The 144,179-nt window shown below is 32.1% G+C and overlaps 1 protein-coding gene across 1 annotated transcript; it reads left to right on the plus strand.

The window, feature by feature from the left end:
* The first annotated feature begins 5,661 nt into the window (after window positions 1-5,661).
* Window positions 5,662-117,647, plus strand: LOC129231671 (phosphatidylinositol 4-phosphate 5-kinase type-1 alpha-like). Its single transcript, XM_054866034.1, has 18 exons — window positions 5,662-5,758; window positions 14,213-14,253; window positions 16,199-16,357; window positions 19,650-19,779; window positions 19,818-19,987; window positions 25,007-25,459; window positions 25,541-25,621; window positions 31,029-31,092; window positions 38,454-38,601; window positions 45,600-45,732; window positions 53,919-54,006; window positions 64,823-64,867; window positions 71,760-71,915; window positions 76,696-76,909; window positions 83,803-83,876; window positions 86,325-86,438; window positions 91,191-91,282; window positions 117,529-117,647. Exons 1-18 carry the CDS (start codon window positions 5,662-5,664, stop codon window positions 117,538-117,540), a joined length of 2,271 nt encoding a protein of 756 aa, XP_054722009.1. The 3' UTR covers window positions 117,541-117,647.
* The last annotated feature ends 26,532 nt before the right edge of the window (window positions 117,648-144,179 follow it).

Genomic DNA, 144,179 nt, shown 5'->3' on the forward strand with positions numbered 1-144,179 from the left:
TGCCAAAAGTGTAATAGCTACTGACTTAAAATCTGAATTAAGTGCTCTTTCTTGCCACAAAACTTCCTCAAAGTTAGCTTACGTAGCTGGTGCGTGGTAGTGTATGAACAATTTTAGCAAAATATATAGGGATACATCATTAAATTTTTATAAATTAGAACAAATACTTTTGAACTCCAAGTATGCATTACTAATTTAAACAACAAAAACTAACCAGTAAACATCAAATCATAATTCTTTTGCATGTATTGTCATATTGGAGACTTGATCGCTTAAAATTATTAATGCATAAAACCTTGATTTTCTCCAATGCAATTTTTTGAGCTGTGTCACTTTCCTTTCCATGCTGCAACATGGTAGACAGCAGATGGTTTCTTAACAGACTATTGAGTTATCCATCATATTATATAGTGAAAATTGGCAAAAATTTTGCTTTTTGTTTTATGTGTATACAGAGTAGTGATGATGAAAAGTTACTTCATTTAAGACAGAAAAGTAGCTAGTTAGTATTTGAAAGAACAAAAATGTTTTTTTTTTTTTCAAACTTATGTTTTGAGCCATTTCAAAAAGGTAATTACCGGCTGTAATGTTTTCATTATTTTATAAATAACTAATATATGCCTAACTTTCATTCTTGTTATTGAAATAAGATTGGTATAAAACCATGTTGGGAACACCATTTATGTGTAACTGGAGAGAGCTCTGCTTGTCCAGAAAATCCCGCTCATATATCATACAACTGAGATAAACTGGCCTCAAAAAGTTAAGGTACATCATGTTTTTCGAAGCTCACCATAAAAAAACGGCAGTAACAATAAAATGTATATTTGGCATGAATGATAAGAACGAACTTTAAACCCATTTTTGAAAAAATGATCGGTACCACTTTTATTTTATAGAAAAGAACATATCTTTATGAGTGAGAAAAAAATATACAAATATCAAGCTTTCGTACTTTTGTGTGTAAGTTGTGTTGACTTTCAACTGTTGTTGGCAGTTTTCGGTGACAATAGTTAATAGAGTTAGAAATTGTCTCAGAGACGCCATTTACACAATTCGTTAAGGTGGCGGGCAGATGGATGGATGGAAATGGGATTGTCCCGGGCTGATGCTGCTAGACATCTCAATGTGTCTTGATGTCTTGTTCAGCGACTTTGGGATCAATACCAATCCCAAGATCTATGTTCAAAAGACCTCTTCCTTGCTGACCACGAGCTACAACACCTGCAGAAGACCCTTTTCTATTTCTTTTGGTCTGGAGGAAAAGAACCACTACTGTGCCACAACTCATAGCAGACCACTTAGTAACATCAGGAAGAAGAATATCTGCTACTCGAGATAGTGCGAATCGTCTTCACAATGCAGGTCTCTATGCAAGATAACCAGTTGTGTGCATTTCCTTCAATGGACCTCAGCGAAAGATCCGCTTATGCTGGGCAAGAAAACATGTTTCCTGGACCCAGCAGCAATGGGCTTCTGTACTGTTCACAGACAAGTACATATTTACATTGGAGAGTGATTCAGGACATCTACTAATCTGGAGGGAGCAGTGCACTAGATTTCATCAATTCAACACTATTGAAAAACACAGTTATAGAGGTGGTAGAGTCATGGTTTCGGCAGGGATCTCGCTCGGTGGTCACACTGACCTGCATGTGTCCCATGGAGGAACTCTGACTGGTCTGAGATATCAGGATGATATCCTTGATCCATATGTCCGCCCATATGCTGGGACTATTGGTAATGACTTCATTCTGATTCACCGAGCTCGATTGTTGAGGAGTATCTTGAGGATCATGGTTTTGAACGAATGGAATGGCCAGCTTGATCTCTGGACCTGAATCCGATAGAACATTTTTGGGACTATCTGGGCAGACAGATTGCTGCTTATTTAAATACTCCGCAAAGGTCGTTACATGAGCTGAAACAAGACTTACTATGTATCTGGTCTTCGATTCCAATTCCTGTGTCCAAAAACTTAATAAACAGCATGGAAAATCAATGCCACCAATGCATTTAAGTTAGGGGGGGACACATTCCTTATTAGAACCCCTTTTTGTATTATTTCTGGATCATTCTCCAGAAAACATAACTTTTAAACGCAAATATTTTTTCAATTTCGAAACTTTTTTTTTTTCATTCTTAAATGCAAGTGTTACCTACTAGAAGTAACCATAAACAATGGCCCAGCTAAGTTCCAATTATTTTTCTTATAAATAAAAAAAAATAATTTGAATTTTGACATCTTGAATTCAAATTATGTTTTTCGTAATCAGGAGTGTGTGTATGTAAGCGTGTGTGTTTGTGTGTGGGGGGTATGTGTGTTTGTGTGTAGGGGTATGTGTATGTGTGTGTAGGCATGTGTGTTTGTGTCTGTGTGCTAGCATAAGTGTGTAGATAGTTGTGTATAGAAATATGTGTGTTGGGGGGGGGTATGTGTATGTGTGTGTAGGCATATGTGTTTGTGTGCAGGCATGAATATGTGGGTAGTTGTGTGTATGTGTTTGTGTGTGTGTGTACGTGCGTGTGTGTGTAGTTGTGTATGTATGTGCGTGTGTGTAGGACATGGATGCAACCTGGAGACTGCTTTCGCTATAGGAGCAGCATCGTGAGGACTCAGTCGATGGTGATGCTGCAGAGGGTGGCGGTGGAAAAATAAAATCAAAGGACATCAGAACAGTTAAATGCAGGGATGAGATTTTTCCGGCTTTTGCCGGAATTCCGGCTTTTTCTGTTGACTTTTCAAACTTTTAATCCTTTTTTGCCTCTTTCAGGCCTTAATTTTCTCAAAAATTAGGGAAAGAAACGATTTTTTTAAATTTCCAGTCCCCAATTTCTTATTCTTTCTGTTTTTCTCCTTCGAATCTTCATTCTCCGCGATATCTGCCAAAAACGTATGTTTTGGAATCGTGCCAACGATGTCAAACACGTGCTGCGCCGAAATTTGCATGCCTCGTTTGAGATTTCAATCTTTTTGCATCCTGCAAGTATTTCAATTATTTTTAACTTTGGGTGTTTTTTTACTATATGCTACCCTATATCTGCTTATTTTAGTCATCATTTCAATAATATTTTTATTTCTTTAATTTATTTTTGAAAAAATGCAAAGTCAAATAAGAAAAGATGGCATAGCACCCACAGTCTCGAGTTTTATTGAAACTCGGCATGGTTACTTTTTTTGTGTATTTAAGAAGGTGTAAAAAATATTTATGGTGAATCTCAAACCGTTTAGGCTTTATGACCTGTTAAAAGTTTTGAGATTTCATGATTAAATGAGGAGGCTGCAAGTTGTTCTTTTGATTCCAAAATTATATTAAGAAGTTTTCAAAGACAAATTTTGGGTTCCAATTCAAGGAAAAAGATAATCAATCGTTTATATACATATATATTTATTTATTTTCAATTCTTACTATAAAAAGTATATTCTACCACATAAAGAAGTTTTCGATTTTTCTCTCTGTTGTAAATTTTTATTTCATAAATAGATCATTTTAAAATTTGTTCTCATTGGTTTAACACTATAAACTCAAATGTTTTTAATGAAAAAAATGTATGTCTAAAAAATATGAAAAGTTGCCACTATTGTGTGATGGGGCAAAAGATTGACCTCTGACTCCCCCAACCCTTTGTTTAAGAACTCAGGGGTTAGAAATTGTTGACTCTTTTTCAAAATTTAGATTTATTTAGGAATGAACACTCTTGCAAGAAATGTTACAATGCAGCAAATTGTACAAAATTATCACTTATAATTAATTAAATATGTATTACCTTTAAAACTGGTAAAAAGTAGCCCTTTTTTATTGAATTTTTGAATATCATGGCTTCCAGGTTCTATTTTGATGCGATTTTGGATATCATCCCTTTTATGAAATTTTTTTTTGGATTTCCTCCTTTTTGCTCTCTGACCACTCTCATCCCTGTAAATGAGAACAATAAGCAATCGTGATTGATCAAAAAAAATAAAATACATAATGCCTTGTTCACGGAAATGAAGAAAAAGAAAAAAACTTTTAAAGTTTAAAAATCAAGGCCAATTAAATATCAAAATACTAATTTTGTTAATTGTGCACGCAATGAGCTATTTTAATGATTAGTGGGAATCTAATATTAAGCTCTCCTAATTAAAGTACAGCTTAATTAGCAGTTATCCTTTTAGTTCAAACGTGCACTAAAAAATAGTATTTAATAAATTTTTAAATATACTGACAATTTATAATTTTAGAAGAATGCCTAAGATTGATGTATTTCCCCTCCATCAGTTATTTTCACCTCAAAAATAATGGTATTTAAAAGGTCTGTCACGGAGGTGAGGAATTTTCCATTAATATAGGCCTAATGGATACATTCATCAAGGAAATATTTTCTTTCTTTGCTGCTATAGTCTGCACTTGTTAAGCATATGAAAACATGTTCACTTCTTTTTTTACATTAATTTACATCCCTGAAATTCAAGTCCATAGAGGTGAAAAGTCACAATAACCCCACTTAGTTTTTAAAGCAAAATCCATCTTCTTGTTTTTCGACAAAAATCTCACAACTTATTTTATGGCTGAAAATAAACAAGGGTATCTTGTACCCTTGTATCATGGAAAATAAAATTTGATGTCATCACTGACACGTGTTAATTAGGGATGGCATTTTGTGTTTAGGTAATGGAGGTGAGAATTTATTGTGTGACATGACTCCTTATCCTACTACAACAAACAAAAACACAATATTAAAAAATTAAATATACTTAAACAATTAGTATTTGATAAATTTATGCATTTTTCTTTTTAATATTTATGTTTTTACGTAGTCGGGTTTTTTATTTAACTTAACATTGCTTTTTTGGAGGGGAGGAGTTTCAATTAGAGAATCGGCAATATTTTTAGGATCCCTAATCAAAAATGTTTGCATTATCAAACCAAACAAATATTGGTCTGGTCACATTAGGGAAATGGAGAGTGATTTCATGTGCTATATCCCAGAAATATGAGGTCTTCGTTTTGTTTTGGCTATGTATGGTAACCTAAATAATTTTTCTACTATCCCTAGAAAGTCTGAAATGAACGCGAGGGTGTTATTGATCTTTCTAAAGCTATTGCATGCACTAGTATAATTTTTTATTTGCTTTGATGATTTTCCCCGAATTTGCTTATCCTCGGTTACTGTGCCACCCTATTCCATGCATAATAGGGAGCTTACTGTATAACATTTCCTTTTTTTTTTCAAAAGCAATGAAAAGTATAACTATATGCTCTTTTTTCTGCTTCAATAAATATTGTAATAGGTGTTCATCTGATAACACAATATGTTCCCATCTCATTTTCAGTACGGTCCTTTATAATTTTAAACTTAAATATCCTGTACAATATTAGTCGTACTAAGATGAAATATTTTGCATTAGAATTTTTTTTTATGCCCATGCATTCTCTAAATCAGAATGAGGGGACATAGGGACCATATAAAAAGTTGGATTTCGTATTTTTATGCTAAATTCTTTCTTCGCTGCAAACTTTCAATATCTTAAGTCTGCGTCTCATTTTTGAGTACTTTTGCAATAGGAAGTATGTATCCAGGACTAACAGTTGCAAAAATAGAGGTCTTGCAGGTCAAACAGGAGCACATTGTATATTTATATATTTTTCTTTCCTCAAAGGATCTAAAGGCTGGATGAGTATGGCAAGTGAAGACAGATTTATTCAGTCAGCTTCTTCGGATACAATAATTGAAGTTAAACCTTCGTCTGTTAAAGAGAAAAACAATGCAATTTCAGGTAAAGTAGTGCACTAAAATCTGATGAATGTTTCATGTAATCTTTATGTATTAAAAGTTATTATATTTTAGACTAAATAAGTTTAACTCATCCATTGCTATCCCAAAATATTTGTAATTTTCCCATTTGTAAATTTCCCATCCCAAAAATATTTGTAAATATTTTTTGGAAAAGATTAAATCAGGATGCTGAATGTCATCTTTGCATTTTCAACTTGTTAAAATTCTTTACTAGGAACTTTTCTTTGCAATTACTAGTCTCTGTGAGAGAAATATTTTCAGGGATAATTGAAAATTTTGCTAATCAGACTACAAAAACATTGTTTAAAACTTGAAAAAAACAAACTTCTTCTAGAAAAGAGGCTGAAAAATGAAATATTTAACACAAGATGTAAGAGTTAGCAGGAAAATAAAAAGTAATAGCAGTCCATGACTGTTCCATATGATTTAGCAATATATTTTTGAATTATTTATTCATGTGTGATACAAAATCTACTAGTCAATGTGAAAGACATTTTAAAAGCGGCATAGCATTTTGATGGGGAAAATACTGTTCTAAATATGTAATGATGATCAATAGCTTAATTGAATCAAACAAAAGTTATATGCTCCTACAAAAAAGGAAATCAACTATCCCCAGTCTCACTTAAATGTTATTAATGCCACATAACAAATAAATACCTGTGTGCTGGAAATGAAAATAATCAGTTATCCAACATTTTGAAGCACAAAAAAAAAAAAAAAAAAAAAAATTGCAGATGCATGTTTTGGTGACACAAGGAACACCCTTTTCATTGCAAAGAAGTATGAGCTTCTAGATGAAAAGTTATTTGGGAAGAGGTGTTCCTTGTAACATTGAAACACCTGTCTGCAATAATTTGCATTTTTTATACTTCAAAATGTTGGATAACTGATTAGTTTAATGCCATATGTAAAACTAAATAAATATCAGTTATCATATATGTGTCATAGAGCATTTAACTATCACTTTATACTGCAAACTTTATGATTAGTATAACAGTACATTGGACAAGTAGTATCAAAAAACAAAAAGCCCAGACTAAAAGAATAGGCTGTATTTAAACAAAATTTTAAAGCATTTCGCCTCAATGGATTTTACTGTTATGCTAAGACACATATTAGAGTGTATAATAATGACAAAAAAAATTATTTCAATACGAAATACGTTGCTCGCGCAAGAAGTTATGACTGTTTGAATATCGGTAAAATAAAAACATTTTCTGTATTTTGGTCTAATGTAACTGAAAGCAAATTGAACATGCCACAAAAATGTATAAATTTTTTAAGATTGTTTATACTTGCCTTTCAAATGATACTACTTTTGCCATGGCAACTGAAAGGTTCAAGCTGTGTTTATACCTCAAAAATGCTAAAAAAAAAGTTGAAAATGTCACTTTTTTGTGACCTTCATTGACCTTGGGGCAACTAGTTGCCGCAAATTTATCATTTATCATATTAAGTTAGACCCTTCGTTATTTCATACATAAAAAGAAATTGTAAGTAACTGTTTTTGGAAAGAGTTGTGGCACATGGCAGTTTCTGTGTCTCAAAAATCTGCTTAATTTTTACTATCGCACAGGCATTTAGGGGCCCGTAGAAACTAAACAACTCAACCTTATGACAAAAAATTCTGGATTTGGTGTTTTAATAGGATAAGTAACATTTGGTAATTTTTGAAAAAAATCTGAGATGGCAGGAATCACCTCATAATGCTAGGCGTCTCAGTTCTCAGATTCTTGCTCTTAATAGCATTATTAAATTAATTATTATCAAATACAATTTTTAAAATGTTAAGTGTCATTGAAGAATGATCATAAAAATAATTAGCTTGCTTTAAAGTTAAATTTAATCAGAAAAAATTAGGCAATTATTAGCAGATCTGTGTGAAGCACTTGTGCTTGACAGAATTAAGGTCAGGCGCCATTCATTAATTACGTACGGATGATTTTTGCAACTTTTGAACCCCCTCCCCCATGTAAGGGTATGTAAGATTTTTCAAACCCCTCCCCCCTCATCTTGCGTAAGATTCCATTTCGTTTTTCAAAATAATAAAATGTTATTATATAAGGATCAGTTACACTAAAACTCCCAGTTTGACATAAATCAAAGATTTTTATTTTTCAAAAATATTATATGATGCGATGCTAATTAAAAATAAAACATGCCATGAATAGTGCGATTCTTTAATGATATTTTACACTATTTTTTCTATGTAAAACAAGTAAAAAACAGCTCATCCTAATACGTTTTCTACCTTCCAGACGCAAATGAAATATGATCTCTACCGAATTACTTGACTGTGTGATTTCTAATGTGAAATATCGACGTGGAAAATATTATTTAAGAATGAGCTGGATCCCTCCCTTCCCCAAAAGGATATGTAGAGATTTTTGTAACCCCCTCCCCCTCGGGACCCTTACATAAGTAATGAATGCCCCCTCACCAGTAACAGACAAGGCTCCAGTAACAGACAGTAATAAGTAGGCATGTGAAACTGATGTTGCTGTGACCCATGAATACAGTGCAACCATCTAGTGTCCTCCAGAGTGAATTTTATGAGCCAGTTGGTATTTACAAGGCAGTGGTGGAAAATATTTTATATAAATGTGGTCAGCTGGTGTTTCATGTTTATTTGAATGTATTAAAGTTCTAGTTCTAAAAATAAAGTACTTATGCACATTTTGAAAAGAAAAAAGGAGTTTTTTCTATTACTCATCCTTTCCTCATCCTGCCTGTTATGGGGTATCATTAGATTTTTCAGTTACTGGGGACGGAGCTTTTTTCGAAATTGAGCAAATAAGAATAGAATTAAAACTAATTCAGAGGATCCAAAAGCAGCCAAACGCTTGATGAGATGTAGTTGCATGAGGGAAAAATAGTACAGTAAAATCCCGAAAGCCCCCTATTTTCAAAACAAAACTTGTTGATTTCAGACAAAGGGGTTTTAAGATAAATAAATACCTTTGTGCTGAACAGTAAAGTCAGACAAACAACGTAAGTAGAAGCACAAATTTGTGCTTCTACTTACGTTGTTTGTCTGAAAGGGGTTATAATCGAGATTTATCTGAAAAATTAGCCAAAATAATTGTATTAATTTAGTAGTATTAATTTTCGAGTATAGAAAAGAAATAAGTAAATAAGAGTTAATATTAATGAAGAGAGAGAAATTAATTGATAAAAACCTGTCATAATTTTCTTAATAAATTGCATGAGGGCGCCATTTTTTTTGGAAACAAAAAAATTTTGCACCTTAAGTTGGCAAAACCCCTTTAATTTATCGCTTGAAAATTCATTATGTACTGAATTTAATAAGGTTACAGTAAAAGAAGCAAAATCTTAATGTTATTTTTTCAGAATAGAAGCAAAAATCGCAATCAAGGCCGCAAATTCATTTTGAAGATCGTAATTTCGAAAACTGAGCTTTACAAAGTTCGCAAACGCAAACACAGACAAATAGTTGGCATAATCAAAGTTAAGTTTAAAATCCAAAGGTTAAGATATTTAAACTAAGCCAACATTAACTGGCCGTGTAATGTCAAGTTGGAGACAAGCAAAAAAAACATGTTTCAGAAAAATACATTTATTAAATATGACTAGAATTTTATAACATCCCCATAAAATAACACCCCCAAAATATCATAACAAAAGTGGTTCCAGTACACCAAAATGTCGATGTAGTCGCTGGCCGGTCTGAAGGATCAACTTGAAGACTCACAAATGGTCGCCCGGATCACACTTCAGGAATGTCCGTAATGGAAAGGCAACATTAGACAGTTCGTAGATCGGTGAACATCTCAGGTAGACACATAGGAACTCACTTCCCCGACAATATTAATTAGCCGGACACAACACAAATGTTTCTTCACCTGGACTCATACTAATTCCAGGACTTGGAAGATTTAATTTCACATACCACAAAAAACCCCCGCAAGCATCGCGGGGAAAAAACCCCCCACACGTGAGCCGGACTAGGCTTCACGATCAAAACAACAACTGGGGATCGTTGAGAGAAGAGAGAGACTGCTGCTCCGAGTGCTGCCACTCGCCACAATATATATGTTTTATCAACCAATGAGATTCCATGCCTCGATGACGTCACCACACTAACTTCTACTTCGACCATCACTCATTTGTTTATTCCACTGCCGCGAATATTCGTACTCCTCTCCATAGCACGTGCGGTCAACAAGTGGAATTAATTCGAATCAATCAGGTGACAACTCAACTCTTTCTGAATCGACACATCGGGACATGCAATCTTCGATGGTTTTAGTAAACAGTCGCCATTAATCATGGCGTGGGGGAATCGTCGATTGAAGTGTTAGCACCAACTAGTTGACAAGTTCTACTTTTACCAGACTGGGCTTAAAGTAGGTACACTTAACTTTAAATTATTTTCTTTAAATTATCGGCTGTGGACCGAGAATAAAAATAAAATAATATTTATGCCAACACAAATCTCTTACTCGATTTAGTAAAATTTACATTGCTGATAATCCTAAACTCGTTAAATTACATTATTTCTCCTTTTAAAAAGGTTATTTTTAAGTTTCTCGCTACTTTTTAAGCAACACGTTTCCAAAATGGCGTCACGTTTTCAAAATGGCGCCGTGTTGAAGATCATTCAGTTTCACAAGTCGGAACAAAAATGCTCCTTCCAAAATTAATAAAACGCAGTACAATCGTATAAATTTCTTTTGATACATATGAACAAAAAAAAAAGGCGCTCTTGCGTCAAAAGGAGTCTAGACATTTTGGAAGGAATAAACCGTGGAGATTTTTTTTTTCTTTTTTTGTTTAAATCATTGTGTTTTCTTTCTTTTCTTTTTTTTTTAGAAAAGCAAAACTGCACATGGAGGGAGAAACTAAACCTTTGTAAATGCTTTCCAAGTAAAGCAGAAAATGTTATCCTTTTTTTTTTTTTTTTGAGGTAGTGGCAAATGAAGATGATCGGAAAATTTTCAGGTGAAGGGAGGGGGGGGGGGGTATATTCAGGATTTTCCACAAAAAGGGGGGGGGGGCTATAATCGATAGGGGGTTACTTTCGGGATTTGACGGTATAAAAAGTCTTAAGTACATTAAAAGGCTCAAAAAATTGAGTTAACCTGAGAGCAATGTCTAAGCATGTCTGACTAGTGCCATTACTCTAATTCAAAAACTATATTTTTTTAACGGTAATATTTCAAAAAAACAGCAGCAATGTGAATTGTTTATTTCTCGCTGATGGGTGTGAAAAATAAAAATGATAACCTTTACTTTTGTAGTTTTATGAAGTATTAAAAAATCATGCACACACAAAAAAAAACACCCTTGAGAAATATTATTCATGATAACGCAATTCACTATTCTAAAATTAAAATTTTCTTCTCTGAGTTGAATGCAAAAGCTCAACTGTGGTTCAGAATTCTGCAATGAGTTAAGATTATATGTTCTGTTACATTTAGATCAAAATTAACACAAAAAAAAGTCATTAAAAATGATAAAAACCATGATGAGATCAAGCCTAAGTTATTTTCCTGATTTTTAGCATTAAGCTCCAAGGAATGAAACCATGCCGTTATTTTCGCTGTTCAGTTAGTATCAGAATAGCGTTCTTAAAAACAAACTCTTTTCATACAGCATGCTAGTATAAGTAAAAAAGAAATTCCTCTCATAAACATATTTCTTACGTTTCACCTTTTTCCTTTTTAAAACATCTGTTACCAAAGCTGCGGTAAACACTTTTATTTATTTATTTATTTTATTTTGTCTTATGATTGTATTTTTTTTTTCTTTTTTGCTTTTAAGTGGTTTTCCTTTTTTTAGTATTTCTAAATTTATGAACATTTCTTTGCTGTTTTTTCTCATTTTGAAGTTCATTAGTATTTTCTATTGAAATTTATGGTTTATGAACAATCATCAAAACAACATTTTTTGGTAATCCAGAAAACTGAAAAAATTTAGGTATCCACAATGACGATGGCCTGAAGTTTTCTGGATAATTGTTAATTCCTTTTACAAAAAAGGAAGTATTGTATTCGCGAAAAAATTTTCGCTCAAAAATCGGCCTTTATTTCCATTTTACTCACCCCCGAATGAATGTTGGGTTTTTTTCGACCCGACCACATGTGGATATATGCCTAGGAACATACAGACGCCCGAAATATCCCTTTTGACGATCCCCAAGTTAATTACAACGAGTTTTCTCGTGATGTACGTATGTATGCGTGTATGTATGTATCTCGCATAACTGAAAAATCGGTATGTCCTTGAAATTTAGTATGTAGACTCCTAGTGGGGTCTAGTTGTGCACCTTCCCTTTTGGTTGCATTCGGATGTTCCTAAGGGGGTCTTTTACACCTTTTTAGGGGGAAATCATTGTTAATTTCAATGCTAACTCAAGTGGTGTTATAATTTGTCAAACACTTGCGATATATCGCCCAGCTTTTGACCGAGAAGCTTTGTCGCCAACTTGGCGATACATTTGGCGATTTTTTTTCTTTTCTTTTTCTTTAAATCTGATTTTAATTCAAACAATGCTGGTGATATTTCAAGAGTTAACCACTGAATCACATTAAAATTTGCAGTAATGGGAAAATAAATCTGTGTAAAATGTTTTTTTGCTTCTGTTCGCAAGAAACTAGGGGTGAAAATATTTAGTGTTTCCATGCTTACTCCAAGGTGCTATTATCATTAAATTGGTGTAAAAGGAAGTCATGTGATGCACACATCAACTCGTTTCTCTTGTGCATAAACAGAACTGGTAAGAATTTCTTGTTTTAAAATTTAATCGCACAAAAAGTTGACTTTTATAACTTTTTAAAATTACACGTCTGCTGTGTATTCTTACATTTCAAGATACTCTTTATTTTAAGTAATAATTAGATCCCTAATTTTCATTAAACTGACTTTGTGTTATATTTGTTGATGTGTTGAAATCAAATTTTCTACATAAATGTTAGCCACCTCAAGTTTTTAATCCTCACTTATTCCTGAATTAATTAGTGTTATCTAATTTCTTATAAAAATGATCTGGTTAAGAAAGATGTCATTTCATTTTTTCTCCTAATAGTGGGAAACCATTTCATTCAAGCTACTTTTGTTATTTTTTTGAATATTGAAGACTAGTATTTTTATCTCTTTTAGGTATAATGTAGAAAAAATTAAAATAAGCTTCACGTTTATTGAGTTAGTTACATTTTAAATAAAAGTATTTACTTGCGTTGAAGAAAACAGTGTGGTAACACAACCTTGAAATCTGGGAATTCTCAGTAACATTTTAATTTCTGGAAAAAATCAGGGTATTTTAAAATAAAAATTTTCAATCGCCAAACCTTTGCCGTTTTCCTCCCAGAAATTTCTTTTCATTTGGACACGTTTCTTTTTGCCTAACAAAACTTTTTGAACATTCTAACAATTTTTTTGAGAACTCTTACAAACCAACAAAACCTTGCGATCAAACCTGACAGAAAATGATAAAAATTTGGAAAACTTACCCCAAACCTGATATGTTTCTCTTCATTAAAAAAATTAAAAAACAAAATCTGATAATCATGTCAGTTATTATTAATAAAAATTTTATTTTTTTTGTTTCATGCAGCTGATGATCTCAATATTTTTGCATTTGTGTTAGGATTTTTTTTTTTTTTTTTTACACTTTTGATTATTGCTAATTTTTATTAAAACCTGAATTCAAGAATGTTGAATTGAAATTCTGTGATCATTTTGAGTCCAAAGTTTCAAATGTAACAAGTTAGATATTGAACCGAACAACATTTAATTGAAAAAAGCTTAGTTTTAAAATATTTTTATTGTTAATCTTACTGCTTTCTCTTTTGTTTTTTGACATAAAAATCCACTCTTTTTCCTCTAATTTTTCTAACTAAAATCTGCTTGTGTTTCTTGCAAAAATTGCAGGATGCAACATTAATGTGGTTTTATCCCTAACTTATATGTGATACCCACGTTTTTAAAATCAGGGAAATTTTCAGAGCCAAATCAGGGAATTATCAGGGAACTTTTTTTCCAGGTTTTTGTTACCACCATGGCAAGGGTGCCCCTATTGGGGGGAAAAGTGGGGGCTCAAGTCCCCCCCCCCCCCCCCTTAGAAATGAAAACTTCCTTGCTTTTAGTGCTTTTTTTCTTTGAAAAAATATATAAGAATTTCTTTTCCAACCATCAATGAATAAGTTATTAAAAATGTCAAACTTTAATATCTCTAATCTGTACTGAAATCTGTTTCCATGGGGAAAATATTCTGCTAAACCGTGGGGAAAATTTTTGAGCCCCACCCCCTTAACATTTTGCATATGGGTGCTCTTGCACCATGGTAAAACATGTTATGTGCAAAATATGTACTTTTGAGTTCAGTGGTAGAAATAATTTACTGATGAATTTAAGTATGTATGAATTAATTTGTTACTGCATATTATAAAAACTTCCCTTATATTTATAGATTTAGATCCAGAGAAAAAAGTCAAGCCTCCACCATTAGATGTAAGATAGTGAATTTTATTGTTATCTTAACTTTTCTTAGTAAATTTTTGAATAAAAAACATATGCTGTGTTACTCCATAGAGAACTTTTTAATCATGAGTTGTTCCTTCAATATCAGAGGAAAATAAACAAACCAGTCCTGAACAAACCGAACCCAAATGCTTGGGCCAGCTGGCACAGGTCAGCTAGTTAAAGTTTCTTTTCTTTTTTTTTTTTTGTCCTCTAAAATTCTGTAAAATTATTTTTTGCATGATAAATGCTTTATTTACCTCAAGAAGATATTTTCAAAGTCTATTGAAAGACACACGCAGTATATAGACACAGTAAATTCACACAGTATATAAATAAAAGTAAAATAACAGTTTCCATTAAAAATCAGTATGAAAATGATGAAAAGGAAGTCCTATTAGTTGTTAGTCAAAACTAATTTCTGTAAAAATAAATCATTTAATAGCTGAATATTCTTTCTTTGTTGAAAAGTGTTTTCTCATTTCTATTTCAACAATGAAATATTTTCTGAATGGTATACAAAATTGTCTTTTGAACACTAGCCCAAATGAGGAAAAAAGGGAGGAAGGGGAGCCTCAAACCATTGAATATCTACTCCCCACCTCCACACATATCCACAAAAAAAAAAAAAAAAAAAAAAACTTGAAATGATTGCAACTCTGAAACCTCATGCATGTTTATATTAACTTATGCAGTTAAAGAGCATGCTTGTTTGTTCACATTTCTCATCACCATATCCCTGGTACTCATTCTGAAACTATTGTTTGATTATTCACTCCGAAAATCAAGCTTTTAAATTATCAAAACTCTTGATTTGTTGTCTTAAAGTTATCCTAAAATTATACCATAGTTATGTCCCCCCCCCCCCTTTTTTTTTCAAATCCCCAGTCTTATCACTGCTAGTGTATCTAAAGTACAGTTGAACTCGCTTATAATGATAGTGAAGGGACTGCGATATTTTTTCCAGTGATCATAAAAAACAGATTCGTAAAAAAAATCATAAAAATTTAAACATACTTGCTTTGTTTTTTTTTTTTTTTTTTTCCTGTACAATGCCTAAAAAGTTGGTTGTTTGCTTTCGACTGTCTCATTGTCAAGGAACGTGTGGTCCAAAAAACATCGTTATTTGCATTCATGACTTCAAAATAGTTTGAAGTTTTTCTGCTCTTTAGAAGCCAAGTATGTCGCAGGCTATTAAACTTCAAAGACTTCACATATGTCATTATCGTAGTCTTTTTTTTTTTTTAATCTGCATTAGCTTGACTTTGAGTTACAATATTCTTGGAAGTATATCTCAAAAATAATAACATTTGCTTCAACAAATATACAATTTTTAAATGCTCTTCTACTCAAGGAACTTAAAAAAAAAAATGGCCATGTCATCGCTTGTTTTCTCAGGATTTCATCTTTATCAGGATGTCTCATCTTTAATTTTTTTGGTTGAATTCAAGATGTTAATGGAATTTTTCCAAAATTAGAATTACCTTTTCTAAAGTAAAAATCAACAAACAATTTTTAAATTACAAAAATATAGCTCACGTTAACCGGGGTTTGCTCGTTAAAAGCAAGTTATGTTCCCATAGACTTTACATTGTACCAACCAAATATTTTTTATTTCCTAGCTAAATCTGAGTTCTTGTTAAAACGACTTGTTATAAGCGAGTTCGACTGTATTATTTTGTTCTGAATCATAAGTTTTACTTATAAAACTATCATATATTGTACTACATTGCAACAAGTTTCTGAATCTTGTATATTTGTATTGTATTCTTTGCAAAATGTAAAATTATTTTCCTTGATAAAATCATTGTTTCTGAACCCCCAAAACCATTTAAAGTTTACAAAATATTTTATTGAATAACTGTAACTTTAGTTGTAAAAGTTATGCATAGATGTATTTATTTTATTATTTTAATTGGAGTTGTTTTGTTCGTAGGTTTCTGCTGCTCAAGATTTTCAATCAATAATTGCACCTAAAACACCTTTAAGTGCTCCTCCTGTTACACCTGGCACAACTGCACTAGATCGCCGAAAGAAAGAGAAGAAAATAGGACATCGTAGGGTTGATGAAGAAGGTTTAATAACTTTTAAAAAGGTATTATTGTTTTGAGTGACTTTAAACAATTTGCAATTAAGTGTTTTCCTATTTGATATTAATATCAGGGGTGTCAATCCCTCCTAAGACAAGGGTACACTTCCTAAATATTGTAAAGCCCTCCCCCCCCCCAAAGCAAGAGCCCCTCAAAAAGTCAAAAATACCCCTAAAAACAACCCTCCCTAAAAATTTCAGTGATACATTCTGACGCAGTCTGCTCTAGGTGAGCCCCCCTGAAAAATATATTATTTGAAGTTATGCTAAAGATGTTTACTTTTTAAAAACAAAATAATTAACTCATACCGTAGAAGCCAGTGACTATGGTACAGTTTTAATACATTTCTGACTAATTACTCAATATTCATTCGAAAAAAAATGAAGTTCCATTATTATTATACTTTAGGACCTTGGCTTACGATTCCCACCCAGAATTAATTTGAAACTTTACCCACACCCCCTCCAGAGCAGTTTTCCTTTGTACTATTCTCACTCTTTCATTACGTTGAGAATATTGCAGCACATGTTTCAGCGTTTTCATATAGGTATTGGTGGTTTGTACCATACTCTACCTGTGTTATATTTTAACGGGAAAGTCATAGATGTAAGTTATGCTGAAAATTGAACTTTGGAGAATCTAGTACGTCATAAAATCGACATAAAACAAAGGCTTTATTTTCTACATGATTTTGGATGATGGATACCAAATCTTATTATATTTTTCAGGTTACTGCCAAAACTTACCTCGCTTCAACATTATTGAAACTTCAAACTCACTTGCATCTACTCCCGTGATTTTTTCTGGGTACTTTTTCCCCTGATAACCCAACTCACCCTCCAAAATTCTGACTAATTGCTATACTACACTCACCCTCCAAATTGAAAACTTTACACATTTGGCTCTATAACAACATCAAAATATTTTATTTTTGAATGAAAATTGGAGGTAATTTTCGCTATGCAATATGAAAGCAAAAGTTACATATGAAGTTGATTCCTTCTGCACTAAGAGTCCACCAACATAAATTTCCAAACTACCTACAACACCAGTTTCTCACCACAAATAAATACATAATCACCAGGTTATTCGTCTGGGGAGCCGTTTTGACAGTGATAACAACTCTCTCATTACCAGAGAAGGTTGCACAATAGTTCCTATTGCAACTGGGCTATTCCAGAGTGCACTATGAACTCTTATTACATCAAAATTGGGGGTTGTATTGTTCTCACCCTCCAAACCATTCTCATCAGCTTTTACGGTACTTAAATAATCAACTTACAATTTTACTTTAATTTCAAAAGTTTCAGATACAGTCTTAAAAGATGCAAATTAACATCTTAACTACTAGAAGCAGAAATTAATGAAGGAAACATGAAAAGTTATTACTTCATCCAAAGATTTTTGATTGAAATTTTTCTATTAAACCCCCCTTCACACCGCATGACCCCCACATCAATACCAGATAACAGCAGGATATCCTGCAAAAATCAGTCTGATATCTTGTTTGGAGTGGGCTGGCCGGATTGGATACCAAAGAGTAATCAGCCAGATACCGAATTGCCGGTGTATCCTTAAATTTTTCTTACTCATTCACTATTTTATTCACTCTTTTTTTTCTCATGTATTTATGGACTCATTCATTTGATCAAAAATTTTATTTATTGAATAGAAAGCATTTCACTAGAAAATTATTTTATTTTCCCTTAGCCCCATGAAAAGAAAAAGTGAAATTTTTTTACTGTTTTTTTTTAAAGGGACAGGTATACCTAATAACAAATATAAAATAATGTTTCAATGCAAGTTTTATTATAAAGTATATTGTTATGTCTTTATGTACTAAAATTTTCAAAACAAATTTCCAGTTTTTTCATTTTTAAAAAGATACATTCTCTTAACTATTACTTTACCCTGCATTCCCCTACTTTTCATAGTTACACATTGTGATATATATGGTAATGGTAGCTAATCTATTTGCTTTTTGAAAGGGGGTTGAATTCTTCGGAATATGATGGTGGTGCTTAAATTATGGAACAGGCACTGAGAACAAATATGAGTCACAAATATGGAGAAAAAAAAGAAGAAAAAAAAACATACAATCTCCTTCAATTGTTGTATTACTACATTATTAGTAATTTATTTATTTATTTGATTATCTATGCAGACATGGCTACTCTCCTGCTTCATTGTTCAGAATCTGGCCTCTTGCCACCAAATAAATCTTTCCTTTAAGTTTGGGACATGAAAGTCCCAAACTTTGAATGCCTATAGTACAGACAAGAGTCTTTTTAGTTTTTGCTCATCTTTTTAGTAAAAATTCAGAAAACCTAATAATTGTTGAAACAAAGGAATTAGATGTTTGTTACACCAATAATTTGAAAAAAGTCTAAGTCAGCCTCTCTAACAATTTTAAACAAGTTTTAATGGTATGTACCCACATGTATCGATATCTATCTACTACCATAGTAACAATATTTAGATTCCAATCTGTCCGATATATCATTTTAAATGGAAATGCCAGGCTGCAACTCCCTAGAAGCAATGCCCTCCCTTCTCATTTTGCCAAAAACCCCTCCCCCCCCCCCAAAAAAAAAAAGAAAATAACTTGACCTTCCAAAAAGACTAAAATCCTTTTAAAATATTTCTCTAAAATTTCCAATATTACAGTCTGTACCATGCACCCCCATCCTTCACACATACACATCTCTGATGACTGTTCTCTTTTGCAGATTTTAGAATGTAGAAACTTTAGCTATGGTTTACCATTCTCCCCCCAAGAGTGTTGTGCCCCCCCCCCCCAATAAATATGCTACCTCTAAATGTTGTAAAGATTCTAACTCTCCTCTTTATAAAACAACTTTTAAAATTTTAAATGGTACAGTTTGTGTTTTGTCACCCCCCCCCCCGACACACACATTGGCAAGAGGGCTTCTGCTATTATTAGAATAAGTGGCTTGAAAATGGCTATTAGACTAAATTTATTCACTGAGATGACCGATGGCTGTTCTCTAGTGCAGGTACTTTGCTTATGTAATGTGCATTGCAATTCAAACCTTTGACCTCCCGCCCTCCCACCCCTAAAATGTTGTATTGATGGGCCTAAATTTTTTGATTTATCGGAAATAATGATATCTGGATAGAGATATACCACAGTATCAATTCTGATATAGCCCAGCCCAAGTTTATACTATTTTTTTCATGCAAGATTAGAATGTACCTTTTGGACGTAATGGATATTTTGCTTTAAGAGGTATTTGGCTTTTTGTCTGAAGTAAACTTTTCTTCTTCCCCATATAGATTTACTCATCACAAATTATAGGCAGTATATCCTTAGGTATTTCACATGCTGTTGGTGGATTAGCTTCGAAGCCAGAACGTGATCTCTTAATGTTAGATTTTACAATCGTTGAATCAACTGCATTTCCAAGTTAAGTGCTTACTCTATTTTAGAAAACAAACATTTAGCTGATGATTTATTGATACTCGCTAAAAATCTAACTTATGTTTTATTCTTTAGGGATGGCAGCAATATCACTCCAGCTCATCATTATAGTGACTTCAGGTTTAAGTCCTACGCACCAGTAGCGTTTCGTTATTTCAGAGATTTATTTGGGATACAACCAGATGACTTTCTTGTAAGTAATTTAAATTTTCATTAATTTTTGATATTAGTGTATTATTTTAATGAGATTTTTCTGCTCGAGCATTTATTTCATGTCTGTGAAAGGAAACACTAAAAAATTCAAAATAAATTTAATTTTAAAATGAAATTCTCTTTTAGTCTTTATAATTGGCTTGTCTTTTCTTTTAATTTTATCTTATTCTGTAAGAAACCTTTTTGTAAGAAACAATTTTTAAATTTTGGGTTTTAGAAAAAAAGTTTCATTAACAATGTATTGGAAAATAATAAAAAGAGTCCTTTCTTTTTCATTTATGTAACTAAACTAACCAAACTTGTATTTTAGGTTTTAAACTATTGAAATTCATATTCATTTTTTTTTTAATCATTCACATGTTTTATTTGCAGTTTTTGCACTTAACTAACAAAGTTGAACCTTTGAAAGTTCTGCCTTACTTTTCATTTTTGCTCTTTCTGTGGCGTCAGTTAATAAGTTAATATAATTCCACTATGCCTAACATCATCTGAATGTAATCTGCATGTTTTGTCCTTTTCCTTGCTAATTTCTTCTGAAATTTAAAATTGTTCTTTGTCTTTTCTCACCAAAACAAAACAAATTATGCATCCATGTTTATGCCATTTTATTGTGTCATTAATCACGTTAAAAAAAAATTCTTTTGGAAAATAAAAATTTGAGTGATAAAAGTTTGGGGATTTAATGCATGTCTTAATTTGAAGGATTGATACTTTGATTTCTGGTAAAGTTTTTATGAATAACAGATTTTCAGTGGTAATCCATCAGGGGTCTGGCCAGAGCAAATTTGGGTCCATTAACGGACCCTTCACAAAAATCCGATCAACCAAAACGGACCTTTCACAAAAATCCGACCAACCAAAAGGGACCCTTCACAAAATTCTTGTAAACAAAAACGGATCTTTCACAAATTGTTTATTGAAAGAGCAAATCTCAAATTAAAATAATACAGCATATTTAAAGTTAAATTAGAGGAATCAACTTATACAAAATCAGCTAATTTTGCAAAAGGAAAAAAAAAATCGGCACTCTTGTGATGCTCCTGCAAGCCATAAATAATTACTACCGCCAAATAAATATAATGCCTGTTGTTGTTTTCTTTGAAAGAAATTAACAGCTGAAAGTCAGTTTGGTTTTTAATTTTGCTTGTTTGTTTTATGCAGCGGTGTTGTAAACTTCTTTGGAAAAGCGTCAACATTCTCTGAATAGGCGTAGTAAGCACTTTTCTCCCCACTCATGATTTAATCATCAATAGTGGCGATGTTAAACTGTTATTTTGGGAGAAAGTTATATGGGTTTGGTTTTTCGATACTAAAAAGGATAATTAACTTTAAATAAACTTTTATTCACCGTTATTTTTTTCTATAGATGTCTACATTTTGAAAAACGCAATCTTTTTACATCCAATATGAGAATCATATTTTATTCTTTTTTTCAAGCTAACTTCGCTTTATTAGGATGCAAATAAATGAAAAGTCTCTTTATTTTTGTAACAAAGCTTATTTCAAGTTTTTAAAGGGGAATTCCATTTTCTTTTATGAGTACATAATTAAAATGCTGAATCGATGGTTTATTTTTTATTTTATTTATTTATTTATTTTTGCTTCAACTGTGCCTAGATATTAATGATATGTTTATCATAGGACTCTAAAATGCAATTCAAAAGTAATTTTATCAAAAATATTTTTTTTACAAGCCGTTTTTATACTTTTGATTCCTTCACTTTGAGAATTGCAATCTCTTTGCATCCGCTGTGGAAATCTGATTTTTCGAATTTTCGATGTTTAGTACGCTTAGTTAAGAGGTAAACAAATAAAAAAATTTTTTATTTTTGTGAAAATCACGGAGTGTATAAGGTTTGAACGAAACTCTGTGCTCTTAAGCAGTGTCTTGGGTTAAAAAGTTAAAGCTGAACCACTGCCTAATTTTTTTTTCTTACAGTTACTTTAAATACTATACAAAAAACATTTCTAGTATAATTTAGCATGATGTAGAATGGTAGATAAATATTGATACTTAAGGGGTGCCCATCTCCCAGGGAGCGATGCCTCCCCCCTCTCTTCAAATACTAGAAAAATACTCAAGAATGATATTCTCAACAGAAAAGAGAGAAAACACTCAACTTTAAGTGTCAATGATGCAGTTTCCACCAGCTCAGGAATCTAAACTTTCGTTTTTACAATAAATTTTTTTTTTTTTAAATTATTTGATTTTTCACAAAAATAATTGTTTTTTCACAAAATTATTTTATTTTTCACAAAAAACGGACCCTGTGAAAAATCCTGGACAGACCCCTGTCCATTATGTTGGCTGATTTTGTTGACCAGCTCTATTTAAAAAGATGGTCAGCATATACTATGTAATCCTACCTATAGTTGCATTATTAACATATACAGTTTTAACATATATAGTGTTCCGTTTAAACCTGAAAGACCTCTATTTTTGCAACCGTTGGTCCTAGATGCATTCTTTCAATTGCAAAAATAATAAAAATCAGATGCAGAGTTAGATGATGAAATTTTGAAGCAAAAATAAAAATGAGTCAAAAAAATACAAAATTTAACTTTTTATACTGGCCCTAGGTCCCCTAACTTATATTAGGGAAATAATCTCCATTGAAGGATATTGCTAGCACAAAAAAATTGACACTTGTTCGACCAAAACTCAAGGAGATATTCGAGCTAAAAGTTTTAAGGGACCATATAAAACATGAGATTGGAACTTATCACCCTGTTAGAAGAATGACAGGAAGTCAAAGTAAAAAAAAAAGCAAAATATTTATATTTTTCATTGCTATTCAAAAATAAATGTAAATGTTACTCTGTGATGTGCAAAAACATACTGCAAAACTTCAAACAATTTGAAAAACCACACTCTATGCACACATATAAAAAATTTTAAGCACATGTTAACCACTGTATTTCCCCCCAAAAGGTGTTACTGACGGTGAGTGTAAAGTGGTGTAAGTAACAAAACGCTGTGTTTCATATCTCAGTGAATATTGGTCATACTAATGTCAAAACTTTTTGTGTTGGAATTATTTTTCAATGGAGATTATTTCCCTGAATGTAAGTTAGGGGACCTAGGGCCCATATTAAAAGTTCCATTATATATTTTTTGACTCATTTTTATTTTTCTTAAAATTTTGGATATCTTAAGATTTGGACTCTTCATCTGATTTTGGAATTGGAAATATGTATCTAGGACTAAAGGTTGCGAAAATCGAGATTTTGTAGGTCAAAAGAGATGGTCGAACTCTGATACAATGCCACTATCAGATCCCATTCTATGGTAGTGTTATATCTAAAGCCCAGATTTTGATGACATTTGTGTTTTTAGACTATTTTTTAAGACATTTTAGGGATTTTTTTTTTCCATGAAAATGCATATTTCAAAGCATTTTAACCATTTTATGAGATATTTCTTGACTCATGTTTTTACTTTTTTTTTTGTATGGGATTATTTTAAAAAGTATGAAAATTATAATTCTAGAAAATAATGGTACCACTGTTTCCTAAATTATATAGTTGAAGGATTGATGGATGTAACTGGGGAGGGGGTAAATAGTATTTTTTTTTTAAATTTGAATCATGCATTTGTATTAAAAGTGATCTACTTATACCTATTATTAAAAAATAGCCACTACTATGAAATAAAAATAGCTAAAATGTTGCTCTTTCATCTATTGTATAAAATATATTATGTTTATAAATGTAAATGACTTAATATCTACAAATTTTTGAAGATTTAAAAAAAAATCTAATTAAAATATTTTCTGAACTTTTTACTTTTTTTAAAAAAAATTCAAAAAATCACAAACCCTGAAGGAAAAAAAAACAAATTAGTTATATTTGTAATATGAATGGAAATGAATTGATGAAAATATTTCTAACAGTAAAAATTAAGAATAGCTTTTTGGGTCAAGCAATTCTTTTGATATTCTTCAAGAAATGATATAGAGTGAAACTTTGGTAAGTTGAACTTCGATGAGCCAAAAACTGTGACAAACCAAAGTGAATTTTTATTCCCGTCTAACTGAATGGGAAATTAATTATTTTTGCTAAGCTGAATTTCGTTGAGTGAAATGTTCGATAAGCCAAATTTTATTTCATGACCGTCATTAGATGTTCCTTGCTATTGTAACTCCACAAGTCAAAGTTGTTTTTCTCCCCGAATATAGTATGAACAGAAAGGGGTCTGCATGAGGCGAATTTAATAAATCTCTAGAATAAATTTACAAATTGAGTCTGGCTTTTTTACAAAAGTAAATGAACATTCTATCAAACACAGATTTTATGGATTTTGTTGCAGTTGATGACATAATTTAAGTCACTGATTACCAACTGATGAAGATATTTTATGATGCATAAGTGAAAATAGCGAAAACGTTTTTAGTCTTAAAGAGAAGTAAGAACTTGATCCAGAGGTAAAATTACCTCCTATTCAAGGTATTGGCAGAGCAGGAGATGTATTGCATGTTTTCGTAGAACATCCTAATGTTCTCAACTTCTCATTTACAGATATTTTTTTACTTAATGTCTTCGCTTTTTTTTTTTTTGTTAGTAAAAACTAATATTTCAGCATAAATATTTAATTAGCTTTCCAACCTATACAAATTCTTGAATTTAAATTGTAATTATATTAGTTACATGTTAATTATGTCAAGTAGATACATAATCTCCTTGATTCATTATTTTATCAATTTTTGCTCCTATTATAAATTTAATGAGAGTTTCTGATTCAAATTAATTCTATTTTTTGTTTTCGTTTTCAATGCACCAAATTTTCAATAACTCGAATTGTCTTCGCTTTCCCTGCAACTTCGACTTACCAAAGTTTAACTATAGTTTGGTTTTTGGGGAATCACCTATATATATATATATATATTTATGTATGTATATGTACTGACCTTTTTTTCCACAAAGTACCATGTGTAACTTTTTAATTATATTTTCTTTTGTCATTTAAACTTCTAAATTTTCATTGAACTTATGTTTCTAGTATTCACTGTGCAATGCTCCGCTGCGAGAACTTTCAAATCCAGGGGCCAGTGGGAGCATATTCTATGTAACTGATGATGATGAGTTCATCCTAAAAACTGTACATCATAAGGAAGCAGAATTTCTACAAAAACTTTTGCCAGGTTACTATATGAATTTGAATCAAAACCCAAGAACGTTACTCCCAAAATTCTTCGGACTGTATTGTTATCAATGTGGAGGCAAAAATGTTCGTCTTGTTGTAATGAATAATTTATTACCATCTGGTATACGTTTGCATGAAAAATATGATCTTAAAGGTTCAACATATAAAAGAAAAGCCAGCAAACATGAAAGGAAAAAATCCTCTCCTACATACAAGGATCTTGATTTTTTAGAACGTCATATAGATGGAATTTATTTGGAGCCTGATACTTACAAAGCTTTAACAAACACAATTCACAGAGATTGCAGAGTGAGTTTTACTTTTTTTAATATCTATAATGTGTGTCTAGTGTTATTAAATTGAAAATATACCTATGTTTCTTTTATATAGGTTCTTGAGAGTTTCAAAATAATGGATTATAGTTTACTTGTTGGTATACATAATGTCGATTTGGCTAAAAAGGAAAAAATGGTAAGATCCGTCTTTTTCAAGGATAGTAAAAAAGAGTATTATAAATTTGAAAACTGTTCATACTACACAAACTAGCTCTATTAAATTTATCATTAATGACATAAGTTTGAATCATTTGCTTGATACGCATATAAAATGGTCATTCTTTGTAGGTAACATGTACCATCATTGTGTACTCCAATATATATACTTTTTTCTCTTATAGTTATACTTTTTTCTTGAAACAATTTTATTCCTGATGCTTAAATTTTTTTTATATCACAGATGAGTAAAATTGGTCATTTTTTATCCTTTTTCGAGCAGCTCAAGATTTTTTATTTTTATTTATTTATTTATTTTTTTTTTTTTTCAGTTAGAAGGAAGATCAAACACAGCTTTTTGTGAAGGGGAATGAACTTTTATTTGGACATAGAAAAAAAGATTAAAGTTAAGCCTAACATGAAAATTTGTGTAGTCAAATCGTACCTCAAACAGTGCTCCCCTATCAGTGTCCCCAAAGCAGTGATAAAATTTGAAAGTGCTTGGGTAATAAGCTGTTATGTTGCCCTATTAAAAGAAGCTAACTCTTGTTATTCCAAGGCAAAGCTATGGTATAAGCCTTTGAAAATTGAAAATACAGCCAAGATGTTTTCACACATTTAAAAGCAGTTGTGAGCAAGATCTTCTTATGCAGGAGCTCTAAAAAATATGATATTAATTTTAAAGCTCAAAATATGCTATAAAATGTCTATAATTTACTTAGGATGTTGAAACGTTTGAAAGCATTTTATTTAATGTCTTTAATTTTAAACTTTTTACTTTTACCTTTATGGAGTTTTCTTTTTATTCCTAATGGATTGTACAACTTGACATCAAAGTAAATTTAAATAAATAGTTGACAAAAAAAAATTTCCAAGTGAAGTTGAATAAATACTTTGCTTCAAAAATAAAAACAAAATGTCAGTCTTGGTGAATTTAATTCCCTCTTAGACTTGCTTTTGGATAAATTCATAGTGTCAATAAGGAAAATGTTGTTCAACTCCAGAATATGCTACACCCAAAAGGGAAAGAATATATTTGTTGTACATATGGTAAAGTGTGGTGACTGGGGGTGGTTCTGAAAACTTTCGATAAAAATGAAGAATTTAGAAGCCAATATTTCCATCCTCGAGGCCCTTGAAACAGCTACTGTTTGACATGAATCTAAAGAAAAATCATTTGTTTCCGGTGAAACGTGTTCTGTTAATATATTTCTAACATTTGGTGAAGTAGTATTTATTAGGTAATTATCAAATCTAATTAGCCTCTTTCAAATAGTCTGGTAAAGTTATTATTGTATTTCTTCAAAGACACTTGTGTTTCCTCAGTGCCTTAGAATAAGAAGACATTTTTTTTTGTTTTCAAAGGTAACGTAACAGCTTCCTACTCTAGCATTTTTACCGCCTATCCCACAGGCCTTTTTAGGGGGCAGAAAAAGCCCTTTTTTAATTTCTTCTTAAACTTTCCCTCGTGTTTAGCATTCCCCCCCCCCTTGTATATGTCCAATTATGCAGTTAAGGACTTTGAGAAGGAGTAGACTTCTAATTTTGCCACTCTAATTCAACTCAAAAATTTTAAGTCCTTTGCATCTGCGTTGCCCAGATACTCATAAAAAATGTATTATTAATTTTCAGCAGTGTCTTAAGTTAACAAAGATTTTAGAAAATAAAATTGGTCTAAAGAATTAATTAAGGACGTTTAGGACGTCGATAAAATACAGAAGGCAGGGAATTTTCAAGGGTAAAATAAAAGTCTGAAAATGTTGCAAACTACTCAAATTCAGGATTTTTTTTCAATATTTGTAGCCTATCCTAAAACTTTGGTGGTAATATATCTATTAATGTCTTCTACTGAAGTGATGGTGAACCAGTGGTTAAACATTTATATTTTAAAATGTTACCAGATGTTCAGCATCCATTGAGTATGGTGCATAGCTCTAGGTACAATGAATCTTATTATACGAGAAGGGGGTTTTATGCCGAACTATTGAAATCATTTCAAGAAATTCTCTATGATCATCTCCAGTGGGAGTCATACAGCAATTTCTCAAGAAATTATATTCTATAATCCTTTACATCAGCCACTTTTTGTTATTGAGTCTTGTAATGCATTTATCCTTATCAATGAGCTCCCAGCAAGCCTGGAATCGGTTACAGAGAAGTACTTTTGATGCAGAAGAGAACCCAATGCATTCGTTACAAATGGCACCAATAATCAATTCCATGTTGACATGTAGTGTTGACATTCTAGAATTAATTATTTCTTATTTTTGTATACCAGTAAAACAGGTGCTATTGCTTTTGCCAGTATTGATGCTTCTTTGGTCAAAGCACAACACTTTGTCATATTGTACAACAAAGAACAACTGTACAGAACTGCATAAACTGCAAGATCCCACAAAAAATATTTGTGTATTTACAGAATGCATATATTATATATTTACAGAATGGCAATGTTGAAACAATATGCATAAAATACAATGTAATTACTTTCTGTTAATAGAAATAACAATCATATTTGTGATTAGTTTGTCCTTTGTCAATATACTTATATCAGGGCTACAAAAGTCTTAATTTTCAATTTTTAAAAAAATGGTACCCGGTGGAATTTTTAAACTATTTTTCCTGAAATCAGATTCCAAAAATCTATCAGAATCAGCTATTGGTGGTTTTTAGTTACTCTTTTAAAGGGTTCGTACGGGTCATGGAAATCCTGGAAAGTCATGTTGAAAAAATAAAGAAATTTCAGACCTGGAAAAGTCATGGAAAATTAATATTTTCATCATAAGTCATGGAAACTTATTTTAAGTCATGGAAAAATGTCTTGGGCAGTAAAAAAGTAAAAATAGCTAAAAGAGCGCTAAAAATATTGAGTGATTTAGTAATATTGCATAATCTCAAAAACAAATCCGAGTTATGGAATCCAATTTCATCTGCTTCTGTAACAGCCGCTCACCTTTTTTTGTAATGTGATTTTACTACTGGGGCGTTACTAATTTTGAATTCACCATTATTTTCAGCACTTCTTATATTTTGTATTCTGTAGTAGTGGACTTGCACATTCTCGATTTTGCCATGCCCCCTCAAAAAGTGTAATTCAATTGCATCCGAGTTCGTTTCAACTACTTGTAAAAAATTCATTATTAAATTTACCAGAGTTTATCTTAATATGTTGAAGGATTTAGAAAATGAAGACTTTAGTCAGGCAATAGAACATAGAAATAGGGGAATTCTAATACTGTAAAAACAGTAGTGCCCTACATACAGCTCGCAAAACTAATCCTCGTGGCCAACTGAAATATCTGGTTTAGAAAAAGGAAATAAGTGAAAAGCGTGGCTTTATTTTAATGAACGTATATACTGTCAAGTTACTTGGATGATTAGATGCACTATTGACACCAAAGGACAATGTTTTTATAAAGTAAATTTGTTATTGGAAACTTAGTAATGACTTATCAATTTTTGTCCCATGCATTACAATTCGGCCCTATGTATTAAATATTTGTTAGACATTTAAACATCAGTGTATTACATTCACTATATTTTTATTTTGCTTGAATTTGTATGATAAAGACAAAAAAGAATAATTTATTAGTTTCTGCAGTGTGCACTGATATTTTTTCAGTCACAAGTAAGTGCTCCAATGAGGTAGTGGCACTCACGTAACAATTTTTCTAATGCCCATTTCCGGAAATTGTCAAGTTTTACATTAAATATTACTATTCTCTTCGTATAACAGAGTCATGAAAAATTTTATGAAGTCCTGAAAAAGTCTTGGAAAAGTCATGGAAATTTTTTATCCAAATTGAGTATGAACCCTGCTTTTAGTTACAGGCTTGCGTGTAATTTACCCAATAAACTTACTGGTTTATGTCCCCTTTTATATTTTAGAGACACCTAATAATCTCACCTACAGAAATAGTAAGTAATAACTGATAATCTTGATTATATGCACTACGGATGCACCCATAAGCAAATTGGCCGATTACCGATTAATTGGCTGTTGATAATCGGCCAATTAATGATTGTATTAGTTTTTTTTTTAATGCTACCAATATTTATCATTTTTTTCTCTTATAATTTCTACCTAAGAAATAGTTTTATTTCTAAGAGATGATTTTTTTGTTCTCCTCTTTCTAAATTTTCTCAAAATGATTCCAAAATTTCTTCTAATTTCTCTTTACTAATTTTCAAATTATTGTTAATAAAATCACTTAACTAGGCATGAAAAATCAAAAAATATATTAGGGGGGTTGCCTGTGGTAAGCAGGCTAATTTAGGAGCACTTTTAGTTCAGATTTATTTTTAAATTAATAGTAACCATTTAATCCAACACGTTTTTCCTTTGTAAAAATTATAAGGGTATCTAAAAGCAGTGTGATAAAGGAGAAAAGTAACGACACATGAAAAATGTTGCAACATTGTATGCATGTGTATAGTTATTCAAAATAGGAAAAATAAATAAAACAATAATATTACTTCAACCATCCATTTATAAAAAATAATAAAGTATGTTAATATTTTTTTAATTAAATGATATTTAATCATAGTTAATTTTTTGTTGCATCAAAAATTAATAATTTAAAGAGTAAGTTGCAAAATGTATGATGTAATCATATGCATAGTTACAAGGACCAAAATAAAAGAAAAAATGTCATCTATTGCTGGGGTAAGTTTATCGTAACAGATACTTAGGAAATGATTCTGATTTTCTTTAAGAAATAAAACAAAAGCATTAGGAAACTTTTTTTTTTCATTGGTGGGAGTATAAATGAGGTTGCAGTGGGATCATGTACACATCTGTTTATATCTGTTACATTTCTGTCTATCAAAAGGTAAATATATAGAAATAACATAAAAACAAAAAGTAGCGGCAAGGCAGGTAATGTGAAAAGAGTAACTTGATATGGATGTGGATTTAAAAATTAATTTTATTTATTGCAAATCTATGGATAGAGGGAGAGGGTAGAATTTCTTATTCATGCTTTTCAGATTGCAATTTAAAATCCTGGAATTTAGTTATTCATAACAGTGTTATGTGAATATCAACCGTGAGGATTATTCTTTAATATATCATTCAGTTTTGCTCACTTTCTGTATTTGTTTTGTTATTTTCTACACTTTCATACTACATGTTACAGTAATGTTCACAGAAAATTACATTTATTTTTTTTTCACTGATTAATCGGCAAAATTTGCCCGATTATAAAAACTTGGCAAAGTGGTCGATTATGACCAACTAATCGGCAGTGCCATTTAATCGGTGCATTCCTATGCACCGCTTTCTTTATTTTATTATGATATATAAATTACTATGGAAAATTCTAACTCTAAACATGAATCCTCAACCTATTCTTACATCATCTTCAAAATGTTCATGTTTTTGATAGGAGACAAAAAGGAAAGAAGAGGAAGAAGGACTTGCAAAGATCTCTGATGAATCTGGGGAGTCTGGTAAGTGGCCTGGAATATTCAAGCACAAAAATAGTTGATATTTATCTACAATTCCAACTATGGCGCTTTCTTTTATTTATTTGTTTCTCTTTTGCTGTTTTTATATTCTACTTATTGTATTTCTGTTCAGAAAATATATTTTCTTTCAAATTTTTTTCCTTTCATTATGTTTTTTCTTCTTTTCTCTGGTTCACAGATATTGAAAGTAGCTGTTTCACCTTTTTCAGGTTTGTCTTTCCACCATTCAGGTTCTTTTCTCACATCTTTTTGATCCAATAAGTCCAGAGTTTACCTTTCTTCTAGTTATCTATGTATTCTATCTTTTTTAGTTAGTTTTATACCTTTCTTCTTATTAACTCAAAAAAAAGGAAGACTGCTCCAAAATGAAGTAAGGAATCAGCATCTGATAATTTATCCTCTAAGAAAATTAAAAATTGCCAAAAATTTATTGACATGTATTAAAAAGAATTTTTTTGGCTTTTAAATTCAAAATAATCTGTAAATATGGCGTATTGTACGTATTGTTCAAAGGACTTGAACGTCATGCATGGTGGCGGTGATGATTCCTGCATCACGTTCTTTCTATTATGTATGAGAAATATGCATCATCTGAAAATAAAACCTAGAATAAAACCAAATATTTTAAAGACAAGAATGATTTAAGCTTTATTAGAGAAGAGTGTTTGTTCTCAAGATATTAAGTGGGACAAAATCTACCATTGTCTGTCTTAACAACATGATATTTATAGTATGATATTTTTCAAACTGTCTTGGTAGTATTATTGATTTAACAGCTTTCAGGTTTTTCTTTTTTTTCCTACTTTCAATTGAGAGATATCAAAAAACATTTTTCTATTTATACATTTCAATGCATTTGGGCCAATCCATGGTTATGGGTGTGATGCTCACACAACTTTATTTGCTCATATTTTATTCCAAAATGCTGTTTAGACTTTGATGAGAACAAGAAATGATGAACTTCATGTCTAACATAATGATCACATAACATTAATTTGAGATTATAAGTGAAAATTGTGGGAAAACCTAGATTCAGTTAACTCCCGATTATCTGCCAACTACGGTGGCATGGTAACCTCGAATAATAGGAGTAATAGGTAAAAAACGATACTTAGTGCGCACGATAGCAAAAAATATTAATAACACTCATACATGCATATAAATTATAACTAAAAACATTGCTAAATTGTATCTACTAACATTGAACATTAAAAATAAATGCAAACTCTAAAAGCGAACAAGAACACAATCATAAGTTTTTTCAAACTGTGAAAAGACCCACAGATAATCAGGAGTTTACTGTAATGTGTGGTTAACGGGTGTGACAAAAAAAAGGAAAAAGGCCTGGTTTTTTTAATGTATAAAATTATACATCTCTTCTGTGAAACTGGTGCACTTATGATCTTCTGGAATTTCAAAACAATTTCTTAATGATTAAGGTATTATTTTATACTTTTACTAGCAGCTCGTCCCGACCTTGTTCAGGATAAAAAAAGCTATCTATCTTAAAAAATATTATGCTCTAAATTTTCAATTTAAAGTTTAATAGTAAGCAACATTTTTGTTCGGTTTTTATGAGATTTGAAACAATTTGATTTACCTCATTTCCTGATCAAGAGAGTCCAACATAAAATTACCACTGAACAATAAAATCTTCCCCTATGCACCATAGTACTACGTAGTATAGTAAAGTGTATGTATAGTGTATGTTTGAACTTTAGATTTGATGATGATGATAGCATAAAAAAATTTCATTTGAAATTGCAATCACTTCAATTTGAAAAGCAAATATGCAGGGACCATAGGGATGCAAGGAATGTGAGCCAACTGATTTACTTCTGATGCTGTAAGAACAATACTCTTAATCATAATTTTCCTTAGTGATTTTAATTGGGGTTCAATTCTCTATTGCTTAGGTTAGGCAAATTAAAGTTGCACAATAAAATTATAGGGATATCCCCATTAATTTTAAATGCATGAAGAGAAATTCTGAGGTAGTGAAGGAGGTTATCATGTGGATGATGCACAGCGTTGTTGGCAAAAATCTGTTGCCCTCTCGCACATCCACATGTACTTTTTTTGACAAAGAGTCTGGGTTTCAGGATAAACATTGAGGATTAAATCATTTGGAGAGAATTTCCTAACTCATATATTTTGATAAGATATCTTTTTCAGGTATTTTCCCGTAATTCACTTGTAATAAAAGACTCTAGAATTGCTTACTACCATCTCCACAACAAACTATTATAGTTGTTCTTATGATACAGAGATTGTAAAACGCTCCTAAATGGAGACGACTTTACTATATGGGTCATTCTTCGAAAAGTAACTTTTTTGTCACGCCTTTTACAGTAAAATCTTTTAGGAACAATTCATTTAGCAATGATTTTAAATTTCATCATAAATATATCTATTTAAACCTGCCAACAATTTTTTAATAATAATTTGTATTTTTGGTTCACAACATGTGAATTCTCACCTCCGTGGTATGTCACACACCATGTGTGACTGTTTATGTTGCTTAATAACTTGTTTAATTAAAAGTATATATTTATTAATTTATTCCTTTCAAAAGTGTCTCAAATACTAATTGTTTAAGTATATTTGATTTTTTAATATTGTGTTTTAATTAGTTTTAGAGGGACAAGGAGTCATGTCACACAATAAATTCTCACCTCCGTTACCTAAGCACAAAATGCCATTCCTCATTAACATGTGGCAGTAATGACATATTTTCCATGATACAAGGGAGCCCCCTTGTTTATTTTCAGCCATAGTTTGAAGTTGTGAAATTTTTGTCAAAAAACAAGAAGATAGATTTTTCTTTAAAAACTTAATGTGGTTATTCTAACTTCTCACCTCTGTGAACTTGAATTTCCGGCATGTGAATTAATGTAAAAAGAGAAGTGAACATGTTTTCATATGCTTAACATGTGCAGATTGTAGCAACGAAGAAAAAAAAATTCCATGAAAAATGTATCTATTAGGCCTATATTAATGGAAAGATCCTCACCTCCGTGACAGACCTTATCAATGTTATTATTTCTGAGGTGAAATTAACTTATGGAGGGGAAACACATCAATAATAAGCATTCTACCTAGGTTATAAATTGCCAGTATATCCTCAAATTTACTAAATACTATTTTTTCACATTCATTTGAAACTACTAATTAAGCAATTCTTTAAGAGAGCTTAATATTATACTCCCACTAATCATTGAAATAGCTGATTGTTTGCACAATTAACAAAATTACTGCTTTGATCTTAAATTAGCTTCAATTTTTAAATATTAAAAGTTTTTTTTATTTTTTTTCTATTTCTGTGAACAAGGCATTTTTTTATTTATTTTTTTTTATTTATGAGTAAATTCATTGGAACTTAGCTCGGCCATTGTCTATGGTTACTTCAATTTGGTAACACTTTCATGTAAGAATGAAAGAGAAAAAAAAACAAAAGGTTTCGAAATTGAAAAATATTTGCATTCAAAAGTTAAGTTTTCTGGAGAATGACCCATATCTGCACACGCTCCTCTAGGACACCAAAGGAAGAGTTCGGTGAAAGTCACCATCAAATTCAAAGGTGACACTTTTCATAATTTTCTATGAACTTTCTTATCCCCTTTTTGACTCGAATATATGCCTTCTATAAGCAAACGGTGACCCATCGAATATTCGTCCTACATTATGAGATACTCTATTGAAGAAGTTCTCCCAGTTGCAAGTTTTTCCTTGTGGAACATAAGGAGTCTTTCTGGAGGAAATATTCAAAGTAGTTTAAATGTGGGATAGTCAGTTTTTGAACTACTAAGTAAAGTCCCGGCAATTCCATAAAAAACCGTCGCAAAAGCTAGTCTGCCTGTTGATCGATTTTCGTGATTACATTCACGATATTATCTGTAACGAACATCTTAAGCTCATTTTTGCAATCAACATGAAGCTTGTTGCGTTTTTTTTTGCTGTTACCTATGCTTTGAAGCAAAAGGTTTTTTCTTTTACTTATTTCTTTTTCTGTATCACATACTCTTTCCTTCTTAAAGTGTTGCCTGTATTTTATCAATCTGCTTTTAATTTGGCATGGAATTTCGCCCAAATTTTCTTTGGATGTCAACAACAGTTTAACCTGCAATCATATTCATTTAATTCTAACTGCATTGCACAGTATACTTCAAAAATAAAAGTTGTGTTTGGTAATGTACGTTCAAGAACCTAGCTTGGAAAAAAAGGTAAAATTTGCGGCCAATGTTTTGAAAAGAACAGTTTTATGACTCAAAATTTGAATTTAGATCTCTTTGGATTATTTTAAAATTCCAAAAATTTAGTCATTGTTATGAAAAGGCATCGACATCCATTTCACCGATTCTCTGGTGAAAGCCCCCATGTGAATTACTGAGCATCAAAGAACCTCAGTGCCAAATTTTCGAAAAGATCAGAAGAAAACTAGATTTGGACCTAAAACATTTGTACACCCTTAACCAATATAGCTCATAAACAAAAAGGTTTCTTAGTTGAATTAGTGTACAAAGAGTTCGTTGTAAAACCAAAATGTCAAACTTCTATAACAAATGTAAAGTCAAACCTCATTTAGCCACCAACCTTAATGGGAGGCCAAAATTTGGTAGAAGTCGAGGGTGGCGGCTTAACAAGTTTTCCTCAATCCGGCAGAAATGCATGTTTTCATAAGAATATATTCTGAAAGCATGTACGTATTTTCCTTTCCAAATGAACGTTGAAAAATAACAGCAATTGGTTTTCCTGCAGTATATCACCGACGGTTCTTTGGCAACCCCCCCCCCTCCCGAAATTTGAAAAATTATTAACAATAAATTGATGTCTTGCTTAGTGATTTTTATTCTGAAACACTCAAATTAGAATTAATTTTGTGCATGATTAAGATTTCTTTCGACATCTTTGCAGAACAAAGCAAGAGAACACAATGGTACAAAATTATGATATAAACTGTCACTCACTCACTGAAGTCTGCATACAATGTCAATTACAAGTTAAGCTACAACTGGAACAGAAAAGAGGGTAAAGAATGAAGGCATTCATATCTGAGTAGTGAAATGTCAAAATGAAAAGGTTGTATGGCGTGAGAGAACCCGTAAGACCAAGTTAAAAATTCGTGGAGAAGTTCGAAACAATGCTCCTTGGAAACTGAGTACAGCAGGGGGCGAATGAAACAAAACCGGAGATAAGAAGATTAGACACTTTTACCTGGTGGACCTAGTGGCTAATTTAGGTGCATTTGTATAGGGTTTACTGTCAGGTATGTGTGACAGTTCATGATCTCCCTCTGTGCCTCATCATGGACATTAACTCTCTTAAGTGGCTTATCTCAAAGTTTGAATTGTTTGACATGGTTTTTCAAGATGGTGGTTTAAACAGCAATAATTTCATACCAAGTATGCAGTTTCTGTCGAAAATCAATGGTGGTTGGTGGACATAATGCTGGCGGTTTAAATAGGGAATGTGTATTTCATTCCTATACAAAATGTTTTTTCTCGCTATCTTTCTTGGCAAACTAAGACGGTTTGTCGGGGGTTTACAAGGTTTGTCTGTATATTATCATATAACAAGTAGCTGTTATATGTTTTGGGTGTGATAAAGAATTTAGGTCATTTTGCTTACCTGTAAGAAAAAAATACAATCTACAAAGAAGTTGATTACTGGAAAATGACGGAGAGGGTGCGACTATATCACTATAAAATTGTGTTTTCTTAATTGGAACTGGTGTTGCCAGATTCTAGGCTAGAAACTTCATAGTTTTCAACAAAAAAAAGAGTTAGAGAGGGATAATCTTTCTCGTTAAAAATGTATTTACAATAATGATATTTCACACATTGAATTAGGAAACTATACTTTATTGTGAATAAAATTACAAGTCCTATTATGTCCTATTTTCGATGGATTGGCCTATTTAAGAAAACTAATTTGGTGCTAAATTTCATTAAATTTATTGAGATACATAATTACAAAAAATAATAGATAAAACTACTGAAAATTTTTCAAAGCTACTGAAAAATGTCATGTTTACTACTGAAATAAATCATGAAAGGTTGGAGTGTCTGCCATATCTGTCAGAAATCTTCTGTCTGTGGTTTGCTTGATTCATATTGATTTGTTCTTTGGCACTTATTTTCTCATAGCGGGTTTTGAGTAATCCACTATTTTTACTATTTAAACTATTTCCTGTTCTGCCTTGTGGCTTTTGTTGCATGTGTGCATACATAAGCTCATATTTTTTGCATTGTTCCTTGTAACTCCAAAAATTGTTTCTGTAAGTGTTTGGAGTTTGTGTTAAATAGCATTCTTTTGTATTTTTTTGTATCACAGAACTAGTCATACCCTGTAAAAAATATTCACAGCACCATGAAATGAAATGAGTTCTCTCAAGCTGTAATGTGTTCAGAAATTAATTCAATTGAATAGTTTTACAATAATACTAGTTTTAGAAGTTCAAAAATCTTTGCATTTATCTTTTTTTTTTTTTGCTGCACAGTCAGCATAGGGTACGGGCACCAGTAACAGACAAGGTTCCAGTAGCAGACAGTTATAAATATGGATTTAAATAATAAACCTTTTAGGGGGATAAGACTGATGTTGCTGTGACCCATGAATATGTTGCAACCATCTAGTGTTATCAGAGTAAATTTTATGAGCCAGTTGGTATTTACAAGGCAATGGTGGAAAATTTATTTTATGTAAATGTGGTCAGCTGGTGTTTCATGTTCATTTGAATATATTAAAGTTTTAGTTCTAAAAATAAAGAGCCTTTGCACATTTTGAAGATATAATGGGAAATTTGTATATTATTCATCCTTTCCTCATCCTGTTTGTTACTGTTCATCATCAGATTGGTATCTAATCTCCATCTGATTTTTGGTGTTTGTTACTGGGAGTCGGATCTTTTTTCGAAATTGAGCATATAAAAATAGGATTAACTAATTCAGAAGATCCAGAAGCAGCCAAATGTTTGATTAGATGTAGTTGCATGTGAGAAAAATAGTTTAAAAAATCTAAATACATTAAAAGGTTAAGAAATTTGAGTTAACCTGACAGCGACACCTTAAGCATGTCTGTGCTTGGTGCCGTTATCCTACTTGTGTTTTTTTGTAAATAATTTTTATTATGAACAATGGGATAAAGGCATAAATTACAAAGGCTTTTAAAGAAAAATTTTGAGTTGCTGAAAAGCAACTGTTGTGAGAAAATATGGCTTTATTTGTTTAGTTAAGAATATTTTTGCAATTGATTTCTTGACAAAAAAATTTCAGTTTTTGCTTTAAAATTTGCTTGATATGAATTTTTGACAAAAATCCATTAATGCTAATCATTTACTGTAGCCTCACCTATACAGACAGCATGTGCTCGAGGTGAAACTGGCTTAGCTCGGAGCAAATCAATCAACAGACAGAGACTAGCAGCATTTTCTACTGCTATGGAATCGATTCAAGCAGAGCCATTAGATGAAGGAGATGATGATGATGTCCCGTAAGATTAGTTTATTGTTACAAATAAAATCAGCTTGTATTTTATGCTGATCTAAGCTTACCACAATTTCTGGTATGTTGACACAATTTTTCGAGATGTGGCAAATATGTCACCACATCGACATATTTGCTGCACCTCCAAAAATTGTGTCTGTAATTAAATTGTTTAAATGCTGTATTAAATCTAATGTGTTACTCTGAACTATCGTATATCAAGGTAAAAAATATGCACTAAAATACATATTGAAAGGAAAAAATGATAAGAACAGTATATACTCACATACAGTGATGTTCCCATCAATTTTTCTGAGAGCATACTCCCAGTAATCCATTGTGTGCAATATGTGTATGAGATCATCTACAGTGGACTCCTGCTGCAACGCGATTCGACTTACGCAAAATTGCTACAACGCGAATTTTTTGCTCAAAACACGAAAATATTTGTACAGGAATCAAACTTTACTAAGTGTCGGCTACGTTATTAATTACTAAATATTGACTTCGAAAATGTACTTTCATCCTTTTAGCATCAATGACAGCACAAGTTCAAACACATTGCACTAGTCTAAACATTGCTTTGTTAGTGTGTGTATATAACCATTCCTCGTTTTTCATCCGATTTTTCTAAATATTAAAGGTGATTAAATATTGTAACAGCTAGGCACACTGAATTATCTAAAGTTTGTGACAATTTAAGAAATGGTAAAAATTCTTGATACTCTTGAACAACTAAAAAATGGGTTGAGGTAGCACGAAATTCGGTATAAAGTATTATTTGAATATAAAATTTGAAAATACAGACCAAAAATACATTTGTCCTCATCACTAAATCCACTATAAAGTCCATTTCATGTTTGCCATTAGAAGCAGAAATTAACTCTCAATTTCTCCTGCATGATTTCTTGATCAGTAACTTGATCATTAAGTCTTCAAATAATTTTCCATGCAATTAACTGTCTTCGGGACCATCCAGCATTTTGGAAATTCTGCAACACATGATGGATTTTTTCACAAGATTCTCTACAATTTAACACTAGACCCCATGTTATCACGCTCCGGCTGGAAGGGCGGCTTGGGATTTCTGTTGGACATACGGGCATCCATTTTTTTAAGAAGAAATCTGCTCACTGCTTCCAAATGGCTTGCTTAAAAGGCAAATACCAAGAGGAAATATCTTCATGTTGCAGTTGGCTGTATAACCTCCAGGAAGCAGCAACAGTTTAGTGTCCATTGCTTTTAATGATGCAGGTGTACTTCAAGCCTCATGTATGAAGCTTTATCTAAACCTAGTAAAGTTTGAATATCATATAGATTCAGCCCCCCATACTTAGAACATCCATTTTTCACTCATTTTCATATTAATCCATACGTTTGAAGTTGCTATAACTCAAACATTGGATGGGACACATTCCATCCTCATTACAATAGTGTACCATATAGTTCCTTGAAAACAACAAGTGTATTATCCTTATGGCCTAAAGCTTAATCGCTTAAAGCATTGGTGAAACCACATCAAGCGCATCCCATTGTAGCAATGTGAAAAATTTTTCACCTGTTCAATGGGGTCTATTCATGTGACGTCATACTCACGGATCACGTGATCTCAAGTTGCCCCAAAACTGCTGTTTACAATTTGCATGGCTGCTGCGCAGATTTAGAGCATTACAGCAAAATGGGAAAACCACGTTTTCAGTCTAAAATTCTAAATCATTTCAATTTTTTCAACAACTGACAACGTGATCCACTGAATATTTGAAGCAATCAACTTTTTTTTGTGTGTTCTTTTAGAGGAACATATTTGAATACATGTTGAAACTAACAAGATAAAGAGATAAGTTCATTCGTACAGTGATCCTAACTCTAAATGTAGGCACAGAAAATAAAATTTATTTTAATTTTTACACTCAAAGGACTCAGATCTAAGGTAGAATTCAAAGGTGATATACTAGTAAATGTTTTATTTAGCTTGTAACAATGACTGAAAGCTTCGTTATCATCATATTTTATGCATGACTGTTTACCCACATATGTTAAACCTATGCAATACAGTTGATATTTTTGTCAACCTAACAGATCTGCAGTTAAGATTCAGTTAAAATAGTATTTTATATATGTTGGTATTAATGAAAAAAATTCAGTTTTTTTTGCTTCAAGCTAATGGAAATTTCATAAAGTAAAGCAGCTGCATTTATCCCATGTTGACAAGATATAATAGTTCTAGCTGTGCTACAGAATACTCTTTAATTTTCATATTTTAATTTAAAATGATGATCTCTTCTTTTCTAAAGTTGCCATACAAAGATAAAAAAAGGATATCTTTTAACGACTCTACAAAGGTACCGATAGAAAGGAGGACTGCCTAGATAAATATTACTTTGCACTCTTTTTCCGTGTGAAGCTTTTCTTAACTTATATATACAAGATAGCAATATACAATGAGTTCTCAATTTGTATCAGGATAAGTGTGAACATATATTGCACAAGTAGAATGAAAGGGTTATTTTTTGAATTTGAATACTATTATAGTAGTGCCACTTTCCTTCTATTTGTGCGATATAAGTATGAATGCTCAACTACTTTTCTAGTACACAACAGCTACATTGAAAAAAATGATTTCTTGTGAATGGGGACACTACCACTTACCACAGCCCGGGGCCCTGCCTGTTCAACTTTTTTAGGGAAGGGGGTATCTGAGAGATTGAAAGTACAGTTGAACTTGGTTAATACCAAGTGTCAGAAATTCGCAATTTCGTTTGTAACAGCTGTGAATGAGTGATGCTGTGAGAAAACAAAGAAATGCTTGCATATATTTAAAAAAACATTACTACTGACACGCACACTATTTTAACACTATTCTAACTATTGGTACAATCTGAAAAAAAATCACTTATTTCTTATAAATGAATGTTTTGAAAAAGGAAAATAATCGACAATCGCAGAATAGGTTTTTAATTCACAATGGAAGATGAACACTTTTATGTCCCAGTAAATTGAAATGTGCACAGGTAAACATGTGCAGGCTTTATTTTCTATGTAAAATGTTAAGTATTTTCTTCTCTTTACACAATGTGACTTCTACTACCTAACAAAATGGTGAATAATTTCCAAAAAAGAAAATTACAGTATTGAACAATGAACATTTTAAGTAAAGAGGTCAGAAAATTTCGCTTGCCTTAGTCGAGACCCTCAATTTAATGTACCTATTGTACATGAACTTTTGAATGTAACTAGATAGCAAATTAAACTTAACGAACAAAGTGTTGGTTTTAGCCGTGATTTCTTTATAAACACAGGTCGTATTAAGAGAGTTTAACTGTACCCATTTGAGTGCCAAACAGAAGCGTGGCACAATGAAATCTTTCTCCCAAACCAAAAATATAGCATAAAAACAAAGAAAACATATTTTCAATCCTGAATTTTAACAGTGAACTTTTCCAGTACTTAGCATTGATTTTCAAAATGTAAATTCACGGATCACGTGGTTTCCCCTAACCTCGAACCCAAATCGTGAATGAACCACATTGTTCATTCGACTTACTGACGAATCAAAACTAACATTTTGTCCATATTGGGAATAATGAATTTTACCAAATCCATTTCAATATGTAATTTCTTCATGGTTCATTGTGTGCTCATATTTTGTCGCCTCATAGCAACTGCAAGACATCTATCCCAATAATAAGAGTAAAATATCCTACTGTTGCTCTGAGGTGACGATTTGGCGCGCAGCTTTTTCTCCGTGTTACCTTTCCAGGGTTTGTACCGTCCTTACAAGTATTTTTTTTATATTTTGTCTTATAAGTGCTTACAAGTCCTTAAAAGTCCTTATTTTTTCTCTCTGCCATTATTTGCAAAACCAGATTTTCATTTTTCTAATAGAGCACTTGTATCATCATCCCTTCTGTTGAGGGCTGTGATATTTTCACAAAATATCTCCCCTTAGCAATATTCTATGTTGAATGGCAAGCTTACAGTTGCCAGGGGAAAGTCAAGCGGTTGCAAATGTTCTATTTCCACTTATCGACAGCTTTAATCCCACACTTTGTTTAGGAACTCTTGCGGTAGGGGGGGGATGAATGCTACACAAACTAGGCTTGCCTTCTAGGAATCCATATCCAACTGCCCAGGTGCCTATCTCCAACAATTGGGCAATCTAAAAATTGATAAGAAAACTGAACTGCAATGGCCAATTGTATCTGACACTTGATCATAAGTTCTTAAGGTCCGAACCTGCACTTACATTGCTTGTCCCACATGATCATAGTGATCACCCAGAAATATGGTCGTTAAGTGCCTGAAAAGGTTTCAAAAGCCAATACATTGCTTGAATTCTTTAGACATTCATTGAATCATGCTTTGTTAAAACAAAACGCAGTTCATCAATGCAGTGTTCTTCACATTGGTACGATATGCTTTCACGTGCACGTATGATCATATTCTTTGCTGGAAATAGCTTTTCTTTAAAATTTCAATTAATTTACATCTTTGTGATATATTAATATTTTTAACAGTTGGAAATTATTTTGAGATATGCTATAATAAATTATCTTATTTTATGCTTTATTTTAATACAGAATGAATAAATTAAATATTTTTTGGAAATCATCGAACATTGAACATGTGTTCAGGAAATATTGCTTCTTGGATTTGAGATATCAATCCTTTTGCATCTTGTAAATATTTTACTGCTTTAGGCAGTTGGAAGTTACTTTAACATATGCTGTCAATGGTTATCCTATATTTTGTTTTCTGTTTCGATATAATTTAGGAAATAATTTTTTTAGCAGATATGCCAACATTAGACATGTATGTCGCTGGAAATAGTTTCCTGTGTTTGAGATTTTAATCCTTGTGCATTTTGTAAATATTTTAATATTTTTTGCAATCGGAAGTTATTTTAACGCTTATTACCAAAGATTATTTTATTTTGTATTTTAATATAATTAATGAAAAATCTATTTTTTGGAAGCATGCCAAACACATTTGGAAACATTGAACACTTGGCAGCTTCTACATTCGTTAGAGAAAATACACCAAGTAATTGGAAAATGAAATGTCTACAAACCCTGTTTTCTTGACCATGGAAAAATTGAAGCTTTCTTCCAGTGAGCAATATAACTGTTCGACACTTTTAAATCCTGAGGTGACATTCGGTCTGTAATTTTTTTAATTTCTTGGGATAGAAATTTGTTGAAAACTGTATGCCCTTTCTAGTGTTCTTTCCCGAGTAGTTCATCATCCAACTCTTTAGGTAGTGCTTTTCTACCTTAATCCAACTTCCTGTGATTTTTCTTATTCCTTTGGTTGTCCTACCAAAGTTTGTCTTTTGCCATTCATTTGGTACTTTTCCTGTTAACTCTAAATCAGCGAGATGTCAAACTAGCTTTGCTTCTCTAAGTTTTGTATCAATCTATAACTTTCATTTGTTTTCCTGCAATATAACTGGATAAGCAAGGCATTTTAAAGTTTGATGATTAAATTAGCAAGCTAAGTTAAAATTGCTCATTCACATCACATTGCATATAGCAATGCAAATCTAAAGGAAAAGTGGCCACTGTTCCCTTATTGGTTGAGACTTCTCTAATCTTACTCCAATAGCGCATAACACACATAAAACTGGGTCGGGAAGTTGGTTTCCATTGCTTTCAACTTCCTTTCTTGATATCATGATTGCCAGTGACTATTTTTTTAATGGCCTTCAATTGAAAATTTCATTAAACTGCTGAATCTTTGGCTATTTGCCTGGGTGTTTTTGCCTACTTGTGCCACAGAGAATGTAGAAGTTCTGGTTGGTCTTTGCATGGAATAGATACTCAGGAAGAAGGCCTTTTGACAGGGTTGCCACGCCACAGGGAAAATACAAGGAATTCAAAAATAAAATAAAAAACAGTGAAAATGCATGGAATTTTAAAATTGAATTTTCAAAAGCAATGCTGAAATTTATAAACCACCAAAATAAATAAGAAAATAATTTTTTGTGTTAATATGAATAAAGTTCAAGAAAAAAATTAAAATAACAAGAAGGTACTTTCACTTATAGTTTTTTTCATGTTTTTATTTTAGTAAATATTAAAATGTTGATCATAAAAGCAAAAATTATTAATGGTTTAATTTGACATGCAGCCTGAATTTTATGCTAACTTAATTTAGAGAGTGTGTAGTTAGCCTTCAAATATGCATTGTTCTGCTTAACTTTTCCACTTTTATCTTTTTAGATCCAAATGACGAATGGTTACGAAAAGGCTTATTTTTTCTTGTATTAAAAGTTAAATATATTCACAATCACCTTGTGATTATTTCAGTTAAGAAATTTTTCTTTAATTCCCCTTATTTTATATTTTATTTAATATTTTTTCCCCTGTGATGAAACTATCATGTTCTTTTTTAAACATCAGTTTACACGTGTTTGTAATGTTGCATACAGGGAAACACAGGGAATTTTTTTTCCCAAAATTGAGTGGCAACCCTGAATCAGATTTCTTGTTCAAGGTTTTTTTTTTTTTTTTCTTTCCTGTTCTGATGGAATGTAGGGGAAAAAGAATTTTGCTCTTCTTTAAAAGTTTATTTTTTTAACACTGAGATTACTATCAGAGGTTTGAGTTTTTTGGAATAATACAGTGTTTAGAAACTGGGGCCTAAATTCAAATTTAGATTTTTAACAATTGTACTTATTACTTTAAAGGGGTAGTAGGAAGGTTATATAGGGACTGTTATCAGCATAGCAGCTTATATGTCATGTAATTATTTCAATTGTTTCTTTGTTCATGTCTTTGAGTTCTTTAAATATATTATTAAATTCAACTTCATGTTTTACAGAAATGGAATCAGTAAAAATGGAGCATATACTTTGTTAACATTCTAAATTCTTCCAAGTTACATAGTACCTTTATACATGGATTTTCTGTGCTCTAATACATTAAAATTTCTCTTGTGCATTATGTCTTTTCTTCATTGTCTCAAAAAGAAGCTAATTTGTTTAATGCCCCCCCCCCCCTTTAGACCTGGTGGTATTCCTGCTAAGAATGCCAAGGGTGAACATCTGCTGTTATTCTTGGGTATCATAGATATTCTTCAGAGCTTTCGTCTTGCAAAGAGGCTGGAACACACATGGAAGTCAATGCTACATGATGGTGTGAGTATTGAATTTTTTAGTAATTATAATTTCCCTTTTTAAAGTTTACTTTGTTGAAAATCTCATTTTATAGATATGATATTTCTACAAATGTTTATTCATTGTCTTTTATATACCATGTTCTAAAACTAAACTTTGAGCACATGTACAATTTTTGAAAGAAGTCTAACCACATTAAACAATTAATCACATAAATATTTTTATGGTTCATTACTAAAAATTAATTTTAGTGTCTTTTACAATTGTTATTTATTGATTAAAATTGATGAAAGTGAATTATTTTGGTGCAGATTGTTGATAAGGCATTAAAATTTCATATGTTGTTTTCTCACATTTGAATGTCAGCTAGGTCCTCCAAACTTACTTCTGGTAAATTAGCTAATGATTTTTAACATTTGTCTTTTATTTCATCACATTTAAGTTTGTTGAAAGAACCTGGCATATAATTTGCTGTAAAACATAAGTTTTAAAGTGAAAAAAACATATTCAAATTCTAATAACGAAAGGGACAGACATTTATGACTGGAATATAGTTGACATATGTGGTAAAGCTCTGAATATGCCAGTCTGGTAATGTTTTAGTGTTGGTATTCAGTTTTAAATGTGAACATAAATTTATTTTATATTTAAAAACTAAAAATAAGGTATTTGTTAAAGCATCAATATGTAGTTGTAGATTCATTGACACTCGAGAATATTTATAAAAAAAAAAGAATTTTATGTTGCTAGATTATTTCAAGTCTTAAAGCTATTGTCTAGTCTAGGGATTCCATAAACATAGTCTGTAATATTCATGTGTTACATAATAATGCGTAATGTGCGGTTCTACAACACGCAAAAATCACTACACAAAATGAGGACTAAAGTTGTTTATCACCACATCATAGAATAAAAGTCCCCGCTCATACACAGGGCCGATCCTAGCAGGTGTGCAGAGTGTGCACCGCACAAGGGCGGCCAAAGCAAGGGGCGGCCGCAGGCCGCATTATACAGTTCTTTTAATCAAGCAAAATTCCCCAAGAATTCCTCAAAAGATAACTTATAATAAGTCAAATAAATGTGCTGAATTTAAAATTTTCAATTATCAAAGTAAGTGCCGATTTCCCGACAGCATAGCATAGTTTAAGAAAAATAGATTGTTAGGGAACATTGTATTGGTTCATTTTCCATTAATATCTACTCTTTACACACATGCTTCATTTGGTTGCAAAATTTATGACAGAACCAGTAATCAGGCATGGATACAGGGGAAGGGAGATGAGGGAAATGGCCCCCTCCTGAAGCATGAAAGGGTGCCTTCTAAAAGGAGCAATCAGGGCCCAGGGCGGCCACTAATGTTTACCCCCCAAGCTTTTATAGACCTAAACAATGAAGACATATTTTATGTTATATTTTTAAAAAGCTTTACTGATTTGATACTCTTGCAAGCATTTCAAACAACAAATTCTGTTTTCGACAGTCGCGGATGCGTGGAGAGACAGTGGAAAATTGCGACTCCCCTGAGAGTCAAACATATATGAATGAGAAACTAAAATTTTGTAATTTTCCTCCTTTACAACATTTTTTTCGAATTAAAATCACGAATGAACTGCCCCGGGTAGTAAATTTAAACGTAGCTCCAAAACGAAGATCCAAAAGGATGCCATGACCTCTTTGACGAGACTAAAGAAGGCTTAAAATGGCGTTTTTAGGACTTTAATTTCGGAAAATTTTACTGTTTGAACCACTGAGCTTAAGGACCCAATTAAATCTCTGATTCACCCCTTCCACCTTAACTTAATCAAACATAGCCTGAAAATGTTGACTTTATAATCCAAAATGAGTTTTCAGAGGACAGCCTTTCTTAATGTCATCAAAAATTGCTTAAGGACATTTTTCTTATTTCTTTTTCGAAATTTTTGCGATGGAGGGCCCCGAAATCAATTCCCAAAGGTTACTACCAAAGATAGTCTCAATTAGCGTCTTTAGAGAGGCCCCTAATCCCACCCACTCAGTTTGAAATTGACTTCAGTTTCAAAAAACAGTTCGTGAGGGCACATTGAACCCCCGCCCGCTCTTTGTCCCATCGTTATCAAATAATGCCTTAAATACGATTTTGGGACTCCAATTTCTAAAAAACTCTGGAGGAGAACTGCCTGGCTTATGTAACTTTTTACGGCGCAAGGGCATATACCCATCAATCGTTGAAGTGAGGTGGACAAAAGTCTATAGTTGTGTTTTTCAGATATTAATATCGAAAAATATCCGAAAGATCCGCCGAAGCTTCCCAGTTTTGTTGATGTCACCAAAGATAGCATAAAATTGCCCTTTTAGAAATATCCGCTTGGAAGCCCCAAAACCCTTCCTTCTCAAAAATAGCCTACAACGGATTTTTGTTCCGAAAAATACTTGGGTTCGGAATATTTTTATGTTTCCCCTATCGTTTTCAAATATAGCCAAAAATAGGTTTTTGAAAAAATAGTGCCGAGAAATTACCGGAGGAAAGCCGCCAGATCCGCTACCGTCACCAAAGACAGCCTAAATTTGCGTTTTAAACTTCAATTTCGAAAACTTTCAATGGGAGATGATTGAATCTCCCTCCCTCTAGCATCGTCAACAAAGATAACACAAAACTGTTTGTTTAAAACTCTTCAGTTTCGAAAAATTTTCGGGAAGAAAGCCTATCTTTCCTAAGCTACGGCTACAAATAAAGCTTCGAATTGATTTCAATTTTGAAAGAATTTTCGATGAGAACTGCAACATTACTTTTCCCGTGAAGTCTCGAAAAAGTTCCTAAAATAGCGATATTTGACGTCAATTTCGAAAATTTCTCCATGCACCTTGAATATATCCGACTCTTTTTTCCTCGCAACCAAACACAACCAAAGATTACTAAAACTATTTTTCGTACGCCAGTTTCGATAATTTTCTGGGAGCAATCCCCCCTCCCCTGATTCCCTCTCCTCCGTCCTTTCTCTGATATCACCGAATACAGTCTATAAAATGCGTTTTTACGACTAGTAAATTGGGTATCTATTACTTTCTTCAAAGATATAAATTGTACCTAAGGAGTTTCTTACTACAGTAGACCGTCGTTTTACGCGGGTTTATTTTACGCAGTTTCGATTATACACGGTTTAAGATTTGACACCTTTATTTTATTTTACGCGGATGAGTTTCAGTTTTATTCGGATGTGGCAATGCAAACAGTTAAAATTTTCCCCTCTTACAAAATCCAAACTCCTAAAGATTTCAGATTAAACGTAATAAACTGCATTTTGGCGTGCTAATAATCGAGCTTGGGCCATTGGAGACAATTAATGAGATAGGTTTCAGAGCTCCTTCCAGAAGTAAAGTTATTAAACTCACACAGTTCCGAACTCACTGGAAGAAGAGCTTTTAGGAGTTACAGAGGCGGTCAAAACCAACGAGGATACCGACATCGATGACACAACCAAAAACGTTTACATTGAAAATTTTGAGCCATTCCTAGACAATAGAAATGATCTGTCTGATTTGTTAGTGAAGGAAAAATTCTATCATGGAAATGACGCAAGTGGTCATGGATGCGTTAATGTTCTGCATAGAATTACAGAGAAAAGTTCTTAATGACTGCCAAAAGACTATCATAGCCAGCTCCTCTTTACAAACAGAAAACGAAATTAATATATGTTTTCTTTATGCACGTTGTGCAAAGAAGTCGATATAAGTACACATTAAACTTATTACACAATTAATCATCACTAGAATGAAGTATTTTGTCATCTACGGTACCAAACCCCTATTTTAACACTAGTATTAGGTTTCAATTTACGCGGTTTCGATTTACGCGGCATTTTCGTGGAACGTAACCCCCGCGTAAAACGAGGGTCTACTGTATAAAACTTTTCTTCCTTTTTATAAGTTCATCATTCTTTTTTTTTCCTTTTTAAATTAGAACTTGATATAGAAATTTGAAGAAATATTTATATGGACGTCAAAGATTAGTCGAAATATGCAAATTACTCTTGACGGGCGGCACATTAGGTCTTTGCACACGGGCGGCAGACACGCTAGGATCGGCCCTGCTCATACATTTGCTACTTTGTACATACAACTGCAACTGCACATGCGCTACAAGTAGACCTCTCATTGGTAGATCTGCTTTGTTACTTTCCTTTTTTTAAACTTATTTGTGCATGTTAAAATAGTTATGATGACATTATGATCTGCCGTCTGTTTACAGGGCTGCCACACTACAGGGAAACCTAAAAAAATAGGGAATTCAAAAATCAACAAAAGAAACAGGGACAATCGAAGGAATTTTAGAAATTTCCTTAAAATGGGGTTTGTACGCCTACTGAAATTCCTCAAAAACTCCTGCAATTTGATTTTTTTACCAACGTCCCTTATTACACCTATTTTTACTTGCAAAAAGGGCTTCATTAATCTAAAAATTAAAATCTAGTAATGTCTCATTTTACTTTCATGTTGCCTCCATTTAGACAACTATATTGAATCGCTGGAAGCTAATCAAAATTCTCATAGGATACAGAGCAGCTGTCAGCAGATGAAAGTTGCTCACACATTTGGTCACTCAGCTATGAAATGCAGGGATGAGATTTTTCTGGCATTTATGGGATTTCTGACTTTTTTTGGGGGGGGGGAGTTCAAACCTTTCTCCCTTTTTTTACCTCTTTCAGGACTCACAGTACTCCTATTTTTCTTTAAAATTCAAGAAGATTCCAATTTCTTATTTTTGGTTCTTGTTTTCTTATACTTTCTATCCCTCCTCCCCCTCAAACCTTCACCCCCCCCCCCCCCCCAGTTTCTGCTAAAAAAATCTAAACGTTTCACGGACAGCAAACACCTGCTTCGCCAAAAATTGCATGTTTTGTTTGAGATTATCTTTTTACGTTCTGAAAGTACTTTATTATCATTTTTAGTTTTGGAAGGCACTCCAATAAAGCATGCTAAATTTATAACAGAATGCTTTAATATACAAATAATTTTCTAACCACAGCTATCCATATTTTGCTAATCTTTTTTCATAAATGTTTTTTTTTTAATTTTTTTAAAAAAGGAAATATTAAAAGATCAAATCAATGATCTCAGAAAAAAACGAAAATGTCTGGGAATGGACATTGATGAATTAAATAAGACCTCAGACAAATACTCAAAAAAAGACTGACATTTAATGTATCAGTTAAAGCAATGCTTTAAGGGATAAAGCCCAGAAAAATCTTGCTGTACTGAAAAAGTTGAAATAAACCTCAATAAATAATTTGCTGCACTAAAACTCTGTAAGGAGAGTTGATACTGAATCAATTACATGTAAAACAATTTTAATTATCATTTATATAATTTGTTCAATACAAGTATGAATAAACTTCAGTAGTACTTGTTAACAATTAATATCTTATTTCAAGGAATTAAAATATTTTATAATGCACCTACATAGGATAATTGTTCTCTACTATTTTCTACTTAGTTAACTGCATGAACATTTGAAAATGTAGAAGTCTGTAATTCAAATTTTTGAGTGAGGAGAGACTCATTTCCATTATTTATGTTTGAAGGGGATAACAGTTTTTTTGGGAGAAAGAGAAAGAAATATCATTTAACTTTGTTAACATTTTGTGTATTCCTGTTGTTTCCAAACATTTTGAATCTAATTGATGTGCTGCTTTTTTTTTTTTTGGCCACGTGTTTGTTAATTTAATTAAAAACATAATTTATTCTACTTTGTTTTTACTTATAGGCAAGGAAAAATAAACATTACTGAAGCTAGTTAAAATACTGCTTTTTCTTATTACTCCTGAAAATTTTGTTTGAAAAACTCCTGAAACTCATTTTGTCTGGAAGAGTATGAACCTTCTTAAAAGTCTTTTTTTTTTTTAAATTAAAGTTCCAAAAATCAATGCCCAAACATAGGAACTACAAATAATAATAATGATAAATAAATAAATAACTGATAATGTTTTGGAATCATGCCAACGACGTCAAACACATGCTGTGCCGAAAGTTGCATGCCACCTTTGAGATTTCAATCTTTTTGCATCCTGCAAGTATTTCAATTATTTTTAATGCTGGGTAATTTTTTACTGTATGCTACCTTATATCTGCTTATTTTATTCATCATTTCAATAATATTTTTATTACTTTAATTTGTTTCAGAATAAATGCAAAAGTTAATCAAAAAAATTGGCTTAGCACCCACAGTCTTGAATTATGTTGAAACTTAGCATGGTTACTTTTTTTTTTTTTTTTTTTGTGTATTTAAGAAAGTAAAAAATATTTATGGTGAATCTCAAATGGTTTATGCTTTACAGCCTGTTAAAAGTTTTGAGATTTCATGACTAAATGAGGCAGTCAATTCTTACTATGAAAAGCATGTTCTACCACATAAAGAAATTTTAGATTTTTCTCTCTGTTGTAAATTTTTACTTTATAAACAGACCTAATTGTAAAATTTATGTTTTCACTCGTTTAACACTATCAACTCAAATGTTTTTAGTGAAAAAAATGTATTTTTCTCTTTAAAAAAATATGAAAAGTTGACACGGTTGTGTGATGCATCCAAGATTGACCTCTGACTCCTCCAACTTTTGTTCAAAGACTCAGGGGTTAGAAATTGTTGCCTCTTTTTCAAAATTTAGATTTATTTAGGAATAAATATTCTTGCAAAAAATGGTACCATGCAGCAAATTGTACAAAATTACTACATATACTTAATTAAATACATATTACCTTTAAAACTGGTAAATTAGCTATATTTTTGTTGAATTTTTGAATATCATGGCTTCCAGGTTCTATTTTGATGCAGTTTTGGATATCATCCCTTTTACCAAATTTTTTTGGATCTTCCTTTTTGCTCTCTGATCACTCTCATCCCTGTGAACTTGATTATGATTATTGATAATATATTGGCAACATTTTTCAATAAATTAGATGTGTCATCCGGTTTCATGTTTTTATTCTTTTTTTAAAGTATTACTCATTATGTTCAAAAGTACCACTTATCGGTAACTATTGCAACAAATTTTTTTAATTCTTCAATTCTTCTTCCCCTTTCTTGATTAGTAAGTGTACTAATTTTTGTTGCATTTGAATTATTGCTTCAAGCTACAGACAGCCCCAAATGGAGACACTGATTTTATAACCACCCAGTACACTGGTTGGGGGATTCACTGTTGGATACTACAAGTGAAAGTAATCTATCAATAGAAAAAACTCCTGGGTTCTTTCACCTTGCAGTTACTCGTTCCCCAGTTTGTGCTTTTTAATAGCAGCTTTATAGTTTTGAAAAAAGAAATGATATAATATGTGTCTCAGCTTAGTTTTTGGGACTTATTCTTAAAGCTAATATATTTTTACGCAGGTGGTCAGTGAAACTAAAATCCAAAAATGCATTACCTATAAGGCAAAGTTATTAAATTTTTTGGATGGCAGAGAAGTACAGACAGAGATTAATTAACATTGAAACAGTGAAACTACTGTGGTGCCAAGACTTCAAACTACAATCTGATTGCTTCCTCTTTTGAAGAAATTCACTGAATTTTCTTCCGTAATTGCATTATGCTCAAAGTATAGAATATGCACTCATCATTTTGCTGGTCAGTGGTGACATTGCATGTCCTGTGTTAGAGCAAAGGTTTTCTAAATCAATGAAAGCTATCCACTATTTTCTTAGAGCTTCCTTATTCTAAATAACATTAATTGATTTTTTGCGTTTTGAAATCTTATTTTGTATATATATTAATGTCATAAGAAATTCAAAATTTTTCTGTGTAATTCATTAAGAATTCCAATACAGTATAAAATAATAATTCATTCAAAAAAGTTTCTAAATTTATTGTTTAAATATGGTTTGAATGTGTCCAAAAGCTTCTTGAGATTACGTTAAAAGTCCTTCAAAGCTCCTTGATTTTGATAGGAGTTACTTAAAGATAACGGCATATCTGGTAAATTTTATTTAAATACTAACATTTGACCTTAATTTCTTAGGATGTATTATAAAATCATGTAACACATTTACTTCCATGCTATGTACTCAATAATTGCAGCAATAAATTTTCCTTAGGAAGGAAAATGTTTCTCATTCAAGGGGTGGGTTAATCTAAGTGCTTTATTTTAGTGCATTTTATATGTATAATTTCTGATACTGTTTTAAAAGCCATGGTCATCTTCCTTGCCATTCATGTCTTATTTGTATTGGTTTTTTTCAGGATACAGTTTCTGTTCATCGCCCAGCTTTTTATGCAGAAAGATTTGAGAAATTTATGACAAAAAGTGTTTTTAGAAAGTCACCTGCATGTAAGTTTTTTTTTTTTTTTTTTTTTTTTTTTTTAAGTTTACTTATTGACTTCCATGCTGTGACACAATGATTTCCATGTTTTTTTGTGCTGTTGTTGTCAAAAATTGACTGTTTTTGTTTCAGTGTTTGCATTTCCTCTGTCTAGTATTTGCTTTTGTTGCTAACAACCAAGTCAAGTGTTGTAATATACTTTAATAAGTTTTAAATATGACACAAAATACAATTTTTAAGTCCATATTAGGTTTCACTTATAAAATTGCATATAACTTCCAAAGTCTAGTGCTAGCATTTTAATTGAATATTTTGGCCTCAGAAAAGGAAAACTGAAATTGCATTGCTGACTATTAAAAATAGCGGTTTGTGAGAAATAATTACTAGTATGAATTCAGAAGAAATCCTTTAATACTGAGCAAAAGGTGAAGTTTTCTCATCAAATTTCCATGGCCAGAATGCTTTGTGCAAATTGTGTGTAGCTAAGTACTCTAGCATGTAATGAGTATTAATACCACTCATAATATTGATATTATTATTATTATTATTATTATTTTAATATTTTCATTTTATAAAAAAAAAGATTTTGAAAAAAAAAAAAATTTTAAGAAAAGAGGAATAGTAGTTTTATAAAAAATGTTAATGCAAGCAATTAGTTATAAAGTTATGTATCTCCAATTAGCCATAACAAAATTGCTTTTATCTCCGATGATTTTAAAAGAGAGTTCTGTAGGGCATCAATTTTCTTAGGAGAGAAGAAGTTTAAACATATGCATTAATTTAAATTTAAGTATGTAAAATCAAAAATATTTTCTGAATAAATTGATCATTAGGAATAGCAACAAGAAGATTCAGGGTTAAACAAAGGGGGTGAAGTCAAAGTTCACCCCTTATAGACATTCCATCAGTTGCCTTTTCTCCAATAACTCCTTAACTTTTAGCCTGAAGCATTAAGATTGCTACTGAAGTTATGCAGGGTGTTCCGTTTTAACCAGCAAGTCCTTTATTTTCAAAACTGTTAGTCTTAGATATATACTTTAAACTGCAAAAATGTTCAAAATCAGATATAGAGTTCATATATTGAAAGTTTGAAGCAAAAATAAAAATGAGTCATAAAATACAAAATTTTAACTCATTATACGAGGCCTTGTTGCCATAATTTATATTTAGGGAAATAATCTCCATTGAAAAATAATTCCAACACAAAAGTTGACATTAGTACGACTAATATTCATCGAGATATGAAACGCAGTGTTTTGTGACTTACACCACTTTACACTTGCCATCAATAACACTTTTTGGGGGAAAATATACCGGTTGACAGTGGTGCCCATCACCCCAAAACTCAATGGCGCAAATCCCCCCCCCCTTTTCTCATCCCTCTTTAATTTATCTTATTTTTTAACTCTCTTATTTTAATTCTTTTTTTTTTTTTTTTGAAATATTTTTTTTTATTTATTTATTTTTAGTTGTTATTATTATTTTATCAAAAAAGTTCTGTGCTATGCCAGTGACACACACACACACAAATGAAACATAAACAGAATTAAAAAAATAAAATAAAATAAATAATTTAAAATAAAAATAAATCAATAAATTAATTTAAATAAGTAAATAAAACTAAAAAATCCCCCTCAAAAATTTTGAAGGCTCAACTTGTGCCATAATCCCCCCCCCCCCCCTTGTGGGCACCCCTGCCGGTTAACCAGGGTTTAAAATTAGATGTATGCATAGAGTATAGTTTTTCAAATAGTTCAAGCTTTTGTAGTGTGTTTTTGCGTATCATGGCATAACATTTGCATTTATTTTTGAATAGTAATGAAAAGCATGAGGTAGAATCCGTGTCAGTTCAACAAGGGTGGAACATGATGATCTCGGATTCTTTTGAATTAAACATTTGTTAAAATTCATTAAAAACAATTTTTTGTAGCATATTTAATTCATTCTCTTGCTATGTGGAAAAAAGTAGAAGGGTGTTTTTTTTTTTTTTTTAAATAAAAAAATAAATTTTCTTTTGCAGAAAATACAATTTTCTATTACTTTAAATCCCTTTTAAACTTAAAAAAGGCCAAAAACTTTTCAGAACAATTAATACTGGACTCTCAAAGGATTTGTATCAATAATTAATCGCTAAAAAGTTGTTTACTTTTGAAAATAATTGTGCAAAAACCTCTGTTTCAGACTTCGCAAAAATAAATAAATAAATAACACTTTTGATTGAAAGTGTACCAAATAAATATTAAGAATAATAATTTGAAGAATAGTAAAAAAAAATATTTCTAATGGCATTATTTAGCGTTTTTTATTTTATTTATTTATTTATTTTTTTTTGACAATAAAAGATGGGGGAAAAAAAGAATAGTTACTATTGAAAAGTTTTCATAGCCTAAATTTGTTTGGATTATGTAGCATTTGACAATGATCTTCCGCTCTTACAATACTCATGTAATACAAATCATTCTTCTTTCGCTTTGAAAGTTAATGGACACATAGGTTTCGTCGATTATAAAAAGTGAAATGAAAGCCATGCTTGTGCAGACGTCTTTTTTTTTTTAAATTTACTATTTCCTTTGTATCAGAAGATGAAAAAGTCAGAATTTCTATCAATAAGTTTCAAAGAGGTTTTAAAATATACTTCAGTCAGCAAAAATAATCTTCTTCAGAGAAATCTAGAGTTGTGGAGTATTTACTGTAAGTGTAGAAGTTCATTGTCAGGTGTAACGTAATCCAAACAAGAAAATGCTAGGAAAAATTTTTAACAGTAATTTTTTTTTCCATCCTTTAATGTCAAAAAAAAAAAAAAAAAGCAAAATAATTCCATTAGAAATACTTTTATACTATTCTTCAAATTATTATTCTTAATATTTAGTGCACTTTCAATCAAAAGTGTTTTTATTTATTTATTTATTTTTGCAAAGTCTGAGACGGAGGTTTTTGCATGATTCTTTTCAAAAATAAACAACTTTTTAGCAATTAACTATTGATACAAATCCTTTGAGAGTCCAGTATTAATTGTTCTGAAAAGTTTTTGGCCTTTTTTAAGCTTAAAAAGGGTTTAAAGTAATAGAAAACTTGTATTTTCTGCAAAACAAACTTTATTTTTTTATTTCAAAACAACAAAAAACACCCTTCTACTTTTTTTCTACATAGCAAGAGAATGATTTAAATATGCTACAAAAAAAAAAAAATTTGATGCAGATCGTAGTAGGTACTCCGGTCATATAGCTTATTTAATCTCCCAATTGAAAAAACATAAAAACTGACTTTAGATAAAGAGTGGCAACACCCAACTGTTCATAGATTACTTTCTGTCATTCACACTGAAAGAGAAAAATATTAGCTTGAAATTAATACCAAATTCAGCTTAATTGCTTGAAAACTAAAGAAATTAGAGATTTTCTGAATTTATGCCAAAAGGGCAACTCCGAAAAATGATCGAAAATCGGATTTTTGAAAAAAATTCTCCAAAATGTAATTTTCATTCAAAAAAATCTAAAAAAGTTACTTTGATCTTTTCTTATAGATATCTATTCGTAAAAAATAATGAAACAAATCAGAGACATGACGGCACGGTCGACTATTTAATTTAGGCAATTTGGCGTGGAATGATCCATGTCAGAAATTGGTATTGGGATCTGTTTAAAAAGGCTGTTTAGAGCTTTACTGGTCTTTTATTTTGACTAAGGTTGATTATAATGTTTCAAAGAAAAGGCTTAGTTTCTACCGAACTTGAAACCCAATTGGATTTACTGTGGTATCATTCAAAAGCTAACGGGATGGACTAGTTTGTGGTAGATTTGCTAAAAAGGTTGTTTTTGAAAATGCTCATAGTAGATTTTGGCTCCTACTTAAATGTGAGTGCTTCCAATATTTCAAAGTTGGTAACTCACTGAAAAACTTGACTATGTGGTTGGAAGCAAATGTTCTTTTATTGGATTTTATCTACTCTTTCCAAATACAGTAAACTCCCAATTACCTGCAAAATTGGTTGGCACAAGTGCCGTGGATAATAAAAATTACAGATAAACTGCAAAAGGGCTAAAATGAGAGATAAATAGGGTAAAATTTGTCCTTCCTCAAAAACTTAGCTGTATTGTTCTATAATACTTTCTTTAAACAGTGAAAATATATACAGTACAGTAAAAATGTGTTGTATTTTTGCACAACAGAACTTAAATCAATAAAGAACAAGTGCATCTACGATAAGAAAAATAAATAAACCAAAATAATAAATAAAACAAAAGCAACCCAGTTTATTTGCCATAACTCGCTTATAGTTACGAATTGCACATGATAATGGGTGGTTCTGTGCTCTATTTCGGCTCTTCTATCATCCCCTTTCATTTGGCAGATTAGATCAATTTCACTCTATACATAAATTTCCACTATATTAGTTAAAACTTCTTTGTTTGACCTTTTTGCATCAATTACTGCCTTGCTACGTCTCCATGAAAAGAGCCAAATTTTAGGTCTACAACTTTTTCAATGAGGTATGAAGATCAGATTATTGCTCTAATAATTAGGTTTAGTTGCTGGGTTGCTTGTGCCTAGCTGGTTTCTTATGTGAGCTCCATAAAATTTTTAATTGGGTTTAAAGTCCGATTTCAGTAGTAAAATTTAATTACCTGGAAACCACTTCTAGCCCACAGCAGTGACATGTCATGCCGTGGAATCCTGTTGATGTTTTCTGTTCGGGCTCAATTATTGCATACATGTATTTTTGAGCATTTACGGTTGACATTAATGACACTTTTGACCCACTTCTTATGTCCTTGAACTCCAGAATCTGAGATTAACGGAATGTTGGAAAGATGGAGTTTTATGATCTGGATTGAACTTGCTTTCACATTGTATTGTGCCATTTAAACCGCATGATTTTATTCTACTTTGACACAAACTCCTAATCAATCAATCATCATTTGGTCTTGATGTTATTTCTGTTCCTTTACTAGTCTGGTTTTGTAGTCGTTGACTCTCTCTAAACTTCTTTGAAATTTTTGAAATATTACCTTTATTTGAGGTTCTGCTAAATTTTAAATAATTATAACTTTCTTCATGTTAGAGTACTGCTTTACATCATTTTCTGTGTACCCAGTTAACTCTTTTAGTCATTTCTTTAGTTCTGTTACTTTAGTTCTCTTTATTTCATTAAGTGAGTTAGATACAAAAAAAGCAAATTAACTTTAGAGCTATTGCATAATTCATTGAGAAACATACTTCACTGATTAACTCACTTCCAAAACATACTGACAAATGCTATTTATTGATTGGCTGTCTAAACACTTATGCTCATGGGCTAAATTCCAATCGTAGAAAGCTACTTCATGTTGACCTGCACTAGTTGTGCCTCTTTTTTATTATTTGGATATAATTTTGATAGGAGCTCGATAATTGAAATATAAACTTTTTTAAATTCTTGATAAAAGGTCTTTGCATTGCTATGTAATGTTATGATATTACACTAACCATGAAAAATTATGTATAAGGTATTAAACCTCAAAAATGCAGTTTTTTCCCGAAAGTTTTCGCATTGTTACCCTCTACTTGGTACAGGTGCAATTAGTTTTTGTCATTTATTTTATTATTAGATAATGAAAGTGAATATATAAGAATTATGTTTGCTCTAAGTTTTTTGGTTTCACTTTTGCTGTTATTATTATTGTCAATTAGAAAATATTAGTTAGTAAACTTTAAATGTTTTCTTTCAATGTTCATGTTATATTTAAAAAAAAAGATTTTTACTCTTTAAGTCAATGAGGTATTTGCACATGTGAGGGAAAACTCGTGATTTTATGTGATTTTTATATTATGATTCGCTGTCTATGAAAGTATGGTTTTGCGAGGAAAAAAAGCTTTTTCTCAATTAATATTTTTAGTGAGGCAAAATTGACGAAATATCACATGATGCAAAACGCAATGTGATTGGCCTGACATTACTATGCACCTTTGCACTCTTTTCATTTTCACGACTGGCAACTTGTATTGGCATAGCCTAGGCTATGGTGTTGGTGTCCGAATTAATAATGTTTTTAAATCTTCTTATGTAGATTTTATTATGTTTAATGTGTGCAGTGTTCTTTCTGGCTTGTCATGAACTGTTATGTGTGCTAAATATTGTTTCTCCTAAAAACAAAGCTCCCTAAAACAGATTTAATGGAACTCATTTTAATAACAAAGCTGAACCAATGGCTTCCCGAAGTAAACTACACTTTTGCTTTTTATGTTAGCCAACTTTTCCATAAAAGTAACTCAAAAGAGAAAGATTTTAAAGAAGCAAAAACATTTAAAACACTATACTAAAAAACTGATTTTATGTTGCACAAATTCAACAAAATTTTTCTGAACATGCTCTTAATTTTAAGCTTCAGAAATAACACAAATAATGATAACAATCACTTTCTACATACATTTAACATCAACGATGGTGTGGATTGAATGATTTACCAAATGTAAACAATGTATTTACTGCATATGGAAATTTAATAGCTGTGCAGCGTATGACTAAAAGGGTATGAATTTTACTTATGCTGGTCAGAAGTAGTCCACGTAGCACAGTAGCGAAAGCACACATTTTTTAACATTGTGGTCTTTGGTTCAAACTCTAATGATTTCACCTTTTTCAGAACCTCAATTAATTATTTTTCTTTTAAAATTCTTAGTTTTAATATTATTACAATTTTTTTCTTCTCAACAATCAAAGTGTAATATATTTTCTTCTGAAGTAATTGTTTTTTAATTTAAATGCAGTTTGTTTAAAAATAGGAAGTAGTTTGTTTAAAAATAGGAAGTATTTGAAAATAATTGTACTGAATTAATTTTTTAACCTATTAAGTTTCAATTGGTAGAAGATGGATTTTTGTCTAATTATGTAATTAATGTAAGTAAATTATGAGCATTGAATCTGATAAATGTTTTGTTATTTAGCTAAATACATATTCTTATGTGTAGGCTGTAATCACTAATATTTATTTATTTATTTTTGGCAGTAGGTGTTACAAAAAGTCTTTGTTGGCATTTACACACAAACCAATTTTTGTGCTGGTTATAGGGACCACATAGGTTTTATTTTTATCATTATTAGAAATAGGAATAGTTGGGGGAAAAAACAGAGGTTTTGAGAGAATAATGTTTTTTCCCCAATTTTTTCCTTACTTGATAAAATTAGAAAATTTTGAAATTTCTAGCACAAAAAAAGTTTTCAGAAATTTATAACATTTATATTTTAATGTTGTGTTATTTTATTTTATTTTTTTTTTTGTTTAAATAGCTTTTTACATTCAGTATCTCATATGAAAGTACTGGTGTTCCCACAGTTTTGTCAACACAAAATCACTCCCCCCCCCCCTCTGTTTTTCAGCTTCAATCATACCTTTTAATATATTAAAGGGAGGAGGAAATTTGATATGTCTGCAAAACTGAGGATAAACCAAAGTACTAACTTCGATAATGCAAGCTGTAAAATAAGTTAATTTTCCTGTACACCAAAGTTTTATTTGTTACTTTTCTCATTCACATTGTAAATGTGTGCACAGAATAGAATTAGTGTATCAATTAAGCTAAACTTTTTCTATATTTTCATTTAATATGTGTGTGTGTACTCCCACATATACAAAGGCAACTTTCAAAAAAACAAATAACTGTCAAAAAATTGATTTAATTTATAAAAATCAAACCTTACTCAAAATTATTGGTTGATTGGATGATTTGTCTTATTCAGATAATCTTGACACTTGAATGAATAATAATGAAATAAGAAAGCCATTGGTGAACGTTTTGAATAGTGTAAGTTTTATGTATATTTCTGTTTAAAAGAAAAAAAATTCCGGAGACTGTATTCAATACGTTTTCTAAGAAAATATATCTATTAAATACATTATAATTTGTAAAAAATCAATTTATCCATTTTACCCGAAAGAAAACACTCCCCGAAAAGTATATTTACAACTACTTTTTTTAGTCCCTGCTGTGATAATTATTCTAAATTTAATAAATATGTAGTATTCATGAAGTGAGTTCATTCAGCCTTGAAGATAAAATACGGGCTGAACCCTGGTCTTCTGCTGCAAGTGAACCATGTCGAAGTACAGGGCTGTCCGAAGAACTGACAGCACCCAGGGCGAAAGTTTGCTGGCGCCCCCCCCCCCCCCCCTCCCTTATACACACAGAAAAATCAAGTTTGATATAACATCCATGCATAATACATACTTGAAATTTTTCACATTAATGAACAGAACAATCAGATGGCTATGCATAATATAAATTAAAACACAAGCAATGAATCTGTTTCTGGGCGATTCTCGAAAAAATGTCCCGTGCGCAACGCAAAGTTTTTATTTTTTCCAGTTAACCAAAGCCTTTAAAAAGTAATACTCTTGGGGAAGAATACATGCTTTAATATACTATCAAAGCGTAACATTTAATCCCATATTTAATTAATAGTTGCTTGAATAAAATTAAATTCTTAGCATTTTCACGGGACATTTTTCGAGAATTGTCCTTGTAATATTTATGAAACATTAATGCCCAAAAACTTTTCAAAAATGGAAATGTTAAAAATCCAAATATTTATCTAGTAAAATGTTATCTCACTAGATAAAAAAAAACAAAGAATTAAAACTAAATTGACTATTCATATTGATCAAACTAAGAACGTGAATAAATGATTTGCTGATTATAAATAGAAAATGTATTTTTCGAAGTAAATAACATCAAAATTAAATTTTAATCTGGACTCATCCAATGATTCTTTTCAAGAGTTTTTTTGGATTTACTTGTACCAACTTAATACCAGCTTTCATATAAACAAAGATGTTATTCCTTTGCATCAAATATTTGTAAGTTTTAGGCAGAAGACCGCAAATACTCAAAAACATCGAAAATTGCTCAGAGTTGCGTTTTTGGAGCTCTGAGAAAAATTCCTGGAAATAATATCACAAAATATGGCCTTATAAATTGTGTATATGGCCTTACAAATTGTGTTTTAAGACTTGAGTTTAAGAAATATTTGTGCAAAGGTCCAAACGCCCCCTTTCTTTAATATCATGAGCAATAGGTTTTTTAAACGACACTTACAAAAAATTTAAGTAGTATGACCCCTGAATGTAAAACATTGCTTAAATTTTTTGAACCATAATCTTGAACAATTTTCCTGGGAAATGCTACAGATCTTCCTATCCATAAAATCTTCAAAAATTGTCTGTAGTTGCGTTTTTGAAACTTTAATTTCGAAAAGTTGTAGGGGGAAAAGGAATTGATTTCAATCTGTTTAAAAAAATAATCTATGGGATACTCTCATCGGAAACTCTCTGAAACTCCCTTACCCTAACGTCAATAAACCTGGCCTATAATCGTGTTTTTAAGGCTAAAATTGCGTTTTTAATACTAAAAGTTTCAAAATTTTTACCAAACACCTTTTCACCTTTTTCCTATCCCACCCTCACCTTCCCCAAAACAACTTTTTTGTTTTTTTCAATATGCCTCCTTAAAACTTCTTTTCTGTTTTTTCTGGTTATGTCACTGTACGTGGGGGCAGAACTCAAGCAAATTTGGTAAGAACTAGACAAAGGAGAAGTGCCTTTTGTTTGATTCTAAACAGTTATATTCTCAGAAATTGTATCAGCTTCAATGATACAAAGGAAACTAATGTTTTGGAGACTTAGAGAGTGAAATATTTTCATGCCCTAGGAAAAAATAGAGAATCATTGCTATAATTCTCGCTATGATTCTCTTTTGTGTATCTATGATACACAAAGTGGGGGGGGGGGGCGCTGCAAGGTGCCCCTTATTTATACAATCAGGGCATTTTATATGATGAGGGGCGCCGAAAGGCTCCCCTCATTTTGTGTGAATGTCGTCATGTTCCATCAAAACGAGGGGCCTTTTGCACGTCCCCTCATTTCATGGTGTCCAGGGCAATAGGCCCCCCCACACACACACACCTTGGGACGGCCCTGCCGGAGTACATACTGACGTCACATCAGTGACCATGTTGATTTGTTGTGTTTTTGTGCTAAATGTTTAGTGTTAACTTTAAACATCAATAACTTTTCTCTAGGAGCTCGCATAATTGAAAAATAGGTATCATTTTCATGTATTTTTCTGCTCTATATTGTGAAACTAAAAATGTGCAAATAGCTCATTGTTGATGTATCAATGTTTTCTTTTATGTAAAATGTCTAAAATTAATCAAGACTATTTTAACACATCTGCTTGAGATGATGTACAGTGTTTTAGGCATTTTAAATTGTATGATATCTAATTACTAATATAGTTACAATTTAATTAACAAGTAATATATATAATGAGATTCCATTAGCATTTCTTTTTAAAAGCAATAGACTAAAAATTACTAATGATTAATTGAAAAGAAAAAAAGTATCAATGGTGCTTCTTTCATATCCGCTATTGTTTTAAAAGCTTGAATTATATTTGGTGTTTTTAAAAATTAACAAATGCTTCTAATTAGTCTAAATCTTATTCCAAATTTTCATTCCTCAATTTATTCTATTCATGAGAAAAAAAATTTTAAAATGCTGCATTTACTGCTTTTACTAATTTTGGTAAATGTTTTTTAGAGTACTAATTAGCTTTAGAACTTTTTGTGCTATGTGTTTCCCTATGTGTGTATTTTTTCACCATGCTATCTTCTCTTTGAAAAGAGCTTTTGCTATTTAGAGATTTGCATGTTGCTTTTGCCATAAATTCGCTTAGTCATATAATAATTCAGCATTTCTTAGTGGCAATAATCATGCCTTCTCTCACATTATTACATTTTACCATCCTTACCTGCCCTCTTCATGAATTGCTGGATATGCCTTCCAACAGCTGGCCAACACCGCAAATTTAAGACCATGGTTACTAGCGTCTTAGGTATGCATTTAATTTTTGGTGTGTTGCTTCTGTTAAAAATTTATGTGTACAGTCATTACATTCCTATGATTATGTGTTACTTCAGATTTTTAAAAAGAGTGATATGTATAGATATTGTTCTGCATTGTAAATGTATGAAAGTATTTTTTTTCTTTATATTTCTTGTATTTTTTGCAATATGTTAAAAAGGAAGTATCATAAAAATGATGCTTTTGAATTCATTACAGGCTTTGCCAAAGTGAGTTCACTCTCCCTCCCCTCCCCCCATTTCCGGTGGTCGTACTCATTGGGGGGCACTAAGTGGGTTTTTTCAGAATTTACTGCACATTGAAAACATTTCTTCAGAAACAAAGTATTTCAACTCGGAAATAACCATCTTCCCTTCAGGACAATTTATTAAGAACTGAAGAATAAAACTGCATATATGGATTTCACAATTATTATTATTACTTTTATTTATTTATTTTTATTTTATTTATTTATTTTTCATTGTTGGAAAAAATGCATTGATAAACTGTAAAAGGGAATATCTTGTTTAACAGCAGCTTAATGCAAGGTTGCGAAGTGAAAAAGTGAGACTATAATAATCGCATGAAGTTAGCCAATAATAGTCAACCTGTGTGACAACTGCACCCCATTCCTTACACTGAAACCATACCTGAATATTTATAAATTGTTTCTGTTTTTTATATATGCAAGTTTTATTTTAACTATTAATAATTACTAATTTTAAAACTGCTCAACTTTCCGATCAATGAATTTTAAAATGCTTGATATTATTCATGTTAATTTTTTATGCTGCCCAATTTATCTTAGATCTTAGTTATAGGTTGTGAATACAAACTACAAAAAATATATTACTGCATAATGTATTTTGAGATTACAAGGACGGTGGCCACCCCTGGCTCTCATTATCTCAGAAGGTGGCTTCCTCAGGCTCTCACCCTCTTGAAAGGTGATCACCCTGCAGGAACTAAATCCTGAACCCTAGAGATTTCATGTTTGGTTGACTCTAATTAACTCTTTTTGCACTCTGAAAGAATGTCAATAAAATTGTGCTTTTTAATTGCTTATTATTACATTCAATTTTTTGAAACTAGTGCTAATTTTCGTGCAGTTTGAAATATTATCTCTTTTTATGTAGTCAGTCAGAAATTATTACCAAAAAGTCAGTACCTGTTTATTTAATGTTCCTTTAATAAGGTTAGACTAAGGTTTGAAAAAATGTTTTTCAGATTTTTTTTTCTTTTCTAAGAAAACTTGGGAAGATTTGTCCTGTATATAGTAGGGTAGGCCAAAAAACACTTTTTTCTTAATTTCGATAATGGGTAGTGCGGAAAAAGTGCTACTGCTGGAGCAAAGTGCACATAAAAAAATTTGAAATTTTTTGGACAATTTCTAGATTTGTTGAATTGCGTAGAAGTTTCGAGCAAATGCTGCTTTTTTCGGTTTTTAGCAAAACTGGTAAAAAAAAGTTTTTAATTTTTTATGATAGATAGTGTGCAAAGAGTTGTTGATGGCACTAAATTCCTATTTAAAAAAAATTGAGGTTTGTGGTATAGTTCTTTCCTTTGCTGCAGTTGCATAGAAGTTTTGGCAATTTTCTGGGGGTTTTGATGTTTTGAATAAATTTTGTCTAATAGTCAAAAATGTTATGCCATTTTTCTCTAAAGTAATTAAATTGTTTATGCCCATGCTAAGAATTTGATGGAAGTCCATTGAATAAAAAAAATCCCCCACCCCTTCTGATGTGAAATGATTGTTTTTCTTCAACTAAAATTTGTGTACACACCTTTTCAAAAAAAAACTATTAAAGTCTCTTTGGAATTTAAATCTAATTGCCAAAACACATAAAAAGATTGCCGCCTGTGGCAACCATCTGGTTCGCCTTTCTATGCAAGCAGCCCCGAAGGAGGGAGGGGAGAAGGTGTACTCTCAATGCCCATTTTGTCGGGAAATAGAAAAAAGCATGTTCACTTTTATGTGCATGCTTTATTTTTCAAATTGGGGGGAGGGGCAGCATTGATCACCCGTTGAAGTTCCTTAAATACAGACCTATCTATCTCTCACTGATCATCTACCTGTATAGACCTCTATATTTATCTATCGATCTATCTACATGATCAATGCACATCTACCTCTGATGGTAATTAACAATCTTTTTTCTACATATGTAAAACAAAGATCATGCAAAACACTGGTGCGCTTTATTTATTTAATTAAAATAGCTCCGAAAAATTTGCTCTTTGTTCCCTGTAGTGTTCAGAAGATAAAAAAAAAACCTCACTGCTTTTATTGAACCAAATGCACACAAATATGTAACATTAAATAACAACAACAAACTGTCGAGGGGGGAGAGAAATGAAGAAAATTCCTGATTTGGAAAAAAAGAAGCAAAAGCAAGCACTTCATTTGGATCACGTGGCCATGACGTAATGACCATCCTAAACCAAAAATTGCTAAAACTTTGGCTATGCTTGGAAGTCGTGCCGTGCGCCACATTAAAAAAATCTTTTAAAAAAACTGTAGCATGTTTTTGAAAAAAAAAATTTCTGAAGAGGGTGAAATACTTTTATTATTACATGGTTAGATTTTAGAAAAGAGGCCTTTAAACTTTTTTATGGAATGAGTTGAAAAAAAATTAAACCATGGAAAAAATGTTTTTTTGAGATTTTTTTCTTCCTTTTTTTTTTCAGAAATTCATAAAAATTACAAAAATTGCTCTATCTGCAATATTTTTTTTTATCATACTTAAAATTAAATTTCCTACCTTTTAGTACAAAAATATTTTTTCTGGTGCAATTGGTTCGGGGTTTTTGAGGTAAAAAGTACTAAAAACTTTTAAAAATATAATAAAACATTGAATAAGCTTTTTTTCTAATTAAAATATCAATGTAAATTATTATAGCCTATAGCCTTCCTCAATAAATGGACTATTCAACAAGAAAAGATTTTCTCAATTCAAACCAGTAGTTACTGAGATTAGTGCATTCAAACAAACAAACTCTTCAGCTCCATATTATTAGTATAGATAAATTTTTAAGTTAAAAAAATGCTACTAAAAGGTTTTTGTGCTGCTCTCTGTTTGCTTTGCCTTCCAAACCAACAGAAGTAACTCAGAACTCACTCTTAACTGCTGGTAAATCTTTTTACATAGGAGCAATGTAACAATCTCTCAACTAATAGCAGTCAGGTGAAACGACACTCCCTTAAAAACCTAAAACTGAAAACGATCGCAGTCATTGTCAGGATTGGAGAAAAGGAAAATAAGAAATAAATAACTACAACATTTGGTGTCCATAGTTTGAACGAACTCCCAGTCTGACACCTGATAAGTAAGATAGAGATACTACTGGGCCTAAGGTCTTTCTGGCACAATGAAAGCCAAGCTGATGGGATGCGAAAGACTACTTATGCTACTATTCAAGGTTATCTCTGTCATTTTGCAAGGGCAAGGAGAATAGGAAAATGCTGAAAATTTGAAGCATAGACCAAAAACACTTACTTGATAGTAATATGAATTGATTTGTCTGTGTGATTCGCCTGAAGAAACGACCTGGTTATGCAAAGGGATCTTGACAAGTAAATAATATGGCCATCCTGAGAATTAACAACGCTGCTCCCTTAGCAATGGAAAGTCGCGAAAACCAAGATATCAAAACATTGTTATAACATTAATTGAAAAATATGCCGCACTTCAAATTAGAATCAAGGATCAATAATTTCGAGAGTTTAAGGTTTCAAAATTGAAATTCATTTTTACAGAACACTCTGATCTGTTTTATTTTGTTCTCAACCAATATCATTGAACCTCGAATCAAGTAGTGTCTTTTGTCAAAAGAAACTGAAATAAACATAGCATCCGAAACAATTTTAGAATCTACAGTCTGCTTTACAAGTCCTGCGCCAGCCATGAATAGAAACACTTATAAAATAGCATGGAAGCTGAAAAATGGCGATGAAGGGAGAGGTGCTTGAATTGTAGCAAAACTAAAAAGATTAAAATCGCTGAAACTCAGACATTCCTCCCGAAATAAGCTTTTTTTCCTAAAACAGTGTTGATAAAACACTCTGTTGGTAGTGTGAACATAAATTTCCTGTACATCCACAACTTCTTTAGTTTGTTGAGTTCTGTGTTGTTTAACCTTAATTTTGAAAGCAGCTGCACAAGTTTTATATTAGCATATTTAAAATTTTACAGTTTATAAGGAATAAGTAGCTAGTTTATAACACATCAAGTATCTAAAAATGCATCATATGGGACAAACTGTACAACTATATCTGATAAATACGACGAAAACAGTATTTTATTGTTTTGATAGAATGTATTAAAAATGTTAAAAAAAAACAGGGAATTGCCAAAACTTCTTTGCATCTGTGACAAAGAAAAGAATTATATCATACACCTCAGATTTTTTATGGGAGTTAGGGCCACTAATGTCACCTCTTCCGTGCTACTCATTATCAGAAATAAATAAAAACTTTTTTTTTTACTAATTTTGCTAAAAACACCCAAAAACAGCATTTTGTTGAAACTTCAACCCAATTATAGCAGATTTTGAAATTGTCCAAAAAGATTCAAATTTTATATTAGTGCGTTGCTCTACCGATGGCACCTTTAACAACAAACCCTTAAAACAGTTTTAGCCAATCTGTGGTGTTGTCAGAAAAAGAGGGTCTGAAGAGGGGGATTCCAGTGCCACAAAATTTTAAAACTGACATCAAAAACTACAACTTTAGGCAGTTTTTGTTAACGTTAGAGGTCATTTTTTTTTCAAAACGGAAATCCATTCAGGCTATCTTTGTTGACGCTAGAAGGTCAGAAGCTCCTACTAGAAATTTTCCAAAATTTATGTCTTATAAATGCAAATTTAAGCTATCCTTGGCAATATTAAGGGAATGGGGGAGGATCAGGAGTTCTCTACAAAACAAATTTCGATATTGAGCTCTAAAAGATGAATTGGATGCTATGTTCATTCACATCAAAAGAGGAAATGGGACTTGATGATCTCTTTTGGAAGCTTCTCAAAATTGAAGCCTATGAGACAGTTTTTAGTTACTTTAGTGACATTAGGGGATCTGTCGTCCCGTCCCCAAATTTTTTTCTGAAACTGAAACCAATTTGAAGTTACTACAAAATTTTGGATTCATCTTTAGCAGTGGCTCTCGCACCCAGGAATTTGCAAGGAAAGGGTTCATGGTCAAATGCTTCATTCTCATATCATACCCCAATAAGCCGTCAAACAAATTGACTTGATTTGATCGATCCCCAAGAATGAAAAGCAATAAAAAGATAAACTATTGAATAAATTATTAGCATTAATTAATGAAATGTACTTGAATAAATAACCAGAAAGCAAAATAATTTATATTTTTACTTTTCTCATAATTAAAGAATAAATTCAATTTCATAGAATTTCCTTTTTAATCTGTAATTACAAAACTAAAAACATGGTTATTACAGTGTATTCATTTATAATCACCATTCTGTTTCTTATAGGCTATTATCTTTATTTTTTCACTTATTAGAATTGAAATTATTGTTACCTTTGTTTGAAATTATTCTATGAACAAAATACATTGAATCGTAATCATTCGGGGGAAAAAACAAGACCTATGGGAGAGGTCCAGACCCCCTTAGCCCTTCCCTTGTGTGCACCACTGATCTTTAGTGACTTGAAGAGAATAGGGGAGATTTCAAAAGCCCTCTGAAAAAAATTTAATTTTGAATTTTTTACAACTCAATTGTGTAGGCTATCTTTGGTCACATTTGAAGGAAGCCTTGACGTCACCAAAACAGATGTTTTAAAAACTTGACTAAAGCCTCATTTGGTAACAGTAGCAGAAATAGGGGATGATGGGCTTTCTGCCCGAAATCTTTTCCAAATTTAAATCTATTTCAAGCTTGGAAAGAAGGGTTTGAGGATTTACCGCAGATATATCTGAAAATGAAATTTTAAACTGCCTGTAATGGCATTAGGGAACAGGGAGCATTTATGGACCCTCTCGTGAAAATATTTAAAATTTAAGTTTTTAAAATGCAATTTTGGGCAATCTTATGTTCTTTAAAAACATTAGATGAGGATTTTGAAACATCCCTTGAAAAGATACCGAAATTGAAATCTGAAAGGTGCAATTTCAGGCTATCTTTTGTCGTAACAGTAGGAAAATATGGTCAAAGAACCAATTTAGAAATATTTCAAAATTGAAGGCCAGGAAACTCTTCTTAGGCTATCTTTTATTGCGTTGAAAGAAGTGTCAGAATTCAGAAGCTATTCCTGAAATAATTCCGACATTGATATTTTAAAACGTAATTTTGGCTGTATGGTGCAACTTTTAGAGTGTGTGTACATTAAGGTACACATAGCCTTTAGTTAAGTATGTGTGCTCTCTCTAGGAAAGTTTTCAAAATTGAAAAAAGTACGAACATTTAGTTTGCCAAATATATCCTGAAGCTGCATTTTGGAGACATTTTGAAAAAATAACTCCAAACATATGCTCAAAAATTATACTTGTGACCTCCCTTTCCGAAAATGACACCTTCCAAAACCAGAAACTGGATCCACCCTTGCTCAATATTGATGACTTCTGCCCTTTTTACTTCATCTGCAATTTCAACTTAGATTTGAAGAGCACGAACTTATTTTTTTTTCTTCAAGAAAGTTGGACTAAAAGAGTGACAATTGCCCCAGATTGAAAGAGTGAAAGTTTGCCTACTTAGCGATTGGCCCCCATCAGTGATAGCTGACCACGCCATTCTTCCTCTGGATATTGTTATTAGTTCACTATTTTTTTTGAACCCAATGGTGCAATTTACTTGAAAACTTATTTTCTTTTTGCTTTAAACGCATGAAGTAGTAGTTTATACTTTTATTTCTTGTTAAATTCACAGCTTTGAAACATTCTCCATCAAAAAGGAAAGGTAATTCTAGCAAACAGAGATCTTCAGCTCCAAATGAATCTGATATTCCAAAGGCTCATCTTCCCAAAATCCCCTCAGAATATGAATGTGGCCAAGAGAGTGATATTTGTGCCCAAGGTGATGATGGTATGTATATTCACTTTAACTAATTTTTAATCATGCAGTTACTAAAAGAATGTTATAACATATTAAAATCTGGATATCCTGTTCTTGCTGTGTTTTCATTGAAAAATTTATGAAGAGATGATGGAAAGTTTTGAAGTATAAAGCACATTTGCTGGTAAGATTTTTGCATAAGATCATCTTTTTAAGCAATTGAAAAATTCTCAAAATCATTTTTTAATGAATTTTTCTGTATAATTTTGTATTTTACATGTTAAAGTTTGATCATATGTACAAGGTGCATTCCGTAAGTAATACGACTAATTTTTTCCTGACACAACGTTACGGCGCAGTGTGTTCTAATATGCTGGGCTAGGTGAAAGGGGGTGTTAGCTTTAAAACATGCTCTGTCTCATTCAGCTTCAAGCTGCCGAAGAGCCAGGATGTGCTTTCCTGTGCGCACTGTTTAATTTATGTAGCATGGCTAGAGATGAAAACAGTCGGAAAAAAAACGGAAAATTTCCGAAAAAAACGGAAAAAAACTTTTTTTCCAAAGGAATTAATTTCCACTTCGGAAAAACTGAAAAAAAAAAGAGTTTTTTTCTACTTTTCAGGGTTTAAATTGAATTTTTAAGCAAAAAGTGATTAGAAATTTCTCACGCTTAAATTCTGATGCAATTTCCTCCCCCCCCCTCCGTTTTTAATTAAAATACTGTCTAACATTAATGCAAGTTGTTGTATGACAATATAATCTGCATATAGATCAAAAAAATTTTTGTAATACTTCTTGCAAAAAAACTTAAACCATTAACCTTAGTGAAGAATTTATTTTCCTTCTTCATAAAACAAACAAGCATAACTTTAATCACAAAACTATGTTTCTGCTGACTGTGCGAACCAAATGTACAGGGTGCTGCAAAAAAAAGGGGGGGGGGGAGGCAAGCAATTTCCCAAGAAACTCTATTAAAAACAAAAAATTAAAAAAACACAAAAAATAATAATATGAGAAGACCTTTAGCAATCAATAAATTTAATTGGTTTCAAACTAGCATCCTTTTGCAGTAATACAGAGATGCAAATGCTTATTGAAATTTTCATTCAAGGGCAGCATGTCCTTTAATCAATCCTGTTCCCTATAAAGCAATTGGTTTAGAAAGTCCAAACTTATGTGTAGTTTAGGGTAGACCTTTGACTCTAAAACAGGCCATACAGTGTAATAATTGGATTGAGGTCGAGTGAGTAGAGCGTCCACTCTAAAGATGATATCCTGTCAAACACAATGCGCCTTGCACCACTCTTTTCTTTTTGACCATATAAATCGATGTGGAGTTAAAGGAAAATGTCCAGTCTACAATGATGAAGTGCTTTTAGGCCCACAGAAGTACAATAACTTCTAAAATGTCCTTCTGGTTCACTTTTTAATTCATTTTACGGCCCTTATCCACAAAACACTAGAGATTTTTTGTCGCTTGTGCTGATACCATCTTAGACCAAGCCTGACTTCAAGTTTTGGCGATATCTAACCCTTTTTAAGATGCTTGGAGTGTCTACAGACCAAATCCTATGGTTCTGGGGGATGTGAGCCGGTTGAACGGTAAATCAGTGAAAGGTATCTCTTCCAGCGTGGACTTGCATCCCGTCTCAAGCGTTTCTGGCATCTTTGGAGTCATACGAATGCCTGAACTTTTTGGAATTCGTAAAACTTCTGTTTGAGCTGTTTTTTCCCTTAGTCCCACTTATCGGTCACAAATTCCTACAAACGACTGCTCTCGTGGAAACCCAAGGATTTCATTGAACTCACTTTTGGATGACCTGACGATTAACTGAAATGTTCACTGTTCATTTTTGTACACATTCCTGACTATCATTTCCAAGCCACTTGAAACGGCATGCCGTTTCAAATACTGTTTGTCAAGGGACAACAAGCAAACGAACTGTCGTTTTACTTGGTCAAACAACTTAAAATAGCAGGTATTTTGCTTAAAATTGTAAGAAAACCGAAAAACAATACATAAACTAGGTAATATATTGTAAATTATTTTCTAATAAAGTGAGAAACAAAAATAAATTAAGCCCTCATTAAGATGAAATTACCTTTCTTCCATTCAATGATACAATTTTTCTCAGATATATATACATTTTTTTTTTTTTTTTTTGCCATATACTGCTGTGCTAAGCAAAAAAGGTTAATTGGCAGTTGGGCTCAAACTGTATTTTTAAGTGTGACTCCTCCATATATTTAATTCAGATGGCTTTTTTTTTAAGAATTTTTCAAAACAATAGTTCTTGATCAAATGACCCTAAAACATTTTATTTATTAAGTAAAATACGAAACAGAGAACAACTTGGTTATAATAACTCAAATTTGTTAAAAAGTGCTGGTATAACTACTTTTACTAATGTGCTTAGCACGGCCGTATGAATAAACTGAAACTGTAGTTTAAGTTTTGGTTCAGCTTAAGAAACACCAATTTAGTTTTGATTTGGTCTGAGACTGGAAACTGTATTGAAAAAAATAAAACTCAATAGCTTTAATTTTCAGACAGTAAAGTTATTGTATTATTTTTCTTTCAAAAAAAAAAAAAAAAAAAATCAATCATGTTTGAAAGTCGAAAATTTCAATTAATACTTCAAGTTTCAAAGGCAATCTAAAAAAGAAAATGTAATTGTTACGGTTAGACACACGTTACCCAATATTATTGGTTGAATGATGACTTGACTTATTTCTGGTGTTTGATCATGAAAGCTCTCAGTTATGAAACAAAAAGTTTTTTTTCTAATTAATCTTACCTTTATGTATTTCTGTCAAGAAAATGTGTTGATAGCATATATTTCTTAATGCTTAACCCTTTATATGCTCCAAGAAACACAGAGCTTTTAAGAAACCCTCATTTTATTCATAAAAAATTCAAATTTTCCATCTTTTCCCGAAAAAAACGGTTTTTTTTCCACCATTTTAAAATTTCCGGAAATTTTACATCTCTAAACATGGCACATTGGATCTTTCTGAGGAGTAACGGTAAAACATCAAATTTTTTGTTAACAACTTGGGAAGTCTGCCACAACAAGATGCTGAAGTGACATCAAGGTCGCATGGAACCTTCATCATGACAATGCACCGAGTCACAGCGCCTTCATTGCCAATGACTTCTTGGCCAGAAGCTGCACACCCATTGGTTTCCAGTCTTGCTGCAGTGCTAACCTAGTTTCCGCTGACTTTTTTTTTTTTTTGTTTCCTCAGTTAAAAGGAACCATGAAAAGGAAACATTGGGACATGATTAAAAGCATCCAAGTTTATATTACATTGGCTCTCAAGGACATTCCAAAAAAGGCCTTCTAGGATACCTTCCAGGCGAAAAAACACCACCTCCAGAAGTGCACCTATGCAGGAGATTTTGAAGATTTTTTATTCTTCATACGAATATATTCAATAAATGATTTTTTTTCGCATTATCGTACATACTCGTATATAAGTCGATCTCACATAAAGGTTGACCCCCCCCCAACTTTTTGAAGGAAAATTGGGGGGGGGATGATTTAAAACCTGCGTATAAGTTGCATTATTAATTTCTGAAAGAAATTAGGAGTGTTTTGCTGCTGGCTTTGAATTTAAACATTATGAAAAGGAGGAAAATGAAATGCAATGATCATTTTTATGTTAAAAACGTTTATGTTTTTATTCTTTTGCACAAAAATCGTTCACTTCAGTGATCGCGATTTTTGGTATAGGGTTCGATTTTTCTGTTACGACTTTTATTGCTTTGATTTTGATTTAATGTGAATAAAATTCTACCCTGTAGCCATACTACATTTTTTTTAAATGAGCATTAATTAGTCATATCAGGAAAATTCGTGAATGTGGTGATTCCCATTTTTCGGGTAGTCGACCATTTACTGTAATTACACTAGTCTACCATTTCTTGTCTAAAAAGAGCTTTTTTTTGTTACAAGTAGAAAATATCTAATATTAGTGCAAAGAATGCTCTGAATTTTTCACCATCGCCCTTTTTTTTAACACTAAACTGAAGTTTGAAAGAAATGTGTATATTTACACATGCATGATTAATACTAAAATGATGATCAAAAACTTGGCTATTGTTCATTTCTTTCTGTATTTGGCATCAAGAACATTCCTCTTAAGTGTCTAGCATTAATCTTAAGATTTCATTCGTATATTCAAGCAATGGCATAACCGAGGAGGAGTATTTCAGAATATAACCCCCTCGGAAACTCCCCTTTAGAGATTTTTCCTTTTAGGACTATAAGAAGGGAATATGAAAAAAATTTCTTGTTCTAATTTTTTTCCCACATTTCATACCATTCACATTGCAGATCATTGATTAACAAACTTCCTGTATTATTTATATTTATTCAAGTTACATTCACAAGTATAATAAATATTAAACCTAAACAATGTATCTTTATAATTTGGCATCAATATATATTTATATTTCTGAGGATACTCCACCCCCTATGTTTAATATATTTTACCATCTAAAAGTGAAATAAAACATATTTCCTGTATTAAATTTTAAGATTTCTGTGCATAGCTTTGTTTAACTCTCATCTCTGATATATATATATTTTCCCACCATTAAATACATTCCGTGACTCTTTTTCCCTTCTCATCATGTTGAATCGAAGCCTTCAAGCTTTTGACTTTCCAGCTGGAGATAAAACTAGTTATTGTGTAACTTGAATCATGTCAAGCACAAAACTGCAAATTGGTCTGACCAAAATTGCATCCTAATATATCTTCGTTATAATATCAAATGCATGAAAGATACTTGCTTAATTCTTTCAGGGACTTCGAATCCAGCCTCAGTGCCTTGCTCATCTAAATGTTCTGAGGGGTTCAGCACAAATATTTCCTGTGATTTAAAGAGTAAAAACAAGCTGTCTCCTTCAACAAAGGAAAGTGAAAAAGCACGTGCCAATACAGATCCTGTACCATCTAAAATGATGCTAAAAACGAAAAACTGTGGAAAGTCTCCTTCCTCATCATTAGAAATGAGAAGGTGTGTAAAATCAAAATGTTTGTATGTTTTCTTTAAAATGCTTCTAGTTTTCTCAACAATGTATTTTTTTTTTTTTTTTTTTTTTTTGCAATTAGCTGAAGCAGAGGTTAATGCCATGTTGAATAAGACATTAAGGCAAATTGGTGATATTCCTTACAGCAAATTTTATATTGATTTAGAAGAATTGTCAAATCAATAAATACACACAGCATGTCCTAATCCAAATATTTTTTGTTTAAACCAAACTTTTTAAAATTAAAATTCAGAAGAACAGCCCTATTTTTAAAAAATGCTTATCTCAATTTTGTGAGTTATAGACCTTATGTGGGGCTTCACTTAAGAAAAGAGTCAAATAATTATATCCTCAAAATTCCTCTATCCCTTAGACCTTTCAGCTATTTACTACAGAATAAAACACTAACAAAACAAAAATCAATAACACTACAAAATCACAAGCTTAAATTCAAGTTTTTAGTTTTAATCTTTCAAATTATTTCTCAAAATTCAGCTGATCATCTTAGGCATAAAAACAGGTCATTAGAAAAACAGTTGCTTTTACTACATTATGGCCTATCAATTGTTTTTTCTACATGCATAATTGGACCATGAGTAACATAGTGGAGATGGTATTTGACTCAGGAGGGTTGGCCTGTTAAACCTCTGGATCTGAAATACCTGTTGATTGCTAGCAGTTAAAAAAGTGCAGAATTTTCGGAGATTTTCCCTTCCTTTTCTCCAAAACTATACCAAAATTATGGAGGTAGTGCTGCCATCTATGGAGAGCAATTGGGACTCTTCCCCAAATGAAGGCCTGTGATTAATAATTGTGTTTCTGAGAACATAAAAAGTAAAGATATTATCATTAATGGTACAGCTGCGCCTCTCATGCCTAAATGAAAGTGCTGTGCCGTTTTGCATCAAAACAGCAAATTTGCAAGAAAATTGCCTGACTGCTAAAAATCAAGAAAATCCTAGCCGATTTCTTTTGAGAGATCTATCAGTTTTATCAGTAGGGGAAAAGGGCACATGTGTGATCATGGTGTGTTTTACTAGGATAACGTCAAGCTAGAAAAATCTTGAAAAATACTCAAGTAATGGCAGTACCAGTCCTAAATTTTAGCCAAGTTTTTAAAGCAAAGAGTCTGTTTATGTTCAGCATCTTTGTGTTAGCACATGGCTGTCCAACTGCAAAGAACCCACGGGCCAGAATTCCGGTCCCTGATCAACTGGCGGGCAGCATTTTGATAAAGTTGAACAATAACCTGTAATACAATAACAATTAATAATTGAATTATTAATTATAAAATAATGAAACAGGAGGATTATAAAACACTTTGCTTACATTTTAATGGGAAAAATGAGGCCGATCCGCCTTCTTTACAAAGAGAAGAAGTTGAAGTCTTTTTAAGAAGTTGGTGGGCTGCAAGCGGTCCACAGGCCGCCAGTTAGACAGCCCTGTTTTAGCAGATGCTGATTTGTAATTTTATCACTATCTTTTTCACTCAAAAACATATTTTATACTAGCTAATGAGCTAAACTTAATCATTGCACACCATGATATGAACATTCTAGTAAATTTATGCCATTGCTTATTATTTACTAGTATTTTAAATGTTTATTGTATATACTAGTTTAAATGTTTATCAAAGTGCAAACTCAAACCTTAGAAAAGTTTTATTCTTTAAATGATTTTATACATAATCTCAGCAAAATGCTCCCCAAAAATCATTGTAGATGGTTCTCAGACCGTTTGTTTAAGGTTGGTAATCCTGCATTAGGCTCAAATTTAGTTTCTTTGCTCTGATGTTTTTTTTTTTTTTTTTTGGTACTAGCTCATTTGTTACTAGGATCTCTAGGAACCAGGTATAAATCTTGGTAATACATAAGGTAGGAAAGTCTTACGATATACCAAGAACCCAAAAAAATACCAATGTTGGAGGAAAAATTATGCGCTTTTAAGGGCTGTATTTTGATTTTCATTTTGGAGTGGGAACCCTGTCTCCCACCAGCTTCTAAAAGTATAGACCTGAGGATAGCAAAAAATAATTCCTTGATTACAATCGGTACCATAATTTACAAACTTGGTTTTATTTGGGGGGGGGGGGGGGCTGGTGGTAATTGGAAGTACAAGGGATATGTTCTATAATTTTCCTTTGTATAATGAAAAATAAATTTGTCACTATTTGTAATACTAATTTCATAACTTTAATATGCCCTGTGCTAAATGTAGTATATGTAATAGTAGGGGAGCCCGAAGTGTTTTTGGAAATTTACTCGATCACATCAGATAAACCATAGGCCGGCCAAGTAACTACACCAAATGTTCACCTTTTTTTATGTTGACAGATGCGTCTAAGAGAGTCCGGCACTTTAAAAAAAATTGATCATCAGATTTATTGAAGTGCAGCAGAATAAGATAACGTGAGTTAATTATTAGCTATAAAGTGAATATTTAGAAAATCTGACGATTTAAGCGTGACGTAAAGATATGGGAGGGTTATAAAGTTGCAAAAAGGAAAAAAACCGTCTTGACATTCTCTAGTGCGGTTGATTTTTTTTATTTTAAAGAAAAGATACAAGAATCACGAAAAATAATCTGTCGATTTCAACAAGCCAAAGTAAGCAAAATCTTCTATCAAGTTCATCATGTGCACATTTGCAGTAAGCGATTATGGCAGATAACAAAGCTACGGTCCTGTTAAATCTTGACCATTGAAAGGTGGCGAGTGACTAGACAGCTGAAACAGAATACTTCATTGGTTAGTAGGTATGACATGCAACATTCTTTTCTAGCGGTCAGGTTAATAGTACCCCTCTAAATAATTGTCAGGTTTTAGGCTACCATGACTGGGACATCAAGCTGAACCTTCTGTATAAAAATCTGACACACTAAGTTATTCCAATATGATGATTTTTTTTTTTTTTTTTGCATTTTCAAAAATTTGCTATGAGTTAGCATACCTTCCAAAACATCAGTCTTTTGAATGGTGGCATTTTTGCGGTTTACTTAACATCTCTGAATATTTGAGGTGCTCAGAGCGAAAAAAATTCTATTTTCTATCCCTCCAGATAGCCCCACCGCACAAAGCGGCAGATTACCATACCTTTGGTTCACAGACAAGTTGGAGCATCAAAACTATCAATATCTGATGAGCTCAAAAAATATCCATGTAACTGCTTTCTTTAAACATTTGTGAATATCAGTAGACACTTTCCCCACCACTGAAGGGGACCATTCTATAACATTTTCTTCTTCTTATAACCTAAACTACAAAATCTAGTAAGTCCCCCAAATTGCTGGTGTAAATCCACATTTAGCATCATTTGGTCCTCTACTATAACTAAATTGACTATTGCAGAAAGGGCATAAGTCGCATTTTTTTTTTTTTTCAAAATAGCTGTGGTGTTCTCATATTTGTATGTAGAGACATTGACTAGTGTGGCAGGGAAGTCAATAACTTTATTTAGGGGTCACATTTTTCATTTAGTGCAGAAAGGGCATCTGCACTAAACGCGAAGGAAGAAATAGTAAGATGCAGTTGCAAGATCATAGAACTAAATTTTTTGGAATAATGAAGTAAAAACAAATTCGGTAATCGTAGTTTCGTCAGTTCGGGGGGATACGAAATCACGGAATCAGAATGAAATTCGCTAATTTCTCAGGGGTTTTATTAACATCACTCTAGGAGCTCCAAAAAAACTGTATGCTTTCAGTGAGATATAGGCTGGTCAAAATAAAAACAACACTGCCGGAGACTTTTTCTAGAAATAACACTGAAGAAATTTAACAAGATGGCTGATAACTTTCCTCTGAGAGGACATTTGTTTGTCCTATGCGTTCGGGATTTTGGGACACTAAAGCAAATGTTAAACAGTTATGAGATTACAACCATGTGAAACATAATCTCTTATAAGTGAAATCCTGAAATGACATCAAGATTCACCGTCAAATCTGTTGAAAACAATAAAATCTAACTGCTAAATCAGGTGCCCTTCATTTTTTAAAAGGACTTATCTCGCAAATTGAAATTTCGGAAAAAGATTCTACTGGGCAAAAAAATTTTCAATTATCGACATTCATGATGTTTAAATATTCAATAGAACATGAAAGAAACTGTTTCAGGCTAGCTATTATATAGACGGTTTTCAAGAGAATATTGCAAAGTAATGTTTGTCGGCTGAGCTACCTTTGCTAATATTGAGTATAACAGGGAAATTTTCATATCGTTGGAAACAATAAGGAATATCAAGACGATTATTCCGTGGGATTTTGAATATGGTCATACTAATATGTACATTGAACTTGGGCCCAGTAGCAGAAACTGCGAGACGCGAGACGGGCGTCGCAGATTTTTCAGCAGTCTGCAGATAATTTTACCAAAGAATAAAGAAATAAATAAAAGAAAAACAACTTGGTGAAGAACTCTTGGAGATCGTCTTTTGACCGGAATGGCGATGGATGCTTCAGCATTTCAGATAGAAACATAGTCGCCATATTTGGTCATTCACAAGATGGAAGTAGATCAGATGCTTAAGTGCCTAAGTTTTGAAAAACGAAGCAGAATTGGATGCTTTATTTACTAAAAACTAATGAAAAGAACTAAAAATGTGCAGCAAATGTGCAGCATGAAAAATTTTATGTTTAAAATTTCACCTTATCCTCATTGCTTCGGGCGCAAAAGCACTGAAAACTTTTCAACTAAAGTGTAATCTCATGAGGATTTTTATTTTCATTTATTTTTTTGCAACAAATTCAGAAATTTATATCTTTATTTTTGGCGCAGTCACAGTATTTGGTCATTCCGAAGGTGTTGGTACGAAAGACTATTTAATTGCCTATGTTTTCAGAAATGGAATTGGATGTTTATTGCAATGCAAACTATTGAAAATTATGCAAAATGTGCCATTTTTTTTTTTGGATAATTCTTAATTATTGTCCTGAAAATGCAAAATTTTATCTTTAGAATATTATCTTCATTGCTTTAAAAGCTAATGTGCTAAAAACTGACTGCTTCATCTAAATTGTAGTTTTTTAAGGAATTTGATGTAACAAATTCAAAAATCTATAAGCATGAATTTTTCACGTAGACGCCATGTTTGGTCGTACACAAAATGGCCATAGACGAGCAAGCCTATTACTTGCTTACGTTTCCAAAAACAGAATTGGATCTTCACCTCAATACAAACTATTGAAGATAACACAAAATGTACAATAAATCATGTTTTTTTTTTTTAATTATTTTCATGAATCATGTGAATCGTTATATGCACAATTGTATTTGATCCTCATTGCTTTGGAGGCTTTGCTATAAACTAAAACGTTCCTCTAAAATGCAGTTTCCTGCCAACTTCTCATTTACTAATTTATTTATTTATTCATTTTTAAAAAAATTTCAAAAACCTATTTTAATTTAAATTTTCCATATTTAAATAAATATGTATTGAATAATTGTTTTTCATAGTGCGCAAAGTTCTATTTATTTTTGTAAAAGTAGTGAAAATTGCTCTCCCCTCCCCCTTTTTTTATACTTTGAAACTCAGCGACAGTGGTGGCTACTTAGTTTTTCAAGTCTAGTGGCCACTGGCCAGTTGGAAAACTTTTGAAACTTGACCTTTACCAGGGACTTGCGTTTTTTATGAAAACTGAAAATAAAACTAATAATAATGCTGCAGATTATTTTCAACTGCCCGAAATAGTGTAGCAGACTGGCTAGAAAGTTTCCGCTACTGGGAACTTGGGACATAAAACTAGACAAGAGAAGGATAGATAAAAAGATTTTCATGGAGGATTTATTTGATGAATATGAATGTAGTTTTATACACATGTAAAAAATTACTATTTATCTCAGTTTGTTAGGGTTTTTTTTTTTTTACACCAGACTTTATTATTTCACTAAAACAAGCCTAGAGACAGAGGAAAACACACAATGTATTTTCGTAAGACAATAAATTTATGAGTATGGACTTCACTAATTGTTTTTGTCACTTTGTTATATTATTTTTAATTATCATAAATCAGTTTGAAACAACTCTTTCACTTGATTTGCATTTTTATCACTCTAAACTAGTCTTTCAGGATATTGATTGCAGAAAAAGCATAGGCTCAAATTAAAAAAAAAACATTTTAAATTAATTTCAGTCACAAAATGAAGCATAAATTAAGGTAAGGTAATGAACCTACTTGTGGCTAGATTATTCATAAAAATTTTGTAGAATTAAGTTCATTTCTGAATGAAATAATCACTTTTTATTGATTCCTGAAAAGTTGCATCAGTTCGATTTATGCCCTTTCTGAAATAATCAACTCAACTGTGAATAATGTATTGGTTTTCTCACTTAATCAGAGTGGAATTTATAGTATATTTTACATTTTAATGAACCAAAATGAATTGAAACTTTTTAATTGCTTATGAAAGATTTCAGTTTTTTTTTCAAAACAAGTTAAAAAATAACAAATTACTAAATGTACTAAAAACTAAGATTGAAATGTCTCTTCATTCTCTCTTTTTTAAATTAGGCTCAAATTTGAAGATTTAATAAAACAATAGATTTGAATTCAGAAAAGTACTGTTCTGAAATACAGTGAAAAACTTAATCATAAAACTTAGAGAACCAAGATATTTTTGTATGTTAAAAGATTTGTAATAAATTGCTTTTACTGTAATTAGAAATTCATTGAAATATATTATATTGAAAAGTTCAATTTCATTTTGTGCTTAGGTGAATTTACTTTTTTTTTTTTTTTAACCACTTCTGACTCAAAATTGACATTTTTTTCTGTATTTTTTAAGAAATTGGTTGATTGTTAGAAGCCTGATTGTGTCTTCGTGAGTTGAAATAATGCTATATTGTTCTGGGGGGATTAAAAAATTGTACACTTTTGTTCCCTCTAGTTTATCTCATGGTAACATTCAGACAGAATCAAGTCATGATTGTGCATCAGAAACAAGCTGCACAAGTATTACAGGTAAGCCAAAATGTAGTTGGGGGTTTTAGGAATGGAACTTTTCATTTTAATGCATTTGACAAAATAAGGCCTCTTTTTGTATTTCCTCCACTAAAATCCAAAGGTTGACTGTCTTTTAATAATACTAATGATTCAGTTTTATAAGTTATGTTTATTTTTTACTTGGACAATAATATTAGTAATTCATATGATTCATTTAAACATTATTTATTTAAACTATTATTTAAAGGTTTTGTTATCTAAAAACTTTTTCGATAATGTTTAATAACTTCCAGCAAAGAAGGAAAATTGAAGTTGTGAAATTAATGTCAAGCACTCAAACCAGAAATTAATCAAATTAATGAACCTTTCTACTTCATTTTATTGTTGTCTGTTAAACTTTAAATGAGATTAAAAGTGACAAAAGTTTAAAATAATTTGCTAACGAAGTGCAATCAAAAAGAACTTCAGAGTTAAAATAAACATGCCAAAAAAAAGCTGCAAAGATAGACATTTATTTCACCCTAGTATTATCAAACCAGCGGGATAAATCAAGGTCAGGGATTTCATCGTGCTGGCCTTGATTAGGATGTTATTCATTTGTGGAAAAAATTTGATACCACTAAGTAAAAGGAGAAATTAGGCATGCACCAATGATTTGACAGTAATTAGTGGCAATCTACCATTTTGCCTAATATTTACAGTCGGTTAATTTTTACCTAATGATCTGCAAAAAAATCAGTTTCTTGTTTAAAATTACTTTGAGTATGCCAAAAACAAAAAACTATACTGAATGTGTTTATTAACAATAAATAGATGTAATTTTTTCAACGTAAAATAGCATGTGATGATAAGTAATTGATTTTTAAAGAAATAGAGTTATTGAATTTTAATACTGTTGATTTATTTATTTTTCAATATTTATTAAATTAATGTAGATTTATAAAAAATAGGGGTTATTAAATAGTCAGTTACAAACGTGTCTGTTGAACTCCCCTTAAAGGTTTGAAGGCATACTATGATTCAAACTTTTTTTTTTCACTGATGATACATACAACTACAACATATATTTCACAATTTTCTTTTTCCTTCTACAAAATTTTTAATACTAATTATGCAGGACAACTAAAAAAAAAACCTTTTTTTCTTTGGTGCCCAAAGTTTTAGAATAGATTTTAGATATATTTGGTGCTGAATTGAAATATGAAAATTTTTTCTCTATCAGCTCTACTTTTTTAGATCAGTGCTGCTGTTATGCTCAAAATGTGCAGTTTTAACTCTACTTTGTGCACTTCTAAAGCAAGTACAGGCTTTTGAAATCGAGATTGCTTCCGACATATTTGCCCTGTTGTCAGTCTGCAATCCTGTTATCTGCAGGAAAATTCACTAGATGAACTAAACATCTGGCAAGTGTAGTAACAATGCTTTAATGAGTTAAGGTCAATTTTCAAGTTTTTGCAATGCATGTGGTCATTTTTCCCAACATGTGATGAGATGAATTTTCGTCTGTAATAGTTACAGGGACCAATTACGATATTGCTTATGCACGCAGACCAAACACTTTTTTCAAGATCCTCTGTACCTTATAACTCAAAGATTTGCTGAGAACCAGGTGTACCAACTTCAGGAGCTTTGAGATACTTAACCACTCGTTCAAAATATCTTTTTTGGTGCAGAGCATCCAACACCTTAAGTATGCAAAAGAAAAGGGAAAAAATCAAAAAAAAAAAAAATTAATTAATTTGAACTTTGACATCTTGCATTCAAATTATGTTTTTTGCAATCACATATTTTTTTGCATGTGTGCAGGCATGTGTGTGTGAGTGGGTATGCATGTATGTAGGCGTGTGTGTTTGTGTCTGTGTGCAGGCATGTGTGTGTATATATATATATGTGTGGGTGGGTGTGAGGGTGTAGGTGTGTGTGTTTGTGTCTGTGTGCAGGCGTGTATGTATGTGTATGTAGGCGTGCATTTGTGTCTGTGCGTATGCATGAGTGTGTGGGTATGTGTGTGTGTAGGATATGGACGCAACCTGAAGACTGTTTTCACTAGAGGAGCAGCATCTTGGGGAGCCGGTCGACGGCAGTGCTGGCAGAGGGAGGCGATGGAAAAATAAAATCAGCATCACGCCAAAAACAGTCAAGCGAGAACAATAAGCAATCGTGATTGCTCAATAAATAAAGACATAAACCTTACTTTTCTTTCCTTGTTTTAAATAGTAGCCTTGTAAAAATTTTGGTCTTTTGGGGCCTAAGACCACGACTTAGTTGGCCTATTCAGTAATCAGGTTCTGAATATTTGTATAGTGTAATAGTATTGAAAATTTCATGTTTTGTGTGTGTGTGTGTGTTTTGATGTAACTTAAATCAATGTCATTTTGTTAGTTAAATATATAAATTTAATTGGTGATGGTAGCTTTAAATTGATGTTTTGCTTTTCATCAATATAATGCCCTGTCCAAATTACAGGCCTTAGCTCAACTCTACATACTTGGACTCCTCCTCATAGTGTAGAGGGTTCAACTCCAACACATACGGAAGGAACACCATCTTTCACTGAATCTAGTTCAAGTGGGGATGCAGGTACAATTATTTTAAATACTTGCTCGTAAATGTTTTTTATTAACATTAAATAAATACCAAATTATTATTTTTTAACTACCACATTTAGTAGTTAAATGACTTTTCCTAAAATAAATAATAAAAATTTTAGTTCACATAATTCTACAGGGTTCATGTTTCTTTTAAAAGTCCTTTAAAAACCCTTTGTTTTAATCTCACCTCGTTTTCTCTTTGAAAGCCTTTACCTTTCTTTTTTAAGAACTTGTGAATGATGCCGAATGTGCATTTATTTTGAATTTTTTTTCATTCTTAACTTTTTTTAAACTTTTGTACATGTTTCTAAAATTTTCATTGTTCTTTAAACTTCACAATTTTTTTAAATTCCTATTTTGTGTGAATAAACTTTTAAAGAGACTGTTCTTTCATTACACTCAGTGTTCCATTTATGATTTTTCTATGGAACATTGTAGAATAATTATAAGTGGAAAAGTCTATGTTGAATGAAAGAAAATTAGATAAAAGTATTGATAAGAAATATTATAGTTTACAGCATCTTACTTTATCTACCATATGGGTAGCCAATTTTTTCAGCAGCCAGACCAAATTTTAGAAGTTATGCTTCATGGGATGTTTTGTTGGTTAACTAAAGTGAACAAGCAAGAATGCTGCAGCTTTAACCTTGGTTCCTCCCAGGATTTGCTGATATATATAGATCATGATATATACAGGTAGTTATCAAAATAATGGAAACACCTGTGGATAAAAGTGACATTTTTTGATGTGCTTCGTAAGTAATAAAGAATAAAACTAGATATCTGGGGTTTTTTTATAAATAGCTATGTACACATTCTGGTAGCATATGGTGGCTTGGATTTTTTTCAAGCGTAAGAAATTTCGGACATCTCAAATTTTAAAAGAGGCCAAATTGTTGGAGTGCATCTAGCTGGAGCAAGTGTAACTGAAACATCTCAACCTTTTGACATTTCTAGAATTACAGTATCTAAAGCCATGACAGTATACACACAGCGCGGTAAGACAAGCTCCAGCAAAGCAAAATATTGAGCAAAAAGAGAAGCTCAGTGAAAGAAACCGACAGGTATTGAAGCAGATTTTAATGCCTAAAAAGTGAACAATAGCAGCAAAAGTGACCACAGCACTCAATCACTATCTGAATTCACCAGTGTGCGTGATTACAGTGAGAAGGCACCTTTATTAACGGAAAATTTATGACATAGTAGCGATTTCCAATACACTTGTCAGAGTGTTTCCATTATTTTGATAAATACCTGTATATCCTATATTTATTCTGAAAATATCATAGCATTTTGATATTTTCGATATTTATTTTTCTAACTATGGTATTTTCAATGTATAAATTATATTAATCATACTATTATTGCTCATTTATTATTTAAAGTAACCGAAAAGTTATGTACTATAGTTTTATCATGTATTAATACATCATTAATATAACAAAATAATATAATCTTTTTTTATTTTATATTCATAAAATTATTAGTAATGAAACAATTTTAATTCATATTAAAAGTACTTAATTAACTATTAAACATTGGTTGGAAAAAGGAAAATTTCGTATGACTGTGCTCCTGACCATTGCATACTGTTTATTTCTGAATCATATAACTGTAAAAGTAGCTAACAGAAGACAAATGAGTAGAACAGGTAATGCTAAATTAACTCTATTAAAATTGACAAAAATGTAAAATGAAATATTAGATATGAATAATGAAAGAAACCTTAATTTTAAGTCTACATATTATAATAATAATTAAAGAGTGATTTGAGGATGCATTTACTATTTTGAAGACATTAGTTTGTGTTGATTGAAAATATCGGATCTATATCAAAATATCATATATATATATATATATATATATATATATATATATATATATATATATATATATATATATATATATATCAAAATATCGGATATTTTCAAACCCTGGATCCTCCCATCAAGTGAGATTGTAGTTAAGCACGTACAATTGATAGTTAAGACATACAGGGTAAAAGAAAGCAAGAAATATAAATATATTTATTTTTTTATTTGAAGTAAACACATTGTAACTAAGAATCAAACATATTTATTAAAATATTTTAGCTTTGTGAGATGTAAAACTTTGTTTTGCAGAGCAATGTGAATCAGTGTTGATCTCTGCTGAGTTTGTCACTATGAGCAAGCAGTTTTCAAAATGCACTGTAGTAGTATAATATAAATTGTCATTTGATGTGCTTCTTGAGACTAAAACCTGTTCACATGCCGGTGTTTTCCAATTAATCAAATAATCCGTAGAGCATGTTTGTAAAATACCAAATGTTTACTCTTGTGCAACTATATTGTGTAGAACTCTCCCTTACCAACTTGCTAAAAACTCTTTAACTGTAAGTCAAGACTCATTTCACATGGTTTTATTTCTTAACTTCCTGTTTATAAATTCAGATGTACCTTGCAAATGCACAAAAACGTCCATAATATTTTGTTAATGTTAAAAGAGCTTTTCAAATCTGAGGCCTAAGTCAGGTATAAAAGGTCAGGTGTGGTATAAGTCAGGTGTTTTTCTGCCACCTCCTGTGTTTCCTTGCAATGACAATGTAAGAAAGTGAGTAGTGAAGTCTTTTGTCCTCGACTATTGTACCCCAAAGCAGGGGTAAGAGTTGTCCTAAAATTCCTAAAATTTCAAATGTTCTCCTAAAATTTCAAGTTTTGTCCTAAAATTTTCATTATTTTCTTCCCTATTTGAGTAGAAAAATGAAATTCAACCTAAAAATGAAACTTTTCATGATGATATGCCTATATTTTTGGATAAAATAAGCTTTGTAGACCCTAAGAAATTTTCTCCAAAAAGGAAAGAAAAAACCTATGCTGCAACTGCTTTTTTTTTCTGGAGAAGGAGGGGGAAATGCAGTTAACCAAAACACTCCCTGTAAAAAAATTACAGTATCGAACTCAAGCCCCTCTAGGCACAAGTCCAATACCTTACCAATCAGGCCACTGTAGCCCTAAGCCATTGTACTGAAATAAGTATGAAGATGTCCTCCCATAATAATTCTATGTAATTTGAACAACTCACGATACGGTACTCATTTAATAGTTTCAAATTAGCGTCTATATTAAACTGAATGCCAGAAAAAAAGAGACTTAAAGCTTGAATTTTAAAAATTAAGATTTGGTCAATTGCAATTTATCATTTTCTTTAGAAATACAGTCAAACCTCCTTATCGCAACACCCGGATTTCACGACACTCCGGATGTTACTTCACTTTTTCAAAGTTCCGAACTTATGCCGTATAATTTTAATGTTAAGTGGCTCCAGATTTTACGACATTTTTTTTTCTGTGCAACTCCGGTTATGACGACGCTTTGAGCTGCACTGACTGGATCAAATATTTTTTTGCAATTGAAAAATATTCAGTAAAATAATGAAGACATCTGGAAATGTTTGATGTAAGAACTTCAGACTCTGGCAAGAGATTTGACCAGGCATGACACCTGGAGAGTGGTGGGGGGCGAGGAGATAAGTTCTGAAAGGTACAGGATTCAAACGTTGACAAGTGGGACAATAGAAAGGAATTCAAAGCAGGTGAATTGTAATGTTGGACGAGGGAAATAGCAAGAGAAGAGAAAGACCGTAGCTACGTTAAGCTGTAGGTGGTCACAACAAGCTTCTCCCATGAGAGAAAAAAAGAGATAAGGGGCTCCTCATTAGATTCAAAAGGGACACACAACTCTTAAAGTGGATAAAAAGATTAGAAAGGGTTTTTTCACCTTTGAAACATGGGGCTTATGTGTCAATATCTAATCAAATTTCGTGCAAAAGCGAAGAGTTTTGAATTGGTTTCTTTCTTGCTGGTAATTTCATGGAAGAAGGAGTGTGACAAATGTTATTCAAAATTTTATCAAGTATTTTATTGGAAAGTATTGTAGAATTGAAAAAAAAAGTGAACTGGTTTTTTTGAATAATTTTTGTTATATTCACCAATAATTCAAATTTACATTAGTTAAATCTAATTTTATGGTTAACTAATGTTTAATAATGAAATTTTTTTTTAACTATTCCGGTTATGACATCGCTCCGACTATGACGACAATTTGTTGACAGTCCCAAAGGTGTCATGATAACGAGGTTTGACTGTATATGATCTTTTTAAAACCTAACATATTTTTCTCAATAAGCTCAATGACTTTCCAAAAATCAAGAGCAAAATCTATTTTGCTCTCAGTGTTTTTACAGAGACTGTTACTGTTAATTCAATCAACTTGTTCATCGGAATATAATAGGTTGGTTAACTTTTATCTTTTAAATGTCTAATTAAACTTTCTGTTGAGTTATTTAAAATGTTTTTTTTTTCAACCATGAAATAGGTTTAATACTCACATGACGCGCTGAATGTAATTCCGTTATCAAAATACTACATCTTAATTACCTCACCAAGCACCTATTGGGTTTAGAAATAGTTTTTTTTTTTTTTACCAATCAAAATTATGTCACTTGCTAAGGAGATACAATTACAATTTTATTTGTTATTTTATTTGTATGGTTTTTAATGGTAACGGAAGGACATTTATCTATAACCTGATATAGGTTGAAGTTTTAGAATCCTAGAAGAAAACAAACTAGTATTGAGTTAAAAGACAAATTCAAAAGATATATGACTAATATATATTCAAAAGTTATACAATATTTATTTCTTTATTTTTTTTTACTTTTGGAAAACAATTGAAATTTGCTATTTTCCTATATTTTTAAGCCTGTCCTACAACTCCAGTTAAAAGCATCAATAAATCAGCAGACTCCCTTCCACCTCTGGGTGAAACACAAATATTACAAGATAGTGAAATGGTAAGAACGTTTGTTTATGTACAATTAAAATGGATTTTAAATAGTATTTAGTGGTTTCATATTTTTTCTAAAGGTTATAGATTTTACATTTTTTCTTTTAAAAAGCTTCAATCAGCTCTCGTTTTATTTTTACAAATGCAACCAGGTACTTATTTAAAAATATACCTTGTCAAATAACAAAATTTGGGGGATGACTTAAAGGGATGACTTTCTAAAAGGCTCTTTTCTACTTCAGCTCTCCTACTGTATAACTTATGTATATTGAGATTCAAAGATAATCAAAATCTGTTATTAAAAAACAGTAAGTTGATTTAAAAACTTATTTTGTTTTTAAAAGTTTGAATGCTCCTAGTTTTGTACTGTGAAGGATCACATGAAATACCGTTGAATACCGACTTACGTGAGGGATGCGTTCCAGGATCAAACGCGTAAGTCTAAATTTCGTGTTGTGGAAAAAGGTATATGTAATTTTTTTATAAACATACCCAATTATTTAAGACACTTTTTAACACCACCTCAAACTGTTTTAAACCATTCTTTTTCTGTACATTACCACTTCTTATTTAACGAACTGAATTTTAATTTGTATTTTTAAAAAAGCTGTTTAATCAACAAAAAATACTGTTACAATGCACAAAATCGGTGATCAACAGGAAAGAGAGTCATAAAATAACTCATTTTTGAATACAGTTGGAAGAGCATATTGGTACTTATGGAAGATTCACTCACACCTAATTGTCGTGCTACGTTCAACGCATTTTTTAGTTGTTCAAGTACGCGGAGAATTTTTAGCTTTTCTTTAATTGTCTAACACCTTCTCTTTTTCTTTCTGTCTTCACAAACTTTAGGAACAGTGCTCTTAGGTGTCCTTATATTTCATCAACTTTTGCATTTAGAACAAAAAAACTATGGTAAATACGGAGTAGTTATTTGTATACACAAGACAGTGTTCAGACTAGTACAGTGAGGGAACTTCCGCTGCCAGTGATACTAAAGGGATGAAGCTCCAGTCATGAAAAGAATATTTTCAGTAGCCATTAACAAAGCCAATACTTTCAAATCGCGATTCCCTTCTGAAAGTTTTCATGTTGCAGGCGAAGATTTCGCGTAAGTCGAATTGTGTTGTAGCGGGAGTCTATTGTACCTTCTAGTGAATTTTATCACTTTTGTGTTTCAAACATCCCTGTCACCCACACAAAGATAAATCAATTACGCTTTTGTTGAAGTTCCCAGTATTGATATATTAGTTATCTGTAAAAATGTTTATACTATTAATATACAGGGTGATTGAAAAGTCCGTAGACTTTTCAAAACCTTATAATTATTGAACTTTTTACAATAAAACGATGTACGATGTAGTTTGCATGTAAATGATCAGAATCATGTGGGATTATTTTTTATAATGAAAAACAAATTAAATGAGTTACATTTTTGACCAAAACATGGCACTGAACTTGAATTAATGGCCCTTTTTTCTTCGGGGAGTTACATGGTGACACATTTGAAATCCTTTCTGTCACAGTTGAAGAATATGAAGCGCTATAAAAAAATAAAGAAAGTCATCCCTATTTTCAAGAAAGGCAACTACTACGTCATTCCAAAACTTTTATGCACAGTAGAGCACCTTTGCACATAAGTACTTCTGAGATCAACATTTGGAGACTGCCATGTCCTTAGTCGATGTTCTAACAGACATGCCCGTAATGTGTCTCACGTTGATTCCAGTGGTTATTTTACGCAGTTTGACTTGTTTATTAACCCTAACCTCTCTATGCACACATTGCTGATCTGGGTGATTGAGCGCAGGTAGTTAGCCACTTCATTCGTTGTCCAAGGTGGGGAAGTCAATTAATTGAAATTATGTATTTTCCATACTATTTTGACACTGAGAATCTCAGAATGTTGAATTCCTCAAAGGATTTAAAAACGGAATTCACCATGCTTCTTAATCCAGCTACTAGTCTAGGTTCAAAATCTTAATTCCTGTTGAAAAGTGATAAACAGGTTTGAAACCTTTTCATATGATACTTTTGAGTACATATGAAAACCCTACCAGTGAACTGCTCATATATACATTTTAAATGTGATGCTGTTACCATCTTTATGTTTTCATATTGATATCCCATGACTTTTATCATCTCGTTGTATATGTAAACTATTAAAAGATATTTGAACTTTTTTGATTTTTGTCATACTGTGTCTTTTTTTTTTCAAAAACCACTACTTAGCCTATTGTTGCTTTCACACTTTCTTTTAGAGTCATTATAATAGCGATAAGGCTATATAACTAAATTAAAAGTGTTCTCTGGCTACTTGTTGCTTTTTTTTTTTTTTTTAATTTTCAGGTCTGCCATTACATAAAGAGTCCCTTAAAAACCCTCATTTTTTTAAATGCCTCTAAAATCTGTTAAACTAAAAAGTGGAAACTCTCCTTTTCATGGAACGTAATGTTCAGTGGTACTAATTAACTAAAAGAAAATGAAAATTTTTAAAATTGGTATTTTTGAGAAAAATCAAAAAACTTATTTTAAACTTTTTTTAAAAAGACTGTGGAAAAAAAATAAAGCACATATTTCAAAATGCTGCATGTGTGTTTAAACAAGGAAAAATATCCTTTTAAATAAAACAAACCGCAACAACAAAATATGTTCTACCACCGTTCCTGAGATAATGGACTTTAAAGATTTTGACGAAAATCTCAAGTGAGAAATCATGACAGGACCACCATCTTTGGCGGCCTGTATCTTGGTCCAAGAATTTTTTTTCTGCAAAACAAAAAAAAAATGTATTTCTTAATTTTTTGTGAATCTTTACATAAGTTAAATTCAAAAAAGTCTGAGACCATCATGTTACATCCCTTGTTGAATTGACATAGATTCTACCATAAATGAACTTGTACAAGCTTTGAAAAGTTTTTAAGTTCTTCAGAAACGAGTGTTTTTTATAAAACTTCATAACAAAGCATGTGCTTTAGCTATCAAGGTCATTTGCTCTCACTCTCTGCACTTTTGCCTCTTCCTGTTAATTCATTCGGTACCATTTTTGTGACTGTGCACAACCCCCTTACCTCATTTTCAGCGGGTGGCCCATATTTAGACCACTTCCTTTATCTTTTTTATGCTAATACATTTATTTTCTTTAAAAGAAGAAAACTAAACTTCATTAAAACATGTGATGCTGTACATAGCCAAAAGTTCTTATGTCTTTGGAAAAAATATTTATTTATTCAAAGAAATTGCATATAAGAAAATGCAAAGACTATATGTGTCTGGTATTCATTATAGTTTTTCTGATTGTTTCTATCAGTCAATAACTATTAGAACTTTTAATCAAAGCTCTGGAAACTTTCCTACTCTTGATTTAGTTTGCAATGGTTGCATGCCTCACAACACTTTTTTTTTTTTTTTTTTTAACTTAGGAAACCATGATTTGCAATAAAATTGGAGCTTGAATATTAGCTGGCAATAGAATATTAGTTTGTTTTTCTTGACTCCTTTCTTTACCTTCTGTTTTACTTTTACACTAAATAAGAAGTCTCATAGAACTAAGATGATGGTGTTACAAATTAGAAAGAAAATTCTATTATTGTAATCCATCCACATGGATTTTGGACTGCAGTAAGGTGCAAAAAATTCCTCTCAAGTTTTCAGAATAGTTTACGATCAGTTTTTTAAAAGCGAAATTTTTCTCTTTATTTACGTAAGTTAAGGTGTAATATTTCCAATACCATTTTTCTTCTTTTATTTATTTTTTTTTAATTGATTAAATATCTCTATTAAGACCTTTCATTGATGTGTGGAGGTAACACAAAGATAAGAAGTGTTCACGTTAAAAGGTACCAAGCAATACTGTGGGTCTAAATGAGGACTTTATTTAAAGTATGCACCACAAGCCTGAGCACCACGATCCCACTGATTAACTTACTGGAAGATTCTTTGTTCTTATTATTTCTGGCCGTGACGGGACCCAGTCCTTCACAGTGTCCTTGAGTTTGCCGTCCAAGTTGAAGTGCTTCCCTTTCAAATGGTTTTTCAAAGGATCAAACACATGGAAATCACAGGGCAACATGTGCGAGCTGTAGGGCAGATGGTCAAGCTGCATCCAACTTGATGAGATCTTGGCCAGTGCGGCATGAGTAACGCTGGAGACTTGTGGATGTGCGTCATTACAGAACAGAACCATACTTCGTATGCAGCCCAAGTCTTTTGTTCTTGATGAGCCTGCATAGGCTTTGAAGTATATGCCAGTACACATCAGAGTTGATGATTCTCGTGTTCTTAAGGAATTCAACAAGTAGCTTACCTCGTATGTTGGAAAAAGACGGTCAATTTGACTGCACTTTTTGTAAGAACCTCTGATCTCTCCTGCACATACAAGCATCCGCTCATGCTTCAATGCTGCGTACTCCAATAGCTTCCCTAGATATCTCGCTAGGTTCTCCCATAGCGGCATATGCAAATATGTTAATGGTTACGTTGTTGTGACTTTTGGTACCTTTTCATTTAAACGCTCCTAATACAATAAACGTATATAAACAAGCCACCCACATTAACAAATACTAAATGTGTCTTGATTTTGTCCTGATTTTTTTCAAAGCCTCTACAAAGTATAAAACCTGTTCAGTAGCAGATCTACCAGCTTTTCTATGCTGCTCCTTTTGTGAAGCAGTGTGTATTTTTTTTTTCCTACTTCCCTCTTTAACATGAATAAAGAGGATTATATATTCCCACTGATAAGACCTACTTAGCAGATTGTACTGTTTTTCAAAATGGGCACTGAAAAAATTCAGCTGAGAATTTCCAAATTTAATAAATAAATCAAACTTTATTTCAAGCAAATTTAATGAAAAAGTGCATAGAAAAATGCCCTGAAAATGAAAAAATGTCTTAAAAATATAAAAAGTGCTGTAAAAATCTTTGAAATATGCACAAAACTGGGAAAAATACCAGAAAATTCAAATCATGCCGAAAATTGAATTAGTGATCAACTTTCAGTTCCTGGTTATTAGTATTATCAATTTTACTGCCTTTCTCAACATGTGTTAGTGTTTAGCTTCAAATAATGCTGCAGGGTATGCAAAAAGTTCATAATGTTTAAGGTCTGCAAGATTTATTTCTCCACTAGTGGCAATAGTCATCATCGTTCTCTGAAAAGGGAGTGCTGGATCTACTTGTAAATTGGATCATCTTTTCTACAATTAGCTGCATGCGATCCTAAATTTTTTACATTGTCCGATCTTTCAACAATGTATCTAAACACTTCCTGTCCTATCATTTTAGAAATTATGTTTCTACCAAATAAGGGGAACTCATCAGCATTAACACCATCATCGGTTGTTAGACCTGCAAAAATATTGTGTAGAGTGGGAGTTTCTAGAGTGGGGCTCTAGTAAAAAGGTGGAGATCTTGGTCGAACAGGGTTTCACAAAAGATTAAAACTATCATTTTTTCAACATTTTGTACTTGACTAACGTTGTGTTTTCCACTTGTTAGCAACTAAATTATTTAAGAAAGCAATTATAACTTTCATGTAATTCATAAATTCAAAGTCTCAAGCCGTAAGTATGTCATTTGAACAAATGAAAAACTGACATCATAAGTTTCACTTCTTGTTAAATGAGAAGATCGCGAACAAAATTCACAAGGGAACTAACATTATTTATAGATAAATCTAAAAAAACTTCTTTTACATTAACAAAGAAGATATTTAAATGTTTTCTTTATTTAAGCACACATCTTTTTTTTTTGTCAATGAAATGGATAGGCATGCGATATGGGCTATATATGACCCATGGGCCTCAGTTTTTCAACCTCTAGTTTATATAGTAGTCAACTAAGGAGAACATATCTTAACATACATGGTGTAACCATATTTTTTTAACCTATATGAACATAACATTGTACTAGTCAGAGAAACAAATGCATCGAGTTATTGGGATAGTCGGATCTTCCAAGAGATGGGTTGTGGCGGTTCTACCTAATTTTTTTGGCATAAACATTAACCAAGACGTTTTGTCTATAATTATTCTAGTTGAGATGGCTATTTTTTTTTTTTTTTTTTTACGTTTTAAAGAAATTATTAGCTGACTTATTTTGAAGATAATTGCCACCAGCCCCCCAATTTCATATCTGATTTTGGGTGTGTTCCCGTGCCTTAAATCAGTCCGATTTTGGATATGTTATTCTATTTGAGTTCCTAATATAAAAACAAATGAAAAACTTTCTTTTGCAATTTTGCAAATGTTAAGGGTATTTTTTTCTTAGTTTGACAGGACTAAAAGTTGGAAACTAGTTGAGGACTGTGTCTTTTTCATATTGTTGTTGGATTCACTGTGCTGAGTCTCTATTACTACATTGTTGCCTCAAAGCAATAGTAGAGACCATTATTCCTGGGATTAGATGTCTTACTGTTGTTCTGAGACTACAATGTTTGACTGTGAATCTGTTGTACATCAAAATATGTTTCTTGCTTGTATAAACATCAATAATGATTGCCGTTGAAGTTGATAATAAAATGCGACTCATGCATATCTACACAATGAGGCTAATTAGCATCATCTACTCATGATCCTATCCTGCATCTGTCAAACAGTCAACAAACTAAGGAATAACTTTACATATAATGAATTTATTGATGAATTTTCTAAAAACCTTTACATTTTTTTTGTTAAATACTCTAACCCCTTTTTTTAAATTCAAACCTGCCATTTAATGATTAGAAATGAGTAAATATATTGTTTTCAAATTAAAAATATATTCATTTCCATTAAAATTAGCTAGTTATTCTTTTGTAGATAATTTTTTGAATATTTTAAACTTGATTATATTGCTATTAAATTAGTCATCAAAAATCACTTATAGGTAGGCATCCTCTCCTTTATTTTTTCTGTTTCAAGTTTGTAATAAAGCTAGTTGATTCACTGTTATAATGATTTATCATTATTTTTCATTTCACAGATTAAAAAAAGTTTGATGTAATGTATGAAGAAATAAAAGGTTTAAAGAGAACATTTACCAGTGAAATAAAACTATTTGTCATTTGAGAATTCATGCAAATTCAAAAATATATATATATATTACATGTATCTTACTGATTTGAAAGATTATTGCTATTATGTGAACATTGAAATGAGATTATTTCTAGAACACCTTTAAGAAAGATTTTGATTTCAAATATATAATTTTGTTTTACTGAAATTTTATTTTGAAATTAAGGAACCAAAAAAGTTCATCAATTATAATCCATGTACAGTATGACGTATATTAAGATTCGAGTTTGTAATGAATGCTTACTTTTGAAATTTTAAGCATCTCAATTCAAAAAATATATGCAATAATGTTAAAAGGCACACAAATTTTCAGATACCTTTTAGGTTTTCAAGAACTTTTCTTCTAATTCAAAATCATGTGAGCTTATGGATATTCAGACATTCAACAAAAGCTTTATGTCCATGTGCTTACATCTTTTTGCATTGAGAAGCAGGTTCCTTGTATCCCAGCAACAAGTGTCTGCATTTTTTAAATTTTAATTTAAAAAAAAATATTTATTTATTTGCAAAATTGTGCATCTTTAGCATTTTGTTTTTATTACTTTTTAACATATTTTTTTATTTATTTCTTTACTACTCATGTTTATGTCTGTTATAACCCCCTTTTTTTCATGTAAGCTACAGATTTGCAATTAGAAAAATCATTTTATCTATGATTTAAATTGTCATTAACAGATTGAAAGATATTTGCTGAATAGTTGCATCAGTAGTGGTTATCATTCAGTTTTAATAAGTAATTTTTGTGATGTATTTTTTGTATATTGAAAATGTCTTCTTTAATACATCAATGTAATACTCACATGAAGTTAGTACAATTGTAATTTCATCTGAACTGTTGTGCTTAGAATCGTGATTTATTTATTAATGTATTCTTTCCTCATATAAAGCCTGGTGTAGTTCATTTTTATCATCAATTATTTTCTTAAAATGTCATTCTGATTTTTCAGGTGCACTATTTTTGGTTTAGGATTTGTATTTGAACTCCTACAAAAAATTGACAAGAGTTTATTTAACTTGCATGCCTTTTTTTCCCTTTGAGAATCATCATTATAGCAAAATAGAATAGAGTTATTAGTTGTGTGTATCAGTGTGATTGGTCCAAGTGTTTCAGCAGTTTGTAATATATTACTATTTTTTTATACAGCGTAGGAAAGAAATAGCCGTGTCAAAAAAGGCATTCATCTTTGTGTTTATTTTTTTTTAAAATCATTTTTTGCACCATTTTGACTTTTTTTAATAAGTCTTCTTGTAAGTACAACTACTGTACGATATACTTTTTGTTACTGTATAAAATAGCTTTCAGTTTCATTAGTTAATGTATATTAGAGAAGTCTAAAATAAGTACTAATAGGTTAAAGCGATATTAAAAAAAAGGACAATATTAGAATTAGGTATAAAAAGAGCATAAACAATTTTGATTAAACATCAAGTTTAGATTCATTTCTGATTTCATATATTTGCAATAAAATACTGAAAGAGAAATCTAAAATCAATATCTTATCAAAATTAAAAGGCAAAGATTTTAACCAGTTTGAAGATAAAAAAAATCCAATGATATAAGATTTGAAGCAGAAAATGTTTTTCCATTCCCATTTTTTCAGCCAATTTATGTTTTAAGTGAAATGATATTTATGTATGAGCACAGATATAGATTTAATAGTTCTTAGTTTTTAAATAGGTTATGGATTATTTCTTTGAAAAAAGAAAGCATTCAGTTCAGTTTTAGGAAAGTAACAGATAAAGGATTGTATTTTAATGGTCACTATTTGCTCACTTTTTAACTGTTGTTATCAGTTTTATTATCATTTTGCAGACTCCTAAGTGCTTCTACACTGCTTAGATTAAAGTTGAATATTAACTTTAAAACTAGTAAAAAATTCATATGTAAAAAAACTTTTATGCTCCTTCCCCTTGCTTTAAGTTTTAATTGCACTGCAGAAAAAGGATTTTTGTTTTATTTTAGTAGTCACTATTCAATCATTTTGTAGAAACTGGTGATCACTTTTATCACTCTTGTGAATACTCAACTTTATTAACCCTGTAAATTTGAATAATTCCATTGTTAGCTTTTATTTGAATGAAGAAATATTTTTAGAAGAAATATTAGGATAATTACTTCAATGTAACAGAATATTTTTCTCTTGAAGAATAAATAAAATATCAACTTGGCAGCTAAAATGGTAATAGAAACTGCCTAAGCTTTCTGGAAAACAGTGCAATTTTTTAAGTACAAGAGATTATAAAGAAATGAAATATTTATGCTGAAATTCAATAAATGCTAAAGTCCCCTATCCTTGTGATAAATACCATAATTTTCCTGTTCATTTTCTAAAGATTATCTGTTAAAAAAGTTAAATTAATGAGATGTGGATGCTACACCAGACATACTAACTTGTTTTTTCAACGCCAACCTATTAAACCTCAATTTACAGCAAGATTCTTGCTTCATTGCCAGTAGGGTTGTTTATTTTACATAGCTTGAATTTTCTTTTGATGTGATTCAGGCTGCATAAAAAACATTACAGGCAAAGAAGAAGCAATCTCCATTTGCGCTAGACTAGACTGCTTGAGCTTTTGTCTTGACTCTTTGTCATAAAGTAATTAGCAAACTGTAATCACAATTTCAAGAAGAAATCTTTATTTTTTGAATAACTTTAATTATATCTTTAAAATTATTACTTCTTCACATTCATTTAGTTGTTAAAATTGTATGTTAAATCAAAATCAATTTTGCTTTTTGCCATTTTTTTTCCCGTGGATTATAAAAAGATTTTATCTTTAAGCCAATTTTTGAACCTGGGGATTACACACCGGCACTGAGAAGACGCAGAAAAATACAGTACCTGCAGGATGGTCTAAAAAACATGGTACACAGTAAGCAATCGTTATGGAAAAAGACAGCAAGCAGAACATGAAACCAATGTTTTTTGATACAGACATAAATGACATTTAATATACAAGATTCTCAAAATATCTACCATCCTCGGCTAGTTAGTTTTATGAAACCAGTTCCAAAACTCTGTCATAACACACTGCAGTGTGTCAGAATTAAGTGAACCACTCTCCCTCCTGAGGGCCGATATAAGGCTAATCCTGCAGATTATATCCTTGATGTAACCCCATAAGACAAAACATGGATTTGGGTCTGGACTGTATGGGGGCCACAATGTCCTGTGAATTTCTCTGCATCTAATGCAATCAAGCTTACCAAACATCATTTCAAGCCATGTGAAGACATCTATGGAAATGAGCCCCCATATTTCATTAACCATTATTGGCATGTGATGTTGGGATGACCCGTATCAGGGTCAATAAATGGGGGCCTGTCCATAGCTCCATAGTTCAATTAATTACTCTTACTCAAAAAAACACAACACATCTCATAGTGGACTGTACTCTCACTTTATTGAAACTCAACTCCCCTCATATAACACATGCACTTTCACTCAAGTGCTGGCGACAGCAGCGCCACTCTTTATAATACGCATTGGTGTAGGTGTTTCACACAACAGTCAAAATGATGATAATCTGCTGTGGACATAACCCCACTACTTCGTGAGCTTTTGTCATGATGTTTTGAATGTGCTTAATTGTTCGAATGCCTGTCTAGTGAGAGTGGTTGGCTAATACTCAAAGAATGCATGTAAAGGCTCCCTGTTATCATTGGTAACAACAGCAATGAAAATCAGTGCGAGATTAGGACCAGAACATCAGCCATATCATGGGGTCAAAATGACCACGACTTTCAAGTGTGAACCTACTGTGTGGTTACCAATTCAGTAGGTCTAATTTTCTTTCTGATCTCTGAACCACATGCCCATAGAATGGCGGCATTACTTCGATTATTCTCATAAAATTTTATGATAAATAACTGTTCTTCCAAGGCTGGTGATTCCATATTGCTTACTATTTATTTCCTGTAGTTCAGTGTTTGCCCATATGTCAATATATGTGGTATTTCACTATGGAAGAATTGTACTTATATGAGGGTCATTCTCATCAAAACAATCATTTGACCTTATTAAGTTCTGAAAAATTAAAGTATAGGTAGAATCAGATGAAACCTTTTTCAGAGATGGATGTATATAAGGGCTTTATATGAAAAAAATATTGGTCCTATTGAGCAAAAATATTTTCTGAATAGCATCATACCCTCAGCATTATAAACTCACTCAAGCATCATTCCCTCACTAGTGAAGGAATGACAAATTCATTAAAATTAGATTATAGTTGTTGTACCTAACTGATATTTGAGTTTATTTGCATGGAAATGTTCTCAAACTGGGAAGCAACTTATGATCATGCAGTTTTCATGCATTGTTTTATTTTATTTTTCTGTAAAAACAGATATGAAGGAATGACCAACGCAAAATCCATTCTCTAATTTTATGCTTTCATATGGATTCCAAGTAAGAATTTCCGACAAATTAAAGACGCAAGTACGTTGCAATATTTTTGTAGAGTTCCATCTCAAAGTTACTGCACTTTTTGCTGAAAAAATTTGTTTCTTTGCAATTTTGGGAAGGAAATTGACATTTGTGAGAGAATGACATCAACCTCTGGGAACAAACTTAAAAATAATTACGGGAACTAATTTTTAATAAAAATTTAATTTTAAATGTTTTTTTTTTACTTATATGGTTCAATATTTTGAAGTAAAAACCACAAAAATGTTAACTCATTGTTTATTTGCTTAAAAATAATTTTGCTTATTTTTTACTAACTGTGAAAACAAGTGAGGGAATGACATATGGGTACTTTAGATTTGCACTAAAGAGATCTATACTAATATTATAAAGTTGTAAAGTTTGTTTGAATGCGCTAATCTGAGGAACTACTGGTTCGAATTGAAAAATTCTTTTTGTGTTGAATAGTTCATTCATTGAGGAAGGCTATAGGCTATATGACATCACGCTATGACTAATAGGAATGGAGCAGCAATAAAAAATGTTATGAAAACGGGAAAATTTATATTATAATGTGGACTTGGTAAGTAATATAACTTGGAACGCAAAATATGAGTAGCCACGGTGGCTCAACCTGAAAATGTGGGCTTCGTGATCCAGTGGGCGTAGGTTCGAGTCAGTCATGAGGCCAATCTCGAGACTACTTTTCAGTAAAAATCCTAAACAATGCTAAAAATGATTTGTAAAAAAAAATATACATATACGTAGCATAGTCTTATTTTTCTTATTAATTAATTAACTAATAATATAAAGCTGAAGAGTTTGTTTGTTTGAACACTCTAATCTCAGGAACTACTGGTTTGAATTGAGAAATTCTTTTTGTGTTGAGTAGTCCCTTTATTGAGGAAGGCTATATGCCAGAGATTCTCAAACTATTTCGATTTGCAGCACGCTTTGAAGAATTAGAATTTTCTCACAGCACCCCTGTCCATTTCTATTATATAAGGTAAATGCACCAAATAAGACCACCCTGAGCTTCATAACCTAGTTTCTCGCTCATTTATGATTGAATTGGCTTCAGCTTTTGTATGTTCTCCAGATAGCTGATAAAAACTGAGAAAAAAATAAAACAAGTGAAAAATTTAAGTTTTAATTATGGTTTTCATCCGTTTTAACAAAAAAAGACGGTTTAGCCTTATTAGGAGCATAAATTTGCCTTCAAGAACAATAAATAACTTTTTCCATACTAGTAAGTGATCTATGTAGGAACGAAACTTACCGTAAAATAAAGAAGTTTTGACATCACTTTTCTGTAATAATTTTTGTTACCTGGTTTCTGTTTACTTCTGTTGCCTGGTAATCAGAAAATGCTTGTTGATAACACTTTATCATCAGTTAATGTTTCTGATGACGATGAAGTCACAATCTAGCAAAGTTCTACTAAGCTATAAATAATAAGGTCATATACACCATATTGGTGTATATGACCTTATTTTACATACCCATCTTAAAACTTTTGATATGATGAACACATTGCGGCACCTATCGTGTCTTCCCAGGGCATTCAGTTTGAGAACCCCTGCTGGTAGGCTATTTTTTTTAAATCAAATTGACCAAAATGTTTGTAATTGCAAATTAAATGTTAAATTAATTGTTTAGTTTTATGTATTCCTATTAGATGGCGGGGTAAGATAACTCTTCGAGAGGGTTGTTGATAGCTGCGAGGAACCGTGCCCATGCCACACTGTTGTGATCAACGAACAGATTTTTAAATGCGTTTTTTTTTCATTGTTTAGTTACATAATTTTGTTTTGTAGTATTTTTCTATTGAATATTGTTTTTCTTATTTTTTCAACGTTTGTTTTTGTTCTTATAGTTGAAGATTAGTTACTTATCTAAGTAAATAATTTGATTTGTCGAATTATTCAATTGTGATATTGTTCTTTATAACGTTTTTATTATAGCATTATTTATTTGGCGAAACACTTTAAATTTCAGGGGGGAAAAACTGCTTCACTCGCTAAAGGGTAGAGTTACGGTGGCGTGGTTGCTTGACACGTTAAGCGATGAACTAATGTAGTTGAAGGATTATTTTGAGTTTTAAAGCTACTGTTGATATTTTTATGTGTTTTGGCAAATAGTTTTAAATTACAAAGAGACTTTAGTAGGCCTTTTGAAAAGGTGTGTGCACATTTTAGTTGAAGAAAAATGATCATCCTACATCAGAAGGGGGGCAGGGGTCGTGTTTTTTTTTTTTTTTTTGTTCAACAGACTTCCTTTAACTTCTTAGCATGGGCATCACCATGCAGGTACTGCTAGTTTAAAATAAAATATAGAAATTTTACTCTTTATGATCTTGTTAAAATCAATCCTAAAAGGTATTTGAGCCCCCAAAAATATGTATGAGTCATGAAACATTCCTAAATTATTAGAGACATGAAAATGACTATTTCTGTGAGGATGACCCGTGAGTACATTTGAAGTCAAGAACTTAAAATACTTTGGTTCATGTTTTTTTGACCATCCTGTATAATATTTAATAATCTATTTCACTCATCTTTTGACTTTTTATTTAGCTACATTTCAGTATCGGTCTTCCTCGCTTTTACAGAATAATTACATAATTTCGAGTTTGAAATTGTTAACTTATCCTTTTCTAGAAAGAGAAAAGACGGCATCGAAGTCAAACAAGAATGAACTAATTGAAAATTTAAAAAAAGTAGGAGCAATACATTTTAGGTAAAAAGCTCATGATTATATCATTCTAGGTGTCAAATATGCATGTTGCTTTTTGTTAGAAATGTGTGTTAAATGTTTTATAATTTAGTTTGCATGTTGAAAACATAATATGGCACATATTTTTGTAAATTCTTGTAATATATATGACGTGTAAGTTTATCTTGGCATGGATGATGGCTTAAGAGATTCATTTTCCTTAGATTTCTTTATGTGTTTGTATGTGTTTATTTAGATGATGTGCTACTGTATGAAAAACATCATTTAAACGTAGTGAACCAGATATTGATTTTTTATTTTGGACCCATGTAAATACTCTGAATGCGATTTGTATTTAAACTTATTTGTTTTTATTATTGATATTTTGTTTGTTGTTTCAAAGTATATTTCATTTCAACCCATTAATTTTCCTTCTACTTAGCATTGTTCTGTAATATGTTTATTGTCTCTGTGTCATATTGCATTTGATCTTTTATTATTATTATTATTATTAGCATTTGTTTTCCTTGTAAAAGATGCATAGTTTAAGAATTCTTTACATTCTATAACTTTTGAGCAATCTCTTCTAAAAATTTTTGTAATCTATGCTTCTGTGTATGTGTCTGTGATCTCAGAATATTTAAGTAATGTATTATCATAAGTGTCCATAGAGTATTACTCAATATTTTTGTTAGATGTGTGTGCTGTTTTTTAAAAGCGTAAATATTCGCTTTTGTGTAATTAATTTTAACTGAAGGTAAAACAACAGAAGTAGATTGTCATACTATTTTATTTTATGAATTTTAAAATAAAGGAAACTGGAATGAAAATATTGTTTTATCATTTGCGAAAAAAATTCTGGACTGCCATGTTCTAGCTTATCTTTTATCTGGTGCATAAGTTTTTTTATTGGAGTGCTAACGTAAAATTTGGCTACCCCTTCCCCTCATAACCAAAAGATTACTTTTAATGTCAAAATGATCTCACCAACATGCAATATACCAGACAGCCTGGTTATCGCATCCACAGACTGCAGTTTCGTTCTTATGAGAACTCATCAATTTGGGTTAGTGAATAACTGAGGTGGAGGCAGATGTCATCTCATTGAAACTAAAAGTGCCAAAAAAACTGGTAGATAAAATAAGTTTATCTCGCCAGCGAGTGTCCACCTGTCTTGTGTATTCCATGTAGTTTTGCCTTAGCCCTGGCTTAGGAATAGTAACTTTCTGCTGATCTCACCAAGTTTAAACAAAAAAAAAATGTTGATTATTCGTATTTCTTACTACAGCCAAACCTTGATATCTCAAAACCTTTCATGTCTCGAAAAGAAATTCCCCTGCATTTTACATTAAAATTCTAATGTATTTTCCGTAGTTATCTGCAAACTTATTTATCATTCCTAGGTTTGTCAAAATTTTTTCAGAGAATCTAGTTAATTGGTGTTTTTCCCTTGGCAAATTTTGCAGTAGAAGCAATTCTTCCTGCAACTACATGCTAAAAGGTGGGGTAAGGTGGAGAAAAGCACAATCAGTTCTGGAGACATCTGCTTCTAGTCTTTCATCCTCTTTTCCAGGAAGGTGTAAGAATAGGGAATTGGGATGAGATAATGAAGGAGTATCAGAAAGAGAAAGTTGCTGTACTCTTTTCTGTCTCTCTCAGAGTTTTCTTCATAAGTTATAGTTATTTCCGTTTCTTAAGCTCTCTGCCCTGATTTTCGTACCTGAAATACAATACCTTTCAAAAGGAAAACAGAAAACATGTTCCTCATCATTCTGTTTTTAAAATTTCTACAAAACTGCTGGCGAAAAGCATTTGAATGTGATATTGGTTCAAGATAAAATAAGAATTTTGATGTTTGTGTATGAAAATTAACTCAAAAAAAAAGGTCAAAATGTGCTGCTGATTTCCTGTTAGTACACTCTGTTAAAAAAAATCTGAAGTTATTTTTTAAAAACTTTGATGAAGGGAATTGTTTAAAAATGAAAATTCTCAAGTCTGCTTATACAGAAGCAGCTAACCAAATCGAGTAGCCAGTTGAAAAATTGGATACTAGATATAGTTATATTGAAGAGAGGTATGCAAACAAATTTCAACTCCAACCAAATGTTGTGCGGAATCCTTATTCAAAGCCCTCATAAATCTTTATATATCTTCTTAATTGTTATGCAAAGGGGTCTCATAGAATAGACCGTTGTGCTGTTTATAGCAAAGTCAAAGTAACCAAATAAAAATTTCATTATAGGTGTAATTTTGCTACAAAATGTTAAATAATAGAGTAAAATGGGAAGGCGAATTGAAGCTTTCATGTTATAGCCATGAATTTGCTATGTACAACTTTGCCATAACGTAGCTACTTTGTGTGTATAGAAATATCATATTTGTCGGAAAGCCATAAATTCCTTAGTAGGTCATTAAACTTCATTATTGAGATATCATATTAAAGATTTCTTTCCCTCTTTTGGCAGAAAGTAAAGGAATGATTCGCATTTAGACTTTTTTTTTTATTACACTTAAATAAACCATATAGATTTGGTCATTAAAATTCCAACCTCTGCTTGCCTTGTTAAAAGAGAGAGCCGGGTAGCTCAGTTGATAGAGCGTTAGGCTTTCTATCGAATGGTTCTAGGTTCGGGTCCCAGTGTGGGCAGTAAGCCCGTATAGCATTTTCTATACAACACCTATGTCCTTGAAATTAATGCAGCAGGAATACTGTCTGCTCCAAAAAACTAAGTAATACTAAGTTTAATAAAAAGAAACCTCATCATTAAAATTCAGACTTAAAAAAGAATCCTCTTTGTATGCCGAGATGCATATTTTCATTATAACTTTTCATGGGTGCCCACCTGGGGGGGGGGGGGGGTCATGGCGCATACTGCGCCATTGGAATTTTTAGGGGAGGTTTTTTTTTTGAGGGGTATTTTTCTCATTTGGGGGCTCTTGCTTTTGGGGGGGGAGGTATTCATGATATTTAGGGGGGCACCCTTGCTCTTAGGGGGGTACCCCTGGTGTTTTTGACCTTTAGTATAAGTTAATGTTTTCTACAAGGAATAGAAATTATGCTTTTAAGCCAGTAAACCTATAAGTATTTCATAAAAAATTAAGGAAAACAAATAAATTATAACAACAGTAGTTTTATAAAACATAACCCCTACACTCTCTTTTTTACAATTTATTTTTTCCGGGAACATATTAGTATGGATAAGCAGCCTTCAGGCTCTTATGGTTTGTAATTTACTGATATTTAAGGTACAATTATTGTATGTGCTTATTTTTTGGATTGCAATTGAGAGTGCCTGTATTGGTCAGTTGATAGAGCATTACGCTTTCAACCTAGCAGTCTAGGGTGCAAATTATTGTTCCTGCAGTGTACCTTTAAGTAACTTTCAAATATACTCATTTTATGATTGATACTTTAAAAGTTCCACTTAGTATTGCTGATTTACCCTCTTCTGAAAAAGTTTTTTTAGCTTTAGAGTAATAGGAATCTTTTTTTTTTTTAATTTACCTACAAAGTTATCTAAGTTATCAATTTATTATTACCTTCAAAGTTAAATCAAAGAGTATAACTTGGTATAAATTTTCTTCATTATTTTGTGCCATATATTTAGTATACATAAAAGTTTTGACAATCAAGATCTAATTTTGGATTTTAGAAGAGTTAAATTCAGCAAAAAGCAGAGGATAATAAGCATTACAATTGTAACTTTTTAAGTGAAAATTTTGAAAAATAATTCAAATCTCAAAACATGCTTTTTACAATCCAATTGTCCCTGAAAATAATTTTTTATGTTACTTCTTTTTAGATTTTTTTGTGGTTTTGCCAAAATTTTCTTAATATTTCATCAAATTGCATAAGTAAGACATCGTTTAAAAGATTTTTTTCATCTCTACCAGCAAAAATAAATAGTTCGCATTTTTCCGCTGTTTTACAGAAAATTACTCTTAAAAAAAAGATTTTCTGTGAATTTGTTTGGTTCAATTCCAAATTTACGATTGTGTTGTTAAAATGCTGAACTGGGCTGCAATCTCAATTATAATGTGAGTTGTTTCATCCGATAATTTTCTACCTGACTATGGTTAGTTTTTACATGCGGGGTCTTAATGTGTTTTCTTTACAACAGGGCATGAATGCTTTCACGGGTCAGCTAGTAGTTGTATCTACGGTATGTGTATGTTATTGGGAGAGTTACTATTGTAGTTTTTCCCAGAACCTTGATAACTTGAAAGTTCTTTATCTTAAATGTTTTCCTCATCCTGAGAGATTTGAAATATCAAGGTTGTATTGTATGTAAAATATTCAAAATTTTTTTACTTGTTTCTTTGACAGATAAGCATACTCCTGATTATGAATGGAAGGTTTTTTTTTTTTTTTTTTTCCACATAGAAAAGGTGAAACATCAATAGTAATTTTCTGTTGATTAAAATGAACAAAAAATAAATAAATTTGAATTGACATCAATGATAGGTTATGCTGCTGCAGTTCTGCAAAAATTTTGCTAAATATGACTGGATACTGATCTTCCTTTTCCTTTGAATTGAAGTCAGTAGCAGATACTTGCGTTACTATTCTATATAAAAATGTTTGCTGACATATGTACTCTTTTAGGAATATGTAATAAATGCATGAGAAAACATGTTTCAACTATAATAAATGTTTATTTTGTTATTTTAAACTTTTAATTTATTTTAGAAATAAATTTTAAAAGAAATCTTGATCAGATTTTCAAATTTATTTATACTATTTTCATCATTAAGAGATGCAATTGAACAATTCCTATTAAAGATTTGTTATTTTTTACTTCAAATTTTGTCTTCCGAAAATGAAATGTCCATTTCCCATACAGGAAAGAAAAATTAATTTTTACATGGAAGTTGGGCTCAAGATCTTGATTCTACATAGCTGTAATACACATGTGTCAGTTAAAGTCAAAGTTATTTGTTTGAAGATCTGTCAATACTAAGAGATGAATTTTTTTCTTACAGAAAAGACAAGTAAATAGTATTGTATAGTGGATGCTTTTTTTTTTTTTAATTATTTAAGTAAGAAATGTGACATACAGTTGGCTCTCTGTTTAACGACGGCTTTTCACGGTCCCATCTGGTCTGCCATAGTGTTAAAAGCATTCTATTTAAGGACGCTTTCTACTTAAGGACGATTTTTTGTGGTCCTTTGAAAGTCATTAAACAGAGAGCCAACTGTATTATTAAAGTTCAGTGAAAACAAACCCTTAAGATTTCAACTATAGACGTTTTCAGATGTTTATCAAAATTTAAAAAATAATTAAATATGAGTAAGCATTTTTTTTTTCAAGCTGAATTCTATTTATTAGGAAGCAAATAAATGAAGAGTCTCTTTATTTCTATAAAAACCATTATTTTGGGATTTTTAAGAGAAATTCTTTTTTTTTTCTTTTGTGAGTCAAAAATTTAAATGCTGAATCGACAGTTAATTTTGTTTTTGCTCCACCTATGTAGATAGATATTAAGGATGTAATTATCATAAACCTCTAAAATGAAATCCTAAAATGATTTTCAAAAATAAATTCATTATAAGCCGTTTATATCTTTGCATCCGCTATGGAAATTTAATTTTTCAAATTTTTGATGTTTAGTATGCTTTGTTAAGAGGCAAACAAATAAAGTATCTTTTTATTTTTATTAAAACCACAAAATTTATGAATTTTAAACGAAATTCCTTGTTCTTTGAGAGTGTCATCTGTCAAAAAGTTAAATGCTGAACCGCTGCCTGAATTCTATTTCTTGTTTCTCTCTTTTTTTAAATACTGTACATATAACATCTCCAGTTAACATTTCTTGTGTGATTTAACAGAATGTGTAATGGTAAATAGATATTGATGCTCCCAAACAGGGATGGCTCTCCCTCCTTCCCTCTCACGCCAATATTACATACTTGGAGAATCCTCAAGAATGATATTTTCCTCGGAAAAGAAAAAAAAATCACAAAAACGTCCACCTTAAAGTTTTAATGGTGCAGTTTGCGTCATCTCCGAATACATACACAGTCGAAATTATTATAAAGTTGTTATAAAGAGCCATGATTTAACCAGAACCTGGATTTGATAGGGAAATCAGAAATATTTGGCTGGTCCAATGTGAAGCCTATGGGAACATACTCGCTTATAAGGAGCAAACCCTTTTAAAGCGAGCAATATTCAAGTGACTCATAAAATTTCAATTACACTCTTCCCATCAGCTCAGTTAATCCTTTCTTTCTTGGAAAAATCCTTTTCACACCTTGATGGGAAGAGAAAGTTAATAATGAGTTATAAACCCTAAAAACAAGTGATGAAGGTCTTTTTTTCAAAACGTTTTACAAAATCAGCGGTTAAAATTTCTTTTTTTCAGGCTATGAAATTTCTCCAATAAACAATGACACAAGAAAGATACAACAAGACAGTGGGAAGCAAATTAACCAGCTTCTTCAAGATGCTGTATAAAATTAAATACAAATTTTGTAAAAATGTATGCATTCCTGGCATTTACCATAAAATGGTAAATGCCAGTTCCAGATACTAACAGCCGTTTAAGATTAAAGACAAATACAAAAGAAGGACGGTGGAAAACGATAATAAAAGCACTTTCTTTCATCCAGTGGGCTAGCCGTTTTTTGCCATTTTTCGACTGTTGTTTCGTACAAGTGACGTGTGTCAAATCCTTCCCCACCTGCTATTGCCCTTCTACTGTGTTGGGTAAAGCTATTTTTCTGAGGGCTAGGGAGCTGGAGCCCACGCAGCAAAAATCGGAGTGACACGGACTTGCCGTTTTGGTGTGTGGTTGAATCATCGTGATTGGTTAGGAGCGGAGGTGTGGCAAGTCAGTCGAGGGGGCAAACCAGTCGCAGCCCCAAGAATCATTCTCGGAGCTTGCAAGTGCAAACGCTAACAGATGGAAAACTTTTCAGAAGCAATATGCAGAGTGTTAGAGATTTAAAATGTGTTTTATGTCCCCAATTCGTTGTTTGTTTGTTTTTTTTTTTAATTTTCTAGAGAAATACTAAACTTTATTTTGACATGATCTATTTAGTTGTGTACAATTTTTCTGGGTGGGCCTGGCCCACCTGGCCCATATTGACGAGCCGCCACTGGCTGATATGTTCCTTAATGATTTGTGACTTTTTGCATTGTGGTTTACTTTCTTTTTAAAAATTTATTCTCACTCATTCATCCTATTTCATCTTCACAAATGCAGCAGATTCCACTATCTAATTTGCATGCCTGGGGCCTGATTTAACTGTAAACCCGTGAAGCACAGGCTTTGGGACCCAAAAAAATTTCATAATAATTGTTTTCATTTGTTTTGCACTATAAAATTTTTATAAATATTTTTTATTCTAGTGTAAGTTTAAAAATTAAATTGTTATTTCTGGCTCTGTTTTAACGAGGTTTATGATTTCAACGGAGAAATAACTCCCTCCAATGGAGTGAGAAAACTATCTGGAGTTACCACTCAGATGTCACTCCATTTTAGTACGGAGCACACTATTACTGCTTAAGACTTCATTTTGTTTCTGTTGATTTACAATATTTCACGATGTTTGTATCTTTTGTAATTGTTTATGCTGAATAGGTTTCAAATTACAAATACATTGATTCAGAACTTCCTTTCCAAGAATAATTTAGGACATTTGCATATATTTTTGGGCCCTCCAAAAAAGCACTTTTTTTGCAAGTAATTGGAGACTGGTTTGGGGAAGGAAAAGACTCCGTTTAGGGTATTCAGTGACATTATCAAAACATATATATTTTTTTATACATTTACAGCCTCGGTTTATTGCAACCTACAGCCATGCAAATGTCAATGGGGTCAACCTAAAAAAAAGCAATGATGCAAATTACACCACCTTTTTTTGGGGGGGGAGTATCCGTTTTTTTTTTTTTTTTTTGGATGGTTTGCCATTTTCTAGGAGGATAGGAACCTCTGCAATTACAAAAAGATGTGTGTTTAAGGACGTTCTTCTGTTCTGCAAGTCAAGGGCACCATAAGCTTGTTGTACTTACAGTCCTGAAATTTCTAAATCGGGCCCTGTGCATGCCCATGCAGAGCATTATGATTTCATAATAACATGTATGACACTCACAACTTTTATGAGTGCTATACTATTGTAGTGTTTTTTTGTAGAAATCATCTCAAAAAGTGAAAATAAGTTTGAGCTCCAGAAATAGAAAACTGAAAAAATATGTTTTTCAAATGTATTTCACCTTTATTCATGTATAGGTATTAATTTTCTGTGTATTTGCATTATGTCTTACATAGCAATATGATACAGCTATGTAGAAGTTCACAGGATAGGGGGGAAAAATGAGATATAGACATGTCCAGATACGGAGGTTCTAATAAACGTATAAAATTTTGCACTTGTAGCAAAGTTAATATATTCTTTGGATTAAAATTCTTTTGCATTAATATTATTCAGTATTTTTCAGTAAGTTGTACTGTAATTACACAATCTACTAATTTTAGCAATTACATTAATAATAAGTTTATACATACCTGTGGGAGAAAAATCAAGTTTCAGTGATTTTTGTGCAAGAAGTTAAGATCTTTATTTTTAGTTGAAATAATTTGAACATCAGAATAGGATAAACTTAGAGATTTTAGCAAAATTACTTTTTGGTGTTCATAGCAAGCATCCTGGGCACCATTTTCCTCCAGCAATTATAGGAGAATACTATTGTTGATATAAGAAGGAAGATTTTTTATTTGCAACTTTCGCTGCTGCAAATAAAGATTTGCTGAAGCTCAAATATAAACATAACAGTGCAGCCAGAATTAAAATACAGTTGGCTCTCTGTTTAACGATGCTCTATTTAACGACTTTCTCTATTTAACGACGGCTTTTCACGGTCCCAGACGGTCCACTGTAATGTTAAAAGCATTCTATTTAAGGACATTTTCTACTTAAGGACGATTTTTTGTGGTCCCTTGAAAGTCGTTAAACAGAGAGCCAACTGTAATAATGATTTAGAAGAAATTTTAAGGTATTGTAAACGTTACAAATGGAACAAAATCAAACAAATTTGAGAAATATAGGGTTTTGATAGAGGCAGGTTTGATATAAACTAGTTTGACTGTATTACATTTCGTAAAAATATAAAATTTATAATGTCTAAATCTTGAGTAAGAACATCCAATGTCAGTTTTTGACCAAATTTAGTTAGTGATAGAACTCTGTTCATAAAGTAGTAACTTTTTCCTTATAATAACAATGTATGTAATGCATCACCCTACTATTGAGCTGTAATATATTGAGCTGTGTATTGAGTAGTAACATTTACCTAAGTCCTAGAATCTTTGTTTTTCAGCAATGTTTTTCTTTAGAGCTGAAGCAATAAATTTTCCATATAATTCAAGAAATATTAAAATCATTTGATATTTATAAGGTGGTTATAAAGTAGCTGGAGGTGTCAGAGCCCTATAGTGAGTGAAGCATTGAAAAATACATTGCCAAATTTCATGGGTGTACATAGTAGACCGTGGGATTTCAATTTCTGAAGAAAAAAATATGCACCAAAAATTGGCATCAGGGGAAATGTTGGCATTGAAAGGTGTATTATTGTGAATATTGATCACACAACAAGTTGGCATTGTAATTAAATGCCAACTGACAGAATTTGTATCAATTTTATAAATAACAGTTAAATTGTATTTACAAATGAGATTCAATATGATCACCATCGTTACGCCCTAAGAACTGTATACAATGCCCTACATTTTCCACACTTCTGAATTAATTTGTTCTACCTGTAACGTTATTCGAGTTTTCAAAATTTTAACATCAGCAATGTCCTTGATGCATAAACCCTTTCAGAAATCTGCATTGCCAAAAGTCACAAAGTGAAAAATTTGGCAACCACAGTGGGAGTACCGTAGAAAATGTGTGACTAATGACTGCTATCAAAACTACTACACTGCCGTGCGCAGGTAAAGGGATATAACTACAAAATTTTAATTTTTTTTGCAGTTTTGTTGTCTATTGTTCATTAGCTTTCTTATTTGGTTTCCACTGAAAAAAAAGTCTAATATCAGCATTTCCCTGTTGCTAGTATTGAATCCAACTCACATTTCTTCAACTGTCTCAAAAACTCACTTCTGCAGATACTGCCGTTTACCTTCCCACGGCAGTACACACTCGATATTTCGAATCCAATACGTGGTGATGAACCATCCTCCACAAATATGGTCAAAAAATACGTCCTCTCTGCTGTGCCAAAATGTCTTACAGGTGACTTCTGGTATTATTATTCTTTTGTTAGAAATAAATCTTGAAGGATGGTTTTATTGAACCTCCTATTGCAAGCAACAACCATTTGTAGATATTAAACTTGATGTGTCATGCATTGTTTGTCATTCAATTCTCCAATATTCACTGTAACACACTTCTGCAGCATCGAGAGTCTCCCAGGTGGTGACTTGTTGCTATTTTCATTCCAGAGTTAAAATCCCGTAGTCTACAATGTACCTTATACCCATGAAATTTCGCAAAGTTTTGTCCAATACTCACCAGCGAGGACTCTGAACATCTGAAGTTATTTTATGATCACCGAATGTAGTATGAGAAAAAAGGGTGGATCCATCTGCTGGTTTTGGAGGGAGTCTGGAGGGAAATATTTGCAAAATAACTCCCCAAAACTCTGGTTTTTGGTTTACATTTGAATACTTAAAAGGGGGTGGGTCATGATCCTCTATATCTGGATCCGCGTTTACATGAGACAATAATTTCTTGAAGTGCTCAAAATTGTGCTGGTCTCAGGCGGGAAATTTCAATAGAACCAGACAAACTTAAAAAACGACCACTTTTCTCAAAACTGATATTTTTGACATTGGTTGTTCTTGCTTTACAGAGCAGATCTAATAAAGCAGATAAAATGCCCTGCCTTTGTGTATATATATATGGTAGTTCTTGAAGTAGACTAAATCGTAAGTTTCATTAACTGTTATTTAAATAGCTTGCTCAAGACTTGGTCATATCAGTTATTTTGAACTATTGATTTTCTGATGTCTTATAAGAAAAATATACCTGAAAGATGTTCTCAAAGTTTTTGTTGATTATTTAAACCAGGGGTTCCCAAACTTTTCTGATTAGCAACACCCTTTGAAGAATTAGAATTTCTTAGCAGCACCCTAGTCCATTTCCTTTATTGATATGCATTGATACCATTCATGGGCGCTCATATAGGGGGGCAAGTGGGGGCTCAACCCCCCCCCCCCCTTAAAAATTAGAACTTTCTTGCTTTTAGTACTTTTTTCTTTGCAAAAATGTAAAAACATACCTTCTACAGCCATTAATGAGTAAGTTATTAAAAATGTCAAATTTTAATAACTCTAATCTGTGCTTAAATCAGTTTTCATGGGGAAAATATCCTGCAAAACCATGGGGAAAATGCGTGAACCCCCTCCTTAAAAGTTTGCTGCATATGGGCACCCATGATACCATTCACACTTTGGAGCACCCTTCGTTCCTCTCTCTCTGCGACATCCAGGTGCGACACTCACTTTGGGAACCCCTGGTTTAAATTATGTTTTTGCCTGTGATGTTTAGAAAACTTCATTTTGCATGATGGGTCTTTCAGTTTCGGAAGCATTTTTCCAATTTTCTCGACTAATATTTTTTTCCAATGAATATATGTTCTGTATACTTAATGTTCAGTATTTTGTTGCAAATCTTTGTATTTATATTACAGAAATAGTTTTTTAAGTTTTATTGAATGTAATCATGTGTTTTACATTCTTCAAATATTTTCTATTACGTTACAGGATGCATCAATGCTATAATTGTATTCGTTTTTTTAACTTGTAATGGGAACTTGGGATTAGTTTCATTTAATTCCTATATTAGCACTATATGATGACAATATACTTTTCTTCTTATAACCATATTTCTTTAACACTGCTTTTGCCTTTTTTCCCCCCACTTATTTCAATAATAATTACTAAATATTCTATTTTGGAAAACTATGCTTCATTCTTTCTAGTGTAGCAAAGATCTGCCAGAGGAAAACATATTTTCCAATATTTTGGTGCTTCTTCTCTGCTTACTCCTTTTTCTGTTTTTCCAGACACGTCTTTAGCGTGGAACCATGATGTTCCGTAGACAATGTTGATGTCATCAGTGCTGTATGTAGTGTGCTTGCTGTGTAATTCTCACCTCTGCCGTTTCTCTAACCTGATGCTCTGGGTGCTACTTGCTGAGCAGGACTAATCAAGACAGCTGTAACTTTTTTCAGCTGCCTAAAATAACTCTAGTGAATGTTTTCAATGTCCTATATGCTGTTGTTTAAATATTTTGGTGTGGTAAGCATTAAATGTAAAGCAGATAGGGTATACTTTTGAGAATATTAGTGCCTTTATTGAAAAATGGACAGTAAAATACTAATTCTTGCAGTTATTTAAATGGATTATTTATGGGAAAAAAAATGATCATTTGTAAGCAGCACATTGTTTTTTCATACCGTACTCTTGCTATTTAAGAAAATATAATAATTGTAGATCTGGAAATATATCACTCCAATTCACCAATATGTTGAATTATCTGATGCTTTATGTACAAAATATTTGTAGTAATAAATTTCATTGTGTAATAGCTTACCAAATGAATATTGATAACTTGGAATCTGATTGATTTAGAGGGAGGGGGAGTATTTCAATGCTTCATGTATTAGCAAGCTCATGGTTTGTTGTTATTTCCTCAACGCAGGTAATGTTTGTCATCTGTATTGTACTTTAAACACAATTATATGTTGCTAAGTTATTATATTTATTTCAGTGCTCATTGTTCATAACTTGATTTGACCTGAAGAACATTTTTTAAACCTAGATGTTAAAGTATGAAACTCCAGGCACTTGTAAATTTCCATTTTCATTTTCATAATTGTTTTATATTTATTTGTTTGTTATATTTTACTTGCTTCTTTATTGATTAATTTGAAAAATATTTTATATTGTCATTAAATTAGTCCAAGGCCTCTTTTTTGAAGTAAGTACCGTTTTGAAATTAAAAAAAGAACAAGTACAGATAGAGCAAAGAAATTTATTTGACAAAAATCTACCACATTTACGCTATTTTTGGACATTGCTCTTGTATTTTCTAAGCATTTGTCAAAGCGTGGTACAGGTTTTTGCATACCCTATTCGTAGAAAGTTGCCGCCTGTGAAGACAACCATGAGGACTCTTACAGGGCTTTGGCTGGGAAGTTTTTGAACATCCTCCGGAACTGCCCAACCTTGCTCGCAGCAACTTTCATTTGTTTGGGCACCTAAAGTCTTTCCTTGGCGGTCGATAGCATAACATCAATGATGATCTTAGAGAACATGTTACCCCATAGTTGACTACACTGGCGGCAACTTTCTACGAATAGGTATGCAAAAACCTGTACCATGCTATGACAAATGCTTGGAAAATCATGGGAGCAATGTCAAAAAATAGCGTAAGGGTGGTAGATTTTTGTGCAATAAATTTCTTTGCTCTATCTGTACCTGTTCTTTTTTTTTATTTCAAAGTGGTTCTTACTTTAAAAACACATGCCTCGTATTATTTCTTCCGAATTAATAAAATTTTAGCCTTCAAAAACTGAAGGCTAACTTTTTTCTTTTTTCATCTATAATCACTACAGTGTGTTAATCTTTCTTTATCAATTGAATTTTAAAACTTGACTATGATTTAATTGTATGGCATATGTATGTTGTATGTATCAGGCTTGGAGTAATCTCCGATAATATTAATTGTAATCTGAGTAATCGATTTTGTTTTTTTGTCATTGGGACACTCTCGTAATTAGAACAAAAGTCTTAATCAAGCTTTTCTTGCATAATCGTAACTATAATTTAAATTAAAAATTAAAAAAACATAACTTTGCCTTGTAGTTGTATAATTTTGACTTGCTGACAGTGAAAAATTTAAGCTATGCATCTGCTATTGTTTAGGGAAGATAAGAGTTCAATTGTGATATGGAAAAAGACTTCTAGCTGTTTTTCTGTTTTTAAATGAGGATCTTAAAATCCTTTAAGTGGTTAATACCCTGTAGGTGCCTTTGACAGAAACGTCTTCCTAAATCCTTACAATTGGTCATCCATCAATTTCCCTTTCCATCTGTCGATCGTAGGCAAACAAGTGAAGCACACTTTTGAAGCACTGGATTTCGCCTCAAAATCATATTAGCTTAAAAAGTACAATGATATTAAAAGTGCAAAGAAGTGGAAATCATAGCAAAATGTATTATGCCCATTCTTGTTTTTTAATGTGTGTCAAGTTGAAACCTTTTAGCATTTGTAAAAGTGCAAATTTTAAGTGATCAAACTGAAAATGAAATTAATGCTTCTGCAAATAGCTTATCAAACGATAGTGAAATTATTCCCCTAGAATTCTAGGAATCAAATACTCATATGTACCCTTTTGCTAAAAATACTATAAAAGTACTTTTCAATTTGTATGTCATCTGTTCCAGTTTAATGACTGTTTAGCATTGCTGATTTTTTTTTTCCTTTTTCAAAGAATGAGAAAGAAGACAAACACCTTTGTAGCATTAGTTTTATTTAAATTCGTTAAAAGTATTTTTCTTTTATTTTCAAACATTTAGTTTCATATTTTTTATTTACACTGTCTGCTTATTTATTACATTGTGGATATTCTGCATACAAAACCGTACAATTTGATTTTTTTTTTGTTAAACAATTGTACTGATGATATGAACAATGTTATACCCAACTAAGCCCAGTGGCTGAGTAGTAGCTTTTTACGCTTTCACGCTGCAGACCTAGGTTCGATTCTCGAGTTGGATCCATCCGACTCAGCCTTTCGTCCCTTCTGTAGGTCGATAAAATGAGTATGGAGCATGCTCAGGAACTAAACACTGGGTGTAGTTATACCAAATAACTGAGAATACAATGTAGAAATATGTTATGTTTCCTTTTAGGGACCCTATGCTCGCTGGAACAGGTAATGGGTTATTGATCATTCTGACATCATAATACTAGACTTTAATATTCTAATTGCTACATTTACTATATGCATAATACTATATAAAAGACAGAGTGTGTTGCCAATGTGCTCAACTCCAGAGTTCGTTCCGATCTGCCCTGTCCCGAGAGGATGTTTTTCCCCAGTGACGTCAGTGGCTTCTGACGTCACTACGATTACGATAGCGGAGTTCAATTAGTTTGATACACCACATTCCTCCCTTTTTAATCTTTAGTAGCCCAGTCTATCTGGTGCTTTTCTCTCGCTAGTGGAACGCCTAAGTGGAACAGGTGCAGCTGATGACTCTCCTGGCATCTTGGTAACTGCCATAGGTATGGCGGCTGGAGATCCTGGCCGGACATCAGTCATCTCCGAAGGCATGGACCGGTCTCCCTGGAGATTGCTGTTGTCATTGTCGACTGGACTGCTTTCAGGACGTACGTCACTGGATCTTTTCCGAAAGGATGGTTGGCGCACCCAGTCGACGTCTTCAATGTCTCCCCCGTCACACATCTGGTCGATGTGACGTCACCAGAGTTGACCAATCACATCTACTGTGTAGTGTAGTTGGCCGTTGTTGCTTTTTACAGTTCCAAATCACCATTATCTATCGCCTTGACGATAGTTTCTAACTTCAACCTTATCTCCTACATTGAATCCTCTATCCGAAAATTCATAAATTCCTTTGCGAACTCTTTCCTCGACTCTGCTCTTTAGATCTGGTCTAACCAGGTCGATCCTTGTACGAATTTCTCTTTTCATCATGAGCATAGCTGAGCTTTGTAATGTCGTCATGTTGGGGGCCTTCCTATATTGCATAAGAAAGGTACTCAGCTTTTGTCTAAGAGTTCCAGGATAATTTTTCATAGTTCTCAAAGACTGCTTTACAATAAACACATACCTTTCGGCCTGACTGTTACTTGATGGTTTGAACGGTACTGTGGGTTTGTGTTTTATGCCATTAGCTTTCAGAAATGACTGAAATTCTTGTGACGTAAATTGTGGACCATTGTCACTTACCAACATGATCGGCAGTCTAAAGCGAGCAAAGAAATCTCGTAAACATTCGACAATTTTGAACGTAGTGCTAGTTTTCATGGGGTATACTTCTAGCCATTTTGAGTGTGCATCAACTATTATTAAAAACATATGTTCAAATATAGGGTCTGTGAAATCAACATGAATTCTATCCATTGGAGCGCTAGGGTACTTCCAATGGTGTACTTTTACTTTAGGAGGATCAGTTTTGTTAACTGCACAATCTACACAGTTTTTTGCAACCCTTTCAATGTCCTTGTCGATTCCCTGCCAGAATACATATGATCTTGCAATTGTTTTCATTTTGACTACACCTAAATGTCCGTGATGCAGTTTATTTAAAATTCTTTCTCTATACAGCTTCGGAATGCATACACGCTGCCCATACATTATGCAACCATCTTGCAGGCTGTATTCCATCTCCCTTCCCTTCAGTTCACCTCCCCTTTCCAGGACTTGTAATAACAGAGTGAGTTCTTCATCCCTTTCAGTTTCTTTGGCTAAATCTTTCGCTGTCACCGGCAGCGTTTCAATTTGATGTAACTGGAAGATATCAATATCATCATGTATAGCCAATTTTTCCGAATCCGTAGGTAAACGTGAAAGAAAGTCTGCATTGCCGTGTTCCTTAGTTTGACGATAAATAATGTCAAATTGAAATTATTGCAGAGTCAACGCATAATGCAATAGACGTGTAGCAGCTAAAACTGGCAAGCCTTCATTTGAGCCAAAAATTGCCAGTAGTGGCTTATGATCTGTAATTAGAGTAAACTTGGTATTTTTCACATAGAGAAAAAATTTCTTTACAGCCCATACTATAGCTAAGGCTTCTTTGTCGATTTGCGAATACCGTTGTTCGGTCGAAGAAAGAGTTTTTTAGATGCAAAAGCAAGCGGATGTTCTGAACCATCTGGAAATTTATGTGACAGTACTGCTCCCAGTCCAACTGGTGACGCATCAGTTGGCAACAAAAGTGGAAATTCCGGATCGTAATGTGCCAAAATTCTTTCCAAACAAATTTCGTCTTTGACCCTTTGAAAAGCTTCCTTACATTTTTTATCCCATTTCCAAGGAACATCTTTCTTCGTTAACTCATGCAAAGGATAAGCCAGTGTAGCTAACTTTTTTGAAAAGCGCGAATAAAAATTTACCAACCCCATAAATGATTTGACTTCATGAATATTTTTGGGTTCCACAGCATTTTTAATTGCTTTAACTTTTTCAGATGTTTGGGTTAGTCCTTGAGAGTTTATCTTATACCCTAAAAATTCTATTTCTTTTTGAAAGAATTTACTTTTTTCTTTGTTAATTTTTAATCCATGAGCACGGCATCTTTCAAAAAATTCTTTTAATCTTACTAAATGAGTTTCAGCGTCTGGAGCTGCAATTCTGGCATCGTCAAAAAATACTTCAACTCCCTTTAAATCCTGAAAAACACTTTCAATATATTTCTGCCGGAGCGTCATTTACCCCATACATTAATCTTTTACACAGATAGTCCCTTATGTGTATTTATTGTCAACAATTTTTGACTTTCAGGGTGCATTTTCATTTGCAAATATGCCTGATAGAAATCAACCTGGGAAAACACCTTGCCATCACTCAGTGATGCAAAAATATCTTCCATTCTAGGAAGTGGGTGTTGTTGCACTTTTAAATTCTTATTTAATGTTACGGAGTAATCTGCACACAACCTAACTTTACCATTTGATTTAATCACTGGTACGATCGGTGTTGCCCAATCCGAAATATGTACCTTTTCGATAATATTTTCGCGTTCTAAGCGATCTATTTCCTCGACAACCCTATTTTTTAGTGCAAAGGGCATGGGTTTAGGTCTGCAGAATACCGGACTAGCGTCAGGTTTTAGCTCTAATTTGCACTCGTAATTTTTAATTTCTCCCAAATCATCACTAAATAACTCTTTGTATTCGCCTAACAATTTAGAAAGACTAACATTTGTTTCAGCTTTGCAATTTTTTATTGAATTCCAATCTAGTTTAATTTTATTAAATCATTCGCGACCAAAAAATTGTATCTAAATTTTCCTTAACCATATACAATTTTAATGTGTACGTAACCTCATTATAGGTAACATTTACCATTACATAACCCATTGGAACAATTCTATCCCCTTTGTAGGTTTTAAAAATTAATTTTGTAGGCTTAATTTTCTTATTTGAAATTTTTCGGAAATTCTTCAGCGACATTATTGAAACGGCTCCACCTGTATCGGCTTCAAAGTTTACCCAATGGCCTTCTATTTGAACTTTTACCATTATAGGTTTCCTTGGTTCCTGTTCAGGCAGTGTACACTCTTCAGACTGAATTGTGTGAATAGGCACGGAATCAGTACCTTCATCTTCAGAAAAAGCTTCTACATCCACCTGTTTTTGCTTAACAGGTTTATTAACTTCATTTGCTTTGGCAGAAAAACATGCTTTTCCTAAATGACCAATTTTGCCGCATAATTTGCATTTGTAAGTCTTGAACCTACATTCATCTGTAGAATGTTTTTTCCATTACATCGAGAGCATTTTCTATTATTTTTATCTTGAGATTCTTCCAATATTGACTCTTTTCCCTTTCAGCATTATAGTTATGAATTCCCGTTTGCCTACCAATTAATTCTGCCGTGGATTTATGAGATTTTTCCATCACTAAAGCAATCTGTAAGGTTTGATTTAATTCAAGGTCATTTTTCTCAAACAATCTATCTAGTATATTCAGTAAATTACCGCCCATTAGCCAGGGCTAAAGCAGAAATGCATGAAAAGGTTAGGGCTTTGGTTAGGGCTAGTTGTTAGGGCTTTGGTCACTCGTCTGGTCTGCTAGTTCTATATTAGCTACCAGTTTGTTTCGCACTCTTGGCTCCCTTATGAGGTTTTCCATCTCCAGCTCAGTCACTATCCTATGCCGGGCTGATGAGTGCTAATAAGCACGAAACTGCAGTCCTCTGCTGGAAATGACTGAGCTGGCGGTGTATTTCACGAATCTGTCTAGTATTGCCCGATCTCTTAATCCGCTAACAAAAACATCTCGAAGCATCATATTTAAGACATCTGGTTTATACATACAGGGAATTGTTAATGAGCGAAGTTCTGCGATGTAGGAGTTGATCGGCTCATTCTCATTTTGCTTGCGGTTTAAAAATATGTGACGGCTAGGAATAATTAATGGCTTCGGATTGAGATGATCTCTTAGTATGTCCTTGAGCGTTTCGAAATCTTTTTCCCCAGGGTTGTGGGGTGACAAAAGATTCTTCAGTAAATTGTATAATTTTGCTGACAAACTTGATATAAGCATTTTCACCCTTTTTTCTTTTGGGACATTTTGAATATCTAAGAATGCTTCGAAACGTTCTATAAAAGAATCAAAATTTTCAGACATTTCATCATATTTTTCAAAATTGACCCCTGTCACTTTTGATTCATTTAGGGTATCCACTTTGAGCTTGAGAGCTTGTACAAGGGCTTCATTCTGTTTCATGAGTTCCTGAACCAGGGCCTCCATTATTTTTCAATCCAAAATACAAAAATATATAAATTTCCTACCTTGAGCCGTCTTTGGGTAATTACCCTATCCTTTTTGAAACGAGAACTTTTATAGCACTACATTAGTAACACACGCTCGTCGCTACTGTTATGCTTCCTTTTAGGGAACCTATGCTCACTGGAACATGTAATGGGTTATTGATCATTCAGACATTATAATACTAGACTTTAATATTCTAATTGCTACATTTACTATATACATAATACTATATAAAAGACAGAGTGTGTTGCCAATGCGCTCATCTCTGGAGTTCGTTCCGACCTGCCCTGTCCCAGAGGATGTTTTTCCCCAGTGACGTCAGTGGCTTCTGACGTCACTACAATTACGATAGCAGAGTTCAATTAGTTCGATACACCACAAAATATACTTAACAATTTTCAGAAATTTTAAACTAAAATTTTGGTTACATGCAAAATCATAATAAACAATTATCAAATACAATATGCACTGTACATATTTTGACATGGATGTGCCTATGCGTGTAAACAATATGCAATCAATGTAATGGTATGTAATACATGCACTTTGATTTTTCTAGATGTCTTTCTTTCATATTTCTCTCTTTTCCAGCAACAATTCCATAATTCAAAATACATAAATAAGTTTCTTCAAAGTTGAGCCGAGTTACAATTATCATTGATATCATCTCTATATTAGTGAATCAAAAATCATAATTTTCTACTATGTCATTGTTGCCGCAAATGAGTAATATAATCAAACCCATAATCGGCATGTCATAATTGTAATTAATTACACTTTTAACATACTAAAATTGTTGCTATAATCGTAATCATGGTTTGTCAGAGGATTAGAATCATAATTGTAATCACCTATTATTCATGCTCATAAACTGATCATAATCCTAATCATCTCTCATAATTGACTCTAAGCCTGATATGTACATACATATAGTCAGGGGCGGATCTAGAGGGGGGCCATGGGGGCCATGGCCCCTCCCAAAGTCTTGTGGTTGTAGGAATTTTTTTAAGGTGAAAACAAAGAAAAGAATATTATGAGAAGATAACAAAATTTAACACATGTATTTTATTGAAAAAGAAGTATAGGTCTTAATTTAGAGATAAATTATATCGCTGTCCTCAAAACAAAACTTTTATTTCCAAAATTTTTCTCCATCTTTTACATCATTTCTTGATTCCAACTACAGACACTTGGACGATCTCTAAATGCTGCTTTTCTCAGAGTATACCTATTGTTCTTAAGACCAAAGAGAGCATAAATTTTATTTTTTATGGCTTTAATTTCGAAACTAGGAGGAGACCCCCCTTTTCCCACGCCCTTTCACAAATGCCTTGATATGTAGCAAAAAATTGCATTTTAAGTCTTTTATTTGGAAAAATGTCTACGGAAACTATAGCTTATCCAGTCCTTATCACTTAACTTGCTTTAAGGCAACTTAAATGAATTTTTTTTGGGACTTCAATTACAAACGAGTTTTGATAGGACCCCCTCCCTCCCTAGTTTATATCATGATGAGAAAGGAGGCTTTTTGGAGGAGCTCACGAATCTTACTTCCCTTTCTAAAATATGTATAAATGTAGTTAAAAATCGAATGTTTACAGCCTCGAAGGCAAAATATTTCCAGGAAGGAAGGATTCTAAGCACCTTCACACTTAATTTAATGTATGCAAACATTACGTAAAGGTGCATTTTTAGGCTGGACAGCTGAAGAGCTAGAAGAGCACCCCTCCTCTTCTAACTTCTCAATGTATAATGACAGAATATTTTGGTTTCTAAGCTTTATTTTCAAAAAGTATTTTGGTGCCAGCGCCTGAAACCCGACCTTTCTCCGTACATCATTAAAAATGGACAAAATGCGTTTTTAGTTTCAGAATTTTCAAAAATTACTTGGACATTTAAACCTTGAAACTTTTTTGAGGGAGATTTTTAAATACACCCCCTCACTTAATGTCTCTACCCCGGAAATTGAGTTTTTAAAACTTCATTTCAATAAAATTACTGGTAGTTATCAGGGCCCAAATTCCCAATAGGCAGAGTAGACAGCTACCTAGGGCGGCAAACTTTCCAGGGTAGGCAAATTTGCTATTATAAAACACATTTTTTGAATTAAATTGTTATACTTGAAAGTAAAATATTAGCACTCTTTCATTTTCCAGAGACAATTTTTTCTTGTAATTTAATAATGATTACTTTCACACATCTTATGAAATCAAATGTTTTTCAATCATTGTATTTGCAGAATAAAAATTTTTTTGGGGAGAACACTGTGATGATTTCATCGGGGCGCCTCAGGATGTGAAACGCCATCATTTCTTCATAAGTTTGACAGTTTGAATCTGGGGAACACTTTTTTAGATTTTTTTTCAGTCAAGGATATTTTGCTTCTTTTAGGGGGGGGGCGGCAGATTTCAAATTTGCCTAGGAGTGGCATGGAGCTAAATTCGGTCGGAAAAGTTTGTACAACAATTTCGGATGGCCCCTCCCAAAACAATCGGCTGGATCCGCCACTGCATATAGTAAGACCTCTCTGAAACAATATGTGATGCAATGATAAAGCCCTCTATAATATTTTTTAAAAAGTGTGGTCCCCATTAATTTACCTGCAGTAAATCAGTAAAAACAAGTTTTTTTGTTTTGTTTTGTTCCCTCCTCCCCCCCTTTTTTTTTTGCCTTGAAAAACTGCATGCCCCTTCCTTGAACTATTGAAGAATTATACTTAAATGTATCAAGTCAGTTATAAATTGTCATTTTAATTGAAAGCATATTGCCTCTTGATACAACAATCTATCCTTTATTGCAATGATTATATTGAATCCGGTATATGCATTGCCTACATATGTATTTTCTAAACAATTCCAGTTTCCATTGAAAATTGAAGTTTTCCTGTTTTGTAATTTTTTTTCCCATAGTAAAATGCTTTTCTAAAATTGTAGAGAAAATTAACAATCATCTAGTTTGGGTGTTGTTAAAATTAATATTATCTGAAATATATTAATTTAAAAGAATAAAATCCCCTATAAATTTGCATGATGTTCGTGATTTCTACCAACTTTATGTTCCAATTAAAGCAGACCTCAAAATTATCAAAAAAAGAAACATCTCTGTTTTTCTTTTGCATAGTAAATAATGTGTACTAAGTCTATCTCTTTATTAAGTTAATAATTTCAGTGATCCACAATTTTGAAATATGGGCCCTTCAAATGTTGGAAAAATGTGCTTTTAACCCTCTCACTGCACATCCCATGATCAACTCCCCACAGATAAAGCTAAATTTAATCTTTAAAAAAGAAAACTTATTCTACTTTTTCGTCATTTTTAACTGTCGGCACTAGCGCATTCAGAAATTCCTTTTGGAGGGGTTGTTTTATGGGGTCAAAGCATACCTTAGATGTGTATTGGCTACTGTATTAGAATTGGCAATAATAAAAAACCAAGGCCTCTGGGGGTATTTTCAAAACCCCTTCACTGTGCTACTAACTGTCAAGAGTGGCAGATACAGAAAAAATTGACAGGTGAGGCATGAAGTAGTTTTTTTTAAGTATTTATATATTTACTTTTTGTAAGCAAATATTAAATATCCATAATGATAAAACTAACTATAATAATTAGTAATAATAATGATATTATGCAAATAAGATAAGCACTTCTACACAGAGGACAAAAAAAAGTTCATTTAAAGGACGCAAAAAAAATTGCAGTTGAAATTTCTGAAGATACTTCTTCACAAATAAACTTCAACATTCTTTAGCATTTGCTTTCATATTTTTGTGGGCGAACATATAAAAGTTAGAACATTTAGTCTCTTCTGACCCATGATTGATTGTAAAAATACCTTCATTGTTTTCAAAGCGCGAACCTTTTCATGACTTAAAAATAGTACCTTCAAATTGGTAGAGAAACCCTGAAGATACCACCCCTTCCCTCAACATCCCCAAAGATAGCTAAAAATTTGTTTTATGACCTCAATGTCGACCAATTTCGAAAAATAGCTCTTGTGCCCTCTCTGTTCCCCTAAAGTCACCAAAGAGAGGCAAAAAATGCATTTTCAGTCCTTAAATTTCCAAAAATTGATTGGCAAGGGAACCCCAAACCTCCTTCTTTTAACTATACTAAAATTGCCAGACATTGTGAATTTTAGTGGGAATTTAAAAAAGTTATCCAAAGGTACACCCTGAGACCTTTTCCCCAACCATCTCTAATACCGTTAAAAGTCGAATCTACTCAGTCCGCAAAACTTCAGCTGATCAACTTCAATCTGCAAAAGTTTCCAGGGAAGGTCCCCCCATCCCCCACTTCGGTCCTTCCTCTAATATCACCAAAGAACCGAAAACTGTTTTTAGGACTTGTAACCTATAGTATCTATATTTCTTTCAAAGTAATAATTTGCAAATAAAGAATTATTAATCTTGTCTCAACCAATAAATTTGCCCTTTATGTAAAAATTAAAACTTAATGTAGGAACTTGAAGGAAGATGGGTAAGGGCAGAAACTTCAAGTCTTTACCCAGTCTTCTCAGTGCCAAGTAAAGAACTCTATTGCAAAGTGTCATATTGCATTTTTCACTTTTGCTATCACTTATTAAATAGACTACAGTTTTGCATTTTTAACCTTTTTTTTTTGCTGGTAAATTTTTTCTGTCTTTTATACTCAGTACTACAGTACTTCTTTGTTCAGTGCTAACTGCTGGTTATGAGTAGTAAAATGGGTATTATGGAATGTATGTTAATACTTCTATTCTTTAGTAAAAAAAAACATTCAGGCTTGAAAATATTTAAAAGGCACATCCGCTCCGGACCGACAGTTCAATTGGGATTCCTTATTAAAAATATGATTTTACCCCTGGGTAAAAATATGACTGGGGGCACGTGCCCCCCCCCCCCCGCCCCCCCGGCTGAATCCGCCACTGACTGTCAGTAATGTAACCTCTGAAGTATTTGATTCCCCACTCTTCCATTTTGCACTCAAGAAAGTACCAAAAGTGTATTGATTGTTGCTCAAAAAATTGGGAAAGAATTCGTAAAGAAATTCAAATTTGGTGGTAAAAATGCAAAGTCGAACTTTTCCTTAAACTGTGTTTTGAGATTTATAATACTAACGCTAAGCATAATTTCTAACACAATTTGTATAAATTGAGTACTTATATTTTCATATTGTTTTTTTACACTTACAACACATAAATATTTTGAAGTGACTTTAAAAAATGGAGCAGTCAGAGGGTTAATGCTACAACCCTTGTGAAGACAACCAGTTTTTCACTGTTTGGTAGAAGAAAATATTAGAAAGAGATAACAACAACCAATACAATAATATTAAATATTCTTAGTACCAGTTCATAAAAGCAGTATCTGGAATATTGTTCTTAAAAGTGTTCTTAGTGCTACAAAGAGTTAGCACATCATAAGTGCTATAAAAGCTTTATGCAGTTCAAACTATATAAGACATCATATGTGCTACTAGTGTCCTTACTTGCCATGACAACTGTTTTGTTTTGAATAGAGATTTTCCAGATTGAATTGTAAAATTTGCTGTTCCTCAACTCATATTGTTCTCAATAATTTGTGTTGAATCTTCTGTAAAACTTGTATAAAACAGAAACTGAAGATTCCACAACAAGCATAAACAATATAACTCACACCCAGGCTTTTTGATTGTGGTCCATCCAAGATATTTCTGACTGATACTTCACTCAGTCTGTTCCAGACTTCTTCAGAGCATATATGAATCCTGTGCCAAAAACGTTGGTACTGGATCTTAATCCTCATTGGACAGGGTGTCAATTTCAGAATTGATGTTATTGCCTTTGATTGACCTATATTTGGTGTTGAGAGGCTTTCTCATTGACTAATCCTGTTTGGTAGAGAGAATATGTATGATAGACTTATTCTCTTAGACCTTTGCAGGACTTCTGAATAGCGCATTTTGAAGCCCTAAGGCACATAATTTGTTAATCTTAAATTTTCTCCTTTTTCGTGTAAGTTCATAACACCAACAAAATAACTTACTAATGACAGTGAAAACATCAGTCAAAAAACATCCTAGATGGAACTACAAGCCAAAAGGTAATTGTACTTTCTAGGGCAGCTATCTGCTAGCTGCTAGTGAATCTTGCAAAAAAAAAAATGACTGTTTGAGTGTGAGTTTCCCTGAAATAAGAATTGGTGTTGACTTGTAGACATAATGTCTTTTAAATGTGCATATATGAATGTGATATATCTCTGTATGAAAGTTGTATATTTGTTTAGCTGATACTAATACTTAAATTATAAAAGAATAAGCCAGTAATTTAGTTAATTTGAAAATCAAACTGCTAGTATACAAGTAAGTAATAGTAAGGCTGAAACTAAAATGCAAGGTATTAAATGTTTGCTAATCTGAGTTTTTTAAAATTTACTCAAATTAAAATATACAAATTAAGAGACTAAAAAGTTAATTTTTTAAACATAAATTCCACAATACTTATTTCTGGGAGTTGCTGACTTACACAAAAGATGAAATGGGGTTTTAAAAAAAAGAAGCAGCTGTATAATTTTTTTTTTCTTTTTAATCTCAACATCATACTTATAATTTCTTCACAATGAAAACTGTCAGGTGTCCCATAAGTTCTGATCTCTTGTTTGGAAATGAATAAATATATAAAAGTAAAACACACATTGCAACCTGAATTAAAAAAAAATTGTACTGATGCCTGTTTTGAAGTGAGGGGAAATGCGTCATTTTTATTTGATCTAGTGTATGCTTGTACCTAGCTGACAGGTTTTAGAGATAGAATTTGTATACAAATTACTGGTAGCAAAACAAAGCAGTTTAAACATGGAAAATTGGTAGTAGTTTTTTTTTATTGCCTAAAACAGATTCCCATGCTTGATATATTGTGCTCTGTTTCATTACATTTTAGGGACAATCATTTATTTAAAAAATAGATCTCCAATTTAAAAAAAAAGTAATGCCTTCTGGTTTTAAGTTCATTTTAATGTTTTAGCTTATTTTACTTATTTCATTTGTTGCCTCATAAGCATCCCCATAACAAGATTTTGCAGATGGCATTTGTAGGCCATCAATATTTAAATGAGGAAATTTAATTGTGAGATATTTGCTCCTTAAAGTTGAGATGGGCACAGTAGGCCTTGGCCCCCATGGACTGTCATGCCACTGGGTTCGGTTTTACTCCTTAAAGTGACTTGCTTCAATCATAAACTAGGAATTTAAAGGGCACATTATAGTCTGAAGATATTTTTAAAAAATACTCTAAGCAACTAAAGTTGTGATTAAGTCTTCTATCCATAAAGCTTAGTAAATCATTGAAGCTTTATGAGCCACTGAAAATAGGATTGCTGTCTTCTTGTCAATTGCAGCTGCCAGCTTTGGAAAGTGTCAAGTATTGGTGCTTTTCACATAATTTGATGTAAATGAAACAAATCTTGGTCTCATATGAAAGGTTTGATTCAGTAAAAACAAATTGTTGAGAAGAAATGATTATAGACTGCGATAAATAAACTCATATTAACAGAACTGATTCTCGACATAGTCAAAAACATCAGATTTACTCTGCTTGTTAATTTTTGTAGAAAATAAAATTTTGTTCAATTTTTTAGAGTTTTTCTTAAATATGCATTAAAGAATAACCTGAGTATTTGCCAACTGTTCAATGTCTTATATCAATGAAAACTGATTGATCGTGTATATCTGATTTAAGCTTAGGTATTATTATTAGAAACAGTTTGATAGTAATGATGATATTTTGAGCTTAAAAAAAATAGTTTATCATACATGTATTATTTTACATCTTAAGTTTTATCAATAACCATAGATTGTTATAATACTTCATGCAGTTTGCCAAAATACTCATTGGCTTCAGCAGTGTTAGACCAAAAATACTCGTTTATAAGACTGGAAAGCAATGCTCAAATGGTTTTGAAAAAAAGATCATATTAATATTTCTCTCAGCTTAAAAATAGCACCAATTTAACTGAACTATATCTAACTTGATTTTGTGTGCATAAATTTTTATAACACTACCCAAGATGACCTACAAGAAGCAATAAAAAATGAAGCATTTACAGCAAAAGGCTAAAAGCAACCACTGCTTTCTAAAAAAATTAGCATTACTTAATGAAACACGACCTATTTAATTACATTAATTGCCCAGGATTTCTTCCCCTTTTTAAATTTATCTTCAAATCAATGGATGATTATAGTGAATCTTCCTCCAGTAGGCTTTTGTGTATCTTAAAAACAAGAGGTAATTTAAAAAAATTATATGCATATTCAGGTTTTTTTTTTTCTTTCCGACCCAAGAATTTACTTTTTAAAATCAGGATGCAGACAAAATTTTGTTTTTTGTAGCCTTATTGTAATTTGAAAGTGTTCGTTGAAATTTAATACGACTAACTGGATTTTTGAAACTAGCACTCATTGAAATGTTTAATCTCTATATTACCTCATATTAAATTTAGTTCATTTAAAATTGTCAAGTACATTAATTATACTTAATTGAGGTATGTACAGTAAACTCCCGTTTATTGGCGGTCAGATTATCCTGCGGGTCTTTTCACAATTAATTTTATTAATTTATGATTGTGTTACTGTTCGTTTTTAGCTTTTACATGCGTAAATGTTTTTACATTCAATGTTAGTAGATGCAGTGTAGCAATGTTTTTAGCTATAACTTAAATGTATGTTTGAGTTTTGTTCATATATTTTAGCTATTGTATACAGTAGTATCGTTTTTTACCCATTGTTCGGATTATCTGCTGTTACCATGCCACCCTATTTCACGGATAATCAGGAGTTTACTGTATTTGGTTCAGTCTTTAGTCTTCAATACTGACAATGTATTGGGGCATGGGCCTAAACCTAATTATTTTTAAAAGACTCCTGCAAAAGTATGACAGCTGCTTCAGTATTATTTTCCATCTGATGTAATTTTTTCAGGACCTCCCCTCCCCCCCCCCCCCCCCCAAGGGCGATGCCCACCAAAACTCAAATACTACGAAGCATATACAATGTGTTTTGATCCCCTCAAAATGTAATCAAAAACCCTCTCATATTACCCCTTCTCTTTCAAATTTCATTACTTCACCATGCTCCCACCTCCACTCACAGACATCCTGGTTTATTTACGTAATAAAATTTTGATTTGAAGGTGACAAAATTGCTCTTCATTATTTTTCCACTGAGGTCAAGAGTAATTGATTTGGCTCCTGTTGTTGATGATATAACCACTAACGCTTTTTGTGGTTGCTCACTCTTTATTTTCCTTTCGTATTATCTTTTTTTCTATCGTTGCTTCTACGTTAACAAAAATAATAACATCAATTTAAATAATTTAAACATTTTTTTTCCTGCTTCAAAATGTACTCGTTTTGTGTTTGATATACATTTATCACTACATATATTACAGTAGCATTTGTGATAAATTGTTTAAGACATTTGTGTAGTACCTAGTGATGCAAGTGGATCACAGTATTCTATAATTTCAAAGTGGAATTTTTTTTTCTCTAAAATGCCTCAGTAATTTCTGCTTTTCTCCCTCTCTCTCTCTTTTTTTTTCTTAGTTCTGTAGTGAATAACTGTTTATGCTACTTTTTTCTTGTGATACATTTATGCCAATAAATTTTCATCTGTTATATATATATATATCTTGTAATCATACGTGATATGTATATTCTTGTTGCCATTTTACCCTTTTTAATGCAATTTTTTTAATAGTAGTAATGAAGATTAATAGTCTGTTACATTTTGGAAGCGTGTAATCATTGTAAAAAAAAAAAATTTTCTTTTAGAGTTGGGAATTTGCACTTAACTACTACCCATGAGTGATAGACGTTGAACTTGTTTTTATATAACTATGTTATATTTTTTGTGTACAATGTTTTTATAAATGAAACTATGCAAAACTATTGCCTTTATAAATGTGTCATGAAATGTTTTTCTTTAGGAGCCCAAGTGTATTTCAAAAAGTTCCATTTGTAAATACATAAAAAGTGTACTCATTCTTCAAACAATGAAAATTTAGTTTTAAATAATATTTAATTGTGTATGTACAGTACAGAGAAGATTTTTTTTTTTTAAATACATCCTGTAATCATTAGTGTGAAAATGAAATATTAGTTTAGTTGCATTGCATGGCATGGGCGCCCATATGCAAGATTTTAAGGGGGGCTCAGATATTTTACCCCATGGAAACAGATTTCAGTACAGATAAGAAATATTAAAATTTGACATTTTTAATAACTTATTCATTAATGCCTTGAAAAGAAATGTTTTTTACATTTTTGTAAAGAAAAAAAGCACTAAAAGCAAGGAAGTTCTCATTTCTAAGGGGGGCTTGAGCCCCAACTTGCCCCCCCCCCCCCCACATATGGGCGTATATATGCTTGGTCATCTTACATGGCATAGTTCGTAAGGATATTTTAAGACAGTGGCATTACGATGAATTTTTCTTTAAAAAATATCTTAGCAGGAAAAAGAAATTTCAATTGTAAAGTTTCAATTTGTATCAAGGTACTTTTGCATCTAACTAGTCTTCCTGCTTTATTTCTTTTTGTATTCCTCACCTATCAGGGCTTCCAGATTGTAAATAATTTTAGTAGGTTGTAAGAGTTTAATTGTTGATTAAATGCTTGAAATGAATTTTTGTTCCTCTTTTATTAATGTTTTGTGGGCATATCATAAACTTAGAGTTCATTAATAATTTCTCCAATGAACTTTGTTTCAAAATACTTTTGCTACTTTCTTCCAAGTTAGATCTGCATTGTAATTATTTTCTTATTCAAAATAAGTAAGTACCGCACTTCTTTAAATGTTTGATTGCATAACAGTTGCAACATTTCCATAGCAATAATAACAAAATCGAAAGAAATATATAAGCATTGGAGCACTTGTCATAGATTTGACACATCTTGGAAAATACACTTAGGTCTCTTTAATTAGCATTAGGTAGTTTAAAGTGTTTTTAATTGTGGTCAGTCAATGTAACATTTTATCAAAGTTGTACTAACATTATTTAAGCTCATTAAATATTTTAGTTAATGATAAATGAGCTACAAAATATGAGTTCTTAATTACTTTAACTGCCTATCAGTATGTTCTATATTAGAACTAGTTGCATGCTACTATTTTGTTATTATGGCAATAAATACTTGTACTTTTATGATTATTTTCTTTGTACTACCATTCAAATTATACTTTCACTTTTTTCTTTTCTGCCCTATGTTTTTACTTGTGTGTGATGTTTTTTGTATATATATATATATATAATATTTTTAAAGTACTTAATTTATTGTAATGTAAAATTTTTATTGTATGGCATATATAATATAGTTTAAATTTAAACTTGATATTGTGTATACTAAAATGAGAATTACCTCTATAATTTTTAAAATTTGCTCATGAATTTTCATTTTTATAGCTTTAAATTTCCTGTTAATATTTTTAAAAAAACTTCTTTGTCCTGATTTCAAGAATGTTAGCCTTTTTGTTCCATTATAATTCAAAAATAACTTCTGTAAAACTTTATAGTATTTTGATGTATATGTTTAATTTATATATATATATATATATATATATATATATATATATATATATATATATATATATATATTATTGTGCCGAAGGAGGGTATAAATACTAATATTTAATTTCACGATATACTTGTAAACTGATAGGCTCAAGTGTAGCTGGTATCTTTTCCTTCCACTATTAAACTATTTATATAATTTTCCCATGTACAATATAACTGCCCACGTTTTAAACATATGAAGTAGTGAGAAGCAAAGAGATGTAAGTGCCAAAATTAAAAACTTGGAGATAACCAATACAAATGATAGGTGAACTTCTCCTCTGTCTTAAGGCAAGAGATAGTACTTGTAGCCCTGATAGGTGCTGCTGTACAACATGATTTAGAAAACCTTTTCATTGAAATCGTACCTAGGACAGTAAGTTTAAACGTCTTTTACTCAAAGCTGAAAAATATCTGCTTAAATTTCTTTGCTTCTCACTGCTTCATATGACCTTTACTCGTGTCATGTATTCATGCATCATCCTTCTAGTCGTGACATGTATGTCTTTCAACTGTATTATGCATCGGAATTCCAAACTTAACGTTCATGAGAACTGTTATACGGAAATGAACTTTTCAATAGCAGTTTATGTATTTATTTATTTATTTATTCTACATCAATGTAAAATACACAAATTGATTTTCATCTGATGTATTTTATATGCATTGAGTATTTGACAGAAGATGCTTGTTTAATATGTTAATCAGTTTCATTGCTAGTTTAATTCTATGCATATCAACTATGCTTATTTTCCCATTTTAATCTTTCTGAACTATGATATGAATATGAAATAACTAAGACTATACTACCATTTGATATACTACTATAATACTACCATTTGATCTGCTTTGATTATATTTAATAAACATATTTGCATAAAATTTACTTGTTATGTTATTTTGTTTGTGTGCAGTGGCATAGGAAAGGGGTAGTCCTTCTGGGTCTGGACTCCTCCTTTGAAGCTCAAAGTTAGGTAAACTTCTATACTCCAAATCAAAATTACTTCTCTTTGTTTAAAAGATGTTTTTCATTATTTAATCAATTTTATGCTGCTATGACTGTCTGGTGTTTATGAAAATTATGAATAAAATTCCGATTGCTTCTAATTACAAACCCAAGCAGTAGATTTTACTTTTCTTAGCCTGGTATGCTCCCTTGAGGAGTTTCTCGCTGTACCACTGTTTGTGTGTAATAGTTTCTTTTATATCATACTGTTTATACATGCTGTGAGTTAATGTATGCATATTTCATTTTCATTTAGTTTGTTTTACTTATTTTCCTTCTAAAGAGTGTCTCCCATATATTTTTCTCGCTGAGTGATACACAGCTACTTATCTATTTTAAAATACGTTGTGTAACTTTTCTTAGATATTATGATTCTTAAATTCATTAACGCTGCTAAACTATTAAGCTGCTGAGTTTCTAATTGAAGATACCATCGTTTCACACTTGTTAAAGTCACACTTTTCCGAAAGATTTTTGAATAAAATAGTAAAATGCATTTTTTTCCCCTTCCACTTAAGAGAAATGCTGTGTTTTTCATGCTTTCTCTATTCCTATGTTAAATACTTTTTTCTCGTGAAATGTGATTAAACTGACATGCAGTGCTGTATATATTACTTTGGTTCATGAATTATCAGCATGCAAATTGAACAAATTAGGTAGTATAAACAGAAATGTGTGCAACATTGTTTTGAAAAATTTTGATATTTTCGTGTATATAGTATTTTTATAATTAAAAATGTTATATGTACATCAAAATGGTTGATCTGTATAAAATTTTTAAAGAGCCTTAAAATACTTCAACTAGATAATCACTCAAAACAGTTTTTGTTTAAATATGTCTTCAATAATGTTATTTTGTAATCAGAGTTTTTGCATTTGAACTATTAAAAGCAATTGCTTTCGAGTATCATCCTTGTGAAGATTGTCCCATGCAGTAAACTTTGATTTCAAATGCAGAATATAAGAGTTAAAGACACACTGAATTTCTCACTTTAAATTCTGTACTATTATGAATCATTTAAGTACTGTATTCATCTAAAAATAAGCAATATGTGAATGAAACTGCCTAATTACCTGAAGTTTTGAAGTTGATATAGAGTTCACCAAAGAAGATTTATGTAAGTGCTGGCAATTTGATAAGTACTTCAAAATATAAACTAATAAAACTTATTGCTCTTTTACTCATTTTCTCAGCGCCCCCCCCCCCCTATCATTTTAAACGCCTACCATCTGAAGAATGTTGATTGTCTTTCTAATGGTTATGTTTTGTTTGTATGTTACTAGCTGGTTTGCTGACACATATATCGACAAAAATGTAATATAGAATATATAAATAGGTATAATTTGTCAACAAATGTGATTTAAGCATAGGTGAAATCCATGATAGTTTTATGTAGTCATAGTGAAAACACAGTAGCTCAGTGTTCATTGCTGTGCATTCATTTTCACTATTTACATCTACATAAGATACACTTTTCTATTTATACTACCCATATTTGAAATGGTCATTTGTTTAAAAAATGCATATGATGTTTTTATTGACATATTGTGTACAGGTCATGTAAACTTATTCTGTATATAGTGTTCAAGACCAGTTAATAAAAATGTTTCTGATAAATATTGTTTGGTGATTTTATGAAAAGTATTGAACCCTTTAAAAGAAATACAGATGTAAAACATCAAGGAGGGAAGATCAAACAGTCATTTTCACCATAGTGCTTGAGATTGCAAATGCAGGTAGTGACTGTTAGAGCAATTTTAGATTTTGTTAGTTAAGAGCGTGGAAAGTAATTTTTTGAACATTTTTGATGGGTCACGTTCTCAAGGTATAAGTTTCTATAAGTTAGGTAATACTGTCCGTTCTCGAAAGCAAAGACTACCGTTTAGGACAGATTTCATTTCAGAAAGGGGCGATAGGTTGAGGATGGGCATTTTCCGCTCGCACGCGCTATCTCTGTCTTTTTCGACGCTACACTGGAAGAACTGCTGAACATGTTGTTTTGAACATTTTACTTCCGGGTTTCCCTCCCTATTTTGATAAAATAGAGCAGACCTGACGCATGCGTAAATTGGAGCTGGGTCTCAGCTAAAGAAAACAAACAGTACAGGTGAAAGTGAGCTAAAGAAAACCAAATGATTGACCTTGAATGAGTTCAGATTTATTTTCTGAGGAAAGACACGATTTGGACTACTTTATGGTTTTATTTTGGGAAGCTTAGATATTGTTCGTTAACCAGGAGAAGGCACTTGGCTCCACCTCCGTCACACGGGAACCGACGATTCTATTTGCTGTTTTCGGAAGATGGCTTATGATCATAGCATTTTGCCTTAAACTCGGCAGTTTTTGAAATTTAAAAATAACGAAAAAAACAGCAGACAAGTGAACCAAGTGACACCAAAAATAATAAGACCCTTTCATGCATTTACTTGTACGCCAAAGTTAACGTTGTCTCACCCGCTGTGGGATCATCCGCTCTAAACTGAACTCTACGTTCGAGAACGCAGAGCAAAGTGCCAATTCGTTGTGAACATACAATCCAAGCATATGTTCATGGGCGGATTTATGGGGGGTCAGAGGGGGGCAATGCCCCCCCCCCAGTTTTGGGAGGACTTTATGTAGTAACAACACATCTTCCAAAAATTAAAAAAAAAAAATCATTATTTTTTTGTTTTTGTTTATAGTTCAGAAAAGCATGGGTGGATTTATAGGGGGGGGGCAAAGGGTGCAATGCCCCCAGTTTTGAGATTAGTTCATATAGTAGCAACTAATCTTCCAAAATCTTATAACAAAAAAAAATCATGATTTTTTTTTTTTTTTTGAATAGTTCAATGATAATGAAGAGACTAGCAAATGTTCTTTTCTGAAGGGAGAAAAAAAAAGGAAAAAAAAACGAACATTAAATTCAAATAGTACAGCTGTCACTGGGGTACTGAAAATTGGTCTAAATTCACTATTTTGGACTAAAAACCATTTGAGCAAGTATATGAATGGAAATATAGGCTAAACGAGCTATGCATTCAGCTGCAACACTTATAATAATTAACGTTTGGGACCCTCCCTCCCCCCTCCCCAATTTGCGCTAATAGAATGATCTACTCGTTACGATTTGTTTTCTCTTTTCAGAATGCTTATTTTCAATTTGCGTGATTTCAAAAACTAGATGTTTTGTGCTGTTAGAAACGAAAGATTTTGAAGAACCTTCTAGTATCACACGTTCAAATGAAATTGGCTGATTTGAAATGTATGCTATTGCAAAAGAAGTACATAGCTAAAAGGTTTTGTACAGCAAAATAATATCAAATGTAAGTTAACACCATACTCAACGAATGTATGTAACAATGGAACAAAAAACTGGGAAAATTGTCCAACCATTGAACAAATAGAACGTAAAATCACTGTAAACAATGGGTTAATTTTTTAGGGGAAAAAAATAGGACTCTCAATCCCTAGCAGTTCAAAACTAAATTTCTGATTTTCCAGAATCATACGTTGTAAGGAAAACGTCTGAATAAAAGAAAAAGTGAGGGAGATATATTTCCGGCACGAATGCTTTGCACAATTCTTGTAAGATCGCATTATTACCTGATGAAATGTTTTTCTAACAGTGTTTCCTTTATTTTTTAAAGGAAAAAATTCGTATATATGAAATTAATAGTTAGAACTGTACTTCATGCGCTTGGAAAATTTTCGGCTTGTCTTTTTTTTTTTTTTGAGAAAGAAAAATAAATACTATCGCAAACTGAATAAGTTTCAGTTATCTGAACGTTCTGATTAATTGAATCTTTTTACTTAGGGAAAATACCATTTTCCTTACTTTCTAAATACTATTTAAAAATTAAGGTAAGTCATAATCATCTAAGTCTAAATGAGACAGTTATTGTCATTATTGTAATCTGAGTAATTCAGTCATCAAAAGTTTTGGAAAAATTTGCTGAAATTTGATAAAAACCGATAAAAACCTTACACAGATTGGTAAAATCGTAAAAATCCTTTAACTGTAACAACTGACGAATTTTCGTTAAAATTACAAAAAATCAAACAAAAATCTGCAGGTAAGAGTGAATTACATGCAAGGCCGGATTTGCCTATAGCTTAGGGCCCCTGCTTTGAAGTGGAGAGCTAACTCAAAAAAAATTGTGATTCATTCCTTAAAAAGCTTTACCATTTAAAAATCTAGTAAACTTATCATGACTTATCTCGCCGCATAATAAATCAGCTAATCCAGTAGCTGTTGCTACTGGAAAACTGAACTGGAAGACTGGTGCTTGAAAAACTAATTTCATTTTCAAGTACTTGAAAACCTTGAATATTTGGAAACGTGTGGCTACAAACCTTAAATTTTAAAATTTCTAACAAATTGTAAGGGGAGGAATGCCAAAATGTGTCAAATTCAGCTCCTTGCAACATCTTGCATTAAAATGTAAAAATCATGGTTCTCGCGTTCGTAACGTATCATATTACTTGAAATAAATTTTTTTGTGACTCACATGCTTCATATCTTGCTATTTATTTAATCCCGAATGCAGAATTTTGGAAATTCTTTTGTGTTGATTGCTTTTATCTTACTTTTACTGCATATTGTTAATCTATTTAGCCCGGGAAAAAAAATGATACACTACCCCTATTCTTTTTCGTTTTCTGCACTACTTATAATTCAAAAAAAAAGTTGCAATGAGAAATTAAAGTTTATTTTTTCTTTTAAACTTAAAATAGGCGTTTCTTACAAAGTTTGAACAATACCGTACAACTGTATAATCTACTACTCAATTTCAGAGACTGGAAAGTTCAAATTATTGGTTCTGAAATCCCTGAAAAGAATTGGCACAGTATAGCCTACTAGGGCTCTTGAGCCAAAAACCCAATTTAACTAACCAAACCTTGAAAATAATTAGACAAGTCTTTGAAATTCCTAAGCAAAGTGTGCTTCAATTTTATTTCTTATCAAGTGTATAAATTAAGAATTGTTCAAATGGGTAGTATGTTACTCTCTTTATACCTATTCTCTAAACCTGTGCACCATTTCTTTTAAAATATTAACTTGCATCACAAAGCACTTTAAAAGCGTAAAACTTTTTTTAAAAAATGATTTGCCTATTATTTCCAATTAACCCTTATAAGACTTCAAAATTCAGAATTTTAAATCCATTTTATATAATTTCTTCCAGAGACCCCCAGGCCCCCTAAAATTGGAGACATTCTATATCCCTCTTAAAAGGGAGCCCTGCGTCACTCTCTTAATACCAGCTCCCTCTCTTTTAAGGTTAATTCAAAAAGGACAGCATGATTACACACCGTAATGAAAACGGCACATAAAGAAGTAAAGAATCGTCTTATGCATCACAGAAAACAGATAAAAACATGGAAGGGGGGGGGGAGGGCAATTAAAAATGTTGCTTCAAAAAAAAAAAAAAAAATCCTGCCCCCCCAAGAACTCAGTCCTAAATCCGCCTATGCATATGTTTCTATTTTATTCCAAGTTTTCAAGGTCGTGTTTGATTCCTAGAATAAGCAAGTCCTGAGAAAAGTGAGGTGTTCGATAAGATGTAACCATAACGGTTACATGCCCGAGGCGGCCCCCATAGTGCAGACCAAGGAGAATCCTAGCTGAGGTGGCCCATCAATCAGAGTTTCATGACGTTGATTGACATGGCACCTGTCTTGTCCAATCCCTCTTTTGTTAGCTGGTCACATTTGAAAATGAATAGATAAGATCAGGGCCGCGGCTGACGCCAAGGGGTTTGGGGGTGCTACCCCTCCTTCCAGTTTTTCAGAAGTGGGGCTGCCAGTTTAATTTTAGCAATGCAACAAAGAAAAAGGCAAACTCTTCATTGTCTAAAAAAATTAAATAGTAATTATAAATGAACAATTGAAATAATTATGACAAAAAATATCTTTTCTGTAAAACTTGAATATTAAATGTAATCTTAAAATACAATTTAGGAACATCCATGATTCTCTTTTATTAAGATTATCTAAGTAAGGGCCGCGGAAAAAGCTTCAAACATTTTTTAATGCAAAAAAATGAGTATTTAGTACACTATTCACTAGGCTGCAGAGTGGGTATGTCCAGCGATTATGTCTGCCTAGTCGGAAACTATGGGACCGGCTCAAATTTAAGTATATTGTGCATAAAGTAAAACTAGCATAATGAGAGGGAGGACCAGAGACAAAACTAACATGTTGCACGCCTGGTCTCTCGGCGGCCCTGGTTATACAAAACCAGGACCTTTGCTGTGGGGGGAATGAGGGGGTGTCTCACCCTCCCAGTGATTTCATCCAGTCTGAAAATCAGTTTGAGTTGGCATTTTCAATATTTTTGAATTACAAAGCATTCATATTCATTAAACGAGCTGATGCTGTGTGCATCACATGACTTCCTTTTACTCCAATTTAAAGATAATAGTGCCTTGGAGTGAGCAAAAAAAAACTTTAAATACTTTCATTCCAAGTCTGTTGCGAACCGAAGCAAAGAAAACGTTTTATACTGATACATTTTCCCGATATTGGCAGTTTTAATGTGAATCAATGGTTAACTCTCTATATATGGCCAAATTGAAACCAGATTTAAAAAAAAAAAAAAAGCCAAATTCGTCGCCTAATTGGCGACCAAAAGCT

Source organism: Uloborus diversus, chromosome 10 (genome assembly GCF_026930045.1).
Source record: "Uloborus diversus isolate 005 chromosome 10, Udiv.v.3.1, whole genome shotgun sequence".
NCBI classification, from domain to species: domain Eukaryota; kingdom Metazoa; phylum Arthropoda; class Arachnida; order Araneae; family Uloboridae; genus Uloborus; species Uloborus diversus.

Bases quoted from the DNA above. Each gene is read 5' to 3' on its own strand.
- LOC129231671 (XM_054866034.1), top strand. From the start codon at position 5,662: ATGGCAAGTGAAGACAGATTTATTCAGTCAGCTTCTTCGGATACAATA. The intron at 14,254-16,198 runs GTAAGATAGTGA...TTTTGTTCGTAG, and splicing joins TCAAGCCTCCACCATTAGAT to GTTTCTGCTGCTCAAGATTT. The intron at 45,733-53,918 runs GTGAGTATTGAA...GGTTTTTTTCAG, and splicing joins AGTCAATGCTACATGATGGT to GATACAGTTTCTGTTCATCG.